The sequence below is a fragment of the Triticum urartu genome, chromosome 1A (genome assembly GCF_056163025.1).
Source record: "Triticum urartu cultivar PI428250 chromosome 1A, HENAU_Tu73, whole genome shotgun sequence".
In the NCBI taxonomy this organism is placed as follows: Eukaryota; Viridiplantae; Streptophyta; class Magnoliopsida; order Poales; family Poaceae; genus Triticum; species Triticum urartu.
The window spans coordinates 78,676,818-78,820,996 of NC_141873.1; the positions used below are offsets into that span (position 1 = coordinate 78,676,818).

The following is a 144,179-nucleotide window of genomic DNA, read 5'->3' on the forward strand; positions in this document are numbered from 1 at the left end:
AGGAGCACGTCTTTCTTTTTTCTAAAACTCGGCAACGTCTCTTTACTAGTACACTAGCTTGTTCTGTACGCCTTCCCAAGTCTTTGATTTTCTTTCTATATATAAAAAAGTATGCTACTTGGTGCCCGCTTAGTGAACAAACAATTGTGCCAACCTTGACCGTTGGATTGACATTCAACGTCTGTCGCGTTTCTTCAGTCTCTTCTTCCTCGAGCCGCCAAAGACAAACCAGCGCCGACGGGACCGCCTGCTCCCGCCTCCCACGGCTGGCTGTGATCTTCCCCGGCTCCTGTTCGTTCCCATCCGAGGCCTCACCATCGTCCTCTGCCTTGGTTCACTCGCCGCAGCGCCGCCCTCCGGTGTTGTCAACATGGTCAACAACGGAGAGGAATAAGGAGATGATTGTACATGGTGAGGATGACAGTAGGGACCCAGCAGCGCGCGCAATAATTTTGTTTTTTTAGGACGGAGAAGGGTATCAACTGGGTTGTGCGGGACCCGTGGCCCGTCTAGCCCAGGATTTTATTTCATATGTTTAGCACATGACCAGCCCAGTTTGTTTTTTTTCCTTTCTGAAAATGGCTAGACAGCTATTTTGTTTTTTTGCAGAATAACCAATGTAGGCCTACTTGCTTTTCTACGCCCTGCTGGGCCAGAAATCTTTCAAGACGAGGAGGGATGCATTTTTTCCAGAAAATGGGCTATAAGTAATAAGAAATGGCCTATAGTAATAATAAATGGGCTGTAAAATGAAAAAATACAACAAACAGGCAATTAGTTCCAAAATATTGTTTTCTTTCGGATTTTGATATTTTAAATTGCATTGTTTTTGTGCGGGTAAAATTTCATTGAATTTAAATTAAGGTATATTTAGATTTAAAATTAATTTGAATCTGGCTAGAAATTTTGGGCTGTATGCTGTTTGGGACAGATTTGGAAGCAGGTTGACGTGTACTTTGGCTTTGTCAACTTAGTCCACAAACGATTCTAGCAGCAGTGTCCAACGGCCGTGCTGCTTCTTCAATATCTGATCTTCTTGCTCCAGCTGCCCAACCAGCTCCGGTGGGAATGCCTGCTCCTGTCTCCCGTGGCCGGCTGTGCTGCCGCACAGGCCGCACCGCCCCACCCTACTTCATTGCTGGCCTGGCCATTCCTCTACTGACCCACACCTCCTGTTATTTTCCGGCGACGGCAGCCGGACCAGTAAACCCTCGTACTCCCCACAGCGTGGGCAACCATTGCCGAGTCTTCCCCGGCTCCGTGTCGTTCCCTTCCTAGGCCTCACCGTCGTCCATCGCCATGGTGCTCTCAGCGTGGCCTGGTCAACGTGGTCAACGAACGACATCCATCGGCCGTGGACTATACGCGCAAAATAATGATTCCTCCACCTGACAGCTGGGATCCACCGGAAGGGCCTCTGTATTTCGTGAAAAAAAACGTTCCCCCTGTTGACATGTCAGACCCACCAGCTATATCTTCACACGCAAGGAAGTGCCTACTTATTACGCACAAAAAAATGAATATCCCTGCTAGTTGGGAACCACCATTGTCGGAGGCTGACTTGTGGGCCTATTAAGTTGACGGGGACAGAGGTCTCTATCAACTTAGTCAATATGAATGATTCTAGCTCCAGTGACCGTACGATGTCCATCCAACGGCCGTAGTGCTTCTTCAACCTCTGGTCTTCTTACTCCAGCCGCCCAAAGCAGCGCCGGTCGTGCCGCATGCTCCTGCCTCCCGTGGACGGCTGTGCTGCCGCGGAGGCCTCACCGCCCCCTACTATTCCCACCGCTGGCCAGGCCCTGCGGCGACGGCAGCCTCACACCGTAGCCGAACCAGTGAACCCTCGTACTCCTCTCCGCGCGGGCTTCCACTGTCGCGTCTTCCCCGGCTCCGCGTCGTCCCCTTCCTAGGCCTCGCCATCATCCATCGCCGTGGTGCTCTCCGTGCGGCGTGGTCAACATGGTCAAGGAACGACTTCCATCGGAAGAGTATTGTACATGGAGAGGCTGACAGCTGGGTCCACGGCCACAACCCAGTTTTTTTGTGATTTGTCAAGTAAGTCGCTTTTGTCAGGCCTGTTGGGCTGCAAATCTTTCAAGACGAAGAGAGCTTTCATTCGGCTGGCCGAGAAAATGGCCCATCAGTAATGAGAAATGGGTTGTACATTTTTAAAACACATCAAACTGGCAATTAGTTTCAAATATCTTTTTTTTTCATTTCGAGATTTTAAATTACATTAATTTTTATGCGTGGAGAATTTGTTGGATTTTATATTGATATACATTTATTTTTAAAATCAGTTTGAATGTGAGTCGAAACTTCGGGATTAAAAACAGTTCGGACCGCACCGAAATATGCAAAATTTCGTATAATTTTTTAAGTGTGGCCACAATATGGGCTGTAATGCTAACAAAAAGAATATGGACTCCAAAAAAACCTTAAGAATTAGCAAATGGGCTGTAAATTATTAGAAATAATGGCCGATGGGTTGTATGCTCTTTTCCACAGATTTGAGGCTTTCCTAAAAAAAGGTTGACGCACAAGCAGTGACTGTTGGATGTCCATCGAACGGCCGTCGTGCTTCTTCAATCTCTGCTCTTCCTGCTCCAGCCGCTCAAACAAGCGCCGGCGAGACTGCCTGCTCCCTCCTCCCTGTGGCCGGCTGTGCTGCCGCGTAGGCCTCACCCCCCCCCACCGTACTCCCATCGTTGGCCTAGCCATCCCTCTACTCACCCACACCTGATGTTATTCTCCGGTGACGGCAGACGAACCAGTAAACCCTCGTACAGTCGTACTCCCCTCCGTGTGGGAAACAACTGCCGAGTCTTCCCTACCTCCGTGCTGTTCCCTTCCTAGGCCTCGCCGTCGTCCACCGCCTTGGTGCTCTCGGCGCGGCCTGGTCAATGTGGTTAACGACCGACATGCATCTGAAGTGGACTGTACGTGGAGAGTCCGACAGCTGGGTCCACGGCCGCACGCAAGGAAATGCCTCCTTATTACGCGCAAAATAATGATTCCTCCACCTCACATCAGGGACCCACCGAAAGGGCCTCTGTATTTCGTGAAAAAAACGTTACCGCCGCTGACAGCTCGGACCCACCAGCTATATCTTCGCACGCAAGGAAGTGCCTCCTTATTACGCACAAAAAAATGAATACTCCCCCTGTTAGCTGGGACCCAGTATAGTGGCAGGCTGACTTGTGGGCCTACTAAGTTGACGGGGACGGAGGGCTTTGTCAACTTAGTCAATATGCACGATTCTAGCTCCAGTGACCATACGATGTCCATCCAACGGCCGTAGTGCTTCTTCAACCTCTGGTCTTCTTGCTCCAGCCACCCAAACCAGCGCCGGTCGTGCCTCGTGCTCCAGCCTCCCATGGCCGGCTGCGATGCGGTGGAGGCCTCATCGCCCCCTACTACTCCCACCACTGGCCAGGTCATCCCTCTACACACCCACACCCCCTGTTATTCTGCGGCGACGGCAGCCTCACACCGCAACAAACCAGTGAACCCTCGTACTCCTCTACGCATGGGCATCCACTGCCGCGTCTTCCCCGACTCCGTGTCATCCCCTTCCTAGGCATCGTCGTTGTCCACCGCCCTGGTGCTCTCGGCACAGCGTGGTCAATGTGGTCAAGGAACGGCTTCCATCGGACGTGGACTGTACGTGGAGAGGCTGACGGCTGGGTCCACGGTCGCAGCAAGGAAGTGCCTCCTTATTATGTCCAAATAATTATTCCTCCACCTGACAGCGGGGACCCACCGGACGGGCCACCGTATTTCGCGAAAAAAAACGTTTGCCCCTGACTACTGGGACCCACCAGCTACATCTTCGCACGCAAGGAAGTGCGTCTGGGTAAAAAAACGATTCGCCCCCCTGACTGCTGGGACCCACCATCTACATCTTCGCACGCGAGGAAGTGCCTGTCAGTCGGGACCCACCTGGTCGAAGCGTATGTAGCATTGTCATTCTGGTCGTGAACGTGTACGTACATATATACTGGTTGATGTAGAGGCGCGCACGTGTCGTAGTAGAGGCACATACGTGTTGTAGTAGAGGCGCGCACGTAGCATGTACACGTACGTACAGCGGCCAGGGTGCAAGAAAGAAAATACGGCCACATATGTGTACATACGGGCGGGTCTCGAACGCCTACTCGCGCATACGTACGACCAGGGCTCGTGTACATGGCTGGGTCGGAACGGAGAAACAGCGTCGTCGTCATGTTCATGGGGAGGCAACAAAATGCATCGTGTTCATGGGGAGGCAACGGAATGCGTCATGTTCATGGGGAGGCAACGGAATGCGTCGTGTTCATCGGGAGGCAATGGAACGCGTGGGAGCCAACTGGCTGGGTCGGAACGGAATGCGTGGTCGTGTTCATCGGGAGGGCTTGGACAGAACAGGCGATGGAAACGAGGCCTGGCGTACCGCACAACGGAGGAAACAGACCTCCTACGTTCGAAACGGGGTCATGTTGATCGGGAGGGGTCTGGCATACCGCAAAACGGAGGAAACGGACCTCCTACGGTCGAAACGGGGGTCCTGTTGATCGGGAGGGGTGTGGCGTACCGCAAAATGGACGAAACAGACCTCCTACGGTCAAAACGGGGGTCCTGTTGATCGGGATGGGTGTGGCGTACCGCAAAACGGACGAAATGGACTTGTGTTGGAGCGCTATGGTCGAAACGGGGGTCCTATTCATCGGGAGGGGTGTGGCGTACCGCAAAACGGGACTCCACGGGATACTGTTCATCTCCACCGTCGACCTCCTCCAACCTCCACGGGCTCCTGTTCATCCAGCCTCCACCGCGCGCTACTCCACCGGCTACTGTTCAACCACCCCTCCACGGGCACCCCTCCACCGTCTACTGTTCATCCAGCCCTCCACACCACGGGGTCCTGTTCAACCACCTGTCCACGGGCACCCCTCCACCGTCTACTGTTCATCCAGCCCTCCACCACACCACGGGGTCATGTTCATCCAGAGGCAACGCCACCTCTTACTGTTCATCCAACCCCCCCCCCCCCCGGCAACGCTCACTATTCATCCCAGAGGCAGCATCGATCCGCTTCAGTTAGCAGCAGTAGCGAAGGAATCGCTCGATCGGGTTCAGTTAACAGCCATCGATCGATCGCTCGAGTTCAGTAACGCGTAGCCTGCAGTGCAATCGCTCGGGTTCAGTTAGAGCCCAATGCCTCGCTCGGGTTCAGTTAGAGCCAACGCCTCGCACACACACGCGTACGTGTACGAGAGAAACGCGCATCGCTCGGCCCCCGACCTCCCACCATAACCGGGAACTCCCCGAAATTTTCCTTGCCCTCGCTTCTACCATGTTTTTTCCGTCATGGACGGCCCAAAGAATGTCATGCAGCTGCGTCTCCGGCCCACCCAGGATGAAAAGCCCATTTTATGTCATGATTTTTTGTCATAGAAGTAGGAGCCCACCACATCTATGATGATACCAGGTTTTGTCACAATTATCATCATAGAAGTGTCATATGTATGACAGAAAAAATTCGTTCAGCCCAAAATGTCACGGATGTGTCTTTTTTTGTAGTGTTATCCGACAAATACTTGGGGTAGTTCTGCTTCTAGTGACCAGTCCCTTTGCAGTAGAAGCACTTAGTCTCAGGCTTAGGTCTAGACTTGGGCTTCTTCACTTGAGCAACAACTTGCTTGCCATTGAAGTTCCACTTCTTCCCTTTGCCCTTTTCTTGAAACTAGTGGTCTTATAAACCATCAACCCTTGATGCTTTTCTAGATTTCTATCTTCGTCGATTTCAGCATCACGAAGAGCTTGGGAATCATTTCTGTTATCCCTTGCATATTATAGTTCATCACGAAGTTCCAGTAACTTGGTGATAGTAACTAGAGAACTCTGTCAATCACTATCTTATCTGGAAGATTAACTCCCACTTGATTCAAGTGATTGTAGTACACAAACATTCTGAGCACATGCTCACTAGCTGAGATATTCTCCTCCATCTTGTAGGCAAATTTCTTGTCAAAGGTATCATACCTTTCGACATGGGCATGAGTCTGAAATACTAATTTCAACTCTTGAAAACATTGCATATGCTCTGTGGCGTTCAAAACATCTTTGAAGCCCCGATTCTAAGCCGTAAAGCATGGCGCACTAAACTATCAAGTAGACATCATATCGAGCTCACCAAACGTTCATAACGTCTGCGTCTGCTCTTGCAATCGGTCTATCACCTAGAGGTGCATCAAGGACATAATTCTTCTGTGCAGCAATGAGGATAATCCTTAGATCATGGATCCAATCTGCATCATTCCTACTAACATCTTTCGACTTAGTTTTTCTCTAGGAACATATCAAACTAAACGGGGAGCTACATGCGAGCTATTGATCTACAACATAGTTAGGCAAAAACTATCAGGACTAAGTTCATGATAAATTAAAGTTCAATTAATCATATTACTTAAGAACTCCCACTTAGATAGACATCCCTCTAATCATCTAAATGATCACGTGATCCAAATCAACTAAACCATGACTGATCATCATGTGAAATGGAGTAGTTTTCAATGGTGAACATCACTATGTTGATCATATCTACTATATGATTCACGCTCGACCTTTCGGTCTCAGTGTTCCAAGGTCATATCTGCATATGCTAGGCTCGTCAAGTTTAACCCGAGTATTTCTGCGTATGCAAAACTGGCTTGCACCCATTGTATGTGAACGTAGAGCTTATCACACCCGATCATCACGTGGTGTCTCGGCACGACGAACTTTGGCAACAGTGCATACTCAGGGAGAACACTTGTACCTTGAAATTTAGTGAGAGATCATCTTATAATGCTACCGTCAATCAAGCAGAATAAGATGCATAAAGGATAAACATCACATGCAATCAATATAAGTGATATGATATGGCCATCATCATCTTGTGCCTTTGATCTCCACCTCCAAAGCACCGTCATGATCACCATCGTCACCGGCGCGACACCTTGATCTCCATCGTAGCATCATTGTCGTCTCGCCAAATATTGCTTCCATGACTATCGCTACTGTTTAGTGATAAAGTAAAGCAATTACAGGGCGATTGCATTGCATACAATAAAGCGACAATCATATGGCTCGTGCCAGTTGCCGATAACTCCGTTACAAAACATGATCATCTCATACAATAAAATATAGCATCATGCCTTGACCATATCACATCACAACATGCCCAGCAAAAACAAGTTAGACGTCCCCTACTTTGTTGTTGCAAGTTTTACGTGGCTGTTACGGGCTAAGCAAGAACCGTTCTTACCTACGCATCAAAACCACAATGATATTTTGTCAAGTATGTGTTGTTTTAACCTTCACAAGGACCGGGTGTAGCCACACTCAGTTCAACTAAAATTGGAGAAACTGACACCCGCAAGCCACCTGTATGTGAAGCACGTCGGTAGAACCAGTCTCGCGTAAGCGTACGCGTAATGTCTGTCCGGTTTTCTTGCTACCTCTTGAGCACTTGCGTTGGTTTTCCCTTGAAGAGGAAAGGGTGGTGCAGCAAAGTAGCGTAAGTATTTCCCTCGGTTTTTGAGAACCAAGGTATCAATCCAGTAGGAGGCCACGCACGAGTCCCTCGTACCTACACAAACAAATAAATCCTCGCAACCAACGCGATAAGGGGTTGTCAATCCCTACACGGTCACTTACGAGAGTGAGATCTGATAGATATGATAAGATAATATTTTTGGTATTTTTATGATAAAGATGCAAAGTAAAATAAAAGGCAATAAAAATAACTAAGTATTGGAAGATTAATATGATGGAAGATAGATCCGGGGGCCATAGGTTTCACTAGTGGCTTCTCTCGAGAGCATAAGTATTCATGGCGGGTAAACAAATTATTGTTGAGCAATTGACAGAATTGAGCATAATTATGAGAATATCTAGGTATGATCATGTATATAGGCATCACGTCCGGGACAAGTAGACCGACTCCTGCCTGCATCTACTACTATTACTCCACACATCGACCGCTATCCAGCATGCATCTAGAGTATTAGGTTCAAGAGAACAGAGTAACGCTTTAAGCAAGATGACATGATGTAGAGAGACAAACTCATGCAATATGAAATAAACCCCATCTTGTTATCCTCGATGGCAACAATACAATACGTGCCTTGCTGCCCCTACTATCACTGGGAAAGGACACCGCAAGATTGAACCCAAAGAAAAGCACTTCTCCCATTGCAAGAAAGATCAATCTAGTAGGCCAAACCAAACTGATAATTCGAAGAGACTTGCAAAGATAACCAATCATACATAAAAGAATTCAGAGAAGATTCAAATATTTTTCATAGATAAACTTGATCATAAACCCACAGTTCATCGGTCTGAACAAACACACCGCAAAAGAAGATTACATCGAATAGATCTCCACAAGAGAGGGGGAGAACTTTGTATTGAGACCCAAAAAGAGAGAAGAAGCCATCTAGCTAATAACTATGGACCCGTAGGTCTGAGGTAAACTACTCACACTTCATAAGAAGGGCTATGGTATTGATGTAGAAGCCCTCCGTGATCAATGCCCCTCCGGCGGAGCTCCGGAACAGGCCCCAAGATGGGATCTCGTGGATACAAAAAGTTACGATGGTGGAATTAGGGTTTTGGCTCCGTATCTGGTAGTTTTGGGTACGTAGGTATATATAGAAGGAAGGAGTATGTCTGTGGAGCAACAGGGGGCCCACGAGGGTGGAGGGCGCGCCCAGGGGGGTAGGCGCGCCCCCTACCTCGTGGCCTCCTGGTTTATGTCTTGACGTAGGGTCCAAGTCCTCTGGATCATGTTCGTTCCGAAAATCACGTTCCCAAAGGTTTCATTCCGTTTGGACTCCGTTTGATATTCTTTTTCTGCGAAACCCTAAAATAGGCAAAAAAAACAGTAATTCTGGGTTGGGCCTTCGGTTAATAGGTTAGTCCCAAAAATAGTATAAAAGTGTATAATAAAGCCCAATAATGTCCAAAACAGAATATAATATAGCATGGAACAATCAAAAATTATAGATACGTTGGAGATGTATCAGCCGCTTCATCCAACAATACCGCTGAACAAAAGTATGACATGCTAGTAAGCAGTATGACTTGTATCACCCACAACTCACTTGTGTTCTACTCGTGCATATAACATCTACGCATAAACCTGGCTCGGATGTCACTGTTGGGGAACGTAGTAATTTCGAAATATTCCTACGCACACGCAAGATCATGGTGATGCATAGCTACGAGAGGGGAGAGTATCGTCTATGTACCCTCATAGACCGTAAGCGGAAGTGTTATGAGAACGCGGTTGATGTAGTCTTACGTCTTCATGATCCGACCAATCCAAGTACCGAGCGTACGTCACCTCCGAGTTCAGCACACGTTCGATGATGTCCCACGAACTCCGATCCAGCAAAGCTTCACGAGAGAGTTCCGTTAGCACAACAGCGTGATGACGGTGATGATGTTGCTACCGACACAGGGCTTCGCCTAAGCACCGCTACGATATGATCGAGGTGGATTATGATGTAGGGGGCCACCGCACATGGCTTGGAACAATCAACTTGTGTGTCCTAGGGTGCCCCCTACCCCCGTATATAAAGGAGCAAGGGGGAGGCCGGCCGGCCCTTGCAGGGCATGCCAGGAGGAGGAGGAGGAGTCCTAGTAGGAGCAGGACTCCCCTTTCCTACTCCTACTAGGAGGGGGAAAGGAAGGAGGAGAGGGAGAAGGAAGGAGAGGGAGGAAAGGAGGAAAGGGGGTCGGCCCCCTAGTACAATTCGGTTTGGGCTAGGGGGCCGCGCACCCTGCCTTGTCCCGCCTCCTCTCTTCCACCACTTGGCCCATGAGGCCCAATACTTCTTCCCCCGTATTCCCGTAACTCCCCGGTACTCTGAAAAATACCCAAATCACTTGGAACCTTTCCGATGTACGAATATAGTCGTCCAATATATTGATCTTTACGTCTTGACCATTTTGAGACTCCTCGTGATGTCCCAGATCTCATCCGGGACTCCGAACTACCTTCGGTACATCAAATCACATAAACTCATAATACCAATCGTCATCGAACGTTAAGCGTGTGGATCCTATGGGTTCGAGAACTATGTAGACATGACCAAGACACGTCTCCGGTCAATAACCAATAGCAGAACCTGGATGTTCATATTGGCTCCTACATATTCTACGAAGATCTTTATTGGTCAAACCGCATAACAACATACGTTGTTCCCTTTGTCATCGGTATGTTACTTGCCCGAGATTCGACATCAGTATCTCCATACCTAGCTCAATCTCGTTACCGGCAAGTCTCTTTACTTGTTCCGTAATGCATCATCCCGCAACTAACTCATTAGTTGCTTTGCTTGCAAGGCTTGTAGTGATGTGCATTACCGAGAGGGCCCAGAGATACCTCTCCGACAATCGGAGTGACAAATCCTAATCTCGATCTATGCCAACTCAACAAGTACCATCAGAGACACCTGTAGAGCACCTTTATAATCACCCAATCACGTTGTGACGTTTGGTAGAACACAAAGTGTTCCTCCGGTAATCGGGAGTTGCATAATCTCATAGTCATAGGAACATGTATAAGTCATGAAGAAGGCAATAGCAGTTAACTAAAACGATCAAGTGCTAAGCTAACGGAATGGGTCAAGTCAATCACATCATTCTCTAATGATGTGATCCCATTAATCAAATGACAACTCATGTCTATGGTTAGGAAACATAACCATCATTGATTCAACGAGCTAGTCAAGTAGACGCAAACTAGTGAAACTCTGTTTGTCTATGTATTCACACATGTACTAAGTTTCTGGTTAATACAATTCTAGCATGAATAATAAACATTTATCATGATATAAGGAAATATAAATAACAACTTTATTATTGCCTCTAGGGCATATTTCCTTCACTCTACCACTGCTCCTGGGATTGGCAGGTCACCATGCTGCCTAGAGGCCAGTTCTCGGTCGTGTTCCCCGACGCTGTCAGCCACGGCTACGGCACCCGCAGCGGCGACATCACTCTAGCTCTCTACAAGCTAGTGGTGGACATCTCCGTGCCGGTGCGAGACCCCCTGGCGGTAGTTGTCTTGGACATGGCATGGATCCTCATCGGTGGCCTCCCCGACATCGCTCGCTCGGAGCGGGTCATTCGGAACATGTCCCGCATCCTCGGCATGGTGGTGGTGGTGGATGAGCTCTCTCTCTCCGCAAGGAGGAGAAGGTTTGCGTCAAGGTCAAATCCCTCGACTCATCCAAGCTTCGCGCCACGATCTGGGTGTTCTTCAACGATCAGGGTTTTGACCTCCGCATCTCCCCCGAGCCTCCCAACCACATTGGCCGCCCCCGCATCCCCGACGACAGCTTCTTGGGGGGGCAGTCCGGACGGGAATGGTGCGGGGATCGCCACAGCGACCGAGACCCCCGCCATGGACACCGCTCCAATTCGGAGGAGGACGACGATGACTCCAAGGACAGTCCTCCTCATGACCAGCCTCCCGCTCTGGCTGCTAGGGGTGGCGCTGGGGCCGGCCGCTCCCATTCCACGGCCACTCCTCCTTTGCCCGACGACGGTCTCGACGCTTCGGACGCCAGCCTTCAGGTCTTTCCAGCTTCATCGCCTCGCTCTCCTGACAGTCCTCTCCTTGATGTCTTCGCCACCCTCTCCACCGGGACCGTCCCGGACCCGCACGGTTCGGCCACGCCCTTGACTTCCGCTCCTTTGGAGGAGCTTCTGGGGGCGGTCGTGGCGGTCCTGGACCCTCCCCTCTCGGGACCTCCCGCTGGGGCTGCCGTCCCGGAGATGGCGCTGCTCTCCCCCGCACTTCATGCGACGACTTCCAGCTCGTCCCAGGGGGTGGATGTCCAGCCTCCCATGACTGGGCTGACTCCGGCCCCCCGGGCACCCGATGGGTCTCCCTGCTTGGTTCCTCCTACTCCGCCTCTGGTGCCTCCGGACTCCGCCGCCATGGGGCTGCAGGTGGTGGTGACCACCCCGGTGGCCGCGCCCCCTCCACCCCCTCGGACCGCGGCCTACTCTAGGTGGGCCAGGTCGACCTCGTCTCCGGTGACCTTCTCACGCCGCAGTGCTCGGATCGAGGCGGCCAGACTGGTGGGTAGCCCTGCTCTGCCTATCCCCGCACAGGCAGAGCTCCAGGCCGCTGCCCGGAACCTCGAAACAGGTACACCGCTCATCCCTGCCTCTTCCGCTACATGCTCCTTTTCTGCCTTGGAGTCGGCTCCGCTTGGCCACCTCGCGATGGTGGTGGCGGACTCGGCAATAGTGTTTCGGGGAGAGGTCCCCCCCCCACGCTAGTTCAGATTGAGGCTATCCGTGCACGGGAAATCCTAGATGGTCTCCTTGCCGAGGCCCGTGCACGCTTACCTTCTTCTTAGGGCGCCCCTGCGGGGACGGCCCCGTGCGCGCCGCCTCGCACGGCCACCGCCACAGTTGAGATCCGCAGCCACACCCGCTCTCGCACCGCTGCCCTCTGCGCCCAGAGCGCCTCTCGTGTCTTGGGGTCAAGCAGCCCCCCGATGGATGTGTGATGTGGACTCTCATCTGGAACATCCGTTGTTTTGGCCAAGATGGCCGACGCTGCCAACTAATCGAATACATGCAGACTGAGCGAATCGACATTGTGGCCATTCAAGAAACCATGTGTGTGGAATTCTCCCTATCGGAGCTCGAGCACTTGAGCTCCGACCTATTTTCTTGGCACTGGCTCCCTTCTAGTGGGAGTACGGGCCACTCGGGTGGCATCCTCCTTGGGGTGAAGGATGCCACCTTTGAGGTAGGTAGCATGGATCGGGGCGACTTCTTCGTAAGCATGGAGATTTTCAAGCGGGCCCTGAACTTCAAATGGGAAATCATTGCGGTTTATGGGTCGGCCGACCACCGCCGCTCGGAGGCCTTCCTCGGTGAGCTCCGTAGGAAGGTGGCAGCCGCCCAGCTCCCGGTAGTGGTGGGAGGTGATTTCAACCTCATACAGTCGGAAGAAGATAAGAGCAATAATTTGGTGAACTTTCCGTGAATGCAAATGTTCAATGATTGCATTGCAGACATGGGGCTTCGCGAGCTCGATCGAGTCGGGGCCAGGTTCACTTGGACAAACCGACAAGTGCAGCCGACTCGCTCCGTTCTCGACAGGGTCTTCGCCTCCCCTGAGTGGGATGACATTCGTTGCCCCCTAGCATCGCTCCGGGCGATTACGCAGATTGGCTCAGATCACGTGTCCCTACTCCTCTCTTCGGAGAATGAGCGTCCCCCATATCGCCCCGGTTTCGGTTTGAAATCTTCTAGTTGTGCCAACCTGGGTTCTCTGCCGCAGTGGGCGCTCGATGGTACGAGGCGCGTGAGGCCCCCCATCGATCCCTCTCAGCCATGGACAACTGGCACTTCTGCGCCAAGCAGTCACGGCAATTCATGAAGGGTTAGGGTGCAAACGTCGGCCGCGACATCCGGGAGCGTAAAAAAGCTCTCCTTGTAAACATCCAGGCTCTCGACCTGCGGGCTGACACCGCTGGCCTCTCGGCTGACGAATGGATGCTTAGATACGATTTGAAAGACCAACTCACGGTCATCTACACAGACGAGGAGGCATACTGGCGTTTGTGGGGTACTCAGAATTGGGTCCTCAAAGGGGACGCCAATACCGCCTACTTCCAGGCCATAGCGAACGGCTGCCGACGACGGAACTCCATCCCTCTCCTTTGGGACGGAGAGTCCCTCCTACAGAGCCCCGAGGACATCTAGGCTCATGTAGACGGCTTCTATAGAGACCTATTCTCTGCCTCTCCTCGGGGAGGTATTGCCCTGGCACAAGATATTTGGCCTGCCCACAGTTGCGTTTCGCCTGCGGACAACGTGGCCCTCACGGCACCGTTCTCTGAGGCTAAAGTTTGGGCGGCTATTAAGGGCATGAATCCATCCTCGGCTCTCGACCCAGATGGGCTCCCAGTGAAGTTCTTCCAGACCTTCTGGGAGGTGATAAAACCTGAGGTGATGGTCCTATTTGACGAGTTCTTGGTCGGGTCCATTGACCTCACACGGCTCAACTTTGGTGTAATCACCATCATCCCCAAAGTGACTGGGGCCTCGGATATCCGCCAATTCCGACCGATTATGGTGATTAACGTCATCTTCCGCATCCTCGCGAAGGGGTACGCCATTAGGGTGGCTCCTATTGTCGAATGGATCACTCACCCTGACTAGTCGGCCTTCATCCAGGGCTGTTATATCCTTGACGGAGTCCTGGTGTTTCACGAAGCACTCCATGAGGTCCACTCCAAACACCTCAAGGCAGTCTTCCTGAAACTGGACTTTCACAAGGTTTATGACACGGTTAGCTGGTCTTTCCTTCGGGAATGTCTTATCCGTAAGGGTTTCGACGATCGTTGGGTGACTAGGGTGATGCAGATGGTATCCCCAGGTCGGACCGTGGTGAACATTAATGGGGAGATTGGCCCATTCTTCCCCACTTTCTGTGGGGTGCGCCGGGGCGACCCCTTCTCCCAGTTCCTATTTAATATGGTGGTCGATGCTCTGGCCGCCATCCTTGATAAGGCCAAGGCTGCGGGCCACATAAAGGGGATCGTCCCGCATCTTGTTGGAGAGAACGGGATCTCCCTTCTCCAATATGCGGATGACACCATCATCATGGTGGAAGGCTCGGCGAGTGATATTTCAAACCTCAAGTTCCTTCTGCTGTGCTTCCAACAGATGTCTGGCCTCAGGGTCAATTTCGACAAGAGCAAGGTGATGGTCTTGGGATACTCCCAAGGCGAGAGCTAGAGTATTGCGGATCGGCTTAACTGCCAGCTTGGGAGCTTTCCCACAACTTATCTGGGGATACCCATTAGTTATTCTAGGCTCACGTTGGCCGTCATGCGCCCCACGGTGGGGAAACTTCAGCACCGTATCAAGCCCTGGCAAGGTCGGTGGCTCTCGAAAGCGGCCTGTACGGTGCTCATTAACTCGTCCCTCTCCATCCTGCTATTGTTCATCATGAGCTTCTACAGCCTTCCGGAGACGCTTCATCATGAGATCGCCACTGTTCAGGGGCGTTTCTTCTGGGCCGGTGAGGGCGACAAGCAGAAGTACCACATGGTTAGGTGGTCTGAGATCTGCAAGCCTCGCGACCAGGGCGGACTCGGGATTATGTCATCCAAACGCATGAACATTGCCCTCCTGACTCGGTGGCTTTGGCGGATTGCCAACGTAGATGGTGGCCTATGGCTTCGCATCATTCAGCAGAAATACTTCCGAGGCCAGCCTCTCGCTTTCTGCCAGCGATCTGGGGGATCCCAATTCTGGCAATCCGTCATCCAGCTCCTCCTAGTCCTCTGGATTGGGACCTCGATCGAGATCGGATCCGGCACTGCCACCTTGTTCTGGTTCGACAGATGGACTGGCGGCATGCCCCTCGGGGCCCGCTTTCTCGACCTATTCTCCATAGCGGTTGCCCCACAGATCTCGGTCTCGGCAGCCCTTATTAACTTAGGGAAACTCGTGTTCTAGAGGCCTTTTGGCCCGGCTGAGACCGCCGACTGGCACGAGCTGCTCGACTGCATTGTCTTGCACGCGCCGAAACTTACGACCGAAGATGACAGCACCAGTTGGCGGTTAGAGCCTTCTAGACATTTCTCCACCAAAGTCTCTTTACCAGGCCATCGCCCCCTCGCCTGGCCATGAGGCGCTCACCTCCATCTGGGAGATTCGCCTTCCACTAAAAATTAGGATCTTCTTATGGCAATGGATCCGCGGCCGCCTCCCGTCTGGCATGGAGGTCCTGAAGCGTAATGGCCCGGGTGATGGGCGCTGCCCGCTCTGCGGGCCGGAAGAGTATTCGAATCATATCTTCTTCACCGTGTCCGCGCAGTTCTTATGGAGTTGTTTCCGCGAGATAGCAGGTGGAAGCTGGGACCACAACAACTTCCCCGCTCTCTTCGCCGAACTCCAAGCGATCCCACCCGTAGTGCGCCACATTAGGTGGCTAGCCATTTGGGTGCTGGCCTGGACATTGTGGACTGTTAGGAATAAACTTGTGATTCAGTGCATTCCTCTTCGTCGTGCTACTGACACTTTGTTCAAATGGTCTGGTTACTTACAGCTTTGGCGGCCGCTTAGCCGTCCCAGGAAGAGAGACGCCATCACCTCCATCATCACCCAGCTTCGCGCGATGGCTCTCCTGATGGCTCCACCGCTTCCCCCACCACCACCGGAACCAAATTAGATCATCGTCTCCTCGCCATCGCCATCGCCCTGCCGTTTTTGTGTTGTTTCATCGTGTGCTTTGTGTTGGGCTTCTTGTGCTATGCCCACAACTGAACTTGGGTCTCTATATCGGTGTGTGTGTGTTGGACCGTGCCTGCGATGGCTTTGGGTGAGTGTGTGTGGTGTTTTGTTGTGACCTTGATACTTTGTGCTCGGTGGTTGCTTTATTTATAAAGTGGGGTGAAAGCCTTTTTCGGTAAGACCGATGGCCTAACCAAAAAAACAGTTTACAAATAGACATCTAAATAATATACGGAATGCCCTATTGTGTTTGTGTTTAGATAAGATAATTAAAACAATATCCCACTTAAGTATATTTAGATGACATTTTTAAAGATCATCTTTCTATTATGTTAAAAACAGGATATCTCATTGTAGTTGATTAAGTTAGAATCCTTTTGTCAAGCAGAACAACATTCCAGGTTTAAGAATAATAATTACTTTGGTAAAATTGTTCTGGCTTCCCGAGAAGAATGTTCCAAGTCCGAGAGAAAAATCTCCTAAGTTTAAAAGGAACAAAATTACCCATGTTCTTCATTCTTGGTTAATGAGAAATTCTTAGTCCTTCTATTTCTTGTATTAACCTCGAATAATTAGTACTTCCCCGTTTTTAAATATAAGTCTTAGTAGAGATTCTAACAAGTAACAAGTGACTACATGCAGAGCAAAATGAGTGAATCTATACTTTAAAATATATCTACATACATCCGCATGTTATAGTCCAATTAAAATATCTAAAAAAACTTATATTTAGAAACGAAAGGAGTAAATTATTATAGATGAATAACACCTAAAACACTGGTTATAGAAATACAACTAGAAAAGCCATAAAATGAATAATGCATATATTTGTAGCGGTTTTGTAAAGATAGTATGGCTGAAGGCCATAATGAAATAATGAAATCATCACTATGTGTATTCACCTAGGCGAGTCCATGTCATGTCAGGTTTGTCTTCCGTTGCAACACACGGGCATTTATACTAATCTTAGTTTATGTCTTATTTTAATATATTTATACATTCACTTTTGTAGATAAAAACCTAGGCTCCAGATGGTGCTTTAAAAATGTTGAGAAAGCTTTTTAATGAACCTGACCGAGTTCTGCACAATCAAAAGAGATGCATATAAATAATTGTTCTTCATATATTTGATAATGCAAATATAAGTTTTATATATTTTATTTTATTTTAATATGCACTCTTATTTTTGCAGATTATAAGAGAGCTAAAAATGGATTATGTGAACGCTAAAAGAAAGAATCCGTGTCGAGGTGATGGTCAGGGCGTTCTGCTAGTGTAATAATAATATTTCACTTGATATTTAATGTGTCAACACTTCACTTTCGTTCATCCAAATTAAGGTTTTCTTTGAAGCCCCGTATAGAAGGTAGGGAAACTACCGCCGCAGGGGTATCAGATGTGTGTGACTTCTGCTTCAAAAGAAAGTTATTTAACTGCACACATGTCTTTGATTTAAGGCGCTCTTCACTTTCTACTTGCGCTTTCTGTAGAGGGAGCTTCTTCTGGGAGGTGGAGAAAAGATTCAGATTCCAGCCTCCGGATGCACTATCACCCCGTTCACGTCTTATCCGTCCACCATCAAGAAGATGGAGCCGTCTTTGACAAAGCAGGAGCAAGCAGAGGCAGGGCATGCCCATAGTTCAACTTGCATTGCATGCACGTTACATTATTTATTTAACGCTTGACGCTTCCAAGTGGCTACAGCGCCAAAAGCCCCTACCGAACACACAACCGAACTACTACCAGCTGACACTCGAGACTCGACACGCCGCACTTGCTCGTACATACCACACACCACACCACGGACACACTTCACTCTTGTTCTTCGCGATCTTCTCCATCCCTGATCTAGCTATTGACGATGGTGCCACCTGCAACCCAGCAACACAAGAACGCAATGAATTTCATGGTCAAGATGAGAAGAATCAGCAAGGTGCTGGTGATGATGGGGTTACCGTTGGGGTGGAGGATCTGGCCGGAGATGTAGGAGGAGTCCTGCTCGCTGGCCAGGAAGACGAAGCTGGGCGCGACCTCGCTGGGCTGCCCGGCGCGCTTCATGGGCACCTCGGACCCGAACTGCTTCACCTTCTCCTCCGGGAAGGAGGCCGGGATGAGCGGCGTCCAGATGGGCCCCGGCGCGACGCCGTTGACACGGATCCCCTTCTCCGCCAGCTGCATAGACAGCGCGCGGGTGAAGGCCACGATGGCGCCCTTGGTGGCCGTGTAGTCCAGCAGCGTCGCGTTGCCCTTGTACGCGTTCACGGAGGTGGTGTTGATGATGCTGGACCCGGGCCGCATGTGCTTCACCGCGAACTTGGCCATGAGGAAGTAGGAGAAGATGTTGGTGCGGAACACGCGCTCCAGGTCCTGCTCGGTGATCTCGGTGATGCAGGGCCGGACGTACTGCTCCGCCGCGTTGTTGACGAGGATGTCCACGCGCCCGCCGTGCGCGTTCGCCACCTCCTCCACCACCCTGCGGCAGTTCTCCTCGTACCCGAGGTCGCCCGGGAGCGCCTTGGGCTCGCCGGCGCCCGTGCGGGACTTGATGTCGCGGAGCGCCTGCAGGGTCTCCTCCGCGTCCTTGTCCTCGTGCCCCTTCACGTACGTGAAGTTCACCGTCGCGCCCTCCAGCGCGAAGCACAGGCACACCGCGCGCCCGATGCCCGAGTCGCCGCCGGTCACCAGTGCCACCTTGCCCTGCACGCGCACACAACATGCATATCAAAACCGGAGCTTAACGGAAGACCATCGACAAGCAGTGCTAGAACTGTTAAAACTGCTTTACCTGGAGCTTGTTGGCCGACTTGTAGTTCTTGATGAGGGTCTCGGGGCGGGGGTCCATGGCGTGCTCCTTGCCGGGCTGGCAGTCCTGCTGCTGCGGCGGGAACTTCTGCGACGCCATCGCTCTGGTCCCTCGGCGAGTGGGCGGTGCTCTTGGTGACGACGCGGCAAACGAAGCTAGCGCTCTGGTGGCGGGGAGGGGACGCAGCTGATTCGGTCGGAGGCGGTGAAGAAGAAGGAGAAACGGCTGGGCTCTGGTGGGTGTTGCGAGGAGTGCGCTCATGGCACGGTGCAAGGCACGGGGTGGCGAGGGGCCGATATAAAGGTGGAGTGAAGCCCCGCGGGCATGGCGCGTGGCGGCGAACGTGGCAAGAGTCTCGCAGCTGTCGCCGCCACGTGGTGACACCGGCCGTGTCCGAGTGACCGAGTGTACTCCGAGCTCCACCGCCCGCCGCTTGGGCGAAGCTGCTACATGTTTCTGGGCGATGAAACAGTCGATCGCCATTGCTGATCCTTCTGGACTGGCCGACCTGATGGTAACCGGGCCGACAAGCCCGTATTGTAGAGCCCACAATCACAAGGCTTGTGGGCCGTCCATTTCCCTTACCTAGCCCGTAATCACAACGCCACCAGCCCACCACACTTCCTCTCTCTCTCGCCAAAAAGAAGGACGGCCGGTCTAAAACATACAATTTTAGTCCATAATCCATAAAAGATAATAATTTATCTCTTTCAATTGATAAAACAATTCTAATTAGAAAAAATATCACGTACTAAAAAAAGTACTACAAGAGCAAACATGTGAACAGGTATGAGCGTATTTATTTTAGATTTTCAAATTTTTAAAAAGTTATAACTTTTAGATCGCACATCGAAATTAAGAACCGTTTTCACCGTTGGAACCCTCGCAACGTGCTCTTTAAAAATAGATCTCATATGGGGATGTCTCGACGAACTAATCTTTCCACCAACTAAATATCAATATGTGTGCAACTAGAGTACATGCAGCGTCAACTAAGCATATGCGCGTGCCAATAGTCCTTCTGCCAACTAAATATCAATGTGTGTAACTAAACTACATTGCCGCGCCAACTGAGTATATGTGTGTGCCAATAGTCCTGCCAACTAAACATTAATGTGTGTGCAACCAGACTACATTGCCACGCCAACTGAGCATATATATGTGTAACTAGTCCTGCCAACTAAATATCAATTTGTGTGCAACTATACAACATTGCCACGTCAATTGCGCATATGTGTGTGCAACTAGTGTCCTGCCAACTAAAACATCAATACGTGTGCAACTAGATTAAATTATAAGCCAACTGAGCATATGTGTGTGCAACTAGTGTCCTGCCAACTAAACATCAATGTGTGCGCAACTAGACTACGTTACATGCCAACTAAACATCAATGTGTGTGCAACTAGATTACATTACAAGATATGACAATTCATATGCGACTATGCGGACCAGATTGTGCAACTCTATGGCCCTGCATCTGCCAACTAGGACTACTATGTGTGCAACTACAACTATTGTGGATGCAGCTCCAAAAAACTGGGTTTGAAAATAATTGCATTATGCAGTATTAAAGTTGCACAAAGCAGTACTGAAATTGCACAAATATAGCGCGAAAGTTGGTATAAAAAAATTTCGTCGAAACATACTCATGCGGGATCTAGTTTTAAAGATCCCGTCGCAAAGAATTCAACAGTGAAGACGGATCTGAATTCCGACGCGCGGTTTGAAAGATATGTCTTTTTAAAAATTCAGAAAACCAAAATAATTATACGTGAAGCTGTTTCTTTCAAATCAGATTAACTAGTATGAACATATTAAATGCTGATAACGACATGCACTAGCAGACAAAAAAACAACTCATGCATGGCTAGAAAGCCCAGCCGCTCGTTCTCGTCAATTAGCGCGCGTCCACTTTTTAGATTTTGGGCAAAAAGAAACGGCGGTGACTCCTCACTCCTCAGAATCAGGTTTCCAATTCTCACTCCCCGTTGGCCGCAATGGCGACGGCGTCGGCAACTTCGCCCCGCTTCCCCCGCTTCCAGATCTCCAACTAGCGAGTGCGACGCGCCAGATCGCTTCGCCATGGAGGACCGCGGCAGGGAGATCTCCACGAACTTCTTATCGACGTCCTTCTCAAGATCCGCGACGCCGCCGCGGCCGCGCGGACCAGCGTCCTCTCCCGCCGCTGGCTCCGCGTCTGGACGCTCCTCCCGGAGCTCCACTTTCTCCCCCACAATGACCCCCACCGCATACGCCTCGCCCTCACCACCCATGAAGCGCCGACCCTAGGCTTCCTCGACGTTGCCGTCATTGACGCCACCACCGAGTCCATGGTGGCCTGGCTTCAAATCGCCGCGCGCCGCCTCTCCGGCCATCTACGTCTCATCAACACTGAGGAGAACACCTCGTTAGACGAGGCCGGAGAAAGAGGCGCATTCGAGCTGCCCTGCTTCGAGGATGCCATGTCCATCAGCCTCGAACTAGGCCGTCTTGGTCTCGTTGTGCCATCTTCGGGTGTATTCGCCCGGCTCACCAATCTTATCCTAAATCGTGTCCGGCTACATGGTTCGTCAATGCTCGGTGACGCCCTCTCCTAGCCACGGTGCCCACCACTGCGGAGACTCATTGTTCATAATGCGCATGGTGTGCGCAACTTCGCAATCCACTCCGATTCTCTCCTACAAATGGAGCTGAGGAATCTCCGATCAGATAATGCCCTTAGTCTGGGCAACTTCACCATTCATTCAGACTCTCTACTGTGAATGGCTCTGTCGAGTCTGCGTGGCTTAGAGCAGCTCATTGTTAGGCTAGTCATAGTGGGGAGTAACTTATACTAGTGTCATGTGTCATGCATATGACACTAGTCTAAATTACTATCTTCATAGTGCAAAGTAACATAGTAGTAGTGTCATAGATGGCTTCATTTATTAGCTTGTAGACTCATTTTGTATTGGGAAGCGCTATGTTATAGTAACATATTATGTTACTACTTCTCATTAACTATTTATCACGTAAGCAAAAAAAAATTAGAGTGCGCTATGTTGCTCACTAAGTTACTCCCACTATGACCAGCCTAACAATGAGCTGCTTTAATTTCTAAGTGTGAGCTCTTGCATTTATTATAGTTTGAGAAATGATCAACCGGTTGCAAACATCTCGGCCCCTCAGCTTATATCCCTCTAGTGGAAGGATGATTATCATCCAAGCTACACCCAGCTTAAAATGGAAAATCTAGAGCGGTGAGCGCCCACCCTTTTTTCGTATATGGACAAGAGTCGCAGAAGATGTTCAATAGTAATTGTACGAGGCTTATATGGCGCTTTGAGGTCGTCGGGGTTCTCAAATTAATGTTTCTCTATCTGCCGGTGAGTTCACTCAGAGCATTATTAGTAGAACCCTTAAACCCTCAAATCTTTAAAGCCGTTTTAAGGGTTGAGAAGTGCCATTTTTTGACACTTTTAAGGGTTAAAAAACAGGGGCAAATACTAGAACCCTCAAATCCAACCCTTAAACTGCTTTAAGGTTGGATTTGAGAATTCTAGTCTTTGCCTCAACCCCAACCTTTAAATCTATCATTTGACATCTCACAATTTATGACAACAAGAACACAATCAACTTCCAAACAAACTATCAAATGACAATCATTGATGCATGATTTAATAGTTTACATCACAAAATCATCATCTTCCTCCTCTCATCGGCACCATCACCAAAAAGTTGCTCCTCGGCGCCATCTCCTAGACCACATGCGGGCTCCATCAAGCATCTCCATGGGCACCGGTGGAGTCGTACACACCGCCATCGCCACAACTACTCATCGGAGTGTCACCTCAAAAAGTAGAGGACGCAACACGGAACATCCTCTTCCTCTTCGCGATGTCCTCCTTGTAGTCCTTCCACCATTGCAATTGGTCTTGATCCATGTCCTTTTTGGACATCATCATGTGCTCTTTCTCTTCCACCATGAGTTCTTTCCATACCTTTGCCTCTTTGAGCTTGATCATCTTCTCCTCCAACTCGGCCTTGCGCTTTGCTTCTTCACGCTTTGCTTCAACTTGTGCAAGCTTGACCTCTTTCTTCTTCTCGGTGTTAAGAAGCTTCGTCTCCAATGTCTTCGTTGTCAATTCCTCTCTTGCCTTCATCATGTGGTCCATCTTCTCCCTTAGGTTTGACGCCTCTTCTTCCATCTTCACCCTTAGCTTGCCCTTCTTGGTTCCCTCGGGCTTGCTCAAGTTCCTCTCCTCCTCATCTTCACTATCATCCATCCTAAGCATTGCCGACTTCTTTGGTGCGGTCTCTTGATCCCTCAACTTCCACTTGTCAAAGGTTTGAAGAATTGTCCAAGCATGCTTAAATGGGACTGGCTTGCCCTTGGAAGCGGCCATCTCCTTGTACCTCATGCCAGCAATTGTCTCCTATCAACCACACATAAATCACATAAGAACCCACCAATAGCATAGTACACACACATAATCAAAATAGTGAAGAAATATGTACTCACATAGTCACTCTCCACGGTTCCACGAGGTGGTGCATCCCTCACTTGGTCCATGGCCGCACTCCAACGAGCACAAGCGGGCTTTATCAACTCCCACCGGCCTTGAAGCGACCGGTAAGTGCGAGAGATGAACCCACTATTCTTCGGCTTGATCCTACAATAGGTTTCCTCGATCCTTTGCCAATACCGTTTACCGGTTTGATCGGTGCCGGTGGTTGCATCCATTCCCACAGCTGCCCAAGCACGAACCAAGAGGATATCTTCCGCCTCGGTGTAGTTTGTCGACCGCGCGTGTGGGCGGGAAGCGGCGGTGAATGCCTCCTCCCCTATCTCGGCCACTTCCTCCTCGTCATCACCTTCATCCTCCTCATCTTCCTCTAAGTTGTCACCAACCCTAAAGGGTTCGAGAGGCGGAGCCCCGAGGTCCACCTCCGCGTTTTGGAGGAGGTCCATGAACGAGGCTGGGGTTGCCATTTTCTCGAACACCTCGTGCGCGGCGCGAGGAGGTTCGGCCACGGCGACGAAAGAAGGTTCGGCGACGGAGGCGGGCGGGGGCGCGGGCTTCTTCCGCGGCATCTTCACGGCCGGGGCGACCTTGGATGGCGCCTTCGGCCGACTCTTCTTGGTGGCCGGGGCTGGAGTCGGCGAGGCGGCGGGGGCGGGCGCCGGGGCGGTGACGGTGGCCGGGGCGGGAGCCGGGGAGGCGGGAGGAGGAGGAGGTGCGAGGCCCGCCCGCCCCCGCTTGGCCCCGACGTGGGTCGCCGCCACCACGTCGGCCACGGTCGGGTGGGCGGGGGCGGAGGCGGGCGCCGGGGCGGGCGCGACGGGCGGGGGCGCGGCGGCGGCGGGGCCCTTCATGGCCGGCGCGGCAGGAGGCGGCGGGAGGAGGAGGCCGGGAGGAGGTGGAAGTTTCCTCCCGCGTGAGAGAGGAGGAGGAGTGCGGGTTGGGGGAGATTTCCCTCTCAACCCCTACTTCTACAGGTTGCAAAATGATTTGAGGGTTGGACCTCTAAATTTTTTTACGGGTTTGAGGGTTTAGAGGTTCTAGTCTATGGCGTTTTTTCGGCGAAAACTATAAAAAAAGCGGTTATTTTTAGGAGTTTAAGGGTTTGAGGGCTCTACTAAACTTGCTCTTACACAATAGTAAACCGCAACTCTCGTAGTAGCGTGGTCATGGAATAGACCTTTCTGGTTGATTCCCGGACGGTAATGGACAAGCACACATGTAGTCCTATACTTGTAAATTGGACAAGAACTCATGTAGTCATGCGCTGATGCAACATGGTCTTGGCCTCATTGTTGAACTGAGATCTTGGTGTTCACTCGAACGAAGCTTCCCCTGCCTCATGCCATGGCTCACATTCGCCTGTCCTGCTCCTTGACACTGAGTTTCATGATAAAAAAGACCCGGTCTTATAGGATTATTTGCCGTCATTTATCCATCCTAGCAGCTTCATATCCTATGAGATGGTGTTACTTTTATCTGCCTTTGATCAATTAGCGTTGAGGTTACAAAGTACTATCGCTGCACTAGTATATTTGTAATTCAAGATGGCACATGAACTGGGACTTGCTACCGTAAAAAAGCGACCGCTACCACTGCACTAATATATTGATTATTCTTGTGTGTTGTTGACTTTCTAAAGAAGTTGCTTGTGTCCTTTCTATTTGTACATCAAGAGATATGAACCGGATGAATGCCGGAGGCTGCTCAGCAATTAGCGACTCTCGGCTGTTGGATCTCTTTCTTGATGCGTTTTTGTCCGTTGGATCTACCGCTGGGATGACTTGAGCCGTTGGATAAAATTTGGAACCGGAGTTATTTTTTTCTCTTACCTCGGAACATTGGTCCTCTCTCTCTGACTCGTGGGGCACGCGGCTGGTGGGCCACCTCTGTCTGCGACTATGGGTGCAGAGAGGTCCGGTGTTGTTGGCCCGCGGTCAAAATTGCATGCCACCGCCTGTAATTCCCTGATCCCACTGAGGTCATTAGAGGAATTTCGCGTCCTTACCCCTGCGTGGCGATCTGTGGATGGGTCGTGTATGTGTAAAGGAGAGGAGGGCACCGATTGGATGAGAACCCTAGCCTTCATCCCCATCGCGCCCCCTCCCCTTCGCTCCTGCCGCCGCCGCTGCGCTCCCGTTCGATCTCCTCTCCCGTCGCCGAGCTCGCCTCCGCCGGCGCTCTCCCCGTCCCTCTCGCGCGGCCACCCCCTCCTCCTCCCTGGACACGGCGACAACGAGTTGGAGCATGAGGAGCAAGGCTGGTGACTGAGCAGTACCGTACGAGGGTCGCGTCGAGCACGCACCGGCGGCCTCTGGTTCGTCTTCTCGGCCAGTAGCCACCTCCGCGCGTGGGACGTCCTGCGTGTCGCCGCGTCACCAGCGACGCAGGGCCAAAGGCGACGGCCGCGACTCACCATCACGGGAGGAGCATCAGCCACCGAGACGGCCGTCCACATCGCCATTGTCGTTGTCCTTCAGGTGCTCTTCCTCTGGCTCTCGTACGGTCCCCTCCTAGCCATCTGTTGTGTAGATTTTCCTTATTCGTTCGTCGTCTTGCAGCTGGATCGGCGGGCGGTGACACTTTCGTCGTGCCCATCGCTTGCTGTCAACTTGGCCACCTGACGGAGATGGAAGATGTTCTTTCTTGCTCTTTGCTTGGTCCTATACTCGCTTTGTTCGTCTCCTGCTTATCTAGGTCTATTTTACACCATGCGTCATCCTGAGATAGATAGACGCTCATGCTTGGTTCATCCTGTTGGCTGAGGATGCTAAGTTTCATCTGTTTTATAAAAATGAAATTGTGTATAGATATTTGTGGCTGCTATAGCAACTCTCGAGAATTGTTGTAGGGTATGTATTTTCCTTTTGTGAAAAAATTGTCCTGTTGCATTCAAAATTTCGACTTGAAATGGAGCTCAATATGAGTTATGTAGGCCAACTTCTAAGTGTTTAATGTTCTTTTATGTTACATCCTGGCAGGAAAGTGGAGCAGCTATCTGAGGAGGTTGATTCATTGAAGGAAACCCTCGACAAGCACTTATTGCGCCAATGAGAGCGAATTTGGGAAGCTAAGGAAAGGGCGGAGCTGTTTGAGAGAGCTGTGAGTAGTCTGAAGCAAACAAAGCATGAACAGTTGTTTTCCCTGCAGGATGATTTGGTTTCAACATTAATGAATTGGAGATTATTGTTACAGAATGGTGAGCCACCGGATGTCCTTCAAATATTTGACGACGAAGCCTAGGCAATGCAATCAGGGATGTGGTTAGGGTTTGTTAATTTTAGCTAGGTTCTTTGTTGCTGATTGATGGCCAGTGGCGCTCTTCTTCTTGGAACAAACACTATATGTAGTTGCTGCTCCTCTAGGTTGGGTCGTTGCTACTGCTTTGGCTGTAGCTCTGTGCAGGTATTTATATTTTCCAGCTTCTACTATTTGGCATTACATGTTCATGCTTTTACATCAAGGATATACCCCCATCAGACGTGGATTTGTAGCAAGAAAATTAGTCAACAGAGCCCGGGACAATGTGTTTGGAAAATCTATAGTCAAGCCTTGCTGCCCCTTTGTCTCTTATTTATCTGGTTTGATTTTGGAGTAGAATCATCAACGACATGCCTATTAGAATTATTTATTTGTTTCATAGTTGTGTCGTAGCCCTGTAGCAAATATTTGAGTGATAGGATTGTTGTGCAGACTATAATGTGAAAGTCGGGTGTCCCCTTAAGCAATATGTATTATGTGCAGTGGATTAGGGTCAATATTTTGGTTCTGAAAGAAAGAGAGAAACAGAGGATCATGTTCTTTCTTGGGTCCAAGACTAAAAGTTGGTAATGTTGATGAGAAATAAAAAACGTGTGTTCATTTACCGGTTTTGTCTGCATCACCAATCATATTTGCGTTGGTAATGTATGATATTTTGTCTTCCAGGTTTCTAGGTATCTGCTGCAAGGCTTGGATTGACGTATGTTGGGATGATCTCATATGGATAAATGGTAGATCAAGGGCTTTTAATCACTGAAGTAGTATCCATACGTATGACTGGTGATGCAAATAATGGATGTGGAAACTATATGAATGTCAAGTGGAGAGTTAAATGATTTATCAATGTTGATTTTACTAGAATTATTCTTGAATATCAGGTATTCATTTCAAGTAATAATAACCTTACTCTACAAATTTAGCATTATTTTGATACTCTGCGAGTGTTGTGTTGTTTACTAAATTCTTTATTTGTTGCCAAGTGATAGGATCTTGAGACGGCCCTCACGGGAGTGGTCGCTGCCCCCGGTCAACTATGGTCACCTCCGTTAGCACCCACCGGCAGGATCCCCCTCCCCCTCGCCTCCCCCTTATCCACCATTTCATGTCCACCACTGGGAGGAGCGGCGGTTGCCGCTGGCGCATATGCAAAGCCTGGAGACATCGCCATCGACGGGAGGAGAAGGACTGTCTTCGTCGCGTTTGTGCACTTCTGTGAAGAGGACAACTCGAGGTGAGGAGAACCGCTTGGCAGGAGGAGCTCGAGCCGAGGCGAGTCGCCTCTGATTCTGCAACGCGCTCGATGTCTGCCTCTTCCCCCACAAGCACACACGAGAGGCCAGGCCTTGGACTAGGTAGAGCAGGAGCAGTTCCATCTCCCTCACCAATGCATCCCCGCCCTCATCTTGATCAATAATGAACTGGAGGTACCAACTCTTTTCTTTACTCTTTCATGGTGAATCCATTTTTATTATCCCTGTTTGATAGTTTTTCTCCTCTTGACCCAAATAAAGAGATTTGATGTGATGATTGAGGTAGAAGGCTAGCTGAACATATTGATCAAATGTCTGCTGGTGTACTTTATTATTCTTTATTTCATTGTTTTTTGTTTGGTGACCGTGAACTCTATAGGTAGAGGAGCAGAGGACATAAAGGTGCATAGCTATTTTGTCACTACTAATATATATGACTAATTAATGCCCACAAAGTTTTAATGGGATAATAATGAGAGATTATCAAGGAACAGAGCTCTCTGGTACTTCATATATGTGATCCTTTTAGTAGCCCACAAGATGTCTCAGGACATGCTCATAAGAGGATAGGATGTGATACATGTTTGCTCAAACGTTCCAAGACTTGGATGAACAGTTGGAATAAAGGATCTCTCTCTGTCTCCACCATGGAAAAAATAGAATCAACCCTTCCTCTTATTAATCATGTGCAGCCTCTTTAATTTGCCTTCCTAGCCTGTGTCATTTGGTTCTGAATTTTTTTCTGCTATGCAATTTAACAATTTAATTTCGTGCGTCATGTGCTGAGAGGTCCAGCACGATCTGAGACACATGGGTTTTCTGTTCTCAACTTCTCATGTCTGATTTTAGTTCTTTTGCTTTTTGGTTAACCAGAGCTCATAATCAAGATTAAGGTGTGCGCTCATATAACCTATGCGGTGTCATGGTTGTTAAATCCTGCTCCCCATGGCTCACTATTGCATTTGGAAGTTGGAAATGTATCTTAGATTGATTTGCTATGATGGGATATAAATAGCAGCCTTACTGATGTGTCACTTTACTTGGCTGCTTGCTGCTGAAACTTCTATATTTCTATTTCAGAATGTAGTTGAGCACAAAGCAAAAAGGGTGATGTTTGCCCATTGATGCCTGATGATGATCATTTCCTGGTGAGTTTGTGTTGCTCATAGAGAACTTGAAATAGTCATGGATGGACCTGTGAATGAAACAATAACAGGCATGCATTCGTTATGCTCTTGGTAGATATTTTCTAATTATGCTTGTGCCTGTCAATTTGTATTAATATTTATTTTGTATTGCTCTACCTACATTTTTTTGTTAAATGCCGCGTCTGTCTATATTGTTTCATTTGCACACAACTAGCTATCGTCGGGTACAACACTAATGTCGCTATTTAGATCCTAAACTATGCCCTTTATTATTAACATACCCTTCTGAATTTTCTTGCAGTTGTAGGTTTGCTAACAGTTCTTGGGTCGTCTTGCATGATTTTGCTTTTATACATATATATTTATTTGAACTGTGGCTTTTCTGATGCACCTGTGCTATTGTTTCCTCTATTGAGATGCTGAATGTTTTTTCTTTTACTATACATCTGTATCTACTTATTGGCTGGATGTTTTCTTACCCATTTTGTTTTCTTCTTTGAGAAGGCTATACGTGCTCTTGGAATTATGCAAGCTATGAAAAAGTGTTATATTATTTCATCTCTCTGCCGCCTCTCGACATTTCCATTATGAGATATATTGAGTAATACAGATATATTGTCTATTGCCGGGGTTAGTTAAAACGGGGCCATGTGGAGTCCGCCATGGGTTAATAATGTTGAGGTCTTTTGCATCTCATTTAAGAAAAGACCATTATTTGAATGCTGATTTAATGTGCCTTTTATGCTTTGTTCTTCTAGAAGAGTACAACGCTGGGTGGATATTCTTCTACCTTAGCAGATGAGATCGATTGTATTTCAAGGTATGTACTTTCGCTTGCCCCATAAGTTTATAACAGTGTCTATCTTTGTCGTGGCTGCTTATTTCATTGCTTTTCTCTTAAAATGGACAAGATGAGACACTGACGGGAAAAGAAGCTTTGCCCTCCGAACATGAAGCCTAGGCTCTAGACTGGGTATCTCTTAAAGTAATCATACTTTTGGTGCGTTTCGTGTGATCCTCATATTCGTTAGTTAGTTAACCCATATGCTATACATTCCTCTTACATGCATTTGAGGATTGGCTATGCATGACCTTATCATTTTGGTCATGATCGTGCAAAGAAATGATGGCTCGGCTGTAGGGGCATATCAACAGATGCTAGCTTGAGTTGGCCCTTTGTTCTCAATGGATTTGTTATTATTATGCCCTGTCACCCAACATACATTGTTCTGGATTTGTACCTCCTATTTTATTCTGTTGTACTGTCCAAGGACAAGCAAATATTGTGGTTAGCATATAAGACTAAGTTGTATTGAATGTTTAATAGTTGTCGTAACGTGAGCTGCCATAAAACACAAGATCTTTGATTGTGGTGCAGATTTGTCAAAGACGGGAAGAAGTATCCCTAGGAGGAAGACAGGATCCTGGGTGGAAAATTGGTGAAAGTGTGTACGACCCTGGGAAATGGATGCCTCCTGCTACCAGCTGCGCCCTGAGGTGTGTTTCTTTGCAGGTATCTGATTAGGTCAAAAGCGACAGGAACTTTATGTACGCTGAGTACTCTCTTTCGCCTGGCATAGTGAATGAGAACAAATCAAAATTAGTGGACCAAGTTATATGTGCTATCCTTTTACTGGTGTACAGAGAACATATTCCAGCATGTATTTGGGTGTATGAACTGTTGTATCGATGATGTCGAGTCGCTGTGCGTACATGTCATGGCTTCATATGCATATATAAATTGTTGTATCCACTTTGTACCTTTGTATCATGTGTAACATATATTCTGATTTACCTGGCTGAATATGATTCAATCAAGTTCAGATTTTGCGAAGTATATGTTTTCCTTTGCATCGTCATACTGTCTTTAATTTTTCTGCCGGGTTAGCTAAAATGAAACCAGGTGGGTGCGGCAGGCCGCACTTCCTATCTAGTATCATTTTATGTGACCTCCCATTACTCTACTGCAGGAAATTATTAACCATGAGTACTTGATGGAAGACATTAAAAAGATCCCAAACACTGCATTAATGGTCCTGTAAATGGTGGCAGATGAACATTCCTTTGGAGCCAGTTCATTCCATGTCCTCAGCATGTGTATTGGTGTCAGAAAGCTTCTTCTTAAACTTGTTGACGCACCTAGCCATCTGGTGGTAATATTATCCTAACTTTGTTTATCTAATACCATAGTATGCATTTATATTTCTTGGCATGCAAGTGGCGATGGGGTACAGGTGAGGAGATGGCGATGTTGCAAGTGGCGAGGTCGAGAAATGAACCAGTGCCCTAAATATAAGTCATACATGTTTCTCATTTAGACGTCGGGTGTCACAAAGTATACATAGAATATTAAGGAAAATAATTTTGGCATGGTGTACTGTGCACCATGGTACTTCTGTCTGGGTAGGCCCCCTGGCCACGAGGGATGGAGGTGGGGGAGGCGGTATAGGAGGGGTAAAGAGATCGTTGCTTCCGCAGAGGTGTCAGAATTTATAGCAGCTCTCGATAGACATATAAGGCAGTGATGTGAATTTGTCTCGAGTCATTGCATGTCAGCGGCTATCTTTTGGTCGGACTTTGAGACCAGAGCCTTCGGCGACTCTTGTTTCATGTTGTAAAATACGGCCTAGCCCCCTCGCCTAGCCCCCTCGCCCAACGGCCTCGCGGCCGTCCTCCGGCCATGGCCGATCTCACCTAACCGGCGCCGTGTGCCATTCCGGGCACGACGGACACCACCTAATCATTCCTGATGGCGTTAGCCGATCTGAACTTTGACAAAGGTCAAGATTCTGCTCAAGGGGTATGGAGAAAGTGGGGTGTACCCATCAACTACAAAGAAGGTAAAGAGCTCCAGGAATTCATTCTGGTGGCAGAATTTACCCGCTCCAAGATCCGTCTCACGGTGGACTCGGTTGCCACCATTCTCCTAGCATGCTTTGGAGGTCGAGCATCATTGTTCAAGGTCCAACTTCTCCAAAATTGGTCCTTTCGTTTCTCTGTCTCCTCCAAAGAGGTGGGCTTCTCGATCATCAAAGGAGGTAATATTGCACTCCCTGAACTCAACATCAATTTCCTTCTTTGGGGTTCGGGCGGGCCAAACTCATCTTGGGAGCTTGATCAATATCTTCAAGAAAAGGAAGATGAATGGACTCACGTTTTTCGTGATCATCCTAGGAAATCTTATCTTCAAGCTCTTATATCTCCTTCCACATATCCGATCCATGATCATACTAGTGGTAATTCTAGGACAAATCATGTTCATCATGATCAGACTCAATCTGCGGACCGTAATCGCCGCGCAGTTAATGCGGCTGGCACTGGGGTCCGAGCGGGATCTCCGCCTATTCAAAATGGGGTTTCTGGGCTTTTCTGCGTCCGGTGCTTATTATCGGGTCATCTTCGGCCCAGCTGCAAGAATCGTATCAAGTGTCGTGCATGTAAGAAATGGGGGCACATCGCACGCGACTGCTACTCCGTTGGGCCTTCCGCCACGGCTTCTGGCATTCAGGCCCAAGCCAACAGCCCACCCACCCAGGCCCAAGCCAACAGCCCACCCACCCATAGACAGAATCCCACTGTTCCCGCGATTACGACTAATCAGCCGGTCATGCATCAACCTTTTCAGGGAAACTGCGGTGGTGCCTCGATTTTGCCTCCTTCAGTTGGTATCCGCCATTACTCCGGCTCCTCCCCTTCCATCACACAGAGACTTCTCGCAGAAGCATCCCAATCCAATGCACCCTCCCCATCCACCAACCTCTTCCTCTGCAACACTTTGAGCTCGGGTGATTCGACAATGGCGACTTGATGTCTACTACACAACCTTCTTCTTGTAGACGTTGTTGGGCCTCCAAGTGCAGAGGTTTGTAGGACAGTAGCAAATTTCCCTCAAGTGGATGACCTAAGGTTTATCAATCCGTAGGAGGCGTAGGATGAAGATGGTCTCTCTCAAGCAACCCTGCAACCAAATAACAAAGAGTCTCTTGTGTCCCCAACACACCCAATACAATGGTAAATTGTATAGGTGCACTAGTTCGGCGAAGAGATGGTGATACAAGTGCAATATGGATGGTAGATAAAGGTATTTGTAATCTGAAAATATAAAAACAGCAAGGTAACTAATGATAAAAGTGAGCGTAAACGGTATTGCAATGATAGGAAATAAGGCCTAGGGTTCATACTTTCACTAGTGTAAGTCCTCTCAACAATACTAACATAATTGGATCATAAAATTATCCCTCAACATGCAACAAAGAGTCACTCCAAAGTCACTAATAGCGGAGAACGAACGAAGAGATTATGGTAGGGTATGAAACCACCCCAAAGTTATTCTTTCCAATCAATCCGTTCGGCTATTCCTATAAGTGTCACAAACAGCCCTAGAGTTCGTACTAGAATAACACCTTAAGATACAAATCAACCAAAACCCTAATGTCACCTAGATACTTCAATGTCACCTCAAATATCCGTGGGCATGATTATACGATATGCATCACACAATCTCAATTCATCTATTCAACCAACACAAAGAACCTCAAAGAGTGCCCCAAAGTTTCTACCGGAGAATCACGACGAAAACGTGTGCCAACCCCTATGCATAGGTTCCCAATGTCACGAAACCCGCAAGTTGGTCACCAAAACGTACATCAAGTGGCACGTGGTATCCCATTGTCACCACATATATCCATGGCAAGACATACATCAAGTGTTCTCAAGTCTTTAAAGACTCAATCCGATAAGATTACTTCAAAGGGGAAACTCGATTCATTACAAGAGAGAAGAGGGGGGAAGAAACATCATATGATCCAAATATAATAGCAAAGCTCACGATACATCAAGATCGTATCATCTCAAGAACACGAGAGAGAGATCAAACACATAGCTACTGGTACATACCCTCAGCCCCGAGGGAGAACTACTCCCTCCTCGTCATGGAGAGCACCGGGATGATGAAGATGGCCACCGGAGAAGGATTGCCCCCTCCGGCAGGGTGCCGGAACGGGTCTAGATTGAGTTTCGGTGCCTACGGAGGCTTCTGGCGGCGGAACTCCCGATCTATGTTGCTCCCGGATGTTTTTAGGGTATATGGAGATATATAGGCGGAAGGAGCACGTCGGTGGAGCTCCGAGGGGCCCACCCGAGGCAGGGGGCGCGCCCAAGGGGGGGCGCCCTCCACCCTCGTGACCTCCCCGGAAACTTCTTGGAGTAGGGTCCAAGTCTCCTGGATCACGTTCGGTGAGAAGATCACGTTCCCGAAGGTTTCGTTCCGTTTGGACTCCGTTTGATATTCTGTTTCCTCGAAATACTGAAATAGGCAAAAAACAGCAATTCTGGGCTGGGCCTCCGGTTAATAGGTTAGTCCCAAAAATAATATAAAAATGGAAAATAAAGCCTAATATAGTCCAAAACAGTAGATAAAGTAGCATGGAGCAATCAAAAATTATAGATACGTTGGAGACGTATCACGACTTTCCCTTTTGATCCTACGCCCTTCATCCCTCAAGGCCACCAACGTATTGATGTGGCGGGCCGACCGGCCAGGGTTCGCATCTTGGCGGATCCAGTCCTAGCTTTGCATGAGGAATGGGCTATCGCGACGATTGTTCCTATGCCCAACCTTCAAGTTCAGTTCAACACCATCCGTGAGGTATTATCTGAATTCCTCACTGACATCAAGCACATTGATTTCTCCGAGGTCTCTCCTTGTCCTTTCGGTCAAGCCTATATTAGGCTCAACAGTGTTTTCGATAGAGATGATTTGGTCAGAAACAGCCCGCATCAGTACACGAATGTTCATGTGATTTTTGAGAAACACAACCAAGGCATGAATTGGAGGAGGTTAGAGCTTAGCAGAGAAGTGTGGCTCTTACTTTGTGGATTCCTCTTGGATAGGAAGAGTATTCATGAGATTAGTAATGATGTCAATAAGTTTGGCAAATTTGTGATGTGGGACAGGAATAAGAGTACCCGTGCAAATCAAATGGTGAAAGTTAAAGTAGAAGAGCTCCGAGACATCCATGCCAGCATTGTGATTGGGAAGGGAGATGACACTGCTACTCTCTTTGTTCCAGTAGTGATCTTACAAGATACCATGTTGGGCATTGTTGCTCCTGATGAGAACCCAATCCCTCCTTTTGGTAACCCGCACCCAGTACCCATGCAAGCTAATTTTCATCAGAACCAGCATAATCATTTTCTGGGGCCTCTTCAGCATCATGAACAAGAAGATAATAATCAGCAGCCTCAGCATGATCTCAATCTGCAGCTTGCTCCCAACAATGATGTTGTGGTGGAGGAAGAGGAAGAAGTGGATCATGATTTACCTGGATGGGGACATTGGGCCCTGCCTGCAGAGAATGAACTTGTGTACTAGGAGTTACATGCTGGAGAATTTCTGAATCTCAATGAGATTATTGAGCCTTTGGGAGAGGTTCAGGATCTACAGGGTGGGAATGGTAATAGTAATATCACCTTATCACAGGAACCCCCAAATGACAGTGCTGAGACTGTTGCTTCTGCTAATGGGCCTTTGGCGCCAGCCCTCCCTGATTTGAATGTTCTGGTTGGGTCTCCAGAGCATAGTGATCCACTTCCTCTAAGGGCCCAAGAGCATCATGTTAATGGGCCCCTTTATGAAGATCCCAGCCTGGCTGCAATTCTACAACACCATTCTGAACCCATCTTTTCTGCTGAAGATCCAATGCAATTGGAGGTTTCCAATGCGGTTTTGGTTAGCAAGGTGATTCACATTTCTCCTGCAACATCTAGCCAGATTTCACCCATTGGTAGGTCTGACAACATAGAAGACAGAGTTGTTCCCCATGGAAAGGAAACTGATATGAGCATTGTTGAGGACATATGAATTACTTTAGAAGTAAGCAGAATTGTTCCTGCTGTTGAGCATATTAATGAGGACATTCAGATTGCTATAGATCAAAGCAATGACCCCATTCACCCTGAGACTCAAGTCTCCAAAGATCTTCCAATCCCAGAAGCACAAAATCCAGGTGAATCTCTTTCTGACATCTCTACACCCCTTGGTTTTTCTCAACCCATTTACCTTCCTAATTTGCATCCTGCTAAGAGCTCCTCTACCCACAACTCCCCAGATCTTCCTCTGGATGAACTGCTTGGTAAGGAAGGAGCCATCACATGGGAATCTCACTTTGCTCCTAAAGAACATAGCAAGCTCATCATTCAGGTACCTATGGAGTGGGTTAACTTTCTATCTGTCACTTTTCTTACTCCTGATAAATTTGTGTGGGCACAGAAATTTATTAAGTCCCAAGTTTGGGAGATCATTACAAAGGATAAGGAGACTAAGAACTGCCTGCCTTTTGCCATCCCAGATTCATGTCCAAATTCTAATAGCATGTCCTATTTAATGAATCATCCTCAGGATCAGGAATACACTCCTTCCTCTAAGGGGGGTTCTCAGGAACTATCTGCTTCCTCAACTTCTGCTCTGCATCAGAACAGGAAAAGGAAAGAAAAGGGGCCACTGGTGGAAACTGAGGTAAGAAGGAGCTGCAGACTGCAGCAATTACAAAAAGGATTTAAGAAATCTGTTTGTATGTACAAAGATTGTTTAGCTTGTCACTCCCTGCCTCCTTCCTTACCTACCAAAGTGATTAAGAACTTGAATACCTCTTTTTGCAAGGTGAATGCTCAGAACACCTCAGAGGAGAAACTCTCTAACATCCCCAAAAAGGCAAAAACTATCAGCAAGTCCAAGGAAGGAAATATGGCTCCTAAGGGTGGCAGCAAGCCAATGGAGGGAAGCAGAGTGTCAAAAGGCACCAGCAAGACCATGTCTTAAACCTGTTGGTCCAATGGGACATGTTATAGACCAGTTATTTGTCTTTATTTTGGTCTTTTGGGGCACTAGTATCAGGTCTGCAAGAAGTCCTTCTGAGATGCATGGTTATTTGACTGAAACAGATTTGCTTGAATGTTTTATGCTTAAGTTTAATTCCTCCTTGTCCCCTGTTTATCTGCAATGGTTGTTCTGTTCCAAGTTGCAACATGCCATATGGTTGCCAGTACGATTAGTGTGTTACCTTCTTCCCAGGGGTTCAGTTACCAGATTTAATTTCATCCCAGTTCTAGTTCAGCTATTTTTTCTTCATGGCTAGAAGTTGGAATGTTTTAAATTGGAATATTAGGGGCATCAATGATCCCAAAAATGGGATGCAATTTCCAATAAGATTGAGGAGTCAGGTTGCTCAGTGCTATGTATTCAGGAAACAAAAAGAGAGTTGTTTGATCAATCATATATCAGAAACTTTTGTCCTAAAAGTCTATCAAAGTTTGAATTTCTTCCATCCACTGGTGCTTCTGGAGGAATCCTCACTGTTTGGAATGACAACCTCTTCTCTAGTCACATCTTCCACCAAAATGCTTTCTCTTTATCAATCCATTTCACCTGTAAACTTGATGGTTCTGTTGGATCTTGACCAATGTCTATGGGCCTTGTAATCCTGATGAGAGGACTTCCTTTCTTGACTGGCTTCAGAATTTCCAAATTGATGATGAGATGAATTGGATGATCCTTGGGGACTTTAATTATATCAGGTGCCCTCAAAATAGAAATAGGGAAGGAGGAAATATTAATGACATGCTGCTGTTCAATGAGGCAATAAGCAGGCAAGCACTGGTTGAGATCCCTCTCAAGGGTAGAAACTTCACTTGGAGTAATATGCAGGATGCACCATTGCTAGAGAAACTAGATTGGTGCTTTACATCTGAATCTTGGTCTCTCTCTTTCCCATCGACTCCGGCCATTCCCCTTGCTAAAACAACTTCTGATCATACTCCTGTTCTTATCAAGATTGGAACTTCAATCCCTAAATCACAGATATTCAGGTCTGAAAACTACTGGACTAAAAATCCACAATTTAAGGAGGTTGTGAAGCAAATTTGGGAGCAAGATGTTCCGGAAGTGGATAGTGCCAAATGTATTGCTGCTAAATTCAAGAGGCTTAGGAAGGGCTTGAAAATTTGGGCCAGGACCATTTCAAATTTGAAAGCCACCATTGAAAACACCAACTTCATGATTCTATGTTATGATGTGATTGAGGAGTACAGAGACCTATCTACTGAGGAAGCAAATGGTAGACTTATCCTAATTGAGCATCTGAGAGAGATTAATGAGCAACAAAGGATTTATTGGGAACAGAGAACTACCATTAGAAAGATTAAAATGGGGGAAGCAAACACCAAGTATTTCCAAGCTAAAGCCACCATCAAGCACAGGAATAACCACATTGTTGTTTTAAGGGATGAGGATGGTTTTGAACATCATGAGCACCAAGCCAAAGCATCTATTCTTTACAGAGCTTTTAAAAACAGGATGGGTTCTGCATCCAAACCAGAAAACCCTCTGTTGCTGCACAATCTGCTGCACCAACCACTGGATCTCTCTGATCTGGAACTCCCATTTTCCAAGGAGGAAATTGATGATGTGATTAAGCACATGCCAGCTGATAAGTCCCCAGGACCAGATGGTTCTAATGCCAAATTTCTAAAGGTTTGCTGGGATATCATTGCACCAGACTTCTACAGATTAATTGAAGATTTTCACAAGGGGACTGTCAACCTTCAAAGCATCAATTACTCTTTCATCACACTCATTCCCAAGAAATATGCTGCTCTCCTGCCAAATGATTATAGACCTATCTCTCTCTTAAATTGCACTTTGAAGATCATCACCAAGCTGTTGGCTAATAGACTGCAGAAAGTAATCGTCTCCTTAGTGCATCAAAATCAGTATGGTTTTCTTTTCAATAGATGCATTCAGGACTGTCTAGCCTGGTCTTATGAATATATTCATCAATGCAAGCAGTCCAACAAAGAACTGATTCTCCTAAAGTTGGACTTTGGGAAGGCATTTGATATGCTCAATCATGATACTATCTTGGAAATTCTTGAAGCTAAAGGTTTTGGCAGCAGATGGATTCAGTGGATTAAGATGATATACAGTACTGGCTTTTCTTCTGTGCTACTTAATGGGGTTCCAGGCAAACAATTTTTATGCAAATGTGGTGTTAGACAAGGAGACCCACTGTCTCCCCTCATCTTTGTCATTGCTGTAGATATTCTACAAACAATGTTGAATGAGGCCAAAAGAAATGACCTCATCACAACACCACTGATTCATCAGTACAGCCAGGAATATCCCATTATTCAATATGCTGATGATACCATTTTGATAGCACATGCAGAAGCTTCACAGCTTCACAACATCAAGAACCTTTTGCTTCACTTTGCTGCATACACTGGCCTCAAAGTTAATTATTCCAAGTCAACCATGATTTCAATCAATACTCCCGAGGACAAGATGCAATTTCTCTCTGACCTTTTGGGATGTCAGATTGGTACCCTACCACTTCAGTATTTAGGCCTTCCTCTCAGCCTCAGCAAACCAAGGGTGGAAGACTATCTACCTTTACTGAAGAGAGTTGAATCTAGACTTCTGAGCTGCTCAACTTTGCTTTCTACTGGTGATAAGCTCACACTCATTAAATCAGTCTTCTCCAGTCTGCCCATCTATTTCATGTGCTCCCTTCAGATTCCAATTACAGTGGTTAATCAACTTCATAGCTATTTCAGAAACTGCTTTTGGAGGAAATATGGTTCCCAAGACAGAGGGGCAGTTTTGGTTGCATGGAGCACTGTTTGCCAACCCAAGTCTAATGCGGGTCTGGGTATCCTAAATATTGAGGTGCATAACCAGGCGCTGCTCATGAAACAAGTGCACAAATTTCTTAACAGAGAGAATATTCCTTGGGTGAATATCATTTGGGAAACTTACTACCATAACTCATTGCCTGGTGATCGATTGGTGGGATCCTTTTGGTGGTAAACTCTGCTCAAACTGATGCCTCGCTACAAAGCTTCTATTGTTTCCTCAGGCCATTCTGGTAACTCAACTGTATTCTGGTCAGACTGCTGGTGGGACTAGCCACTCCTCAACAAATTCCCTGAACTCAGCTCCTTCAGAAACAACGACTATGTTTCCTTGCAGCAAATTCTGATCACTGAAGATTTGGCTTCCCATTTTCATACACCTTTATCCCAGCAGGCTTTTAGTCAGTTCAATGCTCTGCAAGAATGTCTTCAAGGAAGAAATGACATGCAAGGAAATGATAGATGGACTATTAATGGTTGTCCCAAAGGATATTCTTCTATCCAAATGTATGCACACATGATGGGACCCTCTAAAGTTCACTCTTTGTTCCAGGATATTTGGAAAACAGCATGTCGTTTGAGGCACCAGATTTTCTTTTGGCTACTTCTTCATGATAGAGTTAATTCCAGAAATCTCCTTCATAGAAAATCAATGGCCTTGGATAGCTACAACTGTGCGCTCTGTGCAGACCATACTGAGGAAACAAACTTGCATTTATTCTGGGATTGTCCTTTTACTTTGCTTTGTTGGGACAGGATCATCCCGAATAGGAACAGAAGCATTTCAGTTATTGATGATATACAGTTGGCTCTGCAGCATCTGCCTGACAGCATTTCCTTAGAAATTATCATCATGGGCTGTTGGGGTATTTGGTCTGTCAGAAATGATAAAATTTTCAGACATGCTGCTTCACATGTGCAAAGTTGGATTTATTATCTACAGGAAGGGCTCACAGCAGTGCAAATAAGAGCTAAACAAGCAAAGGCGCAAAGGATTAGAGACTGGATAGTTTCACATTGTTAATTTCCATGATTCATAAAACTGGTATTGGTTGATGTAATACTTTTGCTCTTGTATTTTGTATATAAATTATTAATGAAAATACCGTAGAACAATTGTTTTACGGTCAGTGCTTCAAAAAAATTGCATGTCAGCCTCAATCTTGAAAAAAATAGTTAGGATTTAGGGGACGCGGGTTCTTGGGACATGGTGCCAGGCGATGATGGAATCCCATGCATCGATGTTGCTTTGTGGTTTGGGTTTATTATAGTGACTATCTCAATACCGCCCAAATATGCACTCGTAATACCTGATACGAAGCTGAATACGCGCCATCCGTTTGTCAGATATGACAAAGTGATACATCCCAATTAGGTGTGTGGGTAGGTTGCATATGACCACCGGCTGTAGACACAGTGCATATCCCTTGAGCTGTCTGGAGAAAGAGTGCCATGGGGTACAGTTCACTGACGGCAGAAAGGTTAGCAATGCAAATCGTTATTTTCAGTTTATTTCTCTAGCACAGTAGTATCCCTTGAGCCGCTCCCTGTATCTTGCTTTGATCCAGTGCCGTAGGAATCACTGGTCGGAAGAGTAGCTCCCTCGAGCTGCTGGTTCAACTGGGCACCAGGTTGTTAACGGATTTTGTTTTCTCCGGTCTAGTTCTAGTGAAAGGCTGTGACAGGTGGAGGAGAGGATGCGAGGGGGTGAGTTGCACAGGCACTGGATCACTGAATGGCTGGGGGAGAACTTTCATGAGGACGGGTCTCACGGGATGGGCGGCTTGGGGCTCTTGTGTTGATTTTAATGTGTTGTGCGTGTGTGAGCTGGTGAACCTAATAACCTGCGTTTTTTAATGAATGATTTATGAAGCGTGGTTATTAGGGAGCGGACGGGGTGGTGTGTCAGAGCATGCATTGACGTGGTTGATTTCAAGGCGGGGTACGCGTAATTTGTGACATCGTGACGCATCAACAAAATGACAGTTGCCCACCTGCACTTATGTTGCTGTCGGCAAATATACGTTTTAAAAATGTAAATGACTCGATTAAGTGCAATGCAATTGTCCACGGCTAATGGTTAATAAGTACTCCCTAGGTAGTTGCATAATTTCATGGTCTAACGCCACCTTCTGGGGATTTATGAACTAGCTCTGCTTGGTCGCAGCCAAGGCAGATGTCACATTGGCGGGGGGGGGGGGGGGGCACATTGCTAATGTAACATAAAGTAGTAAAAAATGAGTTACGTATGATGGATTAGGCGCTAATCAACACTATGGTGCGGGATGACAAAGATCCACATCTTTCTTCAGTGCCGGGTGGATTGAGAGCATGCAAACTGCGAGTAGATTGACGATGCATGGCTGAGGAAACTTACACCCTGGCGCTCGCATTTGTAGAAGTGGGCCTTCCTGGGTTTTTGACCGTGCCAGAGACAAACTATAGCACATACACCATGTTGTATTCTGGGCACTCAGCGGGAGTGGCGACACTTCATCCATATGATGATGATGCGATTTAGGGGGGGGGGGGGGGGCGGGGGCGGGGGGGGGGGGGGCACATTGCTAATGTAACATAAAGTAGTAAAAAATGAGTCACATTGTGGGGGGGGGGGCACATTGCTAATGTAACATAAAGTAGTAAAAAATGAGTAAAAAATGAGTCACATTGTGTGGGGGGGGGGGGCACATTGCTTATGTAACATAAAGTAGTAAAAAATGAGTTACGTATGATGGATTAGGCGCTAATCAACACTGCCGCGGGAGACAAACTATAGCACATACACCATGTTGTATTCTGGGCACTCAGCGGGAGTGGCGACACTTCATCCATATGATGATGATGCGATTTAGGGGGGGGGGGGGGGCGGGGGGGGGGGCACATTGCTAATGTAACATAAAGTAGTAAAAAAGTAGTAAAAAATGAGTCACATTGTGGGGGGGGGGGCACATTGCTAATGTAACATAAAGTAGTAAAAAATGAGTAAAAAATGAGTCACATTGTGGGGGGGGGGGCACATTGCTTATGTAACATAAAGTAGTAAAAAATGAGTTACGTATGATGGATTAGGCGCTAATCAACACTGCCGCGGGAGACAAACTATAGCACATACACCATGTTGCATTCTGGGCACTCAGCGGGAGTGGCGACACTTCATCCATATGATGATGCGATCGAGGGGCCGAGGGGCTTGAGTGGGACATGGATGAACACATGGGGATGAACTAGCTGTGGCAAGCAGAGAGGAAAGAGTGAGGTTGCGTGGGCAGAGAAGGCGGAATGAGTGAGGAGAGAAAATAGACAGAGCGATGAGTGGCAACTGGATAGAGCTGTTAAGGAGGAGCGCGTATGGTGAGCTGGATGTGTGGGCTGAACAGTCAAACGTAATTAATGCAACTAGTTGGTTCACCCCAGGTTTGGCAGTTAACTAGTCACAAGCAAGTGTTTTCCTTCTATTGGTCACCCTGGGGGTGGGGTATAGCAAACTCTAGCAACCGGAAAGGATACCTATGTTTACAATGGAATCGTTCTCATTGAAAAGGGGCACCAGAAGTTCAAAAATCAGATGCATATGGCCTTAGGGTAGGAGAAAAGGAATCGATCACTGTTGGCACTCTAGAATTGCGTATATTGGGATGTGGTGCTATAGAGATCTTATACGAATATTTGCATTTGTGTACGCAAATTATATATGAGTTTTGGTATTGGTTCAGCATGAATGTGAGAGTCACGTGCAGTGAGGATACCAGCCTCGCCTAGCGCTATGTCCCAACGAGCATTTTTGGGATTTAGGGGGAAATATTAATATAGTACGATGCTTGGGCTATTTGTTTTTAAAGGTTGCATCAATAACAATGGTTCCAATTTAAGATGTCATGCAATACAGCTTATCGATAGCACAATACCTTGTTCTGTTCAAAAGAGAAGGCACAATACCTAACTGTCTAAAATTGAAATAATATTTTTTATTTGACTTTCTATTTGCATACAATAATCATATAGTCTGCAGTAGGTTGGCTTCAAACTAATTTCCAGGTGGTATTCTTTTGTAAATTTGTTAAGGACATATCTTAAATATCCGGGCAATCTTGGAATTTCCAGCTCCACCATTCTTATTTCATGGCATTCAATTATTTCCGCTGATCTTATTGAGCTGGCATGCTCCCATTGCAAACTGGATGCCCATCAGGTTGTGTTTGTGATCAGCCACCAAGCTGGAAAACCGAGGAACTCATGCTGTATTACCTTCGAGAAGTAGAGATCCACAACTTGAGAGGAACTGAACATGAATCTGCTCTTATGAAACGGTTATTCCGTTGGGCAACAGTGCTAGAAAAGATGACAGTAACTTTTCATTGCTCAGTCGCTGAAAGCAAGGCCAAGGAGTTCTGCCAGATGCTTCAAAGCTTCTGTAGGCCAGAAATATCTATGAAGGGGCAAGGCTTCGCCTAATCTAGTCGTAGGACAGGTAACCATGGCCTGAACTTGTTGGGAAACGTTATGTGCACCGCGGGGCCTCGCAGAACGCTTTGCCAACTTGTCACTTGTGTTGGTGCTCGTGCCTGGTGGTCCTCTTGTAGTTGGCATCTTGGTATGAATTGCACTGTTTGTAAACTTCAGAGTTTGTTAGATCCTTTCGAGATGTTGCAGGATGTATAAGTTGTACTTTATGCATGTGGATGCTGTCTGAACTTCAGTTCTTGTTGCCAACAGAGCTTTAATCAAGTCTGAGATTTGTGAAAAAATCTGGTTTTAGAACGAGCTTCATGCAGTTTTTTTGTTGTGGCAAAAATCATAAATCACATTTTTGAAGTTAAATTCTGAAACAAATCATACACGTTCGTATGGATGTATTTTACATGTGTATAGTCTGATAATGTAATACATTATGGTGATCATAATGTATATCATGTTCAAATTTTGCACACATGTGGTACACATCCATATGGACGTGTAATTGTTTTTAGAGTGTTTTGAGACTTAAAAAGGTGATTTCCTCTATTTAGCATTTTCGGTTTCAAGAGCCTTATCAGGATATATTGCAAGGCTGGAAGAGTACAACGTCCTTGCGTCGACACACCCGCTTACTTTTAAACCATTTCATATTTGTCTCTTCTCATCTTTCTCTTTTTCTTTTTGGCATTTCATCAAGTACTTGGTGTGCAGGTGCTCAACGTGGTGCGTGCCTCATAAAAAAAGGCTCTACCCTCCTTCGTGCGCCATGTATTAGGAAGGACGCTTTTAATTTTGCTCGTAGTTACTCCCTCGGTCCTTATTACTCTACATATAAAAATTGTCGGAAGTCAAACTTCATAAAATTTGACCATATTTATAAAAAAATATCAACATCTACTATGATAAAGTTATATCATATGAAACTTTAAGTCATGGCGCATCTACTGATATTGATTTCACATTGTGAATGTTAATATGTTTTTCTATAAAGATAGTCAAACTTTATGAGGCTTGACTTCGGACAAATCTTATATGCAAACTAAAAAGAATCGAAGGAAGTATCTTTAACTTCATCAAGTTCCCTAATTATGAAGCTCTCTTGATCAATCGAGGTCTTCAGTTTTAAACTCAGCGCATAATTCTAACCGGTATGCCGGTGGAGTTCTTTGGTCAGTGCACGTCACTAGGTCGGTTCGTACATGGGGTGAGTGCCACCTTCGGTGTAGGACAATGTATGTGAAAGACAAAACATCGCGCATGATAGGTCGACGTGAGTGGTGTGTTGTCAACGCCTACTGTGGCGCTGTTCAAGGGCTTTGAGGGGCAGTGCCGCTCTTGCTGGCGAGCTGGTCGCGTTCTACCCACCCCATGCCCATCCTTCCACTTTCTCACTCTCAACGTTTCCATCGCCGCATACTCACATCTTCTTATTTATTGGTGTACAATTCTTTCTATTTTTTAACCTTTTTAATTCCGTAATTTTGTTATTAAAATAAAACTGATCGAAATGGAAAATGTTCAGGAATTCAAAAAAATGGTTCATGAATTTGAAAAATACTCATGAATATGAAAAAATGTTCACAAATTTAGATGTTTCATGAATTAGTTTTTTTAATTCTAAAAATGATCATGAATTCTAAAATCATTTGTGAATTCAAAAAATATTGACGATTTTTTTTTCAAAAATTCGAAAAAATATTCACAAAATTTTCAAATGGTTCACAATTCAAAAAATGTTCAGGTAATTTAAAAAACCTTCGTGAATTTAAAATTGTTCACCAATTTTAAAAAAATAAATAAAGAAGAAAATAAAAAAGAAAAGAAAAAGAACTTAAAAAACCAGTGGAGAAACAAAGAAAAAACCTGGCTGAAAGCTGCACAAAACCGGGTGGAAACTTCCAGACCAGTGGAAGAAGCTTGTTTTTTTAAGTTGAAGTGGAAGAAGCTTGGTATCTTTTTAGGGGGTAAATCAAGTTTATTCAGCAAACACCACATGGTGTGGGATATAGTTTAGGTCGTGGGGTTGGCCAAACCAAACGTGGTGTCTCGGACCCAATGAAAGTGCGAACTTGGCTAACCTATGTGCTTCATAATTGACAGCATGACCTTCAAACTGAAAATTACAATGAAGTAAAGATGCTCTAGCGGTGATCTCGCTAATAATAGCTCCGTAGTTCTCACGACTTTTGCCTTTCTTCAAGAAGCTTAGCCACCCTTTTTCTCATTAATAACAAAACTAATTATTTCGACAGGTAAACTTCCAGTCCAATGGGCCAGTCCACTAATAGCACGCTAAGAGTAACGCGTTTCTTGCCCGGCCCATTTGTATAAACCTAGGCCCACGGATTTGGCGACGTCGCCACTCGCCAGCCTTTTACCCCACCCGCAACCTGTAAGTGAGTAGGCGGCGACCCCACCTCTGGGATCCAGCCATTCCCCCATCCACCGGCAACGGCGATGGCGGCGGCAACTCCACCACACTTCCCATGTGAGCCTGTGAGCCGGAGCTCCTATGCGCCAAATCCTTCCTCCATGGAGCACTGCGACGGGGAGATCGCCGCGAAGCTTTCCAACGGCGGCAGCAGCGAGGACCGCCTCAACGCGGTTCCCAACGACCTTCTTATCTGTTGAACTATGAGATGGGCCTAGAGCCCATATGACAATTTCAGATTTGATCTCTAAGGGCCCATGTAGGTGGCATGACAAGGTGGTGGGAAGTTTAGTCCCATCCCGGAAGTGGAAGGAGAGTTGGAGTGGTTTATAAGGGATTCTCTTCCTCATGCCATTGGAGCTTGAGAAGAGATGAGGCCCTCGCGCACTCCTCCTCCTCCGCTCGCCTCGCCACGCCACGCCACGCCACGCCACGCCACGTCACGACGCGCCGCGCCGCGGGTTGCGGGATTGAGCCGAGCTCAGCTCACTCCTATGCGCTTCTTTTTGCCGGTTAGGAACGGAGAGTCTTTGACAGGTGGGGCCACGATCTGAGACGTCGGATCGTGGGCTACCGCACATATATATGTGGGGCGCTGCCAACCCTAGCCGCCACGAAACAGAACGCATCTCCGCCTCCACGCCCACGTCGTTCCTCTACTGTTGCTGCCGCCGGCGACTCCGTCCCGTTCACCGCGTACACGGTTGACGGGAGAGCAGGCCTCCGAAACCCCGCCTCTCCGGATCCTGTACGGGAGAGGGGCGATTAGGTTTTTGGGTAGCGACTACGCGACTGCTCGCTTCTGTTCATCTACGTCCACATCACCTTCGTCATCACCATGTCGACCGACGCCGACTGTGCCGCCGCTGAGAAGGCCGAAGCCTACAAGAAGGCCGCCGAGGATGCCGCGGCTACTGCCACCGCCACCGCCGCCGCATGGCCGATTGGAGGGTATACATCGTTTATCCCTCTCATGTTTCTTTCTGTTGTAGCAGTACCAGCGATATGCGTAGATGTTTCTACTATATGCGTAGTACATGCTCTGTTAGATCGTAACCAGTGTGTTATCAATGTTGTCAATGTCATGCTCATGATTTATTCATGGATTAATTTAATCGGAAAACTGCCTATTTGCTTATCAATCCAAAAACCTAATATGTGTAGGAGTTTTTCGAATTCTGGTTTTGCTGCTGCACTGAAACCGTCGCCGTTTACGGGGACGTACTTTAAGCGTTGGCAGACTAAAACCACCTTATGGCTCACTGCCATGAAAGTGTTCTGGGTCGCCGGTGTGACTCCCACAGGAACGATCGCTCCTGATCAGGAGAAGGCGTTCAAGGAGGCCACTGTCGTGTTCCTCGGGGCAGTTCTGAGCGTGATTGGAGATAAGCTGGTTGACGCATATTTGCATGTGCGGTCTGCCAAGGACTTGTGGGAGGCGCTCGAATCTAAGTTCGGGGCTGCCGATGCAGGGAGCGAGATGTATATTATAGAGCAGTTCCATGATTACAAGATGGTTGAAAACCGTCCTGTATTGGAGTAGGCTCATGAGATAATATGCATTGTTAAGGAGCTTGAGCTTCTTAAGTGCGAGTTACCGGGCAAGTTTGTCGCGGGCTGCATAATCGCTAAGCTTCCCAATTCCTGGAGGAACTTTGCCACCACTCTGAAACATCAGAGGCGTGAATTATCTATGGAGGATGTCATTGGCCATCTGAGTGTTGAGCAGAATTCAAGGGCAAAGGACTCGCACAGAAAAGGGGTCGAAGGAACTTCTGTGGCCAACATGGTGCATCAGAAGAACTCCAATTCTCACAAGCCCAAGGGAAAGAACGGTGTCCAACCGAGTGCCAACTTTAAGAAAAAGGGTAAGAAGACCTTCAAGAAGAACAAGAAGGATGAGGGCTGCTTTACTTGTGGTTCGCTTGCACATTGGGCCAACAAGTGCCCAAACAAGTATAAGAAGCAAAGGCAGGACTTCAAGTCTGTCAATATGATTGTGAGCAACAATGAGAGTGGTGCATCTGGGTACGGTAATTTATTTGCTGTATTTTCAGTTTGGCCGTCCACCGATTGGTGGGTGGACACAGGTGCAGGTGTTCATGTGTGTGCTGACATTTCATTGTTTTCTTCTTACCAGGCCACAGGTCACGGGTCCGTACTGATGGGGAATGGCGCGAGTGCTTCTGTTCTTGGTGTTGGCACGGTCGATCTGAAGTTTACTTCGGGAAGGATCGTGCAGCTGAAGAACGTGCAGCATGTCCCCGCCATCAAGAAGAACCTCGTTAGTGGCTCCCTTCTATGTAGAGAAGGGTTTAAGTTGGTATTCGAGTCTAATAAATTAGTTGTTACGAAATATGGACTATTTGTTGGAAAGGGTTATGAATGCGGAGGCATGTTCCGCCTTTCTCTTGCAGATCTATGTAATAAAGTCGTAAACAATATTCATTTGAGTGTTAATGAATCTGAAGTATGGCATTCACGCCTTTGTCACATTAGTTTTGGTGTTATGACACGGCTAGCGAAATCGAATTTAATCCCGAGTTTCACTTTAGCCAAAGGTTCTAAGTGCCATTCGTGTGTGCAATCTAAGCAACCTCGCAAGCCTCACAAGGTAGCAGAGGAGAGACACTTGGTGCCACTGGAACTCATACATTCTGATCTTTGTGAGATGAATGGTGTGTTGACTAAAGGTGGAAAGAAATATTTCATGACTTTGATAGATGATCCCACTAGATATTGCTATGTGTATCTGTTAAATACTAAAGATGAGGCTCTACACTGTTGGAAATATGCCCTAGAGGCAATAATAAATTAGTTATTATTATATTTCCTTGTTCATGATAATCGTTTATTATCCATGCTAGAATTGTATTGATAGGAAACTCAGATACATGTGTGGATACATAGACAACACCATGTCCCTAGTAAGCCTCTAGTTGACTAGCTCGTTGATCAATAGATGGTTACGGTTTCTTGACCATGGACATTGGATGTCGTTGATAACGGGATCACATCATTGGGAGAATGATGTGATGGACAAGATCCAATCCTAAGCCTAGCACAAAGATCGTGTAGTTCGTATGCTAAAGCTTTTCTAATGTCAAGTATCATTTCCTTAGACCATGAGATTGTGCAACTCCCGGATACCGTAGGAATACTTTGGGTGTGCCAAACATCACAACGTAACTGGGTGGCTATAAAGGTACACTACAGGTATCTCCAAAAGTGTCTGTTGGGTTGGCACGAATCGAGACTGGGATTTGTCACTCCGTGTAAACGGAGAGGTATCTCTGGGCCCACTCGGTAGGACATCATCATAATGTGCACAATGTGATCAAGGAGTTGATCACGGGATGATGTGTTACGGAACGAGTAAAAGAGACTTGCCGGTAACGAGATTGAACAAGGTATCGGGATACCGACGATCGAATCTCGGGCAAGTACAATACCGATAGACAAAGGGAATTGTATACGGAATTGATCGAATCCTCGACATCGTGGTTCATCCGATGAGATCATCGTGGAACATGTGGGAACCAACATGGGTATCCAGACCCTGCTGTTGGTTATTGACCGGAGAACGTCTCGGTCATGTCTGCATGGTTCCCGAACCCATAGGGTCTACACACTTAAGGTTCGATGATGCTAGGCTTATAAGGAATAGATATACGTGGTTACCGAATGTTGTTCGGAGTCCCGGATAAGATCTCGGACGTCACGAGGAGTTCCGGAATGGTCCGGAGGTAAAGATTTATATATGGGAAGTCCTGTTTTGGTCACCGGAAAAGTTTCAGGTTTTACCGGTAGTGTACCGGGACCACCAGAGGGGTCCGGGGGTCCACCAAGTGGGGCCACCAGCCCCGGAGGGCTGCATGGGCCAAGTGTGGGAGGGGACCAGCCCCAGGTGGGCTGGTGCACCCCCCCCACCAAGGCCCAAGGCGCCTCCAAGAGGGAAAGGGGGCAAACCCTAGGGCAGATGGGCCCTAAGGCCCACCCCTGGTGCGCCTCCCCCTCTCCCCCTTGTGGCCGCCACCCAGATGGGATCTGGGGGGCTGCCGCCACCCCTAGGGAGGGAACCCTAGGTGGGGGCGCAGCCCCTCCCCTCCCCCTATATATACTTGAGGTTTGGGCTGTCCATACACACGAGTTCCTCTCCTTCTTGGCGCAGCCCTACCCCTCTTCCTCCTCGTCTCTTGCGGTGCTTGGCGAAGCCCTGCTGGAGTATCACGCTGCTCCACCATCACCACGCCGTTGTGCTGCTGCTGGATGGAGTCTTCCTCAACCTCTCCCTCTCTCCTTGCTGGATCAAGGCATGGGAGACGTCGTCGGGCTGTACGTGTGTTGAACGCGGAGGTGCCGTCCATTCGGCACTAGGATCTCCGGTGATTTGGATCACGACGAGTACGACTCCTTCAACCCTGTTCTCTTGAACGCTTCCGCATAGCGATCTACAAGGGTATGTAGATGCACTCTCCTTCCCCTCGTTGTTGGTTTCTCCATAGATAGATCTTGGTGACACATAGGAAAATTTTGAATTTCTGCTACGTTCCCCAACAGTGGCATCATGAGCTAGGTCTATTGCATAGATTCTATGCACGAGTAGAACACAAAGTAGTTGTGGGCGTTGATTTTGTTCAATATGCTTACCGTTACTAGTCCAATCTTGGTTCGGCGGCATTGTGGGATGAAGCGGCCCGGACCGACCTTACACGTACTCTTACGTGAGACTGGTTCCACCGACTGACATGCACTAGTTGCATAAGGTGGCTAGCGGGTGTCTGTCTCTCCCACTTTAGTCGGATCGGATTCGATGAAAAGGGTCCTTATGAAGGGTAAATAGCAATTGACATATCACATTGTGGTTTTTGCGTAGGTAAGAAACGTTCGTGCTAGAAACCCATAGCAGCCACGTAAAACATGCAAACAACAATTAGAGGACGTCTAACTTGTTTTTGCAGGGTATGCTATGTGATGTGATATGGCCAAAAGGATGTGATGAATGATATATGTGATGTATGAGATTGATCATGTTCTTGTAATAGGAATCACGACTTGCATGTCGATGAGTATGACAACCGGCAGGAGCCATAGGAGTTGTCTTTATTTATTATATGACCTGCGTGTCATTGAACAACGCCATGTAATTACTTTACTTTATTGCTAACCGGTAGCCATAGTAGTAGACGTAATAGTTGGCGAGCAACTTCATGGAGACACGATGATGAAGATCATGATGATGGAGATCACGGTGTCATGCCGGTGACAAGATGATCATGGAGCCCGAAGATGAAGATCAAAGGAGCTATATGATATTGGCCATATCATGTCACTATTATTTGATTGCACGTGATGTTTATCATGTTTTTGCATCTTGTTTACCTAGAACGATGGTAGTAAATAAGATGATCCCTCATAATAATTTCAAGAAGGTGTTCCCCCTAACTGTGCACCGTTGCGATAGTTTGTTGTTTCGAAGCACCACGTGATGATCGGGTGTGATAGATTCTAACGTTCACATACAACGGGTGTAAGACAGATTTACACACGCGAAACACTTAGGTTGACTTGACGAGCCTAGCATGTACAGACATGGCCTCGGAACACAAGAGACTGAAAGGTAGAGCATGAGTCGTATGGTAGATACGATCAACATGAAGATGTTCACCGATGATGACTAGTCCGTCTCACGTGATGATCGGACACGGCCTAGTTGACTCGGATCATGTAATCACTTAGATGACTAGAGGGATGTCTATCTGAGTGGGAGTTCATAAGATGAACTTAATTATCCTGAACATAGTCAAAAGGTCTTCGCAAATTATGTCGTGGCTCGCGCTTTAGTTCTACTGTTTAGTTATGTTCCTAGAGAAAATATAGTTGAAAGTTGACAGTAGCAATTATGCGGACAGTAGAAAGCTTATGTCCTTAATGCACCGCTCAGTGTGCTGAACCCCAAACGTCGTTTGTGGATGTTACGAACATCGGACATACACGTTTAGATAACTACATGATAGTTCAATTAAACGGTTTAGAGTTGAGGCAACAAAGACGTTTTCCGAAACGTCGCGGAACATATGAGATGTTTCGAGGGCTGAAATTGGGATTTCAGGCTCGTGCCCACGTCAGGAAGTATGAGACCTCCGACGATTTTTCTTAGCCTGCAAACTAAGGGAGAAAAGCTCAATCGTTGAGCTTGTGCTCAGATTGTCTGAGTGCCACAATCACTCGAATCGAGTGGGAGTTGATCTTCCAGAGATAGTGATGTTTCTCCAAAGTCATTGCCACCAAGCTGCTAGAGCTTCGTGATGAACTATAACATATCAGGGATAGATATGAAGATCCTTGAAATACTCGCGATGTTTGACACCGCGAAAGTAGAAATCAAGAAGGAGCATCAATTGTTGATGGTTAGTGAAACCACTAGTTTCAAGAAGGGCAAGGGCAAGAAAGGGATACTTCATGGAACAACAAATCAGTTGCTGTTCTAGTGAAGAAACCCAAAGTTGAACCCAAGCCCGAGACTAAGTGCTTCTGTAATAAAGGGAACAACCACTGGAGCAGAATTACCCTAGATACTTGGTAGATGAGAAGGCTGGCAAAGTCGATAGAAGTATATTGGATATACATTGTGTTAATGTATACTTTACTAGTACTCCTAGTAGCACCAGGGTATTAGATACCGGTTCATTTGCTAAGTGTTAGTAACTCGAAATAAAAGCTACGGAATAAACGGAGACTAGCTAAAGGTCAGATGACGATATGTGTTGGAAGTATTTCCAAGGTTGATCAAATATCGTATGCTCCCTCTACCATCGAGATTGGTGTTTGCGTTGAGCATAGACATGATTGGATTATGTCTATCGCAATACGGTTATTCATTTAAGGAGAATAATGGTTACTCTGTTTATTTGAATAATACCTTCAATGGTCTTACACCTGAAATGAATGGTTTGTTGAATCTCGATCGTAGTGATACACATGTTCATGCCAAAAGATATAAGATAGTAATGATAGTACCACCTACTTGTGGCACTGCCACGTAAGTCATATCGGTATAAAACGCATGAAGAAGCTCCATATTGATGGATCTTTGGGCTCACTCGTTTTTGAAAAGTTTGAGACATGCGAACCATGTCTATTGGTGTATATGCATGAAGAAACTCCATGCAAATGGACCGTTTGGACTCACTTGATTTTGAATCACTTGAGACATGCAAATCATACCACATGGGCAAGATGACTGAAAGCCTCGTTTTCAGTAAAATGGAACTAGAAAGCAACTTGTTGGAAGTAATACATTTTGATGTGTGCAGTCCAATGAGTGCTGAGGCATGTAGTGGATATCGTTATATTCTTACTTCACAGATGATTTGAGTAGATGTTGAGTATATTTACTTGATGAATCACGAGTCTGAATTATTGAAAGGTTCAAGTAATTTCAGGGTGAAATTGAAAGATCGTCGTAACAAGAGGATAAAATATCTATGATATGATCATAGAGATGAATATCTGAATTACGAGTTTGGCACAGAATTAAGACATTGTGGAAATTGTTTCACAACTAATACAGCCTGGAACACCATAGTGTGATGGTGTGTCCGAACATCATAACTGCACCCTATTGGATATGATGCATACCATGATGTCTCTTATCGAATTACCATGATAGTTTATGGGTTAGGCATTAGAGACAACTGCATTCACTTTAAATAGGGCACCACGTAATTCCGATGAGATGACACCGTATGAACTATGGTTTAGAGAAACCTAAGCTGTCATTTCTTAAAAGTTTGGGGCTGCGACGCTTATGTGAAAAAGTTTCAGGCTGATAAGCTCGAACCCAAAGCGGATAAATGCATCTTCATAGGACACCCAAAACAGTTGGGTATACCTCCTGTCTCAGATCCGAAAGCAATAAGGGATTGTTTCTAGAATCGGGTCCTTTCTCGAGGAAAAGTTTCTCTCGAAAGAATTGAGTGGGAGGATGGTGGAGACTTGATAAGGTTGTTGAACCGTCTCTTCAACTAGTGTATAGCAAGGCACAAAGAGTTGTTCCTGTGGCACCTACACCAATTGAAGTGGAAGCTTATGATATTGTTCATGAGACTTCGGATCAAGTCACTCCCAAACCTCGTAGTATGACAAGGATGCGTACTACTTTAGAGTGGTACGTAATCCTGTCTTGGAAGTCATGTTGCTAGACAACAATGAACCTACGAGCCATGAAGAAGCGATGGTGGGCCCGGATTCCGATAAATGGCTCGAGGCCATAAAATCCGAGAGAGGATCCATGTATGAAAACAAAGTGTAGACTTTGGCAGAACGGCTCGATGGTCGTAAGGCTGTTGAGTACAGATGGATTTTAAAAGGAAGACGAACAATGATGGTAAGTATCACCATTAAGAAAGCTTGACTTGTCGTTAAGATTTTTTCCAACAAGTTCAAGGAGTTGACTATGATGAGACTTTCTCACTCGTAGCGATGCTAAGAGTCTGTTGGAATTATATTAGCGATTACTGCATTATTTATGAAATCTTGCAGATAGGATGTCAAAACATTGTTTCCTCGACGATTTTCTTGAGGAAAGGTTGTATGTGATACAACCAGAAGGTTTTGTCAATCCTGAAAGATGCTAATAAGTATGCAAAGCTCCAGCAATCCTTCTAAGGACTGGAGTAAGCATCTCGGAGTTGGAATGCATGCTTGGATGAGATGATCAAAGATTTTGGGTGTATACAAAGTTTATGAGAAACTTGTATTTCCAAAGAAGTGAGTGGGAGCACTATAGAATTTCTGATGAATATATGTTGTTGACATGTTGTTGATCAGAAATGACGTAGAATTTCTCGAAAGCATATAGGGTTATTTGGAAAGTGTTTTTCAATGGAAAGCCTGGATTAAGCTACTTGAACATTGAGCATCAAGATCTATAAGGATAGATCAAAACGCTTAATGATACTTTCAAATGAGCACATACCTTGACATGATCTTGAAGGTGTTCAAGATGGATCAGTCAAAGAAGGAGTACTTGCCTGAGTTGTAAGGTATGAAGTTAAGACTTAAAGCTCGACCACGGCAGAAGAAAGAGAAAGGACGAATGTCGTCCCCTATGCTTTTGTCATAGGCTCTATACGGTATGCCATGCTGAGTACCACACCTGATGTGTTCCTTGCCACATATCTGGCAAGAGGGTACAAAGGTGATCTAGGAGTAGATCACCAGATAGCGGTCTAAATTATCCTTAGAGGAATAAGGATATGTTTCTCGGTTATGGAGGTGATAAAGAGTTCGACGTAAAGAGTTACGTCGATGCAAGCTTAAACACCTATCCGGATAGCTCTGAGTAGAGATACCGGATACGTATAATGGAACAACAATTTAGAATAGCTCCAAGTAGAACAGTTATTTGAAATGGCTCCAAATGTAGCGTAGTAGTTGCATCTACAAGATGATATAGAAATTTGCGAAGTACATACGAATCTGAATGTTGCAGACCCGTTGACTGAAACCTCTCTCACAAGCAAAACATGATCAAACCCAGAACTCATTGAGTCTTAATCACATGATGATGTGAACTAGTTTAGTGACACTAGTAAACTCTTTGGATGTTGGTCACATGGTGATGTGACCTGTGAGTGTTAATCACATGGCGATGTGAACTAGATTATTGACTCTAGTGCAAGTGGGAGACTGTTGGAAATATGCCCTAGAGGCAATAATAAATTAGTTATTATTATATTTCCTTGTTCATGATAATCGTTTATTATCCATGCTAGAATTGTATTGATAGGAAACTCAGATACATGTGTGGATACATAGACAACACCATGTCCCTAGTAAGCCTCTAGTTGACTAGCTCGTTGATCAATAGATGGTTACGGTTTCCTGACCATGGACATTGGATGTCGTTGATAATGGGATCACATCATTGGGAGAATGATGTGATGGACAAGACCCAATCCTAAGCCTAGCACAAAGATCGTGTAGTTCGTATGCTAAAGCTTTTCTAATGTCAAGTATCATTTCCTTAGACCATGAGATTGTGCAACTCCCGGATACCGTAGGAATACTTTGGGTGTGCCAAACGTCACAACGTAACTGGGTGCCTATAAAGGTACACTACAGGTATCTCCAAAAGTGTCTGTTGGGTTGGCACGAATCGAGACTGGGATTTGTCACTCCGTGTAAACGGAGAGGTATCTCTGGGCCCGCTCGGTAGGACATCATCATAATGTGCACAATGTGATCAAGGAGTTGATCACGGGATGATGTGTTACGGAACGAGTAAAAGAGACTTGCCGGTAACGAGATTGAACAAGGTATCGGGATACCGACGATCGAATCTCGGGCAAGTACAATACCGATAGACAAAGGGAATTGTATACGGGATTGATCGAATCCTCGACGTCGTGGTTCATCTGATGAGATCATCGTGGAACATGTGGGAACCAACATGGGTATCCAGATCCCGCTATTGGTTATTGACCGGAGAACGTCTCGGTCATGTCTGCATGGTTCCCGAACCCGTAGGGTCTACACACTTAAGGTTCGATGACGCTAGGGTTATAAGGAATAGATATACGTGGTTACCGAATGTTGTTCGGAGTCCCGGATGAGATCCTGGACGTCACGAGGAGTTCCGGAATGGTCCGGAGGTAAAGATTTATATATGGGAAGTCCTGTTTTGGTCATCGGAAAAGTTTCGGGCTTTACCGGTAGTGTACCGGGACCACCGGAGGGGTCCGGGGGTCCACCAAGTGGGGCCACTAGCCCCGGAGGGCTGCATGGGACAAGTGTGGGAGGGGACCAGCCCCAGGTGGGCTGGTGCGCCCCCCCACCAAGGCCCAAGGCGCCTCCAAGAGGGAAAGGGGGCAAACCCTAGGGCAGATGGGCCCTAAGGCCCACCCCAGGTGCGCCTCCCCCTCTCCCCCTTGTGGCCGCCACCCAGATGGGATCTGGGGGGCTGCCGCCACCCCTAGGGAGGGAACCCTAGGTGGGGGCGCAGCCCCTCCCCTCCCCCTATATATACTTGAGGTTTGGGCTGCCCATACACACGAGTTCCTCTCCTTCTTGGCGTAGCCCTACCCCTCTTCCTCCTCGTCTCTTGTGGTGCTTGGCGAAGCCCTGCTGGAGTATCACGCTCCTCCACCATCACCACGCCGTTGTGCTGCTGCTGGATGGAGTCTTCCTCAACCTCTCCCTCTCTCCTTGCTGGATCAAGGCATGGGAGACGTCGTCGGGCTGTACGTGTGTTGAACGCGGAGGTGCCGTTCGTTCGGCACTAGGATCTCCGGTGATTTGGATCGCGACGAGTACGACTCCTTCAACCCCGTTCTCTTGAACGCTTCCGCATAGCGATCTACAAGGGTATGTAGATGCACTCTCCTTCCCCTCGTTGCTGGTTTCTCCATAGATAGATCTTGGTGACACGTAGGAAAATTTTGAATTTCTGCTACGTTCCCCAACATACACTACTTCAAAATCTATAAGGCAGAAGTTGAGAATCAACTTGAAAAGAAAATTAAACGAGTCCGGTCAAATCATGGTGGAGAGTACTTCTCGAAAGAGTTTGATGCCTTTTGTGCGGAACACGGCATTATTCACGAGAGGACGCCTCCCTACTCACCCCAGTCAAACGGGGTTGCCGAGCAGAAAAACCGTACTCTAACTGATTTGGTTAACGCCATGTTAGATACATCGGGTTTATCCAAGGCATGGTGGGGGAGGCTATAATGACATCCTGTCATGTCCTGAATAAAGTTTCGACAAAGGATAACGAGATCACTCCTTACGAGAAGTGGACCAAGAGAAGGACAACACTCTCGTACTTACGTACCTGGGGCTGCTTGGCGAAAGTTAATGTGCTGATCCCCAAAAAGCGTAAACTTGGACCAAAGACTGTGGACTGTGTTAATTTGGGCTACACTATGAATAGTGTTGGCTATAGATTTCTAGTAGTGAAATCTGAGGTACCTGGCATGAAAGTCGGTACAATTATGGAGTCTAAAGATGCTACATTCTTTGAGGACATTTTTCCCATGAGAGATGTACAAAGCACTTCTAGACAGGAATCTGAGGAGACTCCTGAACCTGCCATTCCGATGGAATATTATAATCAAACACATGATGAAAATCCTGAGGAGGATAATGAGGAATCCCTTGGTAGGGGCAAGAGACAAAGGACTGTAAAGACCTTTGGTGATGATTTCTTCATATACCTCGTGGAGGATAATCCCACTTCTATTTCAGAAGCGTATGCATCTCCAGAAGCTGACTACTGGAAGGATGCGGTCCGTAGCGAGATGGATTCCATCATGGCTAACGGGACTTGGGAGCTTACTGAACGTCCTTATGGTTGCAAACCATTAGGGTGCAAGTGGGTGTTCAAGAAGAAGCTTAGGCCAGATGGTACGATAGAAAAGTACAAGGCTAGGCTTGTGGCCAAGGGCTACGCCCAGAAAGAAGAAGAAGATTTCTTTGACACTTATTCACCTGTGGCCAGACTGACCACCATTCGAGTATTACTCTCGTTGGCGGCCTCGCATGGTCTTCTCATTCATCAAATGGATGTTAAGACGGCTTTCCTGAATGGAGAGCTAAAGGAGGAAATCTATATGCAACAGCCTGATGGCTTTGTGATGGATGGTCAGGAAGGAAAGGTGTGTAAGTTGGTGAAATCTTTGTATGGCCTGAGACAAGCGCCTAAGCAATGGCATGACAAGTTTAATGAAACGTTGACATTTGTTGGCTTTGTTGCTAATGAGGCTGACAAATGTGTATACTATCGCTATGGTGGGGGCGAAGGAGTTATACTGTGTTTGTATGTTGATGACATACTGATATTTGGGACTAATCTCAAGTTAATCGAGGAGGTTAAGTCTTTCCTATCTCAGAACTTTGAGATGAAGGACCTTGGAGTGGCTGATGTTATCTTGAACATCAAGCTATTGAGAGATGATGAGGGTGGGATTACACTTTTGCAATCCCATTATGTTGAGAAGGTGTTGAGTCATTTTGGATATTCGTACTGCAAACCGTCTCAAACACCATATGATTCTAGTGTGCTGATTCGAAAGTCTAAAGGCACAGCTATAGATCAATTGAGATACTCTCAGATTGTTGGTTCACTACAGTATCTAGCGAGCGCAACGAGGCCTGACATCGCATTTGCTATTAGCAAACTGAGCCGATTTGTTTCCAAACCAGGTGATGTACATTGGCGTGCTCTTGAGAGAGTTATGCGCTATCTGAAAGGTACTATGAACTATGGACTTCACTATACCGGATACCCGTCGGTACTTGAAGGGTATAGTGATGCGAATTGGATCTCTGATGCTGATGAGATGAAGGCCACAACTGGGTATATATTTACTCTTGGAGGTGGTGCTGTTTCCTGGAAGTCTTGCAAGCAAACGATCTTAACAAGATCGACAATGGAAGCAGAATTAACAGCATTAGACACATCGGGTGGCGAAGCAGAATGGCTTTGAGATCTGTTGATGGACTTGCCAGTGGTTGAGAAGCCGGTTCCGGCCATCCTTATGAACTGTGACAATCAAATAGTTATTGTCAAGGTGAAGAGTTCAAAGGACAACATGAAGTCCAACAAACACATAAGAATGGGATTGAAAGCTGTCAGAAAATTGAGGAACTCCGGAGTGATAGCGTTGGATTATATTCAAACGGCTAAGAATCTGGCAGATCCCTTTACTAAAGGGCTATCACGTGTTGTGATAGATAACGCATAAGGGAGATGGGTATGAGACCCACATGAGTTGCCATGGTAGTAACCCAACCTATGTGATCGGAGATCCCGTGAAGTAGGACCTGGGAAAACAAGCCAGTGGTGAACTGAGGAGAGTAACTTTACTAACCCACTCTGTTGGAGATGCAATACTCTCGGAAACTGTATGGAAGGATGACTACTGTCTTAATGTGTTCCAAGGCTTATATGCATAAGCAAGATGCTATCCTATAGAGCGATCTTTGGAGGAACACACCTATATGAGCCCGACTGCTGGTCACAGTCTATGAGATTGGAGTGATCTCTAGCAAGCTCATGAACAGGCCAGGAGTGTGACTAATATGCTCTACCTGAGGGGTTGGCCTTCGGCAGCCTCGTATCAGTGAGACTTGTGGTGAAACTTCTTGACGCCAAACTGACAATTCAAGGCATAGTCCATTGTTCAGTTGTTAAGGAGTGTAACTACTTGGTCTAGGTGGAGCTCAACCTTAATCGGTCTCCACTGAGATGCTGGTATATCAAAACAGCGTTTGGAACAAAGGACAAACTGGGCCCCTGAGATCTGGTGGGAGATTGTTGAGCTATGAGACGGGCCTAGAGCCCATATGACAATTTCAAATTTGATCTCTAAGGGCCCATGTAGGTGGCATGACAAGGTGGTGGGAAGTTTAGTCCCACCCCGGAAGTGGAAGGAGAGTTGTAGTGGTTTATAAGGGATTCTCTTTCTCATGCCATTGGAGCTTGAGAAGAGATGAGGCCCTCGCGCACTCCTCCTCTGCTCGGCTCGCCATGCCGCGCCGCGGGATTGAGCCGAGCCGAGCCGAGCTCCTATGCGCTTCTTTTTGCCGGTGAGGAACGGAGAGTCTTTGATAGGTGGGGCCACGATCTGAGACGTCGGACCGTGGGCTACCGATTTGAATGTGGGTTCAGCCCACGTCTCTCCACGCGCAGCCGCACATATATATGTGGGGCGCTGCCAACCCTAGCCGCCACGAAACAGAACCCATCTCCGCCTCCACGCCCACGTCGTTCCTCTGCTGCTGCTGCCGCCGGCGACTCCGTCCCGTTCACTGCGTACACGGTTGACGGGAGAGCAGGCCTCCGAAACCCCGCCTCTCCGGATCCTGTACGGGAGAGGGGCGATTAGGTTCTTGGGTAGCGACTACGCGACTGCTTGCTTCTGTTCATCTACGTCCACATCACCTTCATCATCACCATGTCGACCGACGCCGACCGTGCCGCCGCTGAGAAGGCCGAAGCCGACAAGAAGGCCGCCGTGGATGCCGCGGCTACTGCCACCACCACCGCCGCCGCATGGCCGATTGGAGGGTATACATCGTTTATCCCTCTCATGTTTCTTTCTGTTGTAGCAGTACTAGCGATATGCGTATATGTTTCTACTATATGCGTAGTACATGCTCTGTTAGATCGTAACCAGCATGTTATCAATGCTGTCAATATCATGCTCATGATTTATTTATGGATTAATTTAATCGAAAAACTGCCTATTTGCTTATCGTTATCGACATCCTTCTCAAGCTTCGCGACGCTGCCGTCGCCGCTCGGACCAGCGTCCTCTCCAGCCGCTGGCGCCGCGTCTGGACGCTACTACCAGAGAGCTCCACTCCCCCCCCTCTCTCGGAAACTGTATGGAAGGATGACTACTGTCTTAATGTGTTCCAAGGCTTATATGCATAAGCAAGATGCTATCCTATAGAGCGATCTTTGGAGGAACACACCTATATGAGCCCGACTGCTGGTCACAGTCTATGAGATTGGAGTGATCTCTAGCAAGCTCATGAACAGGCCAGGAGTGTGACTAATATGCTCTACCTGAGGGGTTGGCCTTCGGCAGCCTCGTATCAGTGAGACTTGTGGTGAAACTTCTTGACGCCAAACTGACAATTCAAGGCATAGTCCATTGTTCAGTTGTTAAGGAGTGTAACTACTTGGTCTAGGTGGAGCTCAACCTTAATCGGTCTCCACTGAGATGCTGGTATATCAAAACAGCGTTTGGAACAAAGGACAAACTGGGCCCCTGAGATCTGGTGGGAGATTGTTGAGCTATGAGACGGGCCTAGAGCCCATATGACAATTTCAAATTTGATCTCTAAGGGCCCATGTAGGTGGCATGACAAGGTGGTGGGAAGTTTAGTCCCACCCCGGAAGTGGAAGGAGAGTTGTAGTGGTTTATAAGGGATTCTCTTTCTCATGCCATTGGAGCTTGAGAAGAGATGAGGCCCTCGCGCACTCCTCCTCTGCTCGGCTCGCCATGCCGCGCCGCGGGATTGAGCCGAGCCGAGCCGAGCTCCTATGCGCTTCTTTTTGCCGGTGAGGAACGGAGAGTCTTTGATAGGTGGGGCCACGATCTGAGACGTCGGACCGTGGGCTACCGATTTGAATGTGGGTTCAGCCCACGTCTCTCCACGCGCAGCCGCACATATATATGTGGGGCGCTGCCAACCCTAGCCGCCACGAAACAGAACCCATCTCCGCCTCCACGCCCACGTCGTTCCTCTGCTGCTGCTGCCGCCGGCGACTCCGTCCCGTTCACTGCGTACACGGTTGACGGGAGAGCAGGCCTCCGAAACCCCGCCTCTCCGGATCCTGTACGGGAGAGGGGCGATTAGGTTCTTGGGTAGCGACTACGCGACTGCTTGCTTCTGTTCATCTACGTCCACATCACCTTCATCATCACCATGTCGACCGACGCCGACCGTGCCGCCGCTGAGAAGGCCGAAGCCGACAAGAAGGCCGCCGAGGATGCCGCGGCTACTGCCACCACCACCGCCGCCGCATGGCCGATTGGAGGGTATACATCGTTTATCCCTCTCATGTTTCTTTCTGTTGTAGCAGTACTAGCGATATGCGTATATGTTTCTACTATATGCGTAGTACATGCTCTGTTAGATCGTAACCAGCATGTTATCAATGCTGTCAATATCATGCTCATGATTTATTTATGGATTAATTTAATCGAAAAACTGCCTATTTGCTTATCGTTATCGACATCCTTCTCAAGCTTCGCGACGCTGCCGTCGCCGCTCGGACCAGCGTCCTCTCCAGCCGCTGGCGCCGCGTCTGGACGCTACTACCAGAGAGCTCCACTCCCCCCCCCTCTCTCGGAAACTGTATGGAAGGATGACTACTGTCTTAATGTGTTCCAAGGCTTATATGCATAAGCAAGATGCTATCCTATAGAGCGATCTTTGGAGGAACACACCTATATGAGCCCGACTGCTGGTCACAGTCTATGAGATTGGAGTGATCTCTAGCAAGCTCATGAACAGGCCAGGAGTGTGACTAATATGCTCTACCTGAGGGGTTGGCCTTCGGCAGCCTCGTATCAGTGAGACTTGTGGTGAAACTTCTTGACGCCAAACTGACAATTCAAGGCATAGTCCATTGTTCAGTTGTTAAGGAGTGTAACTACTTGGTCTAGGTGGAGCTCAACCTTAATCGGTCTCCACTGAGATGCTGGTATATCAAAACAGCGTTTGGAACAAAGGACAAACTGGGCCCCTGAGATCTGGTGGGAGATTGTTGAGCTATGAGACGGGCCTAGAGCCCATATGACAATTTCAAATTTGATCTCTAAGGGCCCATGTAGGTGGCATGACAAGGTGGTGGGAAGTTTAGTCCCACCCCGGAAGTGGAAGGAGAGTTGTAGTGGTTTATAAGGGATTCTCTTTCTCATGCCATTGGAGCTTGAGAAGAGATGAGGCCCTCGCGCACTCCTCCTCTGCTCGGCTCGCCATGCCGCGCCGCGGGATTGAGCCGAGCCGAGCCGAGCTCCTATGCGCTTCTTTTTGCCGGTGAGGAACGGAGAGTCTTTGATAGGTGGGGCCACGATCTGAGACGTCGGACCGTGGGCTACCGATTTGAATGTGGGTTCAGCCCACGTCTCTCCACGCGCAGCCGCACATATATATGTGGGGCGCTGCCAACCCTAGCCGCCACGAAACAGAACCCATCTCCGCCTCCACGCCCACGTCGTTCCTCTGCTGCTGCTGCCGCCGGCGACTCCGTCCCGTTCACTGCGTACACGGTTGACGGGAGAGCAGGCCTCCGAAACCCCGCCTCTCCGGATCCTGTACGGGAGAGGGGCGATTAGGTTCTTGGGTAGTGACTACGCGACTGCTTGCTTCTGTTCATCTACGTCCACATCACCTTCATCATCACCATGTCGACCGACGCCGACCGTGCCGCCGCTGAGAAGGCCGAAGCCGACAAGAAGGCCGCCGAGGATGCCGCGGCTACTGCCACCACCACCGCCGCCGCATGGCCGATTGGAGGGTATACATCGTTTATCCCTCTCATGTTTCTTTCTGTTGTAGCAGTACTAGCGATATGCGTAGATGTTTCTACTATATGCGTAGTACATGCTCTGTTAGATCGTAACCAGCATGTTATCAATGCTGTCAATATCATGCTCATGATTTATTTATGGATTAATTTAATCGAAAAACTGCCTATTTGCTTATCGTTATCGACATCCTTCTCAAGCTTCGCGACGCTGCCGTCGCCGCTCGGACCAGCGTCCTCTCCAGCCGCTGGCGCCGCGTCTGGACGCTACTACCAGAGAGCTCCACCCCCCCCCCCCCCCCCCCACACACACACACACACCGAGAGTGACCCTCAACCTCGCCCTCGTCGCCGAAGCGCCGGCCCTCAGCCGCCTCGACGTGCGCGTCATGGAAGCCAGTCACACCACCCCTGAGTCCATGGCGGCCTGGCTTCCCATCGCCGCACGCCGCATCTCGGGCGATTTACTCCTCGTATTGCAGACCAACATACCAGACTACGAGGTCTGGGAAAGAGGCGCCCTTGAGCTGCCATGCTTCGAGAACGCCACCTCGATCACCCTCGAACTAGAGGGTCTTGGCCTCACGATGCCGCCTTCCGGCATATTCGCCCGGCTCACCAATCTCCAGCTAGGTTGCATCCGGCTACGTGGTCCGAGCATGCTCGGCGAGGCTGTCTCCTCGCCGCGCTGCCCGGCGTTACAGAAACTGACTCTCAGTGGTACCTCGGGTCTGGGCAACTTGACCATCCACTCGGAATCTCTCTTGGAAATGACACTGACGCGCGTGCACGGCTTGCAGCAGCTCAATGTCACAGCGCCGACACTCAAACAGTTAGAAGTGCTGTCCTGCTTTACTAAAGGTAGGATGATTTTGATCCTACCGGTTGCAAACATCTCCGCCCCTCAGCTGGAATCCCTCATGTGGTGGGATGATTCTGATCCAAAGTTCACCCAGCTCGGCAAGATGGAAAATCTACAGTGCCTGAGCACCTTCCCTTTTACTATATATGAAGAAACTGACCATGTACGCGAGTTACAGAATAGCTACTGTACAAGGCTTTTGCGGCGCTTTGAGCTCATCCACAGTCTCAGATTCCAACTTGTGAATGATCTGGTGAGTTGATTCTTATGTGAGTTATGCCATCAACGCATAAACTTGCAGTTCAGTTTAAGGAATGTGTCATAAGCATACAAAATTGTCAACTTATTTTTCTTTGCCTCAGTCCGTGAAAAATTGCTTTGTGCATCCAATCGTTTATCCTCCCTAGTAGCATGATATCCTTGGATATGCCAGTACTTTTTACTTCCTTTGAGTAGTTAGCATTGAATTACACACTAGCAGTACTAGTATACGGTTATTCCTTATCATGGGGGGACATGAGCTCGAACTTGATAGCTTAAAAGAATCATTTCTTGTTTGTTATTGACTTTGTAAACGAGATGCTTGTGTCCTTCCCAAGTTTCTAACTATTGCAAATAAATAATCCCTTTTTGTGACTTCCTATGAATCTACAGGAGGACATTATTACTAACCAACAGTACCTGATGGAAGACATTACCGGGCTCCCAGACATTACATTCATGTTCCTGGATATAACGGGAAACGGGCATTCCTTTGTACCCAGTTCATTCCATCTTCTCAGGATGTGTACTGGTTTGAGAAAGTTGTCTCTTACATTTTGTGGCACAACTATACGCCCGGAGGTAATACTATCCCTACTTTTTTTTAAATCTAATACCTGGGTATATTTCTTGACACACCTATGCTTGAGCTGCAAGTTGCTCTACACTAGGCTCTGGACTGATACCGAATGTTGTGCTCGAAATTATATCTGTGGCAGATATATGGGCATATGGCTTATGTATCTCCCATTGGCATTGCATGTTAATTGCGTTGGTATTTATTTGGTAATAGGTTTCAGATTTAAAGATTGTTATGTCTGTTGAAAATGAGAAAAACTATTGGGCATGATTCAGGATTTTGTTTCCAACAAAAGAAACGGTGTACCTCCTTCATTTTCTCTGCATTTCTTCAAGATCGTTCTTGAGTGACCTCTCTCTCCAGAGGGCGGCGTGATCCTGTGATTGTTAGGTTAGGTGGTGTTGGGGGTGCAGGGGAGCAGATGACTGTGTTGCAAGGCTGTGAGGTCACTGGCAGCCACCGGGGAGGCCGGGGCAGCAGTGCAGGTCTGCAGGAGGCTCCAGTGGAGTTGGAGGAGAGTATGGCTTCTCCCATCAGGACTGTTAAAAAACTTGTTAGCTTCAATCTGGCGAACGCCCTGTACAAAATGTTGTACCGCAGCAGCTTGTGCACAGGTAAGATTGTGAAGAAAATTGAACTGGCAGGTGCAAGCAGTAGCTGGTTCTGGCTGGGTTTGATTCAACCCGTGGTTGATCACCCGTGGCTCCCATTAGAAATATTAGTAATGTGAATTTGACTCAACAACAAAGTCTGTCAGTCCCAAACAAGTTGAGATAAGCTAGAGTTGAAACCCATAAGGTCATGGTTCTTCCACGTGGATAGCTAACTTCCACGCATTTCCACGCACCCCTGTCCATTGCTAAATTTTTGGTAATATTTCAGTCCTTCATATCTCTCTTTACGGACTCCTCCCATGTCAAGTTTGATGTACCCCGACCTCTCTTGATATTATCAGCACGCCTTAACCCAACCCCTATGCACTGCCGCTTTTGGAGGCATGCGTTGTTTTTTTTAGAAAAGGAGGATTACCCCCGGCCTCTGCATCTGGGCGTTGCATGCAGCCATTTTATTAATTATTCATAATGACCTTACAAAGTAGTACATCAGGTAGTCTAAAGCCACCATCTTAGCAACATATGTTGCCACTCCTATCCACTTGATGAAGGGGTGCCAATAGTCAGGGGCGGACCCAGGAAAAAAATTGAGAGGGGGCAATAATGTATGGCCATATTCATGAATTAACAAGGCAATCGTCCATATAAACTAGAACCTAGGCACACTCACTTCATTCTCCATGAGAAAACAAAATTCATTGCAAAGTGAAAGGAAAAACTATCAATTTGAAACAAAATGGCTTACATCAGTATGTCAATATCGTGTCCCGGAGTTGCAAAAGAGAACATTGACACTTTGTCTAACAATCTAATCTACAACATGCAAGAAAAAAAATCATTATCAAACGGAGGGAGAATGAAAATATTGAAGGATGCCTTTAAACAAACGAAAAGAGCTTTTAGCACATTACCTTTTGCTTCGTCCCATGCCGACTTTTCACCTCATGAAAGCGTTTAACCATCACTTCATTTGAAATTTTCCTAGCAATCCTTTTTTTACAAAGAAAATACGACTACGGTTCATACCAATTGACTCTAAAATGTTGATTGATCTTCCAAATTGTCCTTGGCTTAAACTTTTTAGGACTAGGCTGATCTCCTCATGATGATTGGGATTGGAATATGCAATCTTCTTCGTTTTAGATGGATATACAAAGGAGTCTTGTTCAAATCAACTAGTTCTGGCATCTTGGTGAGTTTTTTTACTCTCCGTTAGCTTCTCAACAACTTGATGTGCCAAAAAGCAATGCTTTAAATGAACTGTCAAGGCTTTAAACATCATGCATGAAGTTGAATTGTGCTGGAAACTAGGAAGAATAGATGATCCGAATGAAATTATGAGTGTGTCATTCTAGACTAAAGTTTGGTACAGAAATTTAAATCTTACGAGAAAACTGTTTGAACTGATCTAGTGATCTAAATCGGTAAATTATAGTATATACACAAAATTGATGAAACTAATATGGTTCCTACACAGGAATTGCAAACGGACAAAAAAGTTTGAAAAGAAAGAACCCTAATAATTAATACGGCTTAACGATGTCAATTAGAATGCTGAAATTGCAGAATCCGTGATGAGGCTTTCTTGCGGAGGTGGCGTGTAAGCGCGAGAGATAGAAGACGGCAAGCGCGAGAGACAGGCGACGGCAAGCCGACAACTACAGGATGGCAAAAATGCTACACCTACGTACACTTACGTTTCCATCTTACGTAAACTTCCTAACTAATCTCTCCACCCCCCTGATTTCAACTGGGTGGGCCTCCCTCCTCTAACTTCGCCCAACAAAAAGATGCCACCTGGCCTATTATGTTAATTACGTAGGACTAATTACGTAGATGTAGCATTGCTACAGGATGCCTGCGGTGATCACACATGGCGGCTGTTTCGGGACGGCTCCGCTGCTGCCGTATCGTGCTATCACATCCAGATTATTAGGGCCGCACTGATCCATCGAAATTTTCAGTAGTACGTTTTTTGTATCGGACGTGCATAGGCTATTTCTTAGTGGTGGGCTTCTATAGATTTAGAATATTTGGGCTTCTGAAAATAAACAAGAAATTGGGCTGAGTGGGGCCAAAGTAACGGGCCAAGTGGGGGCACACGTAGCTCGACTGGATCTATCGAAGCCTATGAGGAAAAATCGAGTGGGGGCAACTGCCCCCACGACCATCAACGTGTGTCCGCCCCTGCCAATAGTCCGAGCCTAATATCAAACAGACATCGCACAAATGCCTAACATCTAAAACCGGAGGCCCTAACCAAGCCACATACCGGGTATGGGGCATAAACCGGTCTGACGCACTCTCATGGGTCGTCGCCGCCGTATTCCATCAATCCATCTTCAAAGCAGGTACTGATAAAACGACCTTGCCAGGCCTGACGTCGATGCCGCCACAGTGTCAAACAACGCCACCGCTCTGCGCTCGTCCATCCAGACACATCTGTCGTTGAGATTCAGCTGCACCATGCCGCCAATACTCATTGTCGTCGACGCGGTAGATCCAACGCCGCTCCTCCTGCCAACCTCCACGCCGTCGCCGCTGCTGGAGCTGCCACGCGGAGCCCACCACCCATAGTAACTCCCCGAACACCCAAGCCTCCCAAGACGGTGCCTCCATGGAGGACACCATGTGCATGGCGCCGCCACCACCCAATCCAAGACGGATTTTGGACTTCCGTCCGGGAGTGGGTCAGAGGTGAGTAGGAGGGGACCTCGGCTTCGCCTCCAAGGAGGGTAACGATGCCAATGCCGTCGCCGATGCCGGGTCGAGCTAGCCGACCAAAGTTTCCTCCGGTCCCCAACCAGAGGAGAGACACTTGGTGCCACTGGAACTCATAGATTCTGATCTTTGTGAGATGAATGGTGTGTTGACTAAAGGTGGAAAGAAATATTTCATGACTTTGATAGATGATCCCACTAGATATTGCTATGTGTATCTGTTAAATACTAAAGATGAGGCTCTACACTGTTGGAAATATGCCCTAGAGGCAATAATAAATTAGTTATTATTATATTTCCTTGTTCATGATAATCGTTTATTATCCATGCTAGAATTGTATTGATAGGAAACTCAGATACATGTGTGGATACATAGACAACACCATGTCCCTAGTAAGCCTCTAGTTGACTAGCTCGTTGATCAATAGATGGTTACGGTTTCTTGACCATGGACATTGGATGTCGTTGATAACGGGATCACATCATTGGGAGAATGATGTGATGGACAAGATCCAATCCTAAGCCTAGCACAAAGATCGTGTAGTTCGTATGCTAAAGCTTTTCTAATGTCAAGTATCATTTCCTTAGACCATGAGATTGTGCAACTCCCGGATACCGTAGGAATACTTTGGGTGTGCCAAACGTCACAACGTAACTGGGTGGCTATAAAGGTACACTACAGGTATCTCCGAAAGTGTCTGTTGGGTTGGCACGAATCGAGACTGGGATTTGTCACTCCGTGTAAACGGAGAGGTACCTCTGGGCCCACTCGGTAGGTGTAACGCCCCAGATATACTTTCCATATTTGTATCCAACTCTTGCCGTCTCCGGCGCTAAGTTATATTTATTTCTCGGGTTCGGGTCTTTGTCTCCGTGTGTTGTTTTTATTTTTCGTGCATCTCTTATCATGTCATCTCGTGCATTGCATTTGCATACATGTTCATCTCATGCATTCGAGCATTTTCCCCGTTGTCCGTTTTGCATTCCGGCGCTTCGTTCTCCTCCGGTGGCCATTTCTAGTTTCCTTTTGTGTGTGGGGTTCAAACATTTCCGGACTGGACCGAGACTTGCCATGCGGCCTTGGTTTACTACTGGTAGACCGCCTGTCAAGTTTCGGGTCATTTGGACTTCGTTTGATACTCCAACGGTTAACCGAGGGACCGAAAAAGCCTCGTGTGTGTTGCAGCCCAACACCCCCCAAATTTGTCCCAAAACCCACCATACTCTGCTCCATGTCCTAGAGCGTTCGATCACGACCGCGTAGGCGAAAACCGCACCTCATTTGGACTCTCCTAGCTCCACTTATGCCTATTTAAACACCCCTCCATTCGGATCTCAGATTTCTCCCCGTCCTTCTCCGAAAAAAATAGATCTCCTTCCTCCGCCGCCGACGGACGTGTCCGGCCCGCGCCGGACAGCGTCCGCTCCACCCCGCCGCCACTCAGCCGCCGCCACGTGGCCCGGGGGACCGCTTCGCCGCCGCCTGGTGCCTCCCGCCGCCAGCACCGCCTCCCTCCTCGTCTCCGGCGCCCGGCGCCGCCGTGGGCCGCCGCCCCGCCACCGCTCGCCGCCCCTCCGCCGGCCTCCTCTCCGCCCGTGGCCGCCACCACCGACGCCCGGCCGGCGCCGCGCCCCTCCGCCGCCTCCTCGTCGCCGGCTGCCGCCACGGCCACGGCCCCCTCGCCGGCGAGCTATAGGAGCTCCGGCGTGAACAGTACTCCGGCGCCGCCTCGGGATCCGTGCGCTGGATCTAGATCTGGGGTTGACCCCCTCTCCCCCGAAACCCTAACTCCCAGATTTTTTTATGCATTCTTTGACTGCTCATATCTCCGCAACCGTAGCTTCGTTTTGGGCATATGATATATCAACATCTTCGTGTCGACATGTACATCATTTCATTCCATTGCATCATTTGCAATTGAGGTCATCTTGTTGCCCAAAATGCTGTTAGAAGGAGGCTTCGTGAGTTAAATTGCAGATCCGTTAGTTCATCATGCACTTTTGTCATTTTTGCCATGTTTAATTCATGCATGATATGCCTGTGCCCCTTTGGGATGAATTGTTAAGCATTTTGTCTTCTTTCCAGAGGTGCCACCCATGCATTTTTAGGATGTGTGTGTTGTCTTGTGCAAGCTTGCGAAGAGAGGTACCTGAGATTGCTGATTTCATGGACTTAGTGATTTTCACTAAGTCTGGGATATTTTAGTTCATGATGCTATATGTCCAGCTTGTTTCCTAGTGATCCGTGCCTCTTTTGAGGATGATCAGTAAGGGAGTTTTGGTATTTATGTCATGCTCTATACATCCATGTCTTTGTTTGCATATGTGGAGTGCTCTAGATTGACTCAATCGAGCTCAACTTTTGCTTCGTTGTTAATCTAGGCAGATCGTCAACTTGTTTGCGATTTTGCCGATGCTACCGTTAGTGTTCCATGCATGCTATGCTTTTGTTATTGCCATGTGTAGCTAGCATATTGTGCCTTCTTGCTGGTTATATGCTCTCCTTGCCATGACTTGCACCGTAGTGAGTGCATCGAGCTCGTTTACATGCCTTCGTGAGTTAAATTTCTGCATGTCTCAGTTTTCACTAAGTCTGAAAACTGATTGTGTTCGAGCTATGTTCGTGAGCTCGGTAGAGTATTTTGTGAACCCTTTTGGCCCCAGGTCACTTTGGGTGATTTGTTAAGCTTGTTGAGTAGCTCCATGCCATGGTCTTACTTGTCATGTTCAGGTTTTGTATCATGTTGTTTTGCTGCTCCGAAGAGGGCTTCGTGATCTGAAATTTCAGGCTAGTGTTAATTTCACTAAGTCTGGAATCTGTTTTGCATATTCATTTTTGCCATGCTTGTTTGAACCTCTTAATGGATGAATTTTCCTATGGCTCAGTGCTAGTGTTTTGTTAACCATCTTGTGTACATCACTGCCATGTATTTTGTTTTCATGTTTGGTGGCTGTAGCATGTTCATTTCGTTGCATTTAGGAGCCTACTTGCTGTATATCGCAGATCGGTTCGTTTCGTAAAACGCTCGCCATTTCCAAACCGTAGCTCCGATTCCTATGATCTTTATATCGTTTTCAGGTGATTTCTTCCCCTCTATCCAGTGGCCCACTTGGTCATCCAAGTTGAGGCCAGGTTCATGCATTTTCTGTAACATCTTGCATTTTGCATCCCGCATCGCATATCATCTTTGCATCTTATTACTTGTCCTTGCACGTGGTTGAATGTATTCTTGTTGCTTGTTTGTGTTGTTGGGTAGAGCCGGGAGACGAGTTTGCTAACGAGGAGCCCGTTGAGTGTGCTTTTGAGGATCCAGTCAACTCTGACAGCTTTGCAGGCAAGATGATCATACCCTCGAAATCACTACTATCTTTGCTATGCTAGTTTGCTCGCTCTTTTGCTTTGCCACTGATACGATGGCTACCACTTGCTTGTCAGCCTCCCAGTTGCATGATTGAACCTCTAACCTACCATTGTCCTAGCAAACCATTGATTGGCTATGTTACCGCTTTGCTCAGCCCTTCTTATAGCGTTGTTAGTTGCAGGTGAAGATTGGAGCCGTTCCTTGTTGGAACATTTATTTACTTGTTGGGATATCATTATATTGCTATGTTATCTTAATGCATCTATATACTTGGTAAAGGGTGGAAGGCTCGGCCTCTCGCCTAGTGTTTTGTTCCACTCTTGCCGCCCTAGTTTCCGTCATATCGGTGTTATGTTCCCGGATTGTTGCGTCCCTTACGCGGTTGGGCTATAATGGGAACCCCTTGATAGTTCGCCTTGATTAAAGCTTTTCCAGCAATGCCCAACATTGGTTTTATCATTTGCCGCCTACCCCCCTTTTCCCTTGGGTTTCCGGAGCCCGAGGGTCATCTTTATTTTAGCCCCCCACGGGCCAGTGCTCCTCTGAGTGTTGGTCCGAACTAGAGCCCTGTGCAGCGCCACCTTGGGGAAACTCAAGGGCTGGTTTTAGTTGTACGGATTGCTCATCTGAGTGTGCCCTGAGAAAGAGATATGTGCAGCTCCTATCGGGATTTGTCGGCACATTCGGGCGGTGTTGCTGGACTTGTTTTAACCTGTCGAATCATCTTGTTGTACCGAGATACCGAGTCTGATCGGTGTGTCTTGGGTGGAGGTCTATTCCTTCGTTGACCGTGAGAGCTTGTTATGGGCTAAGTTGGGACTCCCCTGCAGGGATTGATCTTTCGAAAGCCGTGCCCGCGGTTATGGGCAGATGGGAATTTGTTAATGTCCGGTTGTAGATAACTTTAACTAAACTTAATTAAAATGAATCAACCGTGTGTGTTACCGTGATGGCCCCTTCTCGGCGGAGTCCGGGAAGTGGACACGGTGTTGGAGTTATGCTTGCGCAGGATGTTCCTTTAGCTTCTCGCTCGTGCTTCGCCTTCTCTTCTCGCTCTCATTTGCGTATAAGTTAGCCACCATATATGCTAGTCGCCTGCTGCAGCTCCACTTATATTGCTGTACCTGTCCTATAAGCTTAAATAGTCTTGATCGCGTGGGTGTGAGATTGCTGAGTCCCTGTGGCTCACAGATACTACAACTCCAGATGCAGGTTCATGTGTTTCTGCTCCAGTTGACGATTACGAGCTCAAGTGGGAGTTCGACGAGGACTCTCAGCGATACTACGTGTCTTTTCCGGATGATCAGTAGTGGTGCCTAGTTGGGGTTATCGATTCAGGGCCTTGTCGCATGTTGGGGGTCTTTTCTATTTTGGCACCGTAGTCGGGCCATGAGTGATTTGTATGATGGATGTTATTTATGTACCTTGATGTGACGTGGCGAGTGTAAGCCAACTATGTATCTCCCCTTTATATTATTTATGTACATGGGATGTGTAATGATTTCCTGACTTGCGACATTGCTTTCAATGCGGTTATGCCTCTAAGTCGTGCCTCGACACGTGGGATATATAGCCGCATCGAGGGCGTTACAAGTTGGTAATCAGAGCCTTCCCCGACCTTAGGAGCCCCCATTGCTTGATCGTTTTTAGCAGCCGAGTTGTGTCTAGAAAAATGTTTTGAGTCCTTAGGAATTATATATCGGAGAGCTTAGGAATTCTTTTTACTTCCCAGCCTCCTCATCGCTCTAGTAAGGCATCCTGACGTAGAGTTTTGACTCTTCTCTTCTCAAATTTCACAAAATTTTTTTTTAGGATCACACGAGTATCTTGGTTTTGTTCCGATGGTTTTGTGACGAGAACATTGTTCTTGGTGCCTCCTGTCTTTAGGGGTTGTGGCAGTGTCCCGGGGAGTTGAGCTCCGAGGTGTTGTCGTCACAATTTTATCGTTGCAATTCTGGTATACTTGAGATATGTGCGCGACATCGAAAATCTCCTTTATGCAGTTCGTTGGTGAGATAACCTCGACGCCACCCAGTACTGGGGCGAGAGTTCGGGAGTATCGCCATAACTTGTATAACGGATGCTTTTCGAAGGTTGAGATAGATGGTTTCCAAAGGTTTCTTGGTTATGTGTTGAAGGATGGATACAACTGGATGTAGGATTGCTAGCTTGAGTGAGATATTATGCTCCCCTGTATCCCCAACACCTGATTGCATAACCGGGAAAATTTCGGGAATTTCATAGGTGGGAATTCAAGTAGCCTTAGGATATCTTTCCGACAGATGTATGATATGAAATTGGGGTTCGACGTCTAGTGGTTCGCCTATTCACGGTCGATTTTACAGTGGTCTCGTTGTGTCTTAAAGAGTCCTTGGCTATGCTGACTCGGGGACGCTTCGTATGTCATGTGCACTGCCTTGTACATGATGGTGCTGTACGATCGAGCCCGTGTAGGTCCCACCACGAAAACTTCGGACGAAATTTCTATCATGTATTTGTTCCGGCTTATTCCGCAAGCCAACCCTCGGTTTTATTTCGAGTTGTGGCATTCGTTTTGCTTCGACGTCATATGTTGATTCCATCCCTCGTTGTTGTACCCCTTCTACCTGATTCTTCGTGGCTTCGCAATTTAGGAATATGTGACCACTTCAAGAGAAGTGCATTCGTTCATTTTGTTCGGATGTGAAGACTTTATGTTGCAATTTTCATTCCGTTGGATTCAGCTTCAATATTTGTCTATTTGTGTGCTAATGGTGGTCAACCTGTTCAGGATGACTCCTCCAACGCGCACGACTCCGAATCCTGACCCGCCTCCACCTCCGCCTCCTCCGGAAGCATGGCAAGCTGTGATGGCCGCTACTAATGCAAACACACAGTTGATCATGCAAATCCTCCAAGAGCGCAATCAAGGCAGTCAAGGGAATCAAGGCAGCAATCAGTACCACTTTGCTACTCTGAACTAGTTCCTCGCAAATAGTCCAAAGACGTTCAGCAATTGTGTTGAGGCTACCGATGCTGACGATTGGCTAGTGGATCTGGGCAAGCATTTTGAATGCAGCAACGTCAGTCCTGAAGAATTTCATCAAGTTCGCTTCTTTCCAGCTCAAAGATCAGGCTGCAGAGTGGTTTCAGCAGTACAAGGATTCCAGAGGTGGACGTGTGATCACTTGGGATGATTTCCGTCAAGATTTCCGCGCTCATCACATTCCTCAAAGTGTGGTTGAAAGTAAGCGTCAGGAATTCCGCAATCTGAAGCAAGGCTCTTTGTCTGTCTATGACTACAACAAGTTGTTCCAGAAGCTCGCCCGTTTTGCCAAGCAGGATGTTCCTGATGAGAAGAGCATGATCTATCAGTTCAGAGGTGGTCTTCGTGAGGAAATTCAGCTCGCTCTTGTCCTCTTCGAGCCGTTGAGATACGATGAGTTCTACAACATGGCACTGAAACAAGAGGCTGCTCAGTTGAGGTGTGATGCTTCCAGGAAGCGTGCCAGAGATGTTACTCCGTCTTCCTCCACTCAAGTGGCCAAGCAGCAGAAGTATTGGCTTCCTCCTCCTCCGTTCCGTCAGCCGTATCAGCAGAAGAGCAAAGGTGGCAGTGGTTCCTCCCACCCACCCAACCCAGGCTTTCAGAACAAGTCTTCGTCTCAAGCTCCAAGACCGAGTGCTCCGTATCACCGTCCGCTTTTAGAGGTCACGTGCAACAAGTGTCAACAGAAGGGTCACTATGCCAACAAGTGTACCAACCAGAGGCGTCTTCCTCCTCCTCCTCCTGTCAGATCGGCAAGTACAGCTATGGTCAAGCACAATCCCAAGCATGCCAAGGTCAATATGGTGAATGCAGCTCAGGCAGAGGATTCTTCAGATGTGATCATGGGTAACCTTCCTGTTAATGATATTCCTGCAAAAGTTCTTTTTGACACTGGTGCATCGCATTGTTTCATCTCGAGACCTTTTGCTTCCAAGCATGATTTTGTTACTCAAATGTTGCCGAGACCGTTGTCTATTGACTCTCTGGCCAGCCTCTTGACATCTCGAGTGTGTGTTCCGGATGTTACTATCACTTTGGGCGACTGCAAGTTTCTCTCTTCTCCGGTGGTTCTTGGCAATTCTGACATTGATCTTATTCTTGGGATGGACTAGCTCTCTAAACACAAGGCTCACCTCGATTGTGCTGCCAGGCAGATTCAATTGACTCATTCGTCTGAGGATGTAATTGTCTTTGCCGCTTGGGATAATACCATCCGTCTGTTTTCTCTCAATGAGAAGGGTGAATTGGATGCCATCTCTCAAATTCCAGTCGTTTGCGAGTATCAAGACGTTTTTCCAGAAGAACTCCCAGGGATGCCTCCAAACCGGCCGGTTGAATTTGTTATTGAACTTGAGCCCGGTACGGAACCTGTGTGCAAACGTCCCTACAAGCTCGGCCTCGAAGAGTTGAAGGAGTTGAAGAAACAACTCGATGAGCAAGAAAGATTGGGTCTCATCCGGCCTAGTACTTCTCCATGGGGTTGTGGTGTTCTTTTTGTGAAGAAGAAGGATGGATCGAGTCGACTTTGTGTTGATTACCGTCCAGTGAACAAGAAGACCATCAAGAACAAATACCCACTTCCCAACATCAATGAGCTGTTCGAACAACTCAAGGGTGCCCAAGTATTCTCCAAGCTTGATCTCCGTATGGGTTATCATCAGATTCGTATTCGTGAGCAAGATATTCCCAAGACGGCGTTCAGGACAAATTTTGGTTCATATGAATACACCGTCATGTCTTTTGGCCTCGCCAACGCTCCTCCGACGTTCTCTCGCATCATGAACTTCATCTTCAACCCCTACACCAATGACTTCATTTTGGTCTATCTCGACGACATTCTAGTTTTCTCGAAGAACAAGGAAGATCATGCCAAACACTTGCGTTTGGTTCTTGACAAGATCAGGGAACATCAGTTCTACGCCAAGTTCTCCAAGTGTGAATTTTGGCTCGATGAAGTTCTTTATCTTGGTCATATCATCTCTGCCAAGGGCATTTCCGTGAATCCTGAGAAGGTGTCCGCAATTGTGAATTGGGAACCTCCTCAGAACGTGAAGCAACTCCGCAGTTTCCTCGGTCTCGCAAGCTATTGCAGAAGATTCGTTGAAAACTTTTCTAAGATCGCCAAGCCTCTCTCAAATCTCCTTCAGAAGCACGTCAAGTATGTTTGGTCTCCGGAGTGTGATATTGCTTTCAACACTTTGAAAGAGAAGTTGATCACTGCTCCAGTTCTGACTCCGCCTGATGAAACCAAGCCGTATGAGGTCTTTTGTGATGCCTCTCTCCAAGGTCTCGGTGCTGTACTGATGCAAGAGAAGAAAGTTGTTGCTTATACCTCTCGCCAGTTGAAGCCTAATGAGAAGAACTACCCCACTCATGATCTCGAGTTGGCGGCAGTTGTGCACGCTTTGTTGACTTGGAGACATCTTCTATTGAGAAGAAAAGTGGACATTTTCACTGATCACAAGAGTCTCAAGTACATCTTCACTCAGCCTAATCTCAACCTCAGGCAAACTCGATGGGTCGAAATGATTCAAGAGTACAATCCGAGTATTGAGTATACTCCAGGCAAGGCTAATGTGATTGCTGACGCTTTGAGCAGAAAAGCATATTGCAACAGTCTGATTCTCAAGCCCTATCAACCCGAGCTTTGTGAAGCTTTCCGCAAGCTGAATCTTCAAATTGTTCCTCAAGGTTTCCTCGCCAACCTTCAAGTTTCTCCTACCTTGGAAGACCAGATTCGCCAAGCCCAGCTTCTTGATGCTATGGTGAAAAAGGTGAAGATTGGTATTGCAAAGAGTCAGTCCAAGTACAAGTGTTACCGACTTGATGACAAGGACACTCTCTTCTTTGAGGATCGAATTGTTGTGCCCAAAGGTGAACTTCGTAAAGTGATCATGAATGAGGCTCACAACTCTCTCCTCTCCATCCACCCTGGTAGTACGAAGATGTATCAGGATCTCAAGCAAGCTTATTGGTGGACTCGAATGAAGCGCGAGATCGCTCAATTCGTGAATGAGTGTGATGTCTGCAGAAGAGTGAAGGCAGAACACCAAAGGCCAGCAGGTCTCCTCCAACCTCTTTCCATTCCAGAATGGAAGTTTGACCACATTGAAATGGACTTCGTGACTGGGTTTCCAAAGTCCAAGCGTGGGAATGATGCTATATTCGTCGTCATCGACAAGCTCACCAAAGTGGCTCACTTTCTGCCTATCAAAGAGTCGATCACTGCAGCTCAATTGGCGGAACTCTATACCTCCCGCATTGTCTCTCTGCACGGTATTCCTCAAGTGATATCTTCAGACCGTGGCAGCATCTTTACCTCCAAGTTTTGGGATTCTTTTGAGAAGGCCATGGGCACCAGCATCCGCTTCAGCACTGCTTTCCATCCTCAAACGAGCGGTCAAGTCGAGCATGTCAACCAGATTCTCGAAGACATGCTCAGGGCTTGCGTAATTTCTTTCGGCATGAAGTGGGAGGACTGTCTTCCTTATGCTGAATTCTCATACAACAACAGCTTTCAAGCAAGTTCGGGCAAGGCCCCTTTTGAAATTCTATATGGCAGGAAGTGCCGTACCCCTCTCAACTGGTCTGAAACCGGTGAACGTCAGCTGCTGGGTAATGACCTGATCACAGAGGCAGAAGAAATGTGCAAGGTTATTCGTGATAACCTCAAAGCAGCCCAATCCCGCTAGAAGAGCTACTATGATAGTAAGCACCATGATCTGGCTTTCGAGATCGGAGATCACGTTTACCTCCGCGTCTCTCCTATGAAAGGTACTCGTCGCTTCGGTATCAAAGGGAAGCTTGGCCCCAGATATGTCGGGCCTTTCAAGATTGCTAGCAAGAGAGGCGACCTCGCCTATCAGCTCGAGCTTCCTTCAAACTTTGCCAATGTTCATGATGTGTTCCATGTCTCCCAACTCCGAAAGTGCTTCAAGACGCCTGAACGCACCGTCAACTTCGAGGACATTGAGCTCCAAGAAGATCTCTCTTACCGTGAGCACCCAGTTGCCATTCTTGAAGAGACTGAACGCAGAACTCGCAACAAGTCAATTAAATTTCTCAAAGTCAAGTGGTCACACCATTCCAATCGTGAAGCTACCTGGGAACGCGAGGATCACCTCCGTTCTGAGTACCCGGAGTTCTTTCAGTCCTAGATCTCGGGACGAGATCTTTTCGTAGTGGTGGAGTGTTGTAACGCCCCAGATATACTTTCCATATTTGTATCCAACTCTTGCCGTCTCTGGCGCTAAGTTATATTTATTTCTTGGGTTCGGGTCTTTGTCTCCGTGTGTCGTTTTTCTTTTTCGTGCATCTCTTATCATGTCATCTCGTGCATTGCATTTTCATACATGTTCATCTCATGCATTCAAGCATTTTCCCCGTTGTCCGTTTTGCATTCCGGCGCTTCGTTCTCCTCCGGTGGCCATTTCTAACTTTCTTTTGTGTGTGGGGTTCAAACATTTCCGGACTGGACCGAGACTTGCCATGCGGCCTTGGTTTACTACCGGTAGACCGCCTGTCAAGTTTCGGGTCATTTGGACTTCGTTTGATACTCCAACGGTTAACCGAGGGACCGAAAAGGCCTCGTGTGTGTTGCAGCCCAACACCCCCCAAATTTATCCCAAAACCCACCAAACTCTGCTCCATGTCCTAGAGCGTTCGATCACGATCGCGTGGGCGAAAACCGCACCTCATTTGGACTCTCCTAGCTCCACTTATGCCTATTTAAACACCCCTCCATTCGGATCTCAGATTTCTCCCCGTCCTCCTTCGAAAAAAAAACAGATCTCCTTCCTCCGCCGCCGACGGACGTGTCCGGCCCGCGCCGGACAGCGTCCGCTCCACCCCGCCGCCACTCAGCCGCCGCCACGTGGCCCGGGGGACCGCTTCGCCGCCGCCGGCCCGCCAGGCCCGCGGGAAGCCCCCGCGGCCCAGCCGCCTCGCCCCGCCGCCTAGTGCCTCCCGCCGCCAGCGCCGCCTCCGTCCTCGTCTCCGGCGCCCGGCGCCGCCATGGGCCGCCCCCCGCCACCACTCGCCGCCCCTCCGCCGGCCTCTTCGCCGCCTGCGGCCGCCACTACCGACGCCCGGCCGGCGCCGCGCCCCTCCGCCGCCTCCTCGCCGCCTCCTCGTCGCCGGCAGCCGCCACGGCCACGGCCCCCTCGCCGGCGAGCTACAGGAGCTCCAGCGTGAACAGTACTCCGGCGCTGCCTCGGGATCCGTGCGCTGGATCTAGATCTGGGGTTGACCCCCTCTCCCCCGAAACCCTAACTCCCAGATTTTTTTATGCATTCTTCGACTGCTCGTATCTCCGCAACCGTAGCTCCGTTTTGGGCATATGATATATCATAATCTTCGGGTCGACATGTACATCATTTCATTCCATTGCATCATTTGCAATTGAGGTCATCTTGTTGCCCAAAATGCTGTTAGAAGGAGGCTTCGTGAGTTAAATTGCAGATCCGTTAGTTCATCATGCACTTTTGTCATTTTTGCCATGTTTAATTCGTGCATGATATGCCTGTGCCCCTTTGGAATGAATTGTTAAGCATTTTGTCTTCTTTCCAAAGGTGCCACCCATGCATTTTTAGGATGTGTGTGTTGTCTTGTGCAAGCTTGCGAAGAGAGGTACCTGAGATTGCTGATTTCATGGACTTAGTGATTTTCACTAAGTCTGGGATATTTTAGTTCATGATGCTATATGTCCAGCTTGTTTCCTAGTGATCCGTGCCTCTTTTGAGGATGATCAGTAAGGGAGTTTTGATATTTATGTTATGCTCTATCCATCCATGTCTTTGTTTTCATATGTGGAGTGCTCTAGGTTGACTCAATCAAGCTCAACTTTTGCTTCGTTGTTAATCTAGGCAGATCGTCAACTTGTTTGCGATTTTGCCGATGCTACCGTTAGTGTTCCATGCATGCTATGCCTTTGTTATTGCCATGTGTAGCTAGCATATTGTGCCTTCTTTCTGGTTATATGCTCTCCTTGCCATGACTTGCACCGTAGTGAGTGCATCGAGCTCGTTTACATGCCTTCGTGAGTTAAATTTCTGCATGTCTCAGTTTTCACTAAGTCTGAAAACTGATTGTGTTCGAGCTATGTTCGTGAGCTCGGTAGAGTATTTTGTGAACCCTTTTGGCCCCAGGTCACTTTGGGTGATTTGTTAAGCTTGTTGAGTAGCTCCATGCCATGGTCTTACTTGTCATGTTCAGGTTTTGTATCATGTTGTTTTGCTGCTCCGAAGAGGGCTTCGTGATCTGAAATTTCAGGCTAGTGTTAATTTCACTAAGTCTGGAATCTGTTTTGCATATTCATTTTTGCCATGCTTGTTTGAACCTCTTAATGGATGAATTTTCCTATGGCTCAGTGCTAGTGTTTTGTTAAAAATCTTGTGTACATCACTGCCATGTATTTTGTTTTCATGTTTGGTGGCTGTAGCATGTTCATTTCGTTGCATTTAGGAGCCTACTTGCTGTATATCGCAGATCGGTTCGTTTCGTAAAACGCTCGCCATTTCCAAACCGTAGCTCCGATTCCTATGATCTTTATATCGTTTTCAGGTGATTTCTTCCCCTCTATCCAGTGGCCCACTTGGTCATCCAAGTTGAGGCCAGGTTCATGCATTTTCTGTAACATCTTGCATTTTGCATCCCGCATCGCATATCATCTTTGCATCTTATTACTTGTCCTTGCACGTGGTTGAATGTATTCTTGTTGCTTGTTTGTGTTGTTGGGTAGAGCCGGGATACGAGTTTGCTAACGAGGAGCCCGTTGAGTGTGCTTTTGAGGATCCAGTCAACTCTGACAGCTTTGCAGGCAAGATGATCATACCCTCGAAATCACTACTATCTTTGCTATGCTAGTTTGCTCGCTCTTTTGCTTTGCCACTGCTACGATGCCTACCACTTTCTTGTCAGCCTCCCAATTGCATGATTGAACCTCTAACCTACCATTGTCCTAGCAAACCGTTGATTGTCTATGTTACCGCTTTGCTCAGCCCTTCTTATAGCATTGTTAGTTGCAGGTGAAGATTGGAGCCGTTCCTTGTTGGAACATTTATTTACTTGTTGGGATATCATTATATTGCTATGTTATCTTAATGCATCTATATACTTGGTAAAGGGTGGAAGGCTCGGCCTCTCGCCTAGTGTTTTGTTCCACTCTTGCCGCCCTAGTTTCCGTCATATCGGTGTTATGTTCCCGGATTGTTGCGTCCCTTACGCGGTTGGGCTATAATGGGAACCCCTTGATAGTTCGCCTTGATTAAAGTTTTTCCAGCAATGCCCAACATTGGTTTTATCATTTGCCGCCTACCCTCCTTTTCCCTTGGGTTTCCGGAGCCCGAGGGTCATCTTTATTTTAGCCCCCCACGGGCCAGTGCTCCTCTGAGTGTTGGTCCGAACTAGAGCCCTGTGCAGCGCCACCTCGGGGAAACTCAAGGGCTGGTTTTAGTTGTACGGATTGCTCATCTGAGTGTGCCTTGAGAAAGAGATATGTGCAGCTCCTATCGGGATTTTTTGGCACATTCGGGCGGTGTTGCTGGACTTGTTTTAACCTGTCGAATCATCTTGTTGTACCGAGATACCGAGTCTGATCAGTGTGTCTTGGGTGGAGGTCTATTCCTTCGTTGACTGTGAGAGCTTGTTATGGGCTAAGTTGGGACTCCCCTGCAGGGATTGATCTTTCGAAAGCCGTGCCCGCGGTTATGGGCAGATGGGAATTTGTTAATGTCCGGTTGTAGATAACTTTAACTAAACTTAATTAAAATGAATCAACCGTGTGTGTTACCGTGATGGCCCCTTCTCGGCGGAGTCCGGGAAGTGGACACGGTGTTGGAGTTATGCTTGCGCAGGATGTTCCTTTAGCTTCTCGCTCGTGCTTCGCCTTCTCTTCTCGCTCTCATTTGCGTATAAGTTAGCCACCATATATGCTAGTCGCCTGCTGCAGCTCCACTTATATTGCCGTACCTGTCCTATAAGCTTAAATAGTCTTGATCGCGTGGGTGTGAGATTGCTGAGTCCCTGTGGCTCACAGATACTACAACTCCAGATGCAGGTTCAGGTGTTTCTGCTCCAGTTGACGATTACGAGCTCAAGTGGGAGTTCGACGAGGACTCTCAGCGATACTACGTGTCTTTTCCGGATGATCAGTAGTGGTGCCTAGTTGGGGTTATCGATTCAGGGCCTTGTCGCATGTTGGGGGTCTTTTCTATTTTGGCACCGTAGTCGGGCCATGAGTGATTTGTATGATGGATGTTATTTATGTACCTTGATGTGACGTGGCGAGTGTAAGCCAACTATGTATCTCCCCTTTATATTATTTATGTACATGGGATGTGTAATGATTTCCTGACTTGCTACATTGCTTTCAATGCGGTTATGCCTCTAAGTCGTGCCTCGACACGTGGGAGATATAGCCGCATCGAGGGTGTTACACTAGGACATCATCATAATGTGCACAATGTGATCAAGGAGTTGATCACGGGATGATGTGTTACGGAACGAGTAAAAGAGACTTGCCGGTAACGAGATTGAACAAGGTATCGGGATACCGACGATCGAATCTCGGGCAAGTACAATACCGATAGACAAAGGGAATTGTATACGGGATTGATCGAATCCTCGACATCGTGGTTCATCCGATGAGATCATCGTGGAACATGTGGGAACCAACATGGGTATCCAGACCCCGTTGTTGGTTATTGACCGGAGAACGTCTCGGTCATGTCTGCATGGTTCCCGAACCCGTAGGGTCTACACACTTAAAGTTCGATGATGCTAGGGTTATAAGGAATAGATATACGTGGTTACCGAATGTTGTTCGGAGTCCCGGATGAGATCTCGGACGTCACGAGGAGTTCCGGAATGGTCCGGAGGTAAAGATTTATATATGGGAAGTCCTGTTTTGGTCACCGGAAAAGTTTCAGGTTTTACCGGTAGTGTACCGGGACCACCGGAGGGTTCCGGGGGTCCACCAAGTGGGGCCACCAGCCCCGGAGGGCTGCATGGGCCAAGTGTGGGAGGGGACCAGCCCCAGGTGGGCTGGTGCACCCCCCCCCACCAAGGCCCAAGGCGCCTCCAAGAGGGAAAGGGGGCAAACCCTAGGGCAGATGGGCCCTAAGGCCCACCCCAGGTGCGCCTCCCCTCTCCCCCTTGTGGCCGCCACCCAGATGGGATCTGGGGGGCTGCCGCCACCCAGATGGGATCTGGGGGTTGCCACCACCCCTAGGGAGGGAACCCTAGGTGGGGGCGCAGCCCCTCCCCTCCCCCTATATATACTTGAGGTTTGGGCTGTCCATACACACGAGTTCCTCTCCTTCTTGGCGCAGCCCTACCCCTCTTCCTCCTCGTCTCTTGCGGTGCTTGGCGAAGCCCTGCTGGAGTATCACGCTGCTCCACCATCACCACGCCGTTGTGCTGCTGCTGGATGGCGTCTTCCTCAACCTCTCCCTCTCTCCTTGCTGGATCAAGGCATGGGAGACGTCGTCGGGTTGTACGTGTGTTGAACGCGGAGGTGCCGTCCATTCGGCACTAGGATCTCCGGTGATTTGGATCACGACGAGTACGACTCCTTCAACCCTGTTCTCTTGAACGCTTCCGCATAGCGATCTACAAGGGTATGTAGATGCACTCTCCTTCCCCTCGTTGTTGGTTTCTCCATAGATAGATCTTGGTGACACATAGGAAAATTTTGAATTTCTGCTACGTTCCCCAACAGTGGCATCATGAGCTAGGTCTATTGCGTAGATTCTATGCACGAGTAGAACACAAAGTAGTTGTGGGCGTTGATTTTGTTCAATATGCTTACCGTTACTAGTCCAATCTTGGTTCGACGGCATTGTGGGATGAAGCGGCCCGGACCGACCTTACACGTACTCTTACGTGAGACTGGTTCCACCGACTGACATGCACTAGTTGCATAAGGTGGCTAGCGGGTGTCTGTCTCTCCCACTTTAGTCGGATCGGATTCGATGAAAAGGGTCCTTATGAAGGGTAAATAGCAATTGGCATATCACATTGTGGTTTTTGCGTAGGTAAGAAACGTTCTTGCTAGAAACCCATAGCAGCCACGTAAAACATGCAAACAACAATTAGAGGACGTCTAACTTGTTTTTGCAGGGTATGCTATGTGATGTGATATGGCCAAAAGGATGTGATGAATGATATATGTGATGTATGAGATTGATCATGTTCTTGTAATAGGAATCACGACTTGCATGTCGATGAGTATGACAACCGACAGGAGCCATAGGAGTTGTCTTTATTTATTATATGACCTGCGTGTCATTGAACAACGCCATGTAATTACTTTACTTTATTGCTAACTGGTAGCCATAGTAGTAGAAGTAATAGTTGGCGAGCAACTTCATGGAGACACGATGATGAAGATCATGATGATGGAGATCATGGTGTCATGCCGGTGACAAGATGATCATGGAGCCCCAAGATGGAGATCAAAGGAGCTATATGATATTGGCCATATCATGTCACTATTATTTGATTGCACGTGATGTTTATCATGTTTTTGCATCTTGTTTACCTAGAACGACGGTAGTAAATAAGATGATCCCTCATAATAATTTCAAGAAGGTGTTCCCCCTAACTGTGCACCGTTGCGACAGTTTGTTGTTTCGAAGCACCACGTGATGATCGGGTGTGATAGATTCTAACGTTCACATACAACGGGTGTAAGACAGATTTACACACGCGAAACACTTAGGTTGACTTGACGAGCCTAGCATGTACAGACATGGCCTCGGAACACAAGAGACCGAAAGGTCGAGCATGAGTCGTATGGTAGATACGATCAACATGAAGATGTTCACCGATGATGACTAGTCCGTCTCACGTGATGATCGGACACGGCCTAGTTGACTCGGATCATGTAATCACTTAGATGACTAGAGGGATGTCTATCTGAGTGGGAATTCATAAGATGAACTTAATTATCCTGAACATAGTCAAAAGGTCTTCGCAAATTATGTCATGGCTCGCGCTTTAGTTCTACTGTTTAGTTATGTTCCTAGAGAAAATATAGTTGAAGTTGACAGTAGCAATTATGCGGAAAGTAGAAAGCTTATGTCCTTAATGCACCGCTCAGTGTGCTGAACCCCAAACGTCGTTTGTGGATGTTACGAACATCGGACATACACGTTTAGATAACTACATGATAGTTCAATTAAACGGTTTAGAGTTGAGGCAACAAAGACGTTTTCCGAAACGTCGCGGAACATATGAGATGTTTCGAGGGCTGAAATTGGGATTTCAGGCTCGTGCCCACGTCAGGAAGTATGAGACCTCCGACGATTTTTATTAGCCTGCAAACTAAGGGAGAAAAGCTCAATCGTTGAGCTTGTGCTCAGATTGTCTGAGTGCCACAATCACTTGAATCGAGTGGGAGTTGATCTTCCAGAGATAGTGATGTTTCTCCAAAGTCATTGCCACCAAGCTGCTAGAGCTTCGTGATGAACTATAACATATCAGGGATAGATATGATGATCCTTGAAATACTCGCGATGTTTGACACCGCGAAAGTATAAATCAAGAAGGAGCATCAATTGTTGATGGTTAGTGAAACCACTAGTTTCAAGAAGGGCAAGGGCAAGAAAGGGATACTTCATGGAACAACAAATCAATTGCTGTTCAAGGGAAGAAACCCAAAGTTGAACCCAAGCCCGAGACTAAGTGCTTCTGTAATAAAGGGAACAGCCACTGGAGCAGAATTACCCTAGATACTTGGTAGATGAGAAGGCTGGCAAAGTCGATAGAAGTATATTGGATATACATTGTGTTAATGTATACTTTACTAGTACTCCTAGTAGCACCAGGGTATTAGATACCGGTTCAGTTGCTAAGTGTTAGTAACTCGAAATAAAAGCTACGGAATAAACGGAGACTAGCTAAAGGTGAGATGACGATATGTGTTGGAAGTATTTCCAAGGTTGATCAAATATCGTACGCTCCCTCTACCATCGAGATTGGTGTTTGCGTTGAGCATAGACATGATTGGATTATGGCTATCGCAATACGGTTATTCATTTAAGGAGAATAATGGTTACTCTGTTCATTTGAATAATACCTTCAATGGTCTTACACCTGAAATGAATGGTTTGTTGAATCTCGATCGTAGTGATACACATGTTCATGCCAAAAGATATAAGATAGTAATGATAGTACCACCTACTTGTGGCACTGCCACGTAAGTCATATCGGTATAAAACGCATGAAGAAGCTCCATGTTGATGGATCTTTGGGCTCACTCATTTTTGAAAAGTTTGAGACATGCGAACCATGTCTATTGGTGTATATGCATGAAGAAACTCCATGCAAATGGACCGTTTGGACTCACTTGATTTTGAATCACTTGAGACATGCAAATCATACCACATGGGCAAGATGACTGAAAGCCTCGTTTTCAGTAAAATGGAACTAGAAAGCAACTTGTTGGAAGTAATACATTTTGATGTGTGCAGTCCAATGAGTGCTGAGGCATGTAGTGGATATCGTTATATTCTTACTTCACAGATGATTTGAGTAGATGTTGAGTATATTTACTTGATGAATCACGAGTCTGAATTATTGAAAGGTTCAAGTAATTTCAGGGTGAAATTGAAAGATCGTCGTAACAAGAGGATAAAATATCTATGATATGATCATAGAGATGAATATCTGAATTACGAGTTTGGCACAGAATTAAGACATTGTGGAAATTGTTTCACAACTAATACAGCCTGGAACACCATAGTGTGATGGTGTGTCCGAACATCATAACTGCACCCTATTGGATATGATGCATACCATGATGTCTCTTATCGAATTACCACGATAGTTTATGGGTTAGGCATTAGAGACAACTGCATTCACTTTACCACGTAATTCCGATGAGATGACACCGTATGAACTATGGTTTAGAGAAACCTAAGCTGTCATTTCTTAAAAGTTTGGGGCTGCGACGCTTATGTGAAAAAGTTTCAGGCTGATAAGCTCGAACCCAAAGCGGATAAATGCATCTTCATAGGACACCCAAAACAGTTGGGTATACCTCCTGTCTCAGATCCGAAAGCAATAAGGGATTGTTTCTAGAATCGGGTCCTTTCTCGAGGAAAAGTTTCTCTCGAAAGAATTGAGTGGGAGGATGGTGGAGACTTGATAAGGTTGTTGAACCGTCTCTTCAACTAGTGTATAGCAAGGCACAAAGAGTTGTTCCTGTGGCACCTACACCAATTGAAGTGGAAGCTTATGATATTGTTCATGAGACTTCGGATCAAGTCACTCCCAAACCTCGTAGTATGACAAGGATGCGTACTACTTTAGAGTGGTACGTAATCCTGTCTTAGAAGTCATGTTGCTAGACAACAATGAACCTACGAGCCATGGAGAAGCGATGGTGGGCCCGGATTCCGATAAATGGCTCGAGGCCATAAAATCCGAGAGAGGATCCATGTATGAAAACAAAGTGTAGACTTTGGCAGAACGGCTCGATGGTCGTAAGGCTGTTGAGTACAGATGGATTTTAAAAGGAAGACGGACAATGATGGTAAGTATCACCATTAAGAAAGCTCGACTTGTCGTTAAGATTTTTTCCGACAAGTTCAAGGAGTTGACTATGATGAGACTTTATCACTCGTAGCGATGCTAAGAGTCTGTTGGAATTATATTAGCGATTACTGCATTATTTATGAAATCTTGCAGATAGGATGTCAAAACATTGTTTCCTCGACGATTTTCTTGAGGAAAGGTTGTATGTGATACAACCGGAAGGTTTTGTCAATCCTGAAAGATGCTAATAAGTATGCAAAGCTCCAGCAATCCTTCTAAGGACTGGAGTAAGCATCTCGGAGTTGGAATGCATGCTTGGATGAGATGATCAAAGATTTTGGGTGTATACAAAGTTTATGAGAAACTTGTATTTCCAAAGAAGTGAGTGGGAGCACTATAGAATTTCTGATGAATATATGTTGTTGACATGTTGTTGATCAGAAATGACGTAGAATTTCTGGAAAGCATATAGGGTTATTTGGAAAGTGTTTTTCAATGGAAAGACTGGATTAAGCTACTTGAACATTGAGCATCAAGATCTATAAGGATAGATCAAAACGCTTAATGATACTTTCAAATGAGCACATACCTTGACATGATCTTGAAGGTGTTCAAGATGGATCAGTCAAAGAAGGAGTACTTGCCTGAGTTGTAAGGTATGAAGTTAAGACTTAAAGCTCGACCACGGCAGAAGAAAGAGAAAGGACGAATGTCGTCCCCTATGCTTTTGTCATAGGCTCTATACGGTATGCCATGCTGAGTACCACACCTGATGTGTTCCTTGCCACATATCTGGCAAGAGGGTACAAAGGTGATCTAGGAGTAGATCACCAGATAGCGGTCTAAATTATCCTTAGAGGAATAAGGATATGTTTCTCGGTTATGGAGGTGATAAAGAGTTCGACGTAAAGAGTTACGTCGATGCAAGCTTAAACACCTATCCGGATAGCTCTGAGTAGAGATACCGGATACGTATAATGGAGCAACAATTTAGAATAGCTCCAAGTAGAACAGTTATTTGAAATGGCTCCAAATGTAGCGTAGTAGTTGCATCTACAAGATGATATAGAAATTTGCGAAGTACATACGAATCTGAATGTTGCAGACCCGTTGACTGAAACCTCTCTCACAAGCAAAACATGATCAAACCCAGAACTCATTGAGTCTTAATCACATGATGATGTGAACTAGTTTAGTGACACTAGTAAACTCTTTGGATGTTGGTCACATGGTGATGTGACCTGTGAGTGTTAATCACATGGCGATGTGAACTAGATTATTGACTCTAGTGCACGTGGGAGACTGTTGGAAATATGCCCTAGAGGCAATAATAAATTAGTTATTATTATATTTCCTTGTTCATGATAATCGTTTATTATCCATGCTAGAATTGTATTGATAGGAAACTCAGATACATGTGTGGATACATAGACAACACCATGTCCCTAGTAAGCCTCTAGTTGACTAGCTCGTTGATCAATAGATGGTTACGGTTTCCTGACCATGGACATTGGATGTCGTTGATAACGGGATCACATCATTGGGAGAATGATGTGATGGACAAGACCCAATCCTAAGCCTAGCACAAAGATCGTGTAGTTCGTATGCTAAAGCTTTTCTAATGTCAAGTATCATTTCCTTAGACCACGAGATTGTGCAACTCCCGGATACCGTAGGAATACTTTGGGTGTGCCAAACGTCACAACGTAACTGGGTGGCTATAAAGGTACACTACAGGTATCTCCGAAAGTGTCTGTTGGGTTGGCATGAATCGAGACTGGGATTTGTCACTCCGTGTAAACGGAGAGGTATCTCTGGGCCCACTCGGTAGGACATCATCATAATGTGCACAATGTGATCAAGGAGTTGATCACGGGATGATGTGTTACGGAACGAGTAAAAGAGACTTGCCGGTAACGAGATTGAACAAGGTATCGGGATACCGACGATCGAATCTCGGGCAAGTACAATACCGATAGACAAAGGGAATTGTATACGGGATTGATCGAATCCTCGACATCGTGGTTCATCCGATGAGATCATCGTGGAACATGTGGGAACCAACATGGGTATCCAGATCCCGCTATTGGTTATTGACCGGAGAACATCTCGGTCATGTCTGCATGGTTCCCGAACCCGTAGGGTCTACACACTTAAGGTTCGATGACGCTAGGGTTAAGGAATAGATATACGTGGTTACCGAATGTTGTTCGGAGTCCCGGATGAGATCCCGGATGTCACGAGGAGTTCCGGAATGGTCCGGAGGTAAAGATTTATATATGGGAAGTCCTGTTTTGGTCACCGGAAAAGTTTCGGGCTTTACCGGTAGTGTACCGGGACCACCGAAGGGGTCCGGGGGTCCACCAAGTGGGGCCACTAGCCCCAGAGGGCTGCATGGGCCAAGTGTGGGAGGGGACCAGCCCCAGGTGGGCTGGTGCGCCCCCCCACCAAGGCCCAAGGCGCCTCCAAGAGGGAAAGGGGGCAAACCCTAAGGCAGATGGGCCCTAAGGCCCACCCCAGGTGCGTCTCCCCCTCTCCCCCTTGTGGCCGCCACCCAGATGGGATCTGGGGGGCTGCCTCCACCCCTAGGGAGGGAACCCTAGGTGGGGGCGCAGCCCCTCCCCTCCCCCTATATATACTTGAGGTTTGGGCTGCCCATACACACGAGTTCCTCTCCTTCTTGGCGTAGCCCTACCCCTCTTCCTCCTCGTCTCTTGCGGTGCTTGGCGAAGCCCTGCTGGAGTATCACGCTCCTCCACCATCACCACGCCGTTGTGCTTCTGCTGGATGGAGTCTTCCTCAACCTCTCCCTCTCTCCTTGCTGGATCAAGGCATGAGAGACGTCGTCGGGCTGTACGTGTGTTGAACGCGGAGGTGCCGTCCGTTCGGCACTAGGATCTCCGGTGATTTGGATCGCGACGAGTACGACTCCTTCAACCCCGTTCTCTTGAACGCTTCCGCATAGCGATCTACAAGGGTATGTAGATGCACTCTCCTTCCCCTCGTTGCTGGTTTCTCCATAGATAGATCTTGGTGACACGTAGGAAAATTTTGAATTTCTGCTACGTTCCCCAACATACACTACTTCAAAATCTATAAGGCAGAAGTTGAGAATCAACTTGAAAAGAAAATTAAACGAGTCCGGTCAAATCATGGTGGAGAGTACTTCTCGAAAGAGTTTGATGCCTTTTGTGCGGAACACGACATTATTCACGAGAGGACGCCTCCCTACTCACCCCAGTCAAACGGGGTTGCCGAGCAGAAAAACCGTACTCTAACTGATTTGGTTAACGCCATGTTAGATACGTCGGGTTTATCCCATTATGTTGAGAAGGTGTTGAGTCATTTTGGATATCCGGACTGCAAACCATCTCAAACACCATATGATTCTAGTGTGCTGATTCGAAAGTCTAAAGGCACAACTATAGATCAATTGAGATACTCTCAGATTGTTGGTTCACTAAAGTATCTAGCGAGCGCAACGAGGCCTGACATCGCATTTGCTATTAGCAAACTGAGCCGATTTGTTTCCAAACCAGGTGATGTACATTGGCGTGCTCTTGAGAGAGTTATGCGCTATCTGAAAGGTACTATGAACTATGGACTTCACTATACCGAATACCCGTCGGTACTTGAAGGGTATAGTGATGCGAATTGGATCTCTGATGCTGATGAGATGAAGGCCACAACTGGGTATATATTTACTCTTGGAGGTGGTGTTGTTTCCTGGAAGTCTTGCAAGCAAACGATCTTAACAAGATCGACAATGGAAGCAGAATTAACAGCATTAGACACATCGGGTGGCGAAGCAAAATGGCTTTGAGATCTGTTGATGGACTTGCCAGTGGTTGAGAAGCCGGTTCCGGCCATCCTTATGAACTGTGACAATCAAATAGTTATTGTCAAGGTGAAGAGTTCAAAGGACAACATGAAGTCCAACAAACACATAAGAATGAGATTGAAAGCTGTCAGAAAATTGAGGAACTCTGGAGTGATAGCGTTGGATTATATTCAAACGGCTAAGAATCTGGCAGATCCCTTTACTAAAGGGCTATCACGTGTTGTGATAGATAACACATAAGGGAGATGGGTATGAGACCCACATGAGTTGCCATGGTAGTAACCCAACCTATGTGATCGGAGATCCCGTGAAGTAGGACCTGGGAAAACAAGCCAGTGGTGAACTGAGGAGAGTAACTTTACTAACCCACTCCGTTGGAGATGCAATACTCTTGGAAACTGTATGGAAGGATGACTACTGTCTTAATGTGTTCCAAGGCTTATATGCATAAGCAAGATGCTATCCTATAGAGTGATCTTTGGAGGAACACACCTATATGAGCCCGACTGCTGGTCACAGTCTATGAGATTGGGGTGATCTCTAGCAAGCTCATGAACAGGCCAGGAGTGTGACTAATATGCTCTACCCGAGGGGTTGGCCTTCGGCAGCCTCGTATCAGTGAGACTTGTGGTGAAACTTCTTGACGCCAAACTGACAATTCAAGGCATAGTCCATTGTTCAGTTGTGAAGGAGTGTAACTACTTGGTCTAGGTGGAGCTCAACCTTAATCGGTCTCCACTGAGATTCTGGTATATCAAAACAGCGTTTGGAACAAAGGACAAACTGGGCCCCTGAGATCTGGTGGGAGATTGTTGAGCTATGAGACGGGCCTAGAGCCCATATGACAATTTCAGATTTGATCTCTAAGGGCCCATGTAGGTGGCATGACAAGGTGGTGGGAAGTTTAGTCCCACCCCAGAAGTGGAAGGGGAGTTGTAGTGGTTTATAAGGGATTCTCTTTCTCATGCCATTGGAGCTTGAGAAGAGATGAGGCCCTCGCGCACTCCTCCTCTGCTCGGCTCGCCATGCCGCGCCGCGGGATTGAGCCGAGCCGAGCCGAGCTCCTATGCGCTTCTTTTTGCCGGTGAGGAACGGAGAGTCTTTGATAGGTGGGGCCACGATCTGAGACGTCGGACCGTGGGCTACCGATTTGAATGTGGGTTCAGCCCACGTCTCTCCACGCGCAGCCGCACATATATATGTGGGGCGCTGCCAACCCTAGCCGCCACGAAACAGAACCCATCTCCGCCTCCACGCCCACGTCGTTCCTCTGCTGCTGCTGCCGCCGGCGACTCCGTCCCGTTCACTGCGTACACGGTTGACGGGAGAGCAGGCCTCCGAAACCCCGCCTCTCCGGATCCTGTACGGGAGAGGGGCGATTAGGTTCTTGGGTAGCGACTACGCGACTGCTTGCTTCTGTTCATCTACGTCCACATCACCTTCATCATCACCATGTCGACCGACGCCGACCGTGCCGCCGCTGAGAAGGCCGAAGCCGACAAGAAGGCCGCCGAGGATGCCGCGGCTACTGCCACCACCACCGCCGCCGCATGGCCGATTGGAGGGTATACATCGTTTATCCCTCTCATGTTTCTTTCTGTTGTAGCAGTACTAGCGATATGCGTAGATGTTTCTACTATATGCGTAGTACATGCTCTGTTAGATCGTAACCAGCATGTTATCAATGCTGTCAATGTCATGCTCATGATTTATTTATGGATTAATTTAATCGAAAAACTGCCTATTTGCTTATCATTATCGACATCCTTCTCAAGCTTCGCGACGCTGCCGTCGCCGCTCGGACCAGCGTCCTCTCCAGCCGCTGGCGCCGCGTCTGGACGCTACTACCAGAGAGCTCCACTCCCCCCCCCCCCCCACACACACACACACCGAGAGTGACCCTCAACCTCGCCCTCGTCGCCGAAGCGCCGGCCCTCAGCCGCCTCGACGTGCGCGTCATGGAAGCCAGTCACACCACCCCTGAGTCCATGGCGGCCTGGCTTCCCATCGCCGCACGCCGCATCTCGGGCGATTTACTCCTCGTATTGCAGACCAACATACCAGACTACGAGGTCTGGGAAAGAGGCGCCCTTGAGCTGCCATGCTTCGAGAACGCCACCTCGATCACCCTCGAACTAGAGGGTCTTGGCCTCACGATGCCGCCTTCCGGCATATTCGCCCGGCTCACCAATCTCCAGCTAGGTTGCATCCGGCTACGTGGTCCGAGCATGCTCGGCGAGGCTGTCTCCTCGCCGCGCTGCCCGGCGTTACAGAAACTGACTCTCAGTGGTACCTCGGGTCTGGGCAACTTGACCATCCACTCGGAATCTCTCTTGGAAATGACACTGACGCGCGTGCACGGCTTGCAGCAGCTCAATGTCACAGCGCCGACACTCAAACAGTTAGAAGTGCTGTCCTGCTTTACTAAAGGTAGGATGATTTTGATCCTACCGGTTGCAAACATCTCCGCCCCTCAGCTGGAATCCCTCATGTGGTGGGATGATTCTGATCCAAAGTTCACCCAGCTCGGCAAGATGGAAAATCTACAGTGCCTGAGCACCTTCCCTTTTACTATATATGAAGAAACTGACCATGTACGCGAGTTACAGAATAGCTACTGTACAAGGCTTTTGCGGCGCTTTGAGCTCATCCACAGTCTCAGATTCCAACTTGTGAATGATCTGGTGAGTTGATTCTTATGTGAGTTATGCCATCAACGCATAAACTTGCAGTTCAGTTTAAGGAATGTGTCATAAGCATACAAAATTGTCAACTTATTTTTCTTTGCCTCAGTCCGTGAAAAATTGCTTTGTGCATCCAATCGTTTATCCTCCCTAGTAGCATGATATCCTTGGATATGCCAGTACTTTTTACTTCCTTTGAGTAGTTAGCATTGAATTACACACTAGCAGTACTAGTATACGGTTATTCCTTATCATGGGGGGACATGAGCTCGAACTTGATAGCTTAAAAGAATCATTTCTTGTTTGTTATTGACTTTCTAAACGAGATGCTTGTGTCCTTCCCAAGTTTCTAACTATTGCAAATAAATAATCCCTTTTTGTGACTTCCTATGAATCTACAGGAGGACATTATTACTAACCAACAGTACCTGAAGGAAGACATTACCGGGCTCCCAGACATTACATTCATGTTCCTGGATATAACGGGAAACGGGCATTCCTTTGTACCCAGTTCATTCCATCTTCTCAGGATGTGTACTGGTTTGAGAAAGTTGTCTCTTACATTTTGTGGCACAACTATATGCCCGGAGGTAATACTATCCCTACTTTTTTTTTAAATCTAATACCTGGGTATATTTCTTGACACACCTATGCTTGAGCTGCAAGTTGCTCTACACTAGGCTCTGGACTGATACCGAATGTTGTGCTCGAAATTATATCTGTGGCAGATATATGGGCATATGGCTTATGTATCTCCCATTGGCATTGCATGTTAATTGCGTTGGTATTTATTTGGTAATAGGTTTCAGATTTAAAGATTGTTATGTCTGTTGAAAATGAGAAAAACTATTGGGCATGATTCAGGATTTTGTTTCCAACAAAAGAAACGGTGTACCTCCTTCATTTTCTCTGCATTTCTTCAAGATCGTTCTTGAGTGACCTCTCTCTCCAGAGGGCGGCGTGATCCTGTGATTGTTAGGTTAGGTGGTGTTGGGGGTGCAGGGGAGCAGATGACTGTGTTGCAAGGCTGTGAGGTCACTGGCAGCCACCGGGGAGGCCGGGGCAGCAGTGCAAGTCTGCAGGAGGCTCCAGTGGAGTTGGAGGAGAGTATGGCTTCTCCCATCAGGGCTGTTAAAAAACTTGTTAGCTTCAATCTGGCGAACGCCCTGTACAAAATGTTGTACCACAGCAGCTTGTGCACATGTAAGATTGTGAAGAAAATTGAACTGGCAGGTGCAAGCAGTAGCTGGTTCTGGCTGGGTTTGATTCAACCCGTGGTTGATCACCCATGGCTCCCATTAGAAATATTAGTAATGTGAATTTGACTCAACAACAAAGTCTGTCAGTCCCAAACAAGTTGAGATAAGCTAGAGTTGAAACCCATAAGGTCATGGTTCTTCCACGTGGATAGCTAACTTCCACGCATTTCCACGCACCCCTGTCCATTGCTAAATCTTTGGTAATATTTCAGTCCTTCATATCTCTCTTTACGGACTCCTCCCATGTCAAGTTTGGTGTACCCCGACCTCTCTTGATATTATCAGCACGCCTTAACCCAACCCCTATGCACTGCCGCTTTTGGAGGCATGCGTTGTTTTTTTAGAAAAGGAGGATTACCCCCGGCCTCTGCATCTGGGCGTTGCATGCAGCCATTTTATTAATTATTCATAATGACCTTACAAAGTAGTACATCAGGTAGTCTAAAGCCACCATCTTAGCAACATCTGTTTCTACTCCTATCCACTTGATGAAGGGGTGCCAATAGTCAGGGGCGGACCCAGGAAAAAAATTGAGAGGGGGCAATAATGTATGGCCATATTCATGAATTAACAAGGCAATCGTCCATATAAACTAGAACCTAGGCACACTCGCTTCATTCTCCATGAGAAAACCAAATTCATTGCAAAGTGAAAGGAAAAACTATCAATTTGAAACAAAATGGCTTACATCAGTATGTCAATATCGTGTCCCGGAGTTGCAAAAGAGAATATTGACACTTTGTCTAACAATCTAATCTACAACATGCAAGAAAAAAAATCATTATCAAACGGAGGGAGAATGAAAATATTGAAGGATGCCTTTAAACAAACGAAAAGAGCTTTTAGCACATACCTTTTGCTTCGTCCCATGCCGAATTTTCACCTCATGAAAGCGTTTAACCATCACTTCATTTGAAATTTTCCTAGCAATCCTTTTTTACAAAGCAAATACGACTACGGTTCATACCAATTGACTCTAAAATGTTGATTGATCTTCCAAATTGTCCTTGGCTTAAACTTTTTAGGACTAGGCTGATCTCCTCATGATGATTGGGATTGGAATATGCAATCTTCTTCGTTTTAGATGGATATACAAAGGAGTCTTGTTCAAATCAACTAGTTCTGGCATCTTGGTGAGTTTTTTTACTCTCCGTTAGCTTCTCAACAACTTGATGTGCCAAAAAGCAATGCTTTAAATGAACTGTCAAGGCTTTAAACATCATGCATGAAGTTGAATTGTGCTGGAAACTAGGAAGAACAGATGATCCGAATGAAATTATGAGTGTGTCAGTCTAGACTAAAGTTCGGTACAGAAATTTAAATCTTACGAGAAAACTGTTTGAACTGATCTAGTGATCTAAATCGGTAAATTATAGTATATACACAAAATTGATGAAACTAATATGGTTCCTACACAGGAATTGCAAACGGACAAAAAAGTTTGAAAAGAAAGAACCCTAATAATTAATACGGCTTAACGATGTCAATTAGAATGCTGAAATTGCAGAATCCGTGATGAGGCTTTCTTACGGAGGTGGCATGTAAGCGCGAGAGATAGAAGACGGCAAGCGCGAGAGACAGGCGACGGCAAGCCGACAACTACAGGATGGCAAAAATGCTACACCTACGTACACTTACGTTTCCATCTTACGTAAACTTCCTAACTAATCTCTCCACCCCCCTGATTTCAACTGGGTGGGCCTCCCTCCTCTAACTTCGCCCAACAAAAAGATGCCACCTGGCCTATCACGTTAATTACATAGGACTAATTACGTAGATGTAGCATTGCTACAGGATGCCTGCGGTGATCACACATGGCGGCTGTTTCGGGACGGCTCCGCTGCTGCCGTATCGTGCTATCATATCTAGATTATTAGGGCCGCACTGATCCATCGAAATTTTCAGTAGTACGTTTTTTGTATCGGACGTGCATAGGCTATTTCTTAGTGGTGGGCTTCTACAGATTTAGAATATTTGGGCTTCTGAAAATAAACAAGAAATTGGGCTGAGTGGGGCCAAAGTAATGGGCCAAGTGGGGGCACACGTAGCTCGACTGGATCTATCGAAGCCTATGAGGAAAAATTGAGTGGGGGCAACTGCCCCCATGACCATCAACGTGTGTCCGCCCCTGCCAATAGTCCGAGCCTAATATCAAACAGACATCGTACAAATGCCTAACATTTAAATCCGGAGGCCCTAACCAAGCCACATACCGGGTATGGGGCATAAACCGGTCTGACGCACTCTCATGGGTCGTCGCCGCCATATTCCATCAATCCATCTTCAAAGCAGGTACTGATAAAACGACCTTGCCAGGCCTGACATCGACGCCACCACGGTGTCAAACAGCGCCACCGCTCTGCGCTCGTCCATCCAGACACATCTGTCGTTGAGATTCAGCTGCACCATGCCGCCAATACTCATCGTCGTCAACGCGGTAGATCCAACGCCGCTCCTCCTGCCAACCTCCACGCCGTCGCCGCTGCTGGAGCTGCCACGCGGAGCCCACCACCCATAGTAACTCCCCGAACACCCAAGCCTCCCAAGACGGTGCCTCCATGGAGGACACCATGTGCATGGCGCCGCCACCACCCAATCCAAGACGGATTTTGGACTTCCGTCCGGGAGTGGGTCAGAGGTGAATAGGAGGGGACCTCGGCTTCGCCTCCAAGGAGGGTAACGACGCCAATGCCGTCGCCGATGCCGGGTCGAGCTAGCCGTCCAAAGTTTCCTCCGGTCCCCAACCTGTATCGCCAACCTCTGTCTACTCCGGATATGGCCACGAGCCGAGAAACAAAACCAACGGGAGAAGAAAGTACCATGGGGCTCAACCACCAAATGGAAGATCGATGAGAGACTCCGATGCAGATCTGTCCAGGTCCAGAAAATCCGACCTGGGCAACGACGAGTACCACCACCCCGCACTGGCCGCCGGCGTCCTAGCGCCAGATCACGGAGGATCTGACCAAAACGCGACGACTCACGCAGCCACCAGCTCCTAGCGCTCCCTTAGTCGCCAATCCGTGCCGCAAGCGTGGACTCCAGCCGTCGGCGCGTCGCGCACGCCGCCGCCAGGAGCCTAGGATCCGCCTGCAGCGCCGCCGAACCCCACGGTAGTTGAACGCTTCTTCATGAACAGGCAGTCCCGCGCCAACCGAATCGCGCGGGGGGGGGGGGGGTGTCACGACTGGTTTTCCGGACATAAATTTCCAGAAAATGGCCATTGTGCTCACCAGCCCCAGGATTACTGTTAGCTGATGAGGCACCAACTTGTTACAGAAATTCCAAGCAAAAGTACAAAATGTGTAGTACAAGACCATTGTGGCCTATGAGTACATCAAATGGTTTTCTAGTGGTCGATGGCGGAAGCGGTTTGTGAATCATCAGTGTATGGGACTCCATTTCCCACGGGAATAGCTGACCAGGTTAACTCCTATCTTCGCGAGGCTGCTATCACCGTTGCTTAGTTTCCGGGGCTGTCACCGCTACGCTCCTCTCCATGCAGAAATCTGGCCAAGACAATAGCCAGGGACAAGGCAGTGAGTACTTTGAATGTACTCGCAAACATTATGAACACTGGGATAATATAATTGATAATCATGCACTGAAATATTCTATGATCACATCGTCAGTCACAAATAAAATATCTTTTATGCATGCAAGCAGGTTATTTATATGCAACATGAATAAGCAATAATAGAGTGGAAATAAAATGCCGCAGTCGGGCGTCTGAGCGACACCACATAAAGGGATTTTAAAAGAAATGCCACAGTCGGGCGTCTGAGCGACACCACATAAAGGGCTTTAAAAGAAATGCCACAGTCGGGCGTCTGAGCGACACCACATAAAGGGCTTTTAAAAGAAATGCCACAGTCGGGCGTCTGAGCGACACCACATAAAGGGCTTTTAAAAGAAATGCCACAGTCGGGCGTCTGAGCAACACCACATAAAGGGCTTTTAAAAGAAATGCCACAGTCGGGCGTCTGAGCGACACCACATAAAGGGCTTTGAAATAAATAATCACAATGAATATCCAGGAGGTAGAACCGTCCCAGGGATACTCAATAATAAAATTAATGCAACGGGTTAGTCCATTACAAAATAATAATCATGGGCCTCACAAGTAACCAGTCGATATCCAATTTTGGTTTAACAATATCTCCTCCGAAGACCGACACTAAGACCAACACTTGACCCATCCCAGACTGTAATCCTTAACCATGGACACGGCTATTCGAATAGGTTTAATCTCTGTAGAGGGTGTACTCTTTACCCACGAGTAACGGATTCCTTTAGTCCATCGGGACTAATTCCGTCTATGGCCTTTTAGTTGAAAACACGCCTAACTTGCACACACCAGCTTAACTCATCGGTGTCTGGAATCACCCACGACACTTGTTAAGCAAAACTCTAAGTGGGGAGGCTACAACCTCGCGTAGCATGGGATCAAATTTATATCGCGCGCTCTAAGGGGTGGCCTCCCCTCTCGGTCTCAACCGGAAACACCCATGCCCCCGGACCAGGTGGCATGCCTACCGGCTACAACCGATATCTTCCACCATGGCCTCTCTGTACGGTGTGTGCTTGAAAGGGGTTGACGACTTACTGAACCATACCCTACCTGCGGCAGGGACAAGTGGTAGTACATAGCAAGTATGGGGGTTACTGGAAACAAGACTCGGTCTACGGTCGACTTAGGAGGTTTATAAGTTCCCTGCATGACATGTAAACAAATATATTTCAATTAACAAAATCACCACTCAATATACCTTACCATGCCATACCGGACATAACTGTCCCGACGGGGACCGGCGACAAGCTCACTCCTACCCAAGGTAGAGGCTTTCCCGGATTCCTTTCCGGCATGCATGCAAGGCACATGAGGATGATTACCATCACAAGTATATTCATTTCCAACAGCAAGGAAATCACTAATATGCCTCATGCAAATGATCATATCACATGAAATAACAAGCTCTCCGATATAAGGTGGTGTTATAAACGTGTCAACTAACACACCAAAAATATTATTCCGAGGTTCAGAATGCTTGCCTTTAATGGTGTGGAGAGGTGGGGGTGCTCTCCAAATTTTTTGAAAGCTTCCTTCTCTCCCAAAAATCCTATTTCCAAAAATATGCAAATAACACATATTTCAAAAACAGTACAAAAAAGTTGTTTGGAAAATTTTCAAATAAATCTTAAAATAAACTAGACAATATTTGAGAGATGTAGGAAAAAGAATTAATTCATTTGGAGTTATATTTAAAAAGTTATAGGCAGTCAAAGTTGTGGTCAAAATCTGTTATTTAAAATAAAACAGAAAAGAAAACGCTTCAGATAGAATACGCTTTCGGTGCAGGGTAAACGTACTGGGGGAAATTACGCCTTCACTTAATCCCACGTGGACAGGCACGGGGTCGCTGACAGTGGGTCCAGAGGGCCCACTGGTCAGGTTTGACCAGTCTATCCCTCCCTCCTCTTCCTCTGCCCGAACGGAGGCGAGGCAACGGCGATCGTTGCCGGCGAACGGCGGCTCCCCGCGGGGCTCAGAGGGCAGGGATGGATCCGCCACTCCAGGGCGGTCCTCCTGGTGATCGCCAGGTAGGTGGGGACGGAGGGAGCTGCCGGCGGCGAGCTTCTCGGCGGAGGTGGCCTCGGGAGCAAAGTGATATTTCTCCCGCGGTGTGTCCCGATCAAAATCAAGTAGTGGGAATGGTTCACGGGAAGATGAGGAAGCTCTTGGTGGAGAGAACGGAGAGGGGGAGGTACTAGAGGTGCCGGATTGGCCGGGGCGGTGGCGGCGGCAGGAGTTGCTGGAGATGAGGAAGGAGGCCTCCCCAGGTCGAATGCCAGCTAGGGGAGTGCCATAGGGGTGGCCTGAGGTTGCCCGCGTGCTCGGGGAAGCTCGGGGGCCTCCTTTTATAGGCGTGGCAAGGCGGTTCCGTGGCGGCCGTGGATAAGCTCTCCGGCGACCGCCATTCTGTAGCTGCAGGGCATCGTGGCGAGGCTGGGGATGGCGGCAGGAGCTAGCGGACGAGCGGCTACTGCTCCAAGGGCGAGCTGGCGAGCGGAGGTGGCTTTGGCGGCGCCGACCGTGGCAGAGGCGCGCTACGGACGCCGGTGTGCCGCCAAAAGCTCTGTCGGCGTCGCTGTAGGCTGCCAGGGCGGCTTGGCGCGTTGCTGTGAGGGGGATAGCGAGTGGCGTGGCTCTGCAGAGCGGGCCAAAACCAGGGGGGGCCAGCGTGTCGGCTCGGGCGCGGGTCGTGCAATACGCGCGCTCTGGGCGCGTCCCGTGCACGCACTGAATGTGCTCGACGAAATGCTAAAGCATGCTTAGAGGTCGCGATTGAGGTTGGGAAGAAACAGGGCTAGGTTAGGGATAGTGGGGCGATCAAGGGACAAGGTGGTTAGGTCTGGAGACCAAGTTCACAATGCAAATTCAAGATCATGTCAAATCTGGCCATGCTCTCCAGGTGTTTGACAAAATGCCACAAGTACCTAGGCTCTTCTTGGGGTGGCCAAATTCTCCAGATCAGGGTCTCCTTAGATGCAAGAGAGAGTGGTGAGGTTAGTTTGCCAAAAGTAGAAACTTGCTAGTGCAAGTTTTGCAGTATTTCAATTCTGGACAGGAAATAAATGACATTATTTCATGAACCAAAATTAATCCAATGGGTGCATGCTCCTGGATTTAGGGGTTTGGTAGGGCTGTCTACAAGTAGGGGAAATCACAAGATCATTGGAGCAAATTTAAATAGGGTTGTAGTAGAAATCACAAGGCTGGACCAGAATGAAAATGAGGTTGATTCACTCAAAATTTTCAAATAACAACACATGGTTTTTGCATAAAGTTGAATCATATGCTACTACCAACATCCCATAATTTTGGTGGAGGCCAGAAAGAAATATTTAAATGGGTTGTAGTGCAAATTGCACTATGGACCAGAGAAGGAAAATTGAGTGTAGAGCTCAAAATATTTCATGAATACAAGATATTTTTGTACAAAAGTGATTTAAAAACATCACATGACATCTCCAAATTTTGGTTGGAATTTTAAGTGAATTTATCAAATGGTTGTAGTTCAAATATGGCCATTTAACCTTGAAAAACCATTTTCAAGAGAGTAAAGATCAAGCAACTTAATTATTTAATTAGTTATATTAAATAAGGGAAAATTTCTCTTGAGAGATTAAATATGTCCAATGACATATTTGAAAAGTTTTCTCTTTGGGAAAAACTCATCATAACAGGGAAGGAAATGATTTAAAAATCAAAATGGAGCTCAGAAATTCAAAGTTTTAATTCCTGGCAAAAATTTTAATTTAATAAAACAAGGCAAAAATTTTGGGGTGTCACAACGCTACCCCCCTTAAGAAAAATCTCGTCCTCGAGATTTGTTAAAAGCTGTTTTAAGAAGAACAATAAGCAGTAAAAATGTGGCTACAGTGAGAGGGCAATAAGTGGTGAAAAACCACAGTGTGAAAACTGGTGCTGCGTGGAAAAGTCTACGGTTCGGGACAAAAACATGAGATCTCTACGCTGGATATAAATTTAGAATAACTTCTAAATTTAAATATACGCTGGTCGCACCCGAGAGCACAGTGCTCCCTCTGGTTGACAGGTGGACCCAGGGCCCACTGTCGGCCTCTTCTTCTCCCTCTGGATCTCTCTTCTTCCTCTCTCCCGCGCGCTTTCTCGCGCTTTCTCCACCGGCGACGCCTAGCGCGTAGGGCATCTAGGCCGTACCGCGGTAGTGCGCGGCGTGCTAGCTGCGGTGCAGCGTGCACTCACCTCGCGGGCCAGCGTGCTGTCGGCACTGCTCGCGGATTCGACTCCGAACACCGGCGATCGGGCGACGAGCGGCGTTGGTGGACTTCGCCCACCGTACACCGAGCTCGAGCTATAAAACGGACGGGGTGCCTCTCTCTTCTTCCTCACACCTGGCCTCACTTCTCCTCCTTCTTCCTCCATTACTGCTTACAAAAGCTCGGGTTAGGCTCTAATGGCGGAGGCGATGCCGGACTGGTTTGCGATCCTGATATTTGGAGGGCTGGCGACACTACTGGGGCTCTCTGTGCTCCTATGCGCGATGATCCTCGACGATCGTCGCGACACTGCTGCTCGGGTGTTGGCTCTCCGCGGTGGTGGTGATCACGAGGAGTAGGTGGGGTGTGCCGGTTGCTAACCGTTGTTAGGGGGTGATTAGTTGGATGCAACACTGTTGCAAAGTTTTGCAAACAGTGTATGTGTTCGAATGGTAATGGTTGTGAGTCTGCTGCGTGGTGCTGTGTGAAATTAAATAATCCACGTCGTGAGAAAGTGTAGATGTAGCAACTCAGGGAAAAGAAATCTCACTCCAGAATTTTGCGAGGAAAAAAACAGTTAATTTAAAGGAGTATAAACCACAACAAAAACTACACACATTAGTAGAAACCAAATAATTGACTCGTCGTACAGACTCAGGGTATCACACATAAGTCACACACATAAATAAATGTTGCAATAATGAACACCGCAGCGATGTTCTAAAATGGAAACGGTAACTGGACGGGGTCCCTAGAAAACGTCTCTGGTACTGGGATACACTCCTCTTCTATCGGGGGAAGTGGATTGACCAGTCGATGTACGTGTCTCTCCTGGTCGGGCCTTAGTGCTCTGCCGATGGCGATCTGAGGATTTAAATCTGCGAGGCTCTGAAGATAACCCATCACACGTTGGGTTAAATGCTCTTGAGCGATGACGTACTGGACAAGGTTGGCCAGGACTGGGTCTCTCTCAATGCGTCCACCGGGAAAAGATGTCACTCCTCCGGGTGCTGCACGGCTCAAGAAGTAATAATACCCTCGTTTGCTGGCATAGGGTACCGCGAATCGAAGGCGAGCAAGCGCTTCGTATGCAACAGCTTCTATGGCCATATGTGGGGTTGGCATTGATTTCCCCACGAAGGAGACCTCTGTTGGATCTTGGTTTGAGTTTACGGGAGGGATGTGTACTGCTGCCCAATATCTTGAGGTGGAAGGGGTAATTCTCGATTTGAACAGCTCGTACAGGGGTGGCTGGGTAGCGCCCATGGTACTGCAGGTAAAATCCCACAATAACTTGACAAAACTACCCGGGGTTGCATCTGGGGTTCTAAGGTAAATGCTGGGGCTCGGCATGGCAAGAAATGGTTGTGAGGATGGTGCACAAGATGAGGGGTGCTTGGCAAGGTCACGCGGTGGCCTTTTATAGCACTGGAGCTGGGTCATTTTTACCGTGGTGAATGGTAAAGAAAATTTCCAGCTCTGTTCCAAGGGTCGGGGTCAAGCCACAGATTCACACATTTCACTATAGTGATGTGTTACTGTGGGGTTGACGGGGTGGTTTTTGGTAACTGTGTCCGGGATAGAAATCTTATACTGCATACTGGCGCATCCAGGCAAGGCTACTATTAAAATAGAGGCATGACAACAGGCGGCGTTTAAATACAAGGCCACACGATTACAAAGCGAGGGTACACTGGGACTCGATACAACTCGGGTGACCTAGTCTACCTCGTTTACATCCAAGCGGGCGTGCCTTGAGGCTCCTCCACGGGTCTCGTCGTCGGAATTAGCTGGAGTGGGTTGAGGGGCTGCAGGTTCGGGGTAGCGATGAGGACCATCTCGGGGATTGTTGGTCACAATCCCGTTGGAGTGTGCTCCCAATATGCGACGAAGCACCTCTGGGGTTATCGCAGCACCTTGGCCTATGGCTGGGGCAGGCCTCAGGGACTCGATCGGGTGTCCAAACAGCACGACTGGGTTGTCGGCGTTGGGCTCGTTTTCTTCTCTCGCCGGGGCTCGACGAACCAGCTCTCCACGAGCTGCGATTAGATCAATAGTGATTTGATCGCACAGTTCCTCTAGTGCACTTACATAGCGCACTAGGTGCAACAATGCAGGATCCGTCTCGTGATCTCCGTTGGCAACTCGGGGTGGTCTACCATACCCTTCACGTCTGGGGTAGAAGTGGAACGAGTGACAGTTAACTCTAGGCGACAAGTGCCGGAGATGAACTATAGCCTCTCGAGCAGCTAGTTGGATGGCTTGAAGCTCAAAGGAAGTTGTCCTTCCGGTGAACCTGTAGGGGCGCTCGGGCTCTAGACCCCTACCGTAGATGTGTACAGTGGCCCAGAATTGACGGTTCTCACCGCTCATGGGTCCTTGGTATACAACATATTCTGGGGGCTCTTCTAACGCATAGGCACGACGGGAGAGGTTTGCGAGTATGGTCACAAAGCCTCCAAGGTTGGTTGCTGTGGTCTCATTGTGCACGACAGGGCCAGGCATTGTGGCTTGGTTTGGGGTAGAGGCTGTGCTGTGCTGTGTTGGGACTAGTGTGCCCCTTTTTATAGGAAAAAGGGGACGGAGTCTTCCTTCGCACGCTTGCGAGAAAGGACTATTTAGGGGCCGGTCACTGGCGCATGAGTGACAGGTTAGGTTGATAGGTTGGGCACCGACTGCCAAAAAGGTGTTGGGTCACTGTGTGGCTATCTTGCACAAGAAGCTTGGCTGGGGTTTGGTTATGGTTTGGTGGGTTGGTTTGTCTAAGTTTATAGGCCCGGCTAAGATAGGATTAGCCAATGGTCAGCCTGGCTCTGATACCAAGTCTGTCACGACCGGTTTTCCGGACATAAATTTCCAGAAAATGGCCGTTGTGCTCACTAGCCCCAGGATTACTGTTAGCTGATGAGGCACCAACTTGTTACAGAAATTCCAAGCAAAAGTACAAAATGTGTAGTACAAGACCATTGTGGCCTATGAGTACATCAAATGGTTTTCTAGTGGTCGATGGCGGAAGCGGTTTGTGAATCATCAGTGTATGGGACTCCATTTCCCACGGGAACAGCTGACCAGGTTAACTCCTATCTTCGCGAGGCTGCTATCACCGTTGCTTAGTTTCCGGGGCTGTCACCGCAACGCTCCTCTCCATGCAGAAATCTGGCCAAGACAATAGCCAGGGACAAGCCAGTGAGTACTTTGAATGTACTCGCAAACATTATGAACACTGGGATAATATAATTGATAATCATGCACTGAAATATTCTATGATCACATCGTCAGTCACAAATAAAATATTTTTTATGCATGCAAGCAGGTTATTTATATGCAACATGAATAAGCAATAATAGAGTGAAAATAAAATGCCGCAGTCAGGCGTCTGAGCGACACCACATAAAGGGCTTTTAAAAGGAATGCCACAGTCGGGCGTCTGAGCGACACCACATAAAGGGCTTTAAAAGAAATGTCACAGTCGGGCGTCTGAGCGACACCACATAAAGGGCTTTTAAAAGAAATGTCACAGTCGGGCGTCTGAGCGACACCACATAAAGGGCTTTTAAAAGAAATGCCACAGTCGGGCGTCTGAGCGACACCACATAAAGGGCTTTTAAAAGAAATGCCACAGTCGGGCGTCTGAGCGACACCACATAAAGGGCTTTGAAATAAATAATCACAATGAATATCCAGGAGGTAGAACCATCCCAGGGATACTCAATAATAAAATTAATGCAACGGGTTAGTCTATTACAAAATAATAATCATGGGCCTCACAAGTAACCAGTCGATATCCAATTTTGGTTTAACAATATCTCCTTCGAAGACCGACACTAAGACCAACACTTGACCCATCCCAGACTGTAATCCTTAACCATGGACACGGCTATTCGAATAGGTTTAATCTCTGCAGAGGGTGTACTCTTTACCCACGAGTAACGGATTCCTTTAGTCCATCGGGACTAATTCCGTCTACGGCCTTTTAGTTGAAAACACGCCTAACTTGCACACACCAGCTTAACTCATCGGTGTCTGGAATCACCCACGACACTTGTTAAGCAAAACTCTAAGTGGGGAGGCTACAACCTCGCGTAGCATGGGATCAAATTTATATCGCGCGCTCTAAGGGGTGGCCTCCCCTCTCGGTCTCAACCGGAAACACCCATGCCCCCGGACCAGGTGGCATGCCTACCGGCTACAACCGATATCTTCCACCATGGCCTCTCTGTACGGTGTGTGCTTGAAAGGGGTTGACGACTTACTGAACCATACCCTACCTGCGGCAGGGACAAGTGGTAGTACATAGCAAGTATGGGGGTTACTGGAAACAAGACTCGGTCTACGGTCGACTCAGGAGGTTTATAAGTTCCCTGCATGACATGTAAACAAATATATTTCAATCAACAAAATCACCACTCAATATACCTTACCATGCCATACCGGACATAACTGTCCCGACGGGGACCGGCGCCAAGCTCACTCCTACCCAAGGCAGAGGCTTTCCCGGATTCCTTTCCGGCATGCATGCAAGGCACATGAGGATGATTACCATCACAAGTATATTCATTTCCAACAGCAAGGAAATCACTAATATGCCTCATGCAAATGATCATATCACATGAAATAACAAGCTCTCCGATATAAGGTGGTGTTATAAACGTGTCAACTAACACACCAAAAATATTATTCCGAGGTTCAGAATGCTTGCCTTTAATGGTGTGGAGAGGTGGGGGTGCTCTCCAAATTTTTTGAAAGCTTCCTTCTCTCCCAAAAATCCTATTTCCAAAAATATGCAAATAACACATATTTCAAAAACAGTACAAAAAAGTTGTTTGGAAAATCTTCAAATAAATCTTAAAATAAACTAGACAATATTTGAGAGATGTAGGAAAAAGAATTAATTCATTTGGAGTTATATTTAAAAAGTTATAGGCAGTCAAAGTTGTGGTCAAAATCTGTTATTTAAAATAAAACAGAAAAGAAAACGCTTCAGATAGAATACGCTTTCGGTGTAGGGTAAACGTACTGGGGGAAATTACGCCTTCACTTAATCCCACATGGACAGGCACGGGGTCGCTGACAGTGGGTCCAGAGGGCCCACTGGTCAGGTTTGACTAGTCTATCCCTCCCTCCTCTTCCTCTGCCCCAAAAGCTCTGTCGGCGTCGCTGTAGGCTGCCAGGGCGGCTTGGCGCGTTGCTGTGAGGGGGATAGCGAGTGGCGTGGCTCTGCAGAGCGGGCCAAAACCAGGGGGGGCCAGCGTGTCGGCTCGGGCGCGGGTCGTGCAATACGCGCGCTCTGGGCGCGTCCCGTGCACGCACTGAATGTGCTCGACGAAATGCTAAAGCATGCTTAGAGGTCGCGGTTGAGGTTGGGAAGAAACAGGGCTAGGTTAGGGATAGTGGGGCGATCAAGGGACAAGGTGGTTAGGTCTGGAGACCAAGTTCACAATGCAAATTCAAGATCATGTCAAATCTGGCCATGCTCTCCAGGTGTTTGACAAAATGCCACAGGTACCTAGGCTCTTCTTGGGGTGGCCAAATTCTCCAGATCAGGGTCTCCTTAGATGCAAGAGAGAGTGGTGAGGTTAGTTTGCCAAAAGTAGAAACTTGCTAGTGCAAGTTTTGCAGTATTTCAATTCTGGACAGGAAATAAATGACATTATTTCATGAACCAAAATTAATCCAATGGGTGCATGCTCCTGGATTTAGGGGTTTGGTAGGGCTGTCTACAAGTAGGGGAAATCACAAGATCATTGGAGCAAATTTAAATAGGGTTGTAATAGAAATCACAAGGCTGGACCAGAATGAAAATGAGGTTGATTCACTCAAATTTTTCAAATAACAACACAGGGTTTTTGCATAAAGTTGAATCATATGCTACTACCAACATCCCATAATTTTGGTGGAGGCCAGAAAGAAATATTTAAATGGGTTGTAGTGCAAATTGCACTATGGACCAGAGAAGGAAAATTGAGTGTAGAGCTCAAAATATTTCATGAATACAAGATATTTTTGTACAAAAGTGATTTAAAAACATAACATGACATCTCCAAATTTTGGTTGGAATTTTAAGTGAATTTATCAAATGGTTGTAGTTCAAATATGGCCATTTAACCTTGAAAAACCATTTTCAAGAGAGTAAAGATCAAGCAACTTAATTATTTAATTATTTATATTAAATAAGGGAAAATTTCTCTTGAGAGATTAAATATGTCCAATGACATATTTGAAAAGTTTTCTCTTTGGGAAAAACTCATCATAACAGGGAAGGAAATGATTTAAAAATCAAAATGGAGCTCAGAAATTCAAATTTTTAATTCCTGGCAAAAATTTTAATTTAATAAAACAAGGCCAAAATTTTGGGGTGTCACAGGGGGGAGATGCCCTGCCGCCGCCCCTGTTGGCCATGCTTCACCCAGCAGCGCTACAGGCGGCGGCGAGGGTGAGGAAGCCGGGGAAGAGAAGCCCGACGGCGACTAGGGTTTTCCTTGGCCACCCACAGGGGAGGACGAGGGGGTTACGATATGCCCAAACCATCTCAGACGATGTTGGACAAGTTTCTCTTCAGTCGGTGCCACCCCATCTCTATCACGTATATAATCATTCCGGACCCACTCCTTTCTTGTGTGGCCACATATTCATCTCAACATGCGCATCTCTGTTACACCTAGCTGTTGGACATGTCGCCTTTTAGCTGGCCAACGTTCAGCACCATACAACATCACGGGTCGAATTGATGTCCTATAGAACCTGCCTTTTAGCTTTTGAGGCACTCTCTTATCATAGAGAACGCCAAAAGCTTGGCACCACTTTATCCATCCAACTTTTATTCGATGACTCACATCTTCATCGATATCACTAATGTGAATTTGACTGCGCCATAAAATAGTTAGGGTATAGGAGATAATACTAATATAATAATATACTTGGACGTGTTTTAAAAGATCGCATCAATGCGTAATAATGGCCATAGGTCAATTAAGATCTCGTTGCTGTATAATTATTAAAACTAGATGATACTCCATACGTTGTTGCGGAAATAGTTTGCAACATATTTCAATGTGATTTGTTATATGAGAATATTTGAAGTAATAATATAAAAAACTAAAACTAAAAATACATATGATTTATTATGTTTGATTACTATATAGTTGTGAAATGTTTATTAAATATATATAGCATAATAGAATGAAAATTCATGTTTGCATGTTGACATGGGTCTTTTTTTCATGCATGTCATGATGAAGTGGCTAGCTTGCATGTTGAGAGACATATGATAGTGGGGTGGCCTTTTCTCATGCATGTTGTGTGATGATGTGGCATGCTTGCATGTTGAGAGAAATAGTTAATGGGGGCTAGCTATTTAGATATAGAAGATAAGTTGCTGTATAATTATAGAACAATCATATTCTCTTCAGTAGGTTGGCTTTATACTAATTTCCTGGATTTCTGTAAATTTGTTCAAGACATATCTTAAATATCCAGGCTGTCCTACAATTTCTAGTTCCATCTTTCTTATTTATGTCATTCAATCATATCTTATTGAGCTGATATGCTCCTTGCTTCAGGCACAGACTCTGTGCCCATCAGGTTGTGTTTGTGATTAGCCACCAAGCTGGAAAGCCAAAGAACTCGCGCTGAATTGCCTCCGAGAAGTAGAAGTTTGTAACTTGATAGGAACTGAACATGAAGCTGCTCTTGTAGAACGGTTATTCGTTTGGGCAACAGTGCTACAAAAGATGACTAACTTTCCATTGCTCAGTCGCTGAAAGCAAGGCCAAGGAGTTCTGCCAGATGCTTCAAAGCTTCTCTAGGCCAGAAATATCTATGAAGGGGCAACATTTTGCCTAATCTACTCATACCAAAGTTTACCATGGACCGATCTTGTCGGAAACTCCAGGTGCACCGCAGGGCCTCCTAGAACGCTTTGCAAGCTTGTTTCATGTGCTGGTGCTGGTACCTGGTGGTCATTTTGTACTTCTCATCTCGGTATAAATTGCACTACTTGTGAACTTCAATGTATAAGTTATACTAGCAAATATGCCCGTGCGTTGCAACGGAAGACAAAAAATTATGGCTAACCAAATAAGTATGACTCAATATCCTAACACATGAGTGTACTCTATTTTAACATTGTGGCTCACCATGTTGCTATTTTTTTTCTCACCCTACCCGATGGTGGTTGCGATGTCCACGTGATCACAATGCATTTGACGTGGTAAATCCCAAGCCTATGAGTTTGCCAGTGCATGCCATATTTGTCATTATGTTGCGCAAGGGAACGTTTAAAACTTTAAAAATAAATCTCATTAACTACGTACTACTCCCAACGCCAAGACATATAAAGACTTTCAGAAAACTAATCGAATCCTAAACATAAAATACTTTTGAATCAGTGAACAGTTTTTCGAATCGACAAACATGTTTTTTTGAAATTTTTTATTTTCTTAAAAAAGTAATGAACATTACTTTTGTTTACAAACTTTTTAAATGTATGAAACGGTTTCAAATTCATTAACATTTTTTGACTCAACAAACATTTTTTGAATTGATGATTTTTTTAAATTAGGGAACAAATTTTAAAAATCATTTTTTGTGAACATTTTCTAAAATGTTATGGCCACTTTTTTTCAGATTTCCGAATATGTTTTGACTACATGATGATTTTTTCAAAATCATGCACTTAATTTTATTTCCTGACCATTTTTCCAAATTGTGATTTTTTTATAATATTGCGAACAATTTGGCAAAACGAGTAACATTTTTTGCCAACCACCCTGCTACTGATCGCTCATTGACTACTGCTCGTCTCGCAGCTATAAAACAGCGTGGGAGGCGGCGATTTTTAGTCCGAAAAACGAATCGTTTTCCACTTACAGGTGGCATTGGTGGGTAGAGGGTAATTTTAACGACGGACGACCAGAAGCGATAGCCGCTTTATTAGTAGGTAAAGATAAAGATAAAAACTAGGATATTTCCTTCAGAGATGTTGCAGGATATATAAGTTGCACCCTTTGCATGTGGATGTTGTCTGAACTTCCAGTTCTTGTCATCATCAGAGCTTTAATCATTTGTATGTGTGTGAGTGTGGCCGAAGTTCAAATATAAGCGGTATGAGTGTGGGTGAAGTTCAGACATACTAGGCAGTATGAGATCTGTGAAAAAACTGGACTTGTTATTTTTCAGGCGTGTAATCAAGCCTGGAGCGAGGTTTCGATCTCTGCCGCGAACCGCTCCATGGCCGTCCACGGCAGCATGACCGGCACGGCCACGGCGTCCTCCCCGTCACCGTCCTTGACGGCCACGAAGAACGTCCCCCCGAGATGCACCTGAGACGGCCCGCCATACACCGGCTCGCCCCACCCGAAGTCCACGCGGTGGAACCCGACGTGCCGGAGGTCGGAGAGGAGGAACATGTTGGGCGAGTCGAACGGCGGCGGCTCGTGCAGCGCCAGCATGTTGGCCGCGGAGCTCACGTGCGCGGCGGTTGCCTTAGCCTTCTGTATCATCTCCACCACGTCGCCCAGCGAGCTCCCGCCCATGTCGTCGGCGGGCGCCGCCGCTCTGAGCGGCACGCACGCGTTGCCGTAGTATCCCGTGGGGAGCCGCAGGGCGGCGTTCCTCCTGAAGCTCGCGATGATGCCGAGCCGCGCGACCTCGCCCGCAGGGAGCGCGAGCGCCACCGTGCGGGCGCGCCAGAGGAGCGCCGCGAGGACCTCGAACGTCGACGCGGCCGGTGCACCGTGGAGGCGTTTCTTCAGCGCCGCGATGTCGGCCAGCCGGAAGACGAATGAACGCATGACGGTGTCGTCGCTTCCGTGGGCCGGGAACGGCAGGGGCGGCGTGACGTCGTACTTGTTGTGCGGCGCGTCGAGGAGGCCGCGGGACCATGAAGGCGCGACGGCCGGCGCGGGGAGCCCGCGGGCGAGGTCGGCGATGGCGGACATGAACAGGTAGACTCCCGTGGCGTCGCACATGGCGTGGTTGATGCGCATGCCGAAGACGAAGCCGCCGCAGAGGAGCCGCGTGACCTGGATCACCACCAACGGCCAGGTGAGCACGCCGCCGCTAGAGCAATCCACGTCGAGGAGGAGCTCATCCATGCACGGGAACGGCGGCGTCAGCCCCTGGCCACCACCGGCAGCCTCCTCGAGCTCGGCCAGCCGCACGTCGGCGTCGGCCTCCGCGAACAGCACGCCCTGGCCGGTGCAGTCCACGACCAGCTTGCCACCTTCCACCTCCCTGAAGCGCCCGGCGAGGGGGTAGTAGTGCACCAGCGCCTCCGACAGCGCTCGGGCGATGACGTCCACCGGGTCGTCGTCGCCGCGCGCCGGGCCGCCGCGGTGGACGAAGACGCCGGGCATGAGCACCCGCAGAGACTCCTTACTGTCGATGTCGGAGAGGCGCTTTGTTTCCTGGGGTGTCGGTGAGGCCGGGACGACGAGGACTGGCTCTCGCCGGCGCACGGCGAAGGTAAGCATCATTGCACCCGGCGTGCGTGTGGACCTGAGGGTCAGGTGCTCTGTGTGGTTTTGAGGTGATCGCCTGATGCTGAATCTTATAGAGGATCTCTGGTCGTCGCTACTGTATTTCGACTCGATCAGCATGCAACCACGAGCACAAAAGTTTCTGCAAGTGCACGCCGCACGCAAATGCTTCTGCAAGTGGAAGTAGGTACGCAGTCGCCAGCCCTGATTTCTCTTACTAATGGAAATTGGAGAGAAGGCCTTTTTGCTCAAAAAAGGGTACGCATTACTGGCAGTGCAGGTAGTTCATGTATTAATGGGGAGTATAAAACTCTTTATGGCTCAATGATTGTAAAGAAAAAGCATGTCGATCTGGGAAAATGCCAATGGAGCCTGAGCTCCTTGAGGCCGTTTTCAAAACACCATTTACTATAACACAAGAAAAGATCGTTTTTTTAAACACACATACACATGTATACTATGTATGTGCAAAATTTTATAACATTTTACTTTCATATGTGGTGTACAAAAAAAAGACAATTTTGTATTTTCAAATGGGCTGATTTTGTTGTTGTTGGGCTGGATTTTTTTTCTGTAGAGCTTACCAAGTACAAAAAAAATTGACTCAAAAACTAATTGCAATTTTTTTCAAACAAACTTTTATGGATCCGTAGTGAACATGTACAAGTTTTCAAGGAATTTATTGAACTTCTAAATATGGTTTTTGGTTTATTTTGAAAATATCGGCCTCCTTGATGCCCAGACACCATAAGCCCGCACCCATGTTGATCTTGTCTGTTAGTCTAGATTAATGTAGATAAATATGTCTGACTAATGATTGCTCTCTCATACTCCATCTTACATTCTTATATGTTTATACACTAAAGTAATATTTTAAAGCACTTCAACCCAACAGAATTAGGCAAAATGGACAAAACTAACCTCAAGACGCAACTATTTCACAAACTAAACCATAGGCGAAACAAATTCACCCAGCTAATCCTTTTGTGTAGCGCCGACCTGCTACACTGAGTAGTGCTTGATTGGCATGCGCTACATTCCTGACCAGCGTGGCATCCCCGGGTCCGGACCGGGCCCCACCCCTGGTTGTGCAGTGCCTAGGTGAAAGGAGTTGCACTACCTTGTGCAGCGCCTAGTTGAAAGGAGGTGAAATACCTTGCCTGTTTGAAATCTTGCTTCAGAGATGGTGGTCCCGTTTGTTCTCGTGCATAATCGTCGAATTATCGATGATCAAGGAGATCTCTACTGGAGCTGCAGGAAGTAGAGATGGTGCATTGCTGCTTGTGAGTGTCGTGTTGATCAGTATCTAGTGTCCATATGCACGTCTTATTTGTGTAGTAGCATGTAAGTGTTTCGTCTATCATTGCAACAGATGCAGGCAAAGTTGCAGGTTCTTTCACCTCTTGTCCCTGTTAGGAAGGTGACCTTCCTCAGGTTCTGCAAACAGTTGGTTGAGGGTTTATGGGCTGTAGTGGATGTTTCCATTGATGGGTTGATGATGGAGCAAGGCCTAGCTATGGCATCCACCATTGCAAATATGAAGTGCCGGAGGCTGCCTTCTGGCTGTGTGGTGCAAGATACTCCCAATAGCTTTTGCAAGGTACACCTGTTGGGAAACGTTGCATGGAAAATAAAAAAAATTCTACGCACACGCAAGATCTATCCATGGAGATGCATAGCTACGAGATTGGAGAGTATGTCTACGCACCCTCGTAGACCGTAAGCGGAAGCGTTAAGTAACGCGGTTGATGTAGTCGAACTTCTTCGCGATCCAACGGATCAAGTACCAAACGTATGACACCTCCGCGTTCAGCGCACGTTCAGCTCTGTGACGTCCTCGCCTTCTTGATCCAGCAAGACGGGCGAAGTAGTAGACGAGTTTCGACAGCACGACGACGTGGTGGCGGTGGTGGTGATGCTATCTTCGCAGGGCTTCGCCTAAGCACTACAAAGATATGACCGTGGGATGAAACTGTGGACAGGGGCGCCGCACACGGCTAAGAGATTGTCGTGGTTATGTGTGGCACCCCGTCCGACATATATATAGGTGGGGGGAGAGGGGAGTCAGACAGGAGGCGCCCCAAGTTGGGCCGAATCCCACTTGGGCTCCTGCCCAAGCCGCGCCCCCTTCCTTGTTTGTGTGCGGGAGGAAGGCAGGGGGAGGTGGCGCCCCCCCCCATTTCTTTCTCACATGGAGGGGAAAGGCAGGAGGGGCGAACCCTCCCCCTTTCCTTCCCCTAGGACCGGCGACCAGGGAGAGGGGCACGCCAGCCCCTATGTGGGCTGGTGTGTCCTCCCCTTTGGCCCATTAGGCACATAGACCTCTCGGGGGTGTCCAAAACGCTTTCCGGTGATTAGATGACTACCCAGTGCACTCGAAACTCTTCTGTTGTCCAAATAGTATCGTCCTATATATGAATCTTTACCTTCGGACCATTCCGGAGCTCCTCGTCATGTCCGTGATCTCATCCGGGACTCCGAACAACATTCGATCACCAAATCACATAACTCATACAATACTATATCGTCAACAAACGTTAAGCGTGCGGAACCTACGGGTTCGAGAACTATGTAGACATGACCGAGAGACCTCTCCGGTCAATAACCAATAGCGGAACCTGGATGCCCATATTAGTTCCTACATATTCCACGAAGATCTTTATCGGTCGTACCTTTATGACAACATACGTAATTCCCTTTGTCTGTTGATATGTTACTTGCACGAGATTCGATTGTCAGTATCTACATACCTAGTTTCAATCTCGCTACCGCCAAGTCTATTTACTCATTCCATAATACATCATCTCGTAACTAACTCCTTATTCACTTTGCTTGCAAGCTTCTTGTGATGTGTGTCGGTATCAAAACCGGCGGATCTCGGGTAGGGGATCCCGAACTGTGCGTCTAAGGCGGATGGTAACAGGAGGCTGGGGACACGATGTTTTACCCAGGTTCGGGCCCTCTCAATGGAGGTAATACCCTACTTCCTGCTTGATTGATCTTGATGATATGAGTATTACAAGAGTTGATCTAACACGAGATCGTAGAGGCTAAACCCTAGAAGCTAGCCTATGGTATGATTGTTGTTGTCATACGGACTAAACCCTCCGGTTTATATAGACACTGGAGGGGGCTAGGGTTACACAGAGTCAGTTACAAGGGAGGAGATCTACATATTCGTATTGCCAAGCTTGCCTTCCACGCCATGGAGAGTCCCATCCAGACATGAGACGAAGTCTTCAATCTTGTATCTTCATAGTCCAACAGTCCGGCTAAAGTATATAGTCCGGCCGTCCGAGGACCCCCTAATCCAGGACTCCCTCAGTAGCCCCTGAACCATGCTTCAATGACGATGAGTCCGGCGCGCATATTGTCTTCGGCATTGCAAGGCAGGTTCTTCCTGTAGAGAGAATAATATTTCCACAAATCTAATCTGCTGACACATTCTGCAGCATGACATCATACCGCGGCCTGGTTATTATTCGAACCATTTTTATCAACCAGCTACTGCGCATATTGCAAGGCGGTTTTATTGGCACGTCTTGTCGAAGCAGAGATCATGTCCCCTTATCACAGGATTCTCATCAATATGGGCGTGGGTAAGCCAACCGTGCCATCAATTACGACGCTTGGGGAATAAGCAAGTTTACCAGGCAGGTGGGGAGGCGTATAGTTTCTTCCGCCCTTATAAAGGGACAAGGATTCCTCTCTTTACCCACGCCTTCTTCCTCCCTGCTCGTCCATTCTCGCGCACTCGAGCTCCAGCACCCAAGTTCACATTTTCCCCTCGAACCACTCCGAGCATGTCCGGAGCGGGAGGCAAGTGGATGGTCTCCTCCGTTATGGAGGAGAACATCACAAATCTACGGAGAGCCGGATACCTGGCTGCAGACATCGCACACCGGCTGCCAGATGCGGGGCAGATCGTCCCTAGTCCAAGACCCCATGAGAGGGTGGTTTTTCTTACCCACTTCGTCCGCGGACTGGGATTTCCCCTCCACCCGTTTGTCTGCGGGCTCATGTTCTACTATGGGCTGGACTTTCACGATCTGGCCCCCAATTTCATCCTCAACATCTCGGCGTTTATCGTCGTGTGCGAGGCCTTCCTTCGCATTAAGCCCCACTTCGGCCTCTGGCTGAAGACCTTCAATGTTAAACCGAAGGTGGTGGTCGGCCAGCAAGCAGAGTGCGGAGGCGCCATGGTGGGCAAAATGCCCAACGTCACCTGGCTCGAAGGCTCCTATGTGGAGACCATAAAGGGGTGGCAATCGGGGTGGTTCTACATTACCGAGCCGCGCGACACCAAGTGGGTGGCGGCCCTCAAGTTCCGATCTGGAATCCCCACGTGGCTCACCTCCTGGAAAGAGAAGGGCCTATCCTGGGGTTCATCGGTGGAGCTGACCGGACTCCAGAAATGTATCTGAAACATGATGGGCAAGAAAATCAGGCTCGTCAATGTGGTCCAGGTCATGCTCTTCCGCCGGATCCTCCCGTGTCAATGATGGGCATTCAATTTGTGGGAGTTCGACCTGTTGGAAATATGCCCTAGAGGCAATAATAAAAGGATTATTATTATATTTCCTTGTTCATGATAATTGTCTTTTATTCATGCTATAATTGTGTTATCCGGAAATCGTAATACATGTGTGAATACACAGACACCAACATGTCCCTAGTAAGTCTCTAGTCGACTAGCTCGTTGATCAACAGATAGTCATGGTTTCCTGACTATGGACATGGGGATGTCATTGATAATGGGATCACATCATTAGGAGAATGATGTGATGGACAAGACCCAATCCTAAACATAGCACAAGATCGTATAGTTCGTTTGCTAGAGTTTTTCCAATGTCAAGTATCTTTTCCTTAGACCATGAGATCGTGTAACTCCCAGATACCGTAGGAGTGCTCTGGGTATACCAAACGTCACAACGTAACTGGGTGACTATAAAGGTATACTACGGGTATCTCCGAAAGTGTCTGTTGGGTTGACACGGATCAAGACTGGGATTTATCACTCCGTATGACCGAGCGGTATCTCTGGGCCCACTCGGTAATGCATCATCATAATGAGCTCAAAGTGACCAAGTGTCAGGTCACGGGATCATGCATTACGGTACGAGTAAAGTGACTTGCCAGTAACGAGATTGAACGAGGTATTGGGATACCGACGATCGAATCTCGGGCAAGTAACGTACCGATTGACAAAGGGAATTGTATACGGGGTTGCTTGAATCCTCGACATCGTGGTTCATCCGATGAGATCATCGAGGAGCATGTGGGAGCCAACATGGGTATCCAGATCCCGCTGTTGGTATTGATCGGAGAGCCGTCTCGGTCATGTCTACATGTCTCCCGAACCCGTAGGGTCTACACACTTAAGGTTTGGTGACGCTAGGGTTGTAGAGATATGAATATGCAGTAACCCAAAAGTTGTTCGGAGTCCCGGATGAGATCTTGGACGTCACGAGGAGTTCCGAAATGGTCCGGAGGTGAAGAATTATATATAGGAAGTGCAGTTTCGGCCGTCGGGAGAGTTTCGGGGTCACCGGTATTGTACCGGGACGACCGGAAGGGTCCCGGGGGTCCACCGGGTGGGGCCACCCATCCCGGAGGGCCCCATGGGCCAAAGTGGGGAGGGGAACCAGCCCATAGTGGGCTGGTGCGCCCCCCTAGGCCCACCCCATGCGCCTAGGGTTGGAACCCTAGGGGTGGGGGGGGGGGCGCCCCACCTTGCCTTGGGGGCTACTCCACCATTGGCCGGCGCCCCCCCTAGGAGATCCCATCTCCTAGGGCCAGCGCCCCCCTAGGGGAGCCTATATAAGGGGGGGGGGAGGGAGGGGGCAGCCATACCTTGAGTCTTGGCGCCTCCCTCTCCCCTGCTACACCTCTGTCTCTCTCGCAGTATACGGCGAAGCCCTGCTGCTGTGACGCCCTGCATCCACCACCACGCCGTCGTGCTGCTGGATCTTCATTAACCTCTCCTCCCCCCCTTGCTGGATCAAGAAGGAGGAGACGTCACGCTGACCGTACGTGTGTTGAACACGGAGGTGCCGCCCGTTCGGCGCTAGGATCTCCGGTGATTTGGATCACGTCGAGTACGTCTTCCTCATTCCCGTTCTTTGAACGCTTCCGCTCGTGATCTACAAAGGTATGTAGATGCAATCCAATCACTCGTTGCTATATGAACTCATAGATGGATCTTGGTGATACCGTAGGAAAATTTTTGTTTTCTGCAACGTTCCCCAACAGTGGCATCATGAGCTAGGTCTATGCGTAGTTCTCCTTGCACGAGTAGAACACAATCTGTTGTGGGCGTAGATGTTGTCAACTTTCTTGCCGCTACTAGTCTTATCTTGCTTCAGCGGTATTGTGGGATGAAGCGGCCCGGACCGACCTTACACGTACGCTTACGTGAGACTGGTTCCACCGACTGACATGCACTAGTTGCATAAGGTGGCTAGCGGGTGTCTGTCTCTCCCACTTTAGTTGGAGCGGATTCGATGAAAAGGGTCCTAATGAAGGGTAAATATAAGTTGAAAAACCACGTTGTGGCTATTACGTAGGTAAGAAAACGTTCTTGCTAGAACCCTTTTGCAGCCACGTAAAACTTGCAACAACAATTAGAGGACGTCTAACTTGTTTTTGCAGCAAGTGATTTGTGATGTGATATGGCCAAAGTTGTGATGAATGATGAATGATATATATGTGATGTATGAGATCATGTTCTTGTAATAGGAATCACGACTTGCATGTCGATGAGTATGACAACCGGCAGGAGCCATAGGAGTTGTCTTTATTTTTTGTATGACCTGCGTGTCATTGAGAAATGCCATGTAAATTACTTTACTTTATTGCTAAATGCATTAGCCATAGTAGTAGAAGTAATAGTTGGCGAGCAACTTCATGGAGACACGATGATGGAGATCATGGTGTCATGCCGGTGACAAGATGATCATGGACCCCCAAGATGGAGATCAAAGGAGCTATGTGATATTGGCCATATCATGTCACTATTATTATTTGATTGCATGTGATGTTTATCATGTTTTTGCATCTTGTTTACTTAGAACGGCGGTAGTAAATAAGATGATCCCTCATAATAATTTCAAGAAAGTGTTCCCCCTAACTGTGCAACGTTGCGACAGTTCGTTGTTTCAAAGCACCACGTGATGATCGGGTGTGATAGATTCCAACGTTCACATACAATGGGTGTAAGACAGATTTACACACGCAATACACTTAGGTTGACTTGACGAGCCTAGCATGTACAGACATGGCCTCAGAACATAGAAGACCGAAAGGTCGAGCATGAGTCGTATAGAAGATACGATCAACATGAAGATGTTCACCGATGTTGACTAGTCCGTCTCACGTGATGATCGGACACGACCTAGTCAACTCGGATCATGTTATACTTAGATGACTGGAGGGATGTCTATCTAAGTGGGAGTTCATTATATAATTTGATTAGATGAACTTAATTATCATGTACTTAGTCTAAAATCTTTACAATATGTCTTGTAGATCAAATGGCCAACGTTGTCCTCAACTTCAACGCGTTCCTAGAGAAAACCAAGCTGAAAGACGATGGCAACAACTATACGGACTGGGTCCGGAACTTGAGGATCATCCTCATAGCTGCCAAGAAAGATTATGTCCTACTAGCACCGCTAGGTGACACACCCGTCCCACAGAACCAAGACGTTATGAACGCTTGGCAGGCACGTGCTGATGATTACTCCCTCGTTCAGTGCGGCATGCTTTACAGCTTAGAACCGGGGCTCCAAAAGCGTTTTGAGCGACATGGAGCATATGAGATGTTCGAAGAGCTGAAAATGGTTTTCCAAGCTCATGCCCGGGTCGAGAGATATGAGGTCTCCGACAAGTTCTTCAGCTGTAAGATGGAGGAAAATAGTTCTGTCAGTGAGCACATACTCACAATGTCTGGGTTACATAACCGCTTGACTCAGCTGGGAGTTAATCTCCCGGATGACGCGGTCATTGACAGAATCCTCCAGTCGCTTTCACCAAGCTACAAGAGCTTTGTGATGAACTTCAATATGCAGGGGATGGAAAAGACCATTCCTGAAGTATTTGCAATGCTGAAATCAACAGAGGTAGAAGTCAAAAAGGACCATCAAGTGTTGATGGTGAATAAAACCACTAAGTTCAAGAAAGGCAAGGGTAAGAAGAACTTCAAGAAGGACGGCAAGGGAGTTGCCGTGCCCGGTAAGCAAGCTACCGGGAAGAAGCCAAAGAATGGACTCAAGCCCGAGACTGAGTGTTTTTATTGCAAGGGAAGTGGTCACTGGAAGCGGAACTGCCCCAAATACTTAGCGGACAAGAAGGCCGGCAAAACGAAAGGTATATGTGATATACATGTAATTGATGTGTTCCTTAGCAATACTCGTAGTAGCTCCTGGGTATTTGATACCGGTGCAGTTGCTCACATTTGTAACTCAAAGCAGGAGCTGCGGAATAAGCGGAGATTGGCGAAGGACGAGGTGACGATGTGCGTCGGGAAAGGTTCCAAGGTCGATGTGATCGCCGTCGGCACGCTACCTCTACATTTACCTACGGGATTAGTTTTGAACCTCAATAATTGTTATTTAGTGCCAAGTTTGAGCATGAACATTGTATCAGGATCTCGTTTAATACGAGATGGCTACTCATTTAAATCCGAGAATAATGGTTGTTCTATTTATATGAGAGATATGTTTTATGGTCATGCTCCTATGGTGAATGGTTTATTCTTAATGAATCTCGAGCGTAATGTTACACATATTCATAGTGTGAATGCCAAAAGATGTAAGGTTGATAATGATAGTCCCACATACTTGTGGCACTGCCGCCTTGGTCACATAGGTGTCAAACGCATGAAGAAGCTCCATACAGATGGACTTTTAGAGTCTCTTGATTACGAATCATTTGACACGTGCGAACCATGCCTCATGGGTAAGATGACCAAGACTCCGTTCTCAGGAACAATGGAGCGAGCAACCAACCTATTGGAAATCATACATACTGATGTGTGCGGTCCAATGAGTGTTGAGGCTCGTGGTGGCTATCGTTATGTTCTCACCCTCACTGATGACTTGAGTAGATATGGGTATATCTACTTAATGAAACACAAGTCTGAAACCTTTGAAAAGTTCAAGGAATTTCAGAGTGAGGTTGAGAATCAACGTGACAGAAAAATCAAGTTTTTGCGATCAGATCGTGGAGGAGAATACTTGAGTCACAAATTTGGTACACACTTAAGAAAATGTGGAATAGTTTCACAACTCACGCCGCCTGGAACACCTCAGTGTAATGGTGTGTCCGAACGTCGTAATCGCACTCTATTAGATATGGTGTGATCTATGATGTCTCTTACCGATTTACCGCTGTCATTTTGGGGCTATGCTTTAGAGACTGCCGCATTCACTTTAAATAGGGCTCCGTCGAAATCCGTTGAGACGACACCGTATGAATTATGGTTTGGGAAGAAGCCTAAGCTGTCGTTTCTAAAAGTTTGGGGATGCGATGCTTATGTCAAGAAACTTCAACCTGAAAAGCTCGAACCCAAGTTGGAAAAATGCGTCTTCATAGGATACCCTAAAGAAACTATTGGGTATACCTTCTACCTCAGATCCGAAGGCAAGATCTTTGTTGCCAAGAATGGATCCTTTCTAGAGAAAGAGTTTCTCTCGAAAGAAGTAAGTGGGAGGAAAGTAGAACTTGATGAAGTATTGCCTCTTGAACCGGAAAGTGGCGCAACTCAGGAAAATGTTCCTGTGGTGCCTGCACCAATTAGAGAGGAAGTTAATGATGATGATCAAGATACTTCTGATCAAGCTCCTACTGAACTTCGAAGGTCCACAAGGACACGTTCCGCACCAGAGTGGTACAGCAACCCTGTCTTGGAAATCATGTTGTTAGACAACGGTGAACCTTCGAACTATGAAGAAGCGATGGAGGGCCCGGATTCTGACAAATGGCTGGAAGCCATGAAATCCGAGATAGGATCCATGTATGAAAATGAAGTATGGACTTTGACTGACTTGCCTGATGATCGGCGAGCCATAGAAAATAAATGGATCTTTAAGAAGAATACAGACGCGGATGGTAATGTGACCATCTATAAAGCTTGGCTTGTCGCTAAGGGTTATCAACAAGTTCAAGGGGTTGACTACGATGAGACATTCTCTCCCGTAGCAAAGCTGAAGTCCGTCCGAATCATGTTAGCAATTGCCGCATACTATGATTATGAGATATGGAAAATGGACGTCAAAACGACATTCCTTAACGGTTATCTTAAGGAAGAACTGTATATGATGCAGCCGGAAGGTTTTGTCGATCCTAAGAATGCTGACAAGGTGTGCAAGCTCCAACGCTCGATTTATGGGTTGGTGCAAGCATCTCGGAGTTGGAACATTCGCTTTGATGAGATGATCAAAGCGTTTGGGTTTATGCAGACTTATGGAGAAGCCTGTGTTTACAAGAAAGTGAGTGGGAGCTTTGTAGCATTTCTCATATTATATGTAGATGACATACTTTTGATGGGAAATGATATAGAGCTTTTGGACAGCAGAAGATATAGAAGAGATGAGTGTCATCCCCTATGCCTCAGCCATAGGTTCTATTATGTATGCCATGCTGTGTACCAGACCTGATGTAAACCTTGCCGTTAGTTTGGTAGGAAGGTACCAAAGTAATCCCGGCAAGGAACACTGGACAGCGGTCAAGAATATCCTGAAGTACCTGAAAAGGACTAAGGAAATGTTTCTCGTTTATGGAGGTGACGAAGAGCTCGTCGTAAAGGGTTACGTCGATGCTAGCTTCGACACAGATCTGGATGACTCTAAGTCACAAACCGGATATGTGTATATTTTGAATGGTGGGGCAGTAAGCTGGTGCAGTTGCAAGTAGAGCATTGTGGCGGGATCTACATGTGAAGCGGAGTACATGGCAGCCTCGGAGGCAGCGCATGAAGCAATTTGGGTGAAGGAGTTCATCACCGACCTAGGAGTCATACCCAATGCGTCGGGGCCGATCAAACTCTTCTGTGACAACACTGGAGCTATTGCACTTGCCAAGGAGCCCAGGTTTCACAAGAAGACCAGGCACATCAAGCGTCGCTTCAACTCCATTCGTGAAAATGTTCAAGATGGAGACATAGATATTTGTAAAGTGCATACGGACCTGAATGTAGCAGATCCATTGACTAAACCTCTCCCTAGAGCAAAACATGATCAACACCAGCATTCCATGGGTGTTCGATTCATCACAATGTAACTAGATTATTGACTCTAGTGCAAGTGGGAGACTGTTGGAAATATGCCCTAGAGGCAATAATAAAAAGATTATTATTATATTTCCTTGTTCATGATAATTGTCTTTTATTCATGCTATAGTTGTGTTATCCGGAAATCGTAATACATGTGTGAATACACAGACACCAACATGTCCCTAGTAAGCCTCTAGTCGACTAGCTCATTGATCAACAGATATTCATGGTTTCCTGACTATGGACATGGGGATGTCATTGATAACGGGATCACATCATTAGGAGAATGATGTGATGGACAAGACCCAATCCTAAACATAGCACAAGATCGTATAGTTCCTTTGCTAGAGTTTTTCCAATGTCAAGTATCTTTTCCTTAGACCATGAGATCGTGTAACTCCCGGATACCGTAGGAGTGCTCTGGGTATACCAAACGTCACAACATAACTGGGTGACTATAAAGGTATACTACGGGTATCTCGAAAGTGTCTGTTGGGTTGACATGGATCAAGACTGGGATTTGTCACTCCGTATGACGGAGAGGTATCTCTGGGCCCACTCGGTAATGCATCATCATAATGAGCTCAAAGTGACCAAGTGTCTGGTCACGGGATCATGCATTACGGTACGAGTAAAGTGACTTGCCGATAATGAGATTGAACGAGGTATTGGGATACCGACGATCGAATCTCGGGCAAGTAACGTACCGATTGACAAAGGGAATTGTATATGGGATTGCTTGAATCCTCGACATCGTGGTTCATCCGATGAGATCATCGAGGAGCATGTGGGAGCCAACATGGGTATCCAGATCCCGCTGTTGGTTATTGACCGGAGAGCCATCTCGGTCATGTCTACATGTCTCCCGAACCCGTAGGGTCTACACACTTACGGTTTGGTGACGCTAGGGTTGTAGAGATATGAATATGCAGTAACCCGAAAGTTGTTCGGAGTCCCGGATGAGATCCTGGACGTCACGAGGAGTTCCGGAATGGTCCGGAGGTGAAGAATTATATATAGGAAGTGCAGTTTCGGCCATCGGGAGAGTTTCGGGGTCACCGGTATTGTACCGGGACCACCGGAAGGGTCACGGGGGTCCACCGGGTGGGGCCACCCATCCCGGAGGGCCCCATGGGCCAAAGTGGGGAGGGGAACCAGCCCATAGTGGGCTGGTGCGCCCCCCTAGGCCCATCCCATGCGCCTAGGGTTGGAACCCTAGGGGTGGGGGGGCGCCCCACCTTGCCTTGGGGGCTACTCCACCCTTGGCCGCCGCCCCCCCTAGAAGATCCCATCTCCTAGGGCCGGCGCCCCCCCTAGGGGAGCCTATATAAAGGGGGGGAGGGGGCAGCCAGACCTTGAGTCTTGGCGCCTCCCTCTCCCCTGCTACACCTCTCTCTCTCGCAGTATACGGCGAAGCCCTGCTGCTGTGACGCCCTGCATCCACCACCACGCCGTCGTGCTGCTGGATCTTCATCAACCTCTCCTTCCCCCCCTTGCTGGATCAAGAAGGAGGAGACGTCACGCTGACCGTACGTGTGTTGAACACGGAGGTGCCGTCAGTTCGGCGCTAGGATCTCCGGTGATTTGGATCACGTCGAGTACGTCTTCCTCATCCCCATTCTTTGAACGCTTCCACGCGTGATCTACAAAGGTATGTAGATGCAATCCAATCACTCATTTCTAGATGAACTCATAGATGGATCTTGGTGAAACCGTAGGAAATTTTTTGTTTTCTGCAACGTTCCCCAACATGACCCGGCCGAGCACCAGACGCTGCGAGAGCTCTTCGACATGACGCACAAGGACGTCTAGAAGGTGCTGTTCAAAGGCGCCGAGGTACCTCCTCCCCTTACCGAGGACCGCGGACTCAGCGCAAAGCGCCCTTCCAATCCGGTAAGTCTTTCATATCTCATAAGATGTTCATTTTCCCCAGTCTAACCATGCGCGGGATCTAAGCCTCTACGCCATAACAAGACTGGGTGAAGACAGCGGAGCAGATCGATTGTCTAGCCCCCTTGCACGAAGATCCAGCACATACTATCCTAATGGAGATGCTGGCTCCGGCGCCCTACGAGGTGCCGGGGAAGAAGGCCAAGAAGAAGGCTACGGGGACCCGGAAGGGTCTCCGGCGCAAGGTCCTATCGGACTCATCGTCCGAAAACACTGAGGCGCCCTCCTCCCATGAAAACAAGGAGGAAGAGGAGAAAAGTTCCCCTCCCCCAGCCAGGGGGACAATAAAAGTAAGGTCGCCCCATCCGGGGAGGCCGAAGGGTCCAAAAAGGGAAGGACCCTCCTCCGGGAGTGCTCCACGACGGCCGCCTATAGTGACGACGAGTGGTTGCCCAGGGACAAGCCCCTGGCGAAGTCGTAAGTATTCGGATACCATAATAATCCTTGATATGTTTTATTGCACTGCTTCTCATTATGCCGAACATGATTATGTAGTCCGTCCCGAGCCCGTATCGACGTATCTTTGTCGGATGGTTCTTTGGACTCGTCGGATCTGAACATCGATTCACTTCCGACCGCCTCCTCCCCTCGCCCTATGGAAAACGTCGAGGTGTTGTATCGAAGGGCACTAAGCCGAGGGGAGGTAGTCCTGGAGGTGCCTTGAGGCGACATTCCAGGAACTAGGCGCGAGGGGAGCAAGACTCCAATTGGTTCTGATGACGGGGGCAGCAAATTCGGCTCCCAGCCGAATACTGCGCCGGAACCTCCAGTGGTTCCGGACTCTGTCAGGCGACCCCTCCCTAAGGGGGGCAAACCACCTGTGCCGACGGCCTCTATCCATCCAGAGGCATCGGACAGCTTGCTGGAAGCGCTTCGCGGTGCTTCCATCGGTGAAGAGCACCGCACTATCATGAGTGCGGTGATCGAGAAGGTTCAGTCTGCCAAAAGCGGATTGACTAAAGCCTGTGCCAGCCTCCTAACAGGCTTTGAGGTAAGCAACCGGATTATAAGAAAATGTTACCGTATAGACAATAGCCCCTGATGCTCTGTTTGGCGTTCGTGAAGAAAGGCCGAATAGAGGATCAAATAATGACCGCAGGAGTCTAAGCGGAATATGTCTATGTGCGTATGCATGCCTCACTGCTAGCTGCTGCCGCACATACTGCGGAGGTCGCTGCGCTGAAGCAGGACCTTGAGCGGTCCTAGGAAGAGCTCAGCCTTACCAAGAGGCAGCTTGAAGAGAACAAAGGTAAGTCATACCCCGTCTGAACATTATAAAGAAAAGTTTGGTTTTAGACTAATAGGATCATCATGAATTTGCTAGGGGCCACGACCGAAGTGGCAGCCCTAAAGAAATCGCTATCCGAGGCCGAAGACAAAGTGGCCAAGGAGCACACCGAGCGTGAGAAACAAGAGGCCCGGGTTGGCGAGGTGCAGCAAGAGCTCCAGGACTTTGCCGAGAAGTATAAGTCCTTGGAGCGTGACTCAAAGACGCAGGAGTCCGAGCTTGCAAAGGCACTCGAGAGCGTACGAAGCGCCAAGGCCGAAGCCCAAAAGGCCCTCTAGGAAATTGAGGCGGTTAAGAAGATAGCAGTGGGTAAGGCATTCATTATGCAAAGCAAGCATGTGAAGGAAAGTTTCCTTTTACTTACCCGAGTTCGAAGCTCTCTAGGAGCATTCGCAGATCTGCCTCGCAGTGTGTCGGATGCCGCAGAGTTCTACCGGGCTGAGGAGGGGAGCTCAATGGAGAAGTTGTTCTGGTCTCAGTATACTGGGACCGAACACCCAATGCCTTTGAGCGACCAGCTGAAGCAACTGGTCGAGCTTCACAAGGCGGCCGAACAGGCCATGAAGGGTCTTATAGTCCGGATGTGGCCTGGCGAACCCCTACCTCATAGATACTTCGGTCTAGTGAGGCGGCTTGTGAATGCCTGCCCACGGCTTGAAAACATAAAGCGGTCCTTCTGCATCGAGGGTGCGCGCAGGGCTTTTGCCCGGGCGAAGGTGCACTGGGCGAAGCTGGACGCCGTAAAGCTGGTGAAGGAGGGGCCGCCGGAAGGCAAGGAGCATTGCCACCCCGGAATGTATTATAACAGTGTCCTGAAGGGTTCTCGCCTTGTGGCGGAGGAATGTGCCAAGGATGTAATTTTTGAACGAATGTACTCATGTGATCCTGTAATATGAAACGAGTTCATTTGTGCTATGCAACGCTTGTGAATTTAAAATATTACCTTCTGTGCGACTGTTTACAAAATCTGAGAGTAGGCCAGTCGTCGGCTTATGCCCCCATGTAACTAGTACTGAGGTGTTCGGGATAAATCTGAGCACTCTTTATCCCAATTTTGGGTCCTTCGAGGGAGGTGTTTAGCACAACGAATTAGGCAATCGGACTATAAGGCTTTATCACTCTCACTTAGCCATAGAAGTCTACAATTTAAATTTTGGCAAAGCCCCTAGCATTCGGAAGGACGAATTTGGGGCGCTATATATGCCTAAGTCGGGCAAGGCCGACTCCTCGCCCAAAGCGGAAAAAGTCTTTAAGGACTTGAGACCTCTCGAACAGCGATCAACTCTCGCCTTATCATGACAGTCAGTTTTCGGCTTTCTCTACTGAGGTGCTCGTCCGGAAGAACCGGGACACAATCGCAGTAGTTCTCCCAGCGCTACCTTAGCCGATATTGCGGAACATAAGGTACCAAAACATGGTAGCTGGGCAAACCCAACTATTGACCCAAGACATGATTCGGAGCTGATGCATATAGTGCTATAAGTTCGGGGGGTGCCGCACTATCGAAAGTGTTCGGACTTCTCACGCCATATTATGGGGTATACTAAAGCCCCTGGCGTATTGGCCGTACCAGAGTGTACGGGTGTAATTTGTGGTAAATAAGCAGACAAGGAGAAAAAAAGTGTAATGCAATAATAAACTAACGCTATGCATTGTTATTAAATAACACGTCGAAGCGTATGGATACAAGTAGTGCAATAAGAAAAGAATTGGACTATTTGACATTTCCTATCCAAGGGCAAGCTGCGTATGGGTATTTAAAATAGGTATTTCGATCGTTATCAGAGACCACTGATACGTCTCCGTCGTATCTACTTTTCCAAACACTTTTGCCCCTGTTTTGGACTCTAACTTGTATGATTTGAATGGAACTAACCCGGACTGACGCTGTCTTTAGCAGAATTGCCATGGTGTTGTCTTATGTGCAGAAAACAAATATTCTCGGAATGACTTGAAACTCCACGGAACATCTTAGAAAAAATAATAAAAAATCCTTGCCAAAGATGAAGACCAGGGGGCCCACACCCTTCTCACGAGGGTGGGGGGCGCGCCCCCCTAGGGCGCGCCCCCTACCTCGTGGGCCCCCGGGATGCCCTCCGACGCCAACTCCAACTCTATATATTTGCTTTCGAAGAGAAACAAATCAGGCAGAATAAATCATCGCGTTTTACGATACGGAGCCGCCGCCAAGCCCTAAAACCTCTCGGGAGGGCTGATCTGGAGTCCGTTCGGGGCTCCGGAGAGGGGGATTCGTCGCCATCGTCATCATCAACCATCCTCCATCACCAATTTCATGATGCTCACCGCCGTGCGTGAGTAATTCCATCGTAGGCTTGCTGGACGGTGATGGGTTGGATGAGATTTATCATGTAATCGAGTTAGTTTTGTTAGGGTTTGATCCCTAGTATCCATTATGTTCTGAGATTGATGTTGCTATGACTTTGCTATGCTTAATGCTTGTCACTAGGGCCCGAGTGCCATGATTTCAGATCTGAACCTATTATGTTTTCATGAATATATGCGAGTTCTTGATCCTATCTTGCAAGTCTATAGTCACCTACTATGTGTTATGATCCGGCAACCCCGAAGTGACAATAATCGGGACCACTCCCGGTGATGACCATAGTTTGAGGGGTTCATGTATTCACTATGTGCTAATGCTTTGTTCCGGTTCTCTATTAAAAGGAGGCCTTAATATCCCTTAGTTTCCAATAGGACCCCGCTTCAACGGGAGGGTAGGACAAAAGATGTCATGCAAGTTATTTTCCATAAGCACGTATGACTATATACGGAATACATGCCTACATTACATTGATGAATTGGAGCTAGTTCTGTGTCACCCTATGTTATGACTGTTATATGATGAACCGCATCCGACATAATTATCCATCGCTGATCCGGTGCCTACGAGTTTTCCATATACTGGTTTATGCTTATTTACTTTCCCGCTGCTAATGTTACAATCACTACAAAATACCAAAAACATTACTTTTACTGTCTTTACTTTTGTTGTTGCTACCACCACTATCATATTACTGTGCTACTAAACACTTTGCTGCAGATACTAAGTTTCTAGGTGTGGTTGAATTGACAACTCAGCTGCTAATACTTGAGAATATTCTTTGGCTCCCCTTGTGTCGAATCAATAAATTTGGGTTGAATACTCTACCCTCGAAAGCTGTTGCGATCCCCTATACTTGTGGGTTATCAAGACTAATCTCTGGCGCCGTTGCCGGGGAGCATAGCTCTATTCTTTTAGTCACTTGGGATTTATATCTGCTAGACACTATGAAGAACTTGAGAGATCCAAAAACCAAGATCTATCCCTCAACTACGAGGGGAGGTAAGGAACTGCCATCTAGCTCTACACTTGATTCATCTTCTATTATGAGTAAGTTTGCGACACCTACACCTGCTTCTGCTATTCGTTCTGATATGTCGCATGTTATTGATGATGCCACTTCTGCTATGCATGATACTTATGATGAAACTGCTTCTATGCCTGATACTACTGTGCCCCTTGGTGAATTTCTTGATGAAAAAATTGCTAGGGCTAGGGAAAAAGAAATTATTGAATCTGAATACGATGATGATAGTGATGATGAAAATATGCCTGTTGTTCCCGAGGGTTATCTTTTTGATATGGAATCTTCTGCCGCTATTTTAGCTTGCAAAGATAGATATGAGCTTAAGAGGTTATTGGAACAAAGAATCACTTAGAGATAAAATGAAACCCGACCCTGCTTTTGCTACTTCACCTATATGTGTTCCTAATAAGGATTATAAAGTCTCTGTTGATCCTGATATAATTACTTTGGTTGAATCTGATCCGTTTTATGGCTATGAATCTGAAACTGTTGTGGCACATCTTACTAAGTTGAATGATATAGCTGCCCTGTTCACTAATGATGAGAGATCGCGTTACTTCTATATACTCAAAATATTTCCGTTCTCATTAAAGGGTGATGCTAAGATATGGTTTAATTCTCTTGATCCTGGTTGTGTGCGTAGTCCACAGGATATGATTTATTACTTCTCTGCTAAATATTTCCCTGCTCATAAGAAACAAGCTGCTTTGAGGGAAATATATAACTTTGTGCAAATTAAAGAAGAGAGTCTCCCACAAGCTTGGGGGAGGCTTCTCAAGTTACTTAATGCTTTGCCTGATCATCCTCTTAAGAAACCTGAAATACTTGATATCTTTTATAATGGACTAACCGATGCTTCCAGAGATTACCTGGATAGTTGTGCTGGTTCTCCTTTCAGGGACAGAACACCGGATGAAGCTGAAATTCTATTGAATAATATGTTGACAAATGAAAACAATTGGGCACCTCTTGAGCTAGCTCCTGAGCCAACTCTTGCTCCAATTACTGAGCCTATTCCTAAACCAACTCCGAAGAAGAGAGGTGTTTTATTTCTCAGTCCCGAAGATATGCAAGAGGCAAAGAAATCTATGAAAGAAAAAGGTATTAAAGCTGAAGACGTTAAGAATTTACCTCCTATTGAAGAAATACATGGTCTTAATATACCGCCTATTGAAGAAACATATGATCTTAATTCTTTATTTATTGAAGAACCTCCTGATCCTGATATCCCGACACAGGTAGTAAAGGTAAATTCTCTCTATAGGTATGATAAAGCTGAAGTCCCTCCTACTAAAATTGCTAGTCAGTGCTTGGATGAGTTTGATAACTTTATGTTTAAGCAAGACGACTTCAATGCTTATTTTGGTAGACAGTTAAAAGAAAATGCTTATATGATTAGACGCTTGGGTGATTATATGGCTAATATTAAAGGTGAACTTAAAATTGTTAGCAAACATGCTTCTATGGTTACCACTCAAGTATAACAAGTACTTAAGGCTCAAGAAGAAGTGCTTAATGAAATGAATAGTAAGAAAAATGATTATGCTGTTAGAGTGGCTACTAGAACTGGTAGAATGACTCAGGAACCTTTGTATCCTGAAGGCCACCCTAAGAGAATCGAGCAAGATTCTCAAAGAAATAATATTGATGTTCCTAGTTCTTCTAAAAAGAAGAAGACAAAAAATGATAGAACTGTGCAAACTTCTAGTGAACCTATTGCTGAACCACCTGATAATCCAAATGATATTTCTATGTTTGATGCTGAAACACAATCTGGTAATGAACATGAACCAAGTAAAAATATTAATGATGATGTTCATGATGATGCTCAACCTATTAATGATAATGATGTAGAAATTGAACCTGCTGTTGATCTTGATAACCCACAATCAAAGAATCAACGTTATGATAAAAGAGACTTTGTTGCTAGGAAACATGGTAAAGAAAGGGAACCTTGGGTTCAGAAACCCATGCCTTTTCCTCCGAAACCATCCAAGAAAAAGGATGATGAGGATTTTGAGCGCTTTGCTGAAATGATTAGGCCTATCTTTTTGCGTATGAGATCAACTGATGTGGTCAAAACAAATCCTTATGCTAAATATATGAAGGATATCATTACTAATAAAAGAAAGATACCGGAAGCTGAGATTTCCACCATGCTTGCTAATTATACTTTTAAGGGGGGAATACCAAAGAAACTTGGAGACCCGGAGTACCTACTATACCTTGCTCCATTAAAATAAATTATATTAAAACTGCTTTATGTGATCTTGGAGCCGGTGTTAGTGTTATGCCTCTCTCTTTATATCGTAGACTTGACTTGAATAAGTTGACACCTACTGAAATATCTTTGCAAATGGTGGATAAATCAACTGCTATACCTGTCGGTATTTGGGAGGATGTGCCTGTTGTGGTTGCAAACTTTACTATTTTAACGAACTTTGTTATTCTTGATATTCCCGAGGATGATAGTATGTCTATTATTCTTGGAAGACCTTTTCTTAATACTGCAGGGGCTATTATTGATTGCAACAAAGGCAATGTAACTTTTCATGTTAATGGTAATGAGCATATGGTACACTTTCCGAGGAAACAACCTCAAGTTCATAGTATCAACTCCATTGGAAAAATTCCATCGATTATAATTGGAGGTTTTGAATTTCCTCTTCCTACTGTCAAAAAGAAATATGATATACTTATTATAGGGGATGTGCATATCCCCGTTGAGGTAACTTAGTGTTATTCGAAATTTCTTCGGTTTCATGATTATCAGAATGAGTTTGTTAACAAGACTTGATCAACCTTGTTAGTGGATTCTTTTTGATGAGCATGAGATGGATGAAACTAGAAGCACAAACTTCTGTACACTCTCTATACTTTCTGTTATTTAGATTAAATAAATTAAAAATAGTATTTTTTCTGTCTATTTCCTGACTTATCCGTGCAACATAAAAATATCCCGAAAATAAAAGTCCTCAGAATGACATGCCAATTTAATATGTTTTTTTCAGGATTATTTGAGGATTTACTGTGCAAAAATTACCGCGGGAGGAGCTGCCACCTGGCCACGAGGGTGGTGGGCGCGCCCCCCTAGGGCGTGCCCCCTGCCTCGTGGGCCCATGGTGGCCCTCCTCCACTTATCCCAGCACCCATCTTCTTCCTCTATCTCACACAAACCCGAAAAACCAACTCAAGCATGAGTTCCAGCCACTTTTGCTATGATTTTCGATCTCCTTGCTCAAAGCACCTCTCACAAAACTGCTTGGGGAGATTGTTCCTTGGTATGTGACTCCTACATTGGTCCAATTAGTTTTTGTTCTAGTGCTTTATTCTTTGCAAACTTGTGCTGCATAGGCGACCATGTTCTTGAGCTTGCATGTCAAATTTATATGGTTCCAAGTAGTTCTAATGCTTGATATAGGCTCTAGGCACTTGTAGGAGTAGTTGCTATCAATATTATTTAAGTTGGTTCACTTTTGTTTGAAGTTACTAAAAATTTCAGAATTTTTCAGAGAAAAATAATATGCTTAGGAAGATGTTCCAAGGTGGTTCCTCTAAGAAGCAAGGACCCAGGATTGCTATGCGCGATGCTGACGAGGATCCACCAAGAGACGCTCCAGTACGGCCTCGCGAATGGCCGTCGGAAAATTTTATGAACCGTGCGGGAATTAAAGAAGAATTCAAAGCATATTTGTGCAATGCCGGTCTTGAGGATTTTGAGGCTAACAAATGCCCCCAGTATCATGATCTCACAAGTTCATTTGTGAGGAGGTTTGAGTATTCATCTTCGCGTAATTCTCCTTCAGTCATGTTTGATCTTTATGACAGATCTTATACCATGGACCTAGAGGATTTCACTCTTGCATACAAACTTCCATCATGGGGCAGTATTAGGGATCCCCCTAAATCTGAATTTAGAAACTTTCTTGCTAGTATAACTGTAGAGGAATCTAGAGACATAACGCAGGCTACCATAGGGAGCGTTCACTTTCCTGCTATACATTATTTTGCTCTCTTCATCGGTAGATGCATAAATGCTAAGGATGAAGCATGTCACATGTGTGTCCCTAATCTTAGCATTCTTAGGAGTGCTGTGTCAGGAGACCAATCTTATCATATGGGAGCCATTGTAGCTCGTAGGTTGCATCATAATAGATATAATGGAGATTTCTTTGGAGGAATTTATGCAACCCACTTAGCTCATTTTCTTGAGATATACATTCGTGAGGGTGATACGGAGTTGCCTCCTGCATATTTAGATTGTGACTCTATGGCTTCGCACCAGTTTGTCGAGAGGCCTGAATCACCTCTCTTATATCGTTTAATTTTTGATAAATGATGTGTTTTCCGTATTACTCTCCCTGCTCATGCCTTCTTTGATTCACAGACAAAAAGAAGATATGTTATTACCAGAGAGGAGGCAGAAGAGTACGAGAGGAGAGCGGAGGCAGCTCGACTCCACGCTGCAGTACAGCAGGCGATAACCGCTGCACATCAGTATGATCCCAACTATTCTTCATCGCAGTACGACCCCAGCTACACTTACGGGTATCCGCCAGGCTATCCCTAGCAATAGACCAACTTAGGCCAAAAGCCTAAGCTTGGGGGAGTACGTATTTCTCATCGACATTACATTTATGTTCACACACACTCATTGCTAGATGTCGGTGCTCATACTCATTCACTGTAATATCCTTGCTAGTTTATTTTCTTTTTCCTGCTTTCTTCTTGTGTGTTTGTTAAACCTTAAGAAAAACCAAAAAAATTTAGTAGTAGTTTATTTTTCTGCTGTAGTAGTAATAATTAAAAAGAAAACCCAAAAAAATATTTCCCATTCTTCTTTTCCTTGTTGGGAGCTTTCCCGTGTAAATAGTTTTATTTCTTTTCTTTTATTTGGGGGTCAGTAGGAGAAGACCATAATGAAATTGTTGAAGTGGCTCTTATATGCATTATTGTTGATTTAACCAAGAGCCCATATTGCTTTGTCTTCTCCTGTCTATTGAATGCTCGCAGATTCCGGCTTAGTCCAATGCACGTACACTCTTATTATTATTCACACCATTCGGTCGTGCAAGTGAAAGGCAATTATGATGATATATGATGGACTGACTGAGATGAGAAAAGCTGGTATGAACTCGACCTCTTTTGTTTTTGTAAATATGATGAGTCCCTCGTTCTTGATTCAGCTTATTATGAATAAACATGTTTGCAATGACAATTAGAGATCATAGTTGCTTGTGCCATGCTTGATTAGCTATGAGTTATAATGATTTACCTTGTATGCCAACATGCTATTGAGATGATTATGATGTGGTATGATGGGGTGGTATCCTCTTTTGAATGATTTAAGTGACTTGACTTGGCACATGTTCACGCATGTAGTTGAAACAAAATGAACATAGCCTTCACGATATTTATGTTCATGGTGGATTATATCCTACTCATGCTTGCATCCAATGTTTATTAATTTTAATCCATGTACATGGCTGTTGTCGCTCTCTAGTTGGTCGCTTCCGAGTCTTTTGCTAGCCTTCACTTGTACTAAGCGGGAATACTGCTTGTGCATCCAATCCCTTAAACCCCAAAGTTATTCCAGATGAGTCCACTATACCTTCCTATATGCAGTATCTACCTGCCGTTCCGAGTAAATTTGTATGTGCCAAACTCTAAACCTTCAAATAAACATTCTGTTTTGTATGCTCGAATAGCTCATGTATCAACCAAGGCTGTCCTTATCTTCCGTGTTAGGCGGGTTATTCTCAAGAGGAGTGGACTCCGCTCCTCACTCACGAGAAAATGGCTAGTCACCGGGATGCCCAGTCCCATGCTTTATGCAAACTAAATCAAAATTAATTGCAAACAAAACTCCCCCTGGGACCTGATGTATGTTGGAGGCACTCGTTGTTTCGAGCAAGCCATGGATTGATGCTTGTTGGTGGAGGGGGAGTATAAACTTTACCATTCTGTTTGGGAACCGCCTATAATGTGCTTAGCATAGAAGATATCGCCATCTCTTAGTTGTTACGTTGACAATGAAAGTATGACGCTCAAAATATAATTTATCTCTATTTCAAAACTGAGCTCTGGCACCTCTACAAATCCCTGCTTCCCTCTGCGAAGGGCCTATCCATTTACTTTTATGTTGAGTCATCACCCTCTTATTAAAAATCACTAGCTGGAGAGCACAACCATCATTTGCATTCATCACTGTTAATTTATATCGGGTATGACTATGATTGGATCTCTTTTACCATGAATTACAATGTCTAGTCAGTCCTTGATCTTTAAAGGTGCTCTGCATTTATGTTTTGCGGTCTCAGAAAGGGCTAGCGAGATACCATCTTATTATATCATATTATGATTGTTTCGATAAAGTGTTGTCATCCGAGATTTATTATTATGGCTTGCTAGTTGATTATGCTATTGATATGAGTAATTGTGAGACCTGAGAATTATTGCAAATGTGGTTAGTTATGATCTATGCTGAAAACTTGAATGCTGGCTTGACATAGTTACAACAACAAGAGCAAACAGAGTTTGTAAAAGTTTTTGTTTCTTTCTTTCTTTCAGTTTGTCAACTGAATTTCTTGAGGACAAGCAAGGGTTTAAGCTTGGGGGAGTTGATACGTCTCCGTCATATCTACTTTTCCAAACACTTTTGCCCTTGTTTTGGACTCTAACTTGTATGATTTGAATGGAACTAACCTGGACTAACGCTGTTTTCAGCAGAATTGCCATGGTGTTGTTTTATGTGCAGAAAACAAATATTCTCGGAATGACCTGAAACTCCACAGAACATCTTAGAAAAAATAATAAAAAATCCTCGCCAAAGATGAAGACCAGGGGGCCCACACCCTTCTCATGAGGGTGGGGGCGCGCCCCCCTAGGGCGCGCCCCCTACCTCGTGGGCCCCCTGGATGCCCTCTGACGCCAACTCCAACTCTATATATTTGCTTTCGGAGAGAAAAAAATCAGGGAGAAGAAATCATCGCGTTTTACGATACGGAGTCGCCGCCAAGCCCTAAAACCTCTCGGGAGGGCTGATCTGGAGTCCGTTCGGGGCTCCGGAGAGGGGGATTCGTCGCTGTCGTCATCATCAACCATCCTCCATCACCAATTTCATGATGCTCACCGCCGTGCGTGAGTAATTCCATCGTAGGCTTGCTGGACGGTGATGGGTTGGATGAGATTTATCATGTAATCAAGTTAGTTTTGTTAGGGTTTGATCCCTAGTATCCATTATGTTCTGAGATTGATGTTGCTATGACTTTGCTATGCTTAATGCTTGTCACTAGGGACTGATTGCCATGATTTTAGATCTGAACCTATTATGTTTTCATGAATATATGTGAGTTCTTGATCCTATCTTGCAAGTCTACAGTCACCTACTATGTGTTATGATCCGGCAACCCCGAAGTGACAATAATCGGGACCACTCCCGGTGATGAACATAGTTTGAGGAGTTCATGTATTCACTATGTGCTAATGCTTTGTTCCAGTTCTCTATTAAAAGGAGGCCTTAATATCCCTTAGTTTCCAATAGGACCCCGCTGCCACGGGAGGGTAGGACAAAATATGTCATGCAAGTTATTTTCCATAAGCACGTATGATTATATACGGAATACATGCCTACATTACATTGATGAATTGGAGCTAGTTCTATGTCACCCTATGTTATGACTGTTACATGATGAACCGCATCCGGCATAATTATCCATCACTGATCCTGTGCCTACGAGTTTTCCATATACTGGTTTACGCTTATTTACTTTCCCGCTGCTACTGTTACAATCACTACAAAATACCAAAAACATTACTTTTGCTGTCTTTACTTTTGTTGCTGCTACCACCACTATCATATTACTGTGCTACGAAACACTTTGCTGCAGATACTAAGTTTCCAGGTGTGGTTGAATTGACAACTCAGATGCTAATACTTGAGAATATTCTTTGGCTCCCCTTGTGTCGAATCAATAAATTTGGGTTGAATACTCTACCCTCTAAAGCTGTTGCGATCCCCTATACTTGTGGGTTATCAACCACCTGGGGATTCCCTTGTACGTCTTGGTTTCTTGCCTCCTTGGTATTTCCTTCCCATAATGCGTCCAGCAATCAGACTGCCGAAAATGGTTTCCACAGAGTAAGGTCCTGAAAGAGAGAAAATTATAAAAGTATACAGCCCCTGGGGCGGTTGAGCCGCATTGTGTGACGAGTCCTGGCCGTGCCTCCGCCTATGCCCAAGGTATTGTTAATGCGTAATTATGTACGCATGGCACAAATTTTGTCACTTGACTGGGACTAGGACGGAGGCCGAATTGCTAGGCGAGCTCTGATCGTGCCAGGCGATCCTGTTGCAGGTTACTCCGGACTCGCTTGAAGGTGTCCGGGGGCTTTATCACCGAATTGGCGATTTGCCTTGAAAGGATGCTTTGTGCTTCTGATGCGAGGGTCGCAGTGTGCTCCTCCGTGCGGAGCGAGCGTTCTGTGTTTCCATTGACTGTTATAACCCCGCGTGGTCCTGGCATTTTGAGTTTGAGGTATGCATAATGCGGTACGACATTTAATCTGGAAAATGCGGTTCGTCCGAGTAGTGCGTGATAGCCGCTACAAAAGGGGACGATATCGAAGATTAACTCCTCGTTTGGAAAGTTGTTTGGAGACCCGAAAACCACTTCCAGTGTGATTGAGCCTGTGCAACAGGCCTCTACACCTAGGATTACACCTTTAAAGGTGGTTTTGGTGGGTTTGATCCTTGAGGGGTCTATGCCCATTTTGCGCACTGTATCCTGATAGAGCAGGTTCAGGCTGCTGCCGCCGTCCATAAGGACTCGAGTGAGGTGAAATCCGTCAATGATGGGGTCCAGGACCAATGTGGCAGATCCGCCATGACGTATACTAGTGGGGTGGTCCCTGCGATCGAAGGTGATCAGACAAGAGGACCATGGGTTGATCTTTGGGGCTACCAGCTCTATCGCATAGACGTCCCTTAGTGCACGCTTCCGTTCCCTCTTGGGAATGTGGGTTGCATATATCATGTTCACCGTTTTCACCTGTGGAGGGAACCTCTTCTGTCCTCCTGTGTACGACGGCCCGGGATCCTCCTTGTCGTCGCTATGCAGCCCCTTGTCCTTGTTTTCGGCATTCAACTTGCCGGCTTGCTTGAACACCCAGCATTCTCTGTTGGTGTGGTTGGCTGGCTTATCAGGGGTGCCGTGAATTTGACACGAGCGATAGAGTATGCGGTCCAGACTGGACAGGCCCAAATTACTTTTTTTGAACGCCTTTTTCCGCTGACCGGATTTAGAGCCACTGAATCTGGCATTGACTGCCGTGTCTTTGGCGTTATCGCCGTTGTTGCGGCGCTTGTGCTTGTTGCGATGTAGTCTGCCATTAGTATCTTTGGCATCTGAAGTGCCAGGATTCCTTGATGTATTGTTGCTGCGAGCCAGCCAACTATCTTCTCCCACGCAAAAGTGGGTCATGAGTGTCGTGAGGGTTGCCATAGACTTTGGCTTCTCTTGGCCAAGGTGTCGGGCGAGCCACTCGTCCCGGATGTTATGTTTAAATGCCGCTAAGGCCTCGGCATCCGGATAGTCGACGATTTGGTTTTTTTAATTAAGAACCGAGTCCAGAATTTCCTGGCCGATTCCCCAGGCTATTGGGTTATGTGGCTCAAGTCATCAGCATCTGGTGGTCGCACATAAGTGCCCTGGAAGTTGTCAAGGAATGCATCTTCCAAATCCTCCCAACTGCCAATGGAGTCTGCTGGCAAGCTATTCAGCCAATGTCGAGCTGGTCCTTTGAGTTTTAGTGGGAGGTACTTGATGGCATGTAGATTGTTGCCAAGGGCCATGTGGATGTGGAGGAGGAAATCCTCGATCCATACTGCGGGGTCTGTTGTACCATCATATGATTCAATGTTTACGGGTTTAAAACCCTCTGGGAATTCGTGATCCATTACTTCATCAGTGAAGCATAGGGGGTGTGCGGCGCCTTTGTGCCGGGCTATATCATGACGCAGTTCATATGAGTCTTGTCTGCTGTATTCGGCCTAACCAGATTTGCTTTTGGTATATCCGGCGCGACGATCATCGTCCCATGTTGGGGCGCGCCCCTGTGATCCGTAGATCGATCTTGTATGTTTTGCTTTGTTTTCCAATACATCTCGCAGGTCCCGCGTGTTGCCCCGGGCCTTGGTGTTTTTGTTTGTCTGGCGACGGGGTGCGGGCTGGACTTCGGGCTGATGTGCCTCTCTGTCTCGGCCGCGAGGTGGCCGATCAGCCGCATCATACGCTGGTGATGTGGGTTTCAATGCTTCCCCTTCGAGTTGGGGTAGGAACCTGCGCTTTGGGTAAATCTTGGTTGGGCGT

General features: G+C 47.1%; 4 protein-coding genes and 3 pseudogenes across 4 annotated transcripts; 4 read left to right on the plus strand and 3 right to left on the minus strand.

The window, feature by feature from the left end:
• Window positions 1-17,905: 17,905 nt before the first annotated feature.
• Window positions 17,906-19,408, minus strand: LOC125509148 (glucose and ribitol dehydrogenase homolog). The gene is made up of 3 exons (XM_048674081.2): window positions 19,094-19,408; window positions 18,264-19,005; window positions 17,906-18,179 (listed from the first exon to the last, which is right to left on the minus strand). The coding sequence occupies exons 1-3, from the start codon at window positions 19,370-19,372 to the stop codon at window positions 18,157-18,159; spliced, it is 1,044 nt and encodes a 347-aa protein (XP_048530038.1). The 5' UTR covers window positions 19,373-19,408; the 3' UTR covers window positions 17,906-18,156.
• Window positions 19,409-19,574: 166 nt separating this feature from the next.
• Window positions 19,575-21,709, plus strand: LOC147990124 (F-box protein At5g03100-like). Its single transcript, XM_087537185.1, has 2 exons — window positions 19,575-19,625; window positions 21,251-21,709. Exons 1-2 carry the CDS (start codon window positions 19,575-19,577, stop codon window positions 21,707-21,709), a joined length of 510 nt encoding a protein of 169 aa, XP_087393311.1.
• A 1,233-nt stretch (window positions 21,710-22,942) lies between these two features.
• LOC147990125 (uncharacterized) lies at window positions 22,943-24,084 on the minus strand. The gene is made up of 2 exons (XM_087513573.1): window positions 23,614-24,084; window positions 22,943-23,527 (listed from the first exon to the last, which is right to left on the minus strand). The coding sequence occupies exons 1-2, from the start codon at window positions 24,082-24,084 to the stop codon at window positions 22,943-22,945; spliced, it is 1,056 nt and encodes a 351-aa protein (XP_087369699.1).
• Window positions 24,085-31,432: 7,348 nt separating this feature from the next.
• LOC147990126 (uncharacterized) lies at window positions 31,433-37,247 on the plus strand. Its single transcript, XM_087513570.1, has one exon. The coding sequence runs from the start codon at window positions 32,023-32,025 to the stop codon at window positions 33,079-33,081; it is 1,059 nt and encodes a 352-aa protein (XP_087369696.1). The 5' UTR covers window positions 31,433-32,022; the 3' UTR covers window positions 33,082-37,247.
• Window positions 37,248-46,713: 9,466 nt separating this feature from the next.
• Window positions 46,714-66,873, plus strand: LOC125532717 (putative F-box/FBD/LRR-repeat protein At4g03220; annotated as a pseudogene).
• Window positions 66,874-67,024: 151 nt separating this feature from the next.
• LOC125532718 (putative F-box/FBD/LRR-repeat protein At4g03220) lies at window positions 67,025-113,295 on the plus strand (annotated as a pseudogene).
• A 1,307-nt stretch (window positions 113,296-114,602) lies between these two features.
• Window positions 114,603-116,051, minus strand: LOC125532885 (benzyl alcohol O-benzoyltransferase pseudogene; annotated as a pseudogene).
• Between the last annotated feature and the right edge of the window lie 28,128 nt (window positions 116,052-144,179).

Coding starts and splice junctions, on each gene's coding strand:
- LOC147990124 (XM_087537185.1), top strand. CDS start 19,575: ATGAAACAGTCGATCGCCATTGCTGATCCTTCTGGACTGGCCGACCTG. Junction 19,626..21,250: donor CTGGACTGGCCGACCTGATG/GTAACCGGGCCG, acceptor GTCCTTCTCAAG/ATCCGCGACGCCGCCGCGGC.
- LOC147990125 (XM_087513573.1), bottom strand. CDS start 24,084: ATGGCAACCCCAGCCTCGTTCATGGACCTCCTCCAAAACGCGGAGGTG. Junction 23,528..23,613: donor GAACCGTGGAGAGTGACTAT/GTGAGTACATAT, acceptor TGTGGTTGATAG/GAGACAATTGCTGGCATGAG.
- LOC147990126 (XM_087513570.1), top strand. CDS start 32,023: ATGGCGTTAGCCGATCTGAACTTTGACAAAGGTCAAGATTCTGCTCAA.
- LOC125509148 (XM_048674081.2), bottom strand. CDS start 19,372: ATGAGCGCACTCCTCGCAACACCCACCAGAGCCCAGCCGTTTCTCCTT. Junction 19,006..19,093: donor AGTCGGCCAACAAGCTCCAG/GTAAAGCAGTTT, acceptor GTGCGCGTGCAG/GGCAAGGTGGCACTGGTGAC. Junction 18,180..18,263: donor CCAGATCCTCCACCCCAACG/GTAACCCCATCA, acceptor GCTGGGTTGCAG/GTGGCACCATCGTCAATAGC.